The sequence below is a fragment of the Elgaria multicarinata genome, chromosome 10 (genome assembly GCF_023053635.1).
Source record: "Elgaria multicarinata webbii isolate HBS135686 ecotype San Diego chromosome 10, rElgMul1.1.pri, whole genome shotgun sequence".
Classification (NCBI taxonomy): Eukaryota; Metazoa; Chordata; class Lepidosauria; order Squamata; family Anguidae; genus Elgaria; species Elgaria multicarinata.
The window spans coordinates 50,708,457-50,826,450 of record NC_086180.1 but is presented as its reverse complement, the minus strand read 5'-3'; the positions used below and the strand labels follow the sequence as shown (position 1 = coordinate 50,826,450).

The following is a 117,994-nucleotide window of genomic DNA, read 5'->3' as shown; positions in this document are numbered from 1 at the left end:
TGCTCCTATTTGCATAGATGTTGTCATATTATTCCGGGTTAACATGTACACCAGTAATCCTGAGATTACCTGTCAGTAATATATAAATGAAATGCCCAAATTGCAAATACGCTCATAGATACATGCACAAACAGAGGCTGCCTGCAATGGTGCATTTTGACCATTTCTGTCCTGCATCTTCTGCCCCTGCCACAATGGAGGCCTACTTCTAATACAATCACTAATATGATACAGACTCACACAATCATCCTAAGGGTAGGTGGGTGGACTGTAGGTCCAGAAGCAGAAGCTACAGTCTTCCAGCTAAGGTGTAAATGGGGCTTTTGCATTGTGTATTTCTTTTTATATATTTTTATAATAAATGTATGTATTAGAGCTGTATGCAAATGCTCTCACAAAATTCTCCACCAATATTTGTGGGCACAGGAATGCTCAAAGCATGTAGTTTAGCATACAGAAATTATCTGTACTGTACAACATTTAAAGCTGTTTCCAAGACCAAAGGAGTTCAGATACCACCAGCAGTAAGGGGTTAAACATTGCCACTGGTTTTATTTCATTTGGGGCATGCCCATGAATACTGACCTTGTTTATCACTGTCCTTGTCAGCACGGCAAGGTAAGAAATCACAGGCACAGCACCAGTAGTAGAAAATTAAATTAATGCTACCTTATAGCCTTTATGGCAGAAAGTGTATATATGACCAATAAAGGATGGAAATTACATCCTAACTTAATAATAATAATAATAATAATAATAATAATAATAATAATAATGAAAAACACACATACCTCATTGACATAGCAATACCTAATGACAAAAATGTTGTAGAAAAGTAAGAGGAAAAGAGAGAGAAATATATACCACTATGGCAACAGGAAAAGGTCACAATTATCCCATTAGTCACATCAGTCACTGGAATCACATAAAAAAAACCTATGCAGAAAACCTTCAGGAATCCACACCAACATGCAGAAAGCAGTCATACTTAAAACATGGTCAATTGTTAGGAAATTCCTGAATCAGTAAAAGACAGCATAACCTGGCAAACCTGTCACGTCCATCTAGAAAAACTGCCACGAGTGAGAAAGAGATTAATATTTATTTATTTATTTATTTATTTCCTGGCTCTCCCCTCTGGATCGAGGCAGGGTAACATATCATCAGCTATGATGATGATAATGTTTGTTAAAAAAATCAGTAAAAAAAAATCACTGCCATCATCTTTAAAGTCTATAGTATCTCCACATAATAAAATTAGGAAGTTAGGCAGTGCAGAAGCAGGTGTGGTGTGTTTTATTAACTTGCCAGAATAGACTATTGTGCAAGGAGCATTCTTTTATCTCCGTTTCTAGATAGAGGCTTTTTTAGGGGTGTCCAATCCAGCATGCTGATTCTTCATACCCCATCCACAACCCATAAAAGAACTGTGATGATCCACACCAGTCCAAGGCAAAGTAAGGATGAGCAGGGTTCAAGGCAAAATGGTTCCGTCCAGAACTAAAACCCTGGGGGAGAAAGCACCACACTAGTTGCTATGGCTTTGTGTAAACAATCCCTACACATACACAGGCACACACTTTGGGTTTAGTGCTGTAAGGAAATCTGCAGTCTAAATAGCCAACAGTCCTTTCCCTCTTGGGTCTATTGCCAGGAGAACAAGTGCATCCTTCCAACTTTGCAGCTCCTGCACAAACGTCCAACAAGCCTGGTTGTGCGCAACTGATGGCTGGGCAATAGCTGTCCATTCTACACAGCACATGTGCTGCTGATGCACAATTCCCCCGAGGGCAGGATCCCACCTTTTTAAATTAGGGGCTTGCTTCCTGCATGCCCAGATTTGTCCTAAAGGGCAGGACATTTCTTGGAACTTTTGTCTTTAGTGTGCATCACAGAAAGCACCTTTGAACATCTCCTGTACATTTTGCATACATGTGATGGGAAATAGTGGGGTTAAAAAAAAATCAAAATCAATTGGAGGTTTGTATCCAGTGTTAGTCCTACTTAGAGTAGACCCATTAAAATGAATGGGACATAAGTTAGACTTACGTTGTATACAACCTGGACATTCTAGCTAATGTACCTGTTGCAGTCTAAGTACAAACAAACAGGGGGAGGCAAACCCACCTCCACCGTTTTTATTTCACAAAATAAGAAATAAATAAGAGTGCAACCCTATCTGCCTGTTTACTCAGTGGGTCAGTGGGTCTGACTTCTAAGTGAACATGCATAAGATTGTGCTGTTATAATCATTCATGAAAGCAGCATAAACATAGATTTTAAAAAGCAAAGAAATATCAAGAGTGTGGAACAAGAAAACAAAATCAACGACAGTGCGTAGGAAATACCTACCATCAGGGGGTTCAGAATCCCTTCCAGTGAAATGGTTTGAGCAAGTCTGGAAAAACCTGCTGCCCATCAATATTTCTGGGATGCTTAGAGAGAGTGCAGAGTTAATGGCGCATCTCCGGGCAGATTTGTCTTTCTCCAAAGAGAACCAATAATGCAGGTGGTTCTTCTAAAGGCAACTTCAGTGGCCAGATATACCCTCAAACGGGCCACACCCAAAAGGGATGAGAAACCTAAAGCCGGATTAAGACCTCACTATCCTGCTTCTGTGCCCTTTTGCTCCAAAGTTAGTTGAAGAGCATGACACAACTGGAGATCATCCAAAAACAAAAAACGACTCAGGTTGGAACTGGACGAAGAGAAGATTCCGATTTGAATGATGGGTGCAGCTTTCAGAAAGAAGACTTGCTTAGGATTGCGGGAATCCAGTTTGTGTTTCATTTAGAGTTTGTAGGTGGAAAAGAAAGGCTCTCCTTCAAGAAGCTCCAAAGATTCAGGAATGGGGAAAGCATCTGGGAGGTGGAGGCTGCACTACCGGGGCAGGGGGGCAAGTGCCTCCCCAAACAGGGAGATCACCAGCCCCAGCCCCCAATTGCTGGACTCCTGTCATTACTTGAAGGAAAAGGCACTTTCCGCATATACAAGCGCAGTCCTATATCATCATCTCTGTAGCTCTTCTAACCAGTTCAGCTGCAGCTCTTGAGCTACTGACATAATACTGCTCAGGTTTCCAACAGACCAGTGGCCGTCCACTCAGGGGAAAGGGGAAACATCTGGCATGCAGGAGAGAGAAGTAACTAAATGTATTATTTATATATAAGGTGCCTAATCGTTTAAAAAAGCCACAACAAAAACCTAACCTCAATTTAATTTTTTTTCAAAATTAAAATTATTTCCCCTTTCTGTGTTGTAGACCTAAAGTAACCCTTTCCCCATTGATTTCAGAAATAATACATTTAGGACGGAAGTTTTAATGTGAAATATGCATTATTTTTCTTTCAGAGATCTTAACATATGAGACACATCGCGCCCACCTAGAAATATACTTTGCCCCATCTGTGCTCCCCACCCACCCCAGAATGATTTTTTCTGGTTTCACCACTGGAGGTGGGATGGAGCTACTTGTCCGGGGTGGGGGGCGGAGAAGTGTTTCCAAGGTGATCAGGACACGATGCATGTTTGCCTACTTCACAAGTGCATCTATTTAATAGGTAAATATAATAAAGTGATCATCAATCACAGCCTTCCCCATCCTGAGTGTATCACACTATCATACGTTCACTTGAATAAAAAGGAAGAAATCCCAAAACTAGGAGTTGATCAAAGTAAACATTACAGAACTCTTCCAGCACATCCATCAGTCTGTTTTGTCTGATCATCCTTTGGAAGGGGGTGCAGACTCTTCAGAAAAGCCTCTATCATCATCCTCTGCTTCCCCACTTCTCCATGCCTGAGGCAGGAGGCTTGACCAGTTCTGCCCTCCCCCAAGTCTCTCATAACTCACTCTGCCTCCCCCCTTTTTGTAGTTGCACTCACTTTTATTGAAAGGCACAAACATTAGGACAACTTTCCCACTGCCATGTGGCTTTTGTTCCCATGTTTGTTATTTGCATTATTGCCAATACTCATGGGGGTATTGCAGGGGGAAGGCTGAACCACAGAAGGGACCTTTCTTTCCCTGGAAAACTCTAATAGATAGTTGAAACCTTAAAAGAGCCCATTTGAGGAATCTTGTTGTGCTGCTACTCAAGTCACTTCCTTCACTGCTGTGGGAGACTGTGAACCAAGCTCATAAGAACCAATACCAGCCAGGCTGGATCAGATCAAGGGTCCATCTAGTCCAGCATTCTGTTCACAAAGTGGCAAACCAGCTGCCCATGGGAAAACCATAGGCAAATCTCCCCCACTTGGGACATACCACTTTCCAAGAAATTGAGCCATACATGAATCAGCGCTGTATGTTCAGGTGATCCTCCCATGTAATCTCTAGGGCTCAAATGCCAACAGAGTGCAAGCAGCCACAGCAGTATGGCAGCTATTCATTTTAGTGCTTTAAAGATGCGACATTTAGACAGAAATAAGTGCTACACCTCTGGCTGAGAAATGCTGTGAGTTGTAGGACTTTTTCCAGCTTAAAGATGCATAGGATTGCACCCTAAGTAGAGTTATGTCTTTAGGACAGCCTTCCCCAACCTGGTGCCCTCCAGATGTTGTAGTATTTAATGTTTCTTTTATTTGTAGAACCCTCTCCAGACAGCATACAAAGAGTAACCTTTATTAAGTCACAATATATACTAACTGCCCTCCAATACCAGGTGAATGCCTTTATACAAAACATTGTAACACTTAATCAAGTTAATTGATACAATTAACACACAATCATTACAGATGTGTTGGACTGCAACTGCCATCATCCCCCAGCCACAGGCATTTTGCTGCCTGAGACAGAGCATCGAATGGTGATCCTCTCCTCTTGCTCAATTAAGCCTTAGACAATACAGATTTTCAACTGAGAAATCGCCCTCAATGTGTTGCTGCAGGATCTGCACTCTGCACAAGCTCCAAGGCATCATCTTCCTTATTATTACAACCTGATGACTTTTCTAAGCTCAGCTTTGCTCCTGCTTCTAAAAACTGGCTAAGGTGAGACAAGTAAGCAATATCTTAGGAACCTACAAATTTACCTTCTGGATCATACCTAAAAGTTTAGTCCAACATCTTCCTGTTTTGCACCATAGTCTACTAGGCAATTGCTTTCCTCTGTTGTATGTCCTCATCATCTAGTGCGCAGCAGCTGGCTAATAGCTGCTAAACCCTTCCTGAAACGGTTTGATTCCTTTTAAAAACCATTTAAGCTGGTGACCATCACATCTGACATCAAGAAATCAATCAATAAGTTGTTGTATTATATGTCTCTGTCCTCAATCTCCTGCCTAGACCATCCATTCACTGAGTGGCCCCAGGTTCGAGACAGACCTCCTTCGAAAGGATGATAGAAATAAAGAATGATCAGGCTCAATCGGGAAAAGGAAATCAAAACAAAGGAGCTTCAGTGAAATGCCCATGAGTGTGCAGAGAGAGATTTTTGGGCATTTCACTCATTCTAGCTCTGCAGCTTACCATTGAACTCCATACTTTTGAGTAGACATGCATGCATCTGGCTGTGCTGTAAACCAGAATGACGCACTAGAAACCCTCAAAGCCTCTTCCCTGCCATACCTGTGGCTTTGCCTCTCAGCTAGTCTCCTCTCATATTCTCTGTCTCTTTTTCCATGGGGGTCTGCTGGAATTCCCTCTTTTTCTTTTCTTTGTTACATTTATATCCCACCTTTCTTCCAAAGAGCCAAAGGCAGTGTATGTGATCCTCCTCCTCCTCCTCCTCCTCCTTTCCATTTCCTCCTCACAACAACCCTGGCCTGTGAGGTAGGTTAGGCTGACGGTCAGTGACTGGCCCAAAGTCACCCAGCCACCTTTATGGCCGAGTGGGATCTAAATCCCAGGTCTCCTGAGTCTCAGTCTGACACTCTAACCACTACACTGTACTGACTCTCACCTTTGTCTACTTAATGGATTTTCCACGGTAAGAAAAAAAAAGTGGGGAAAGTGGTGGGAAAGCATGGGAGACTAATGAGTGAAAGATATCATCATAAAATTCCATGAATGAGGCAGGGCAATGGCACAATAAAATAAAATAAAATGACTTCCCCAACCTAGGCCAGGGAGAATCAAAATCTTAGGCAACAGAAGACAGGGAGGGTGTGTGTGCTTCTAAACAGGGGAAGGGGAACTCATCTGGAAGTCCTATGTAGAGTAGACTCATTGATGGTTCAAATCTATTTGGTGCTTTATTATTACAAGTCAAAACCAGTGCCAACATACATCCAAAACCTTGTCTACCAATAAAGGATGTTCTTCAGTTTTGATGCAGCTTGTGTTATTTTTCAAGACATAAATGCAAATCCAAGATTGATTTATTTTTCAGATGTGACCCAAGAGCCAGGTGGCAATGTTACACTCAGCTGCTGCCTGACTTAAAACATATTTATGGTTTTCCTTGCCAATTTTTTTCCTAGTACTTGGAAATTCCAAGGGGTGGAAATGCCTTCATGAAATGATAATATTAGTGTTTAGATTGACCTTTTTAAAAAATAGAAAATTCCACTCCCCACTTGTTTCAAATTCCATGGAAAGTACCGGGTTTTCCCCAGTGCCAGTTAAAAATAGCTCTCTTTGTTTTTATATGTACCCTCTAACATGCGATAAAGAAGAAGCAGGCGCTCTTTTTTAAAAGTGATGTAGACTGATGATAGAACACAAGACGAATGGGTGAGTCACTGCCGTGAGATGTGATGGACCATGTCAAAGAATATTTTAAATATTCATTTTTTCATATTTCAAAATACACTTTTTTTTCCTAAAAGCTTGAATAGTCATAGCTACATTTAGGTGACATAAACATGTCCATATATATTATTAGCACAGTATTGCAATGTTCAAAATTTCAAAAATGTTATGCATAATCAGGGTTGGGAGATTCAGTTTCTTGGATTTTGAAGTGTAACCTTTTTTACAACACAACCTATACATGTCCCTGTGTCTAGGTCAACTTTCTATAGACAGACAGATGGACAGACAGACAGACACACACTTTAATAGGGGCTTTTTTTTCTTTTGTTAAACCCACACCACTGGGTAGGGGGAGGGATTTCGAAAACAGGGAAAGGTTTAATTCTGTCTCCCATAGTGCAGTGGTCCTGAACTAAATCAGGACCAAGCATGGTTACAGTGTAAAAAATATCTGGTCAAGAGGGCAGGGCTCCTGCAGCTTTAACCGTTGTGATGAAGAGGGAATTTCACTAGGTGCTGCATGCATACGAATGACACCTGCTGAAATTCTCTTTTCTACACAACTGTTAAAGATACAGGAGCCCTGCCCTCCTTTTCATATGGTCACCCTATAGTTTGGACCTTAGTTTTTCATTGGCCATTGTCAGGTATGATCCCCTTTCTCCTGGACTCCAGCTGATAAATTGCTACATCTGTGGCTGGGGTGAATGTGTTCTCCAGTTTTTTGGGCACATCTATGCCAGTGCATGCTCACAGAGCCATTGAGTTGGAAGGAAACTCAAAGGCCAGCCAGTCCTTTGAGATCCCTTCTAACTCTGTGATTCTCTGAACGTGGATTTGCATCAGGAATGGGGAATATGTGGCCCTCGAGAACTTGGACTGCAAGTCTTCTCAGCCCTAGCCAGAATGGGAATTGCAGTTCAGCAACACCTGGAGGGCCACACATTCCTGTCACCTGAGTTACAGGATGTGAACTCTACAAGATAGGAGTTCATCAGACAAGTGTTTTATCACATGCTCACTACTGTCCACTCACAGTTTTTCATGCATCCTTTAGACGATGCTGTCCGCCTCCCTCATGCCTCCTGCTCCTTCTTGCTTTCTTCCCATGACAAAATATACCCCTTTTAATCTGACTTTTTTTAAAAAAAAATGGAATATGCCGCCACTTCCTGCTGCGTGCAGGAAAAGCGGCATAATAAAAATGACCTCTGAATGGGCCATGTGGTCTTTGTTTACTTTCTCTTTCTCCTCCGGGAAGAAAGAGGAAGTATTGTGGTACAGAAGCAGGGCCGGAGAGGCGATGGTAAGGAACCGTGATTTCCCCCCATCTGATAGAGCTCGTAGTGCCTCTGCCCCACCTGCAAACTGACACCACGTAGTATGCCACTTGCCATTTTACATACTGCAGCTGCTGAGATATATTTTCAACTGTTGATAACAGACTTTAGGACAATGAGATGTTCCTAGTACAACTTTAATCTAAGGGTGTGTTGAACCTCAGGCCTGTGGGCCAAATTCAGCTTGCCTGAAGTTCTAATTTTGCCTCTGGGGTTCTGTAGATAGCCACGCCCCCTTTCCTGAAACCCACCACCTCTCCCCTGACCATTAGGTGGTATCCCAGCTTTTACATGTCCCCCCCCAAAAAAAATCAGATTTACCAGAGGACCATCAGGCGAGCATTTTATCATACACTTGTTATCGCCCACTCACAGGTTTCCGCGTGTCCTTTTGACCATGACATTCACCTCCTACACTTCTCCTGCTCCTTCTGGTCTTCTTTCCACAACAAATAAGACCCTGGTAAATCCGGGGGGGGGGGGGAATTGGGAGGGAAGCAAAATGTGCCACCATTTCCTGCTATGTGCAGGAAAAGCAGTGCAATAAAAACACTCACTGAACAGCCTATGTGGTCATTGTTTACTTCCTCTTTCTTCCCCTGTGTGAAGAAAGAGGAAGTATTATGAGACAGAAGTGGGGGGAAAGTGACGGTAAGGAAACCTGATTTTCCCCCATCTGATGATGCTCCTGGGGTCTTATTTGTTGCAGAAAGAAGACCAGAAGGAGCGGGAGATGTGCTGGAGGCAGACGTCGTCATCAAAAGGACCTGCGAAAAACCATGAGCCCATCTGATGATCCTCTTAGTTACTGGCAGTAAGAGCTTTAAGCTAAAATAAGCTGGGGGGGGGGGTTGGTGTTGGGGCCTCACCTATTTCTGCCTTCAGTCACACCCACGAGCAGAATGCTGGATCCTGAGAGTTCTCTGAAATTGAATTCAGCCCTCAAGCTAAACATGTCTTCTTTAACTCAAAGGACACACCCTTGCAGCTTTTTTATCTGTGTGGGAAAGACAGTTGGAGAGTAATGAATTTGCTATATGTAGCCTACAGTAAAAGATTGTTGGGGTGTTCTTTTCCTTGATATGAGAATGGGGATGTTACAAGTGTAGTCCATTTCACCTGTGGATGTTAAGGGTATGAAAAGCCATGCCTGTAATAACATCTACGCATGCTTGTAAATGTCCCTGAACAGTGATGTTGTGGCTCTGTCAAAATGGAGGTGGGTTGGGTCAGGAGGGAGAAATCTTCTGCTTCTACCAGCACCTTGCTGCATCTGCTAATATCTGCTTTTAAGGACAGGGATGGGTTAAAGAGAGAGAGAGAGAGAGAATGAGCTTCATCACACCAGGGTTATACTGTGAAATCACTGCGAATTAAACCACCAATTAAAGAAATGCTTACATCTGCGTAAGTTTTAAAAATTGGCACAATAATAGATATTAAGGAGAGCTTTAAGCATACAAAATTTGAATCAGATTGGGTCATCCGGTGATTTTTTTATGCTTTTTTACATTTCTCCCCCTTAACCCCTTTCCTGGTATGCAAAGGATCTTACGAGCGCTGCCGCCCGAGGTGTGATTTAGCTAGCAACAACAACAGTGTTACGCTGTAGGGGATAATTCGAGGGAAACAGGTATGTGGGATGAAGCTAAATAACTGAATTTGAGGTTCAGTGCAATATCTTTACACATCCTACTTCAGTAAGGGACATGCAGCACATTTTCCTTCAGCAAAAACACACACACCAGAATCTTGAGGGTTATATTATTTATAAACCCTTTTGTTCACTATGCCAGTGAATTAGCAGAATAGCAGCGGTTCTTAACTATGAAAGTCAGCAAAGACCAAATTAACTTCAAGACAGAGTCTATTTTGTTTGGTACAAAAATAAAGTATTTTACTGATAGAAAATAACACAGTTTATGGCAATACAAATTTACACCAACATACTCACACACTTGGTCATCCACGTTACAGCAGGGCTCACAGCAGCAGAGAGGGAATATTTTAATCTGGTTACAAAGCTCCAAAACTCTCTTTATATACACTTCCCTGAACAAATGATGAAACCACTAATTGGCAATGGCAAGACAATTAGACTTTTGCATCATCCCAATAATTCAATAAAGTCCACCTGCAAACTTGACCTTTAAGCTGATTGACTGATGCTGAGTCTTCAGTTTCTTCCAGGTTTTGCAGGCTTGTACAAAAATATGGAAATCACAAAAACCAGTCCTAATTCAGGACTCCAACACAGAAATCATAGAATCATTGAATAGCAGAGTTGGAAGGGGCCTACAAGGCCATTGAGTCCAACCCTCTGCTCAATGCAGGAATCCACCCTAAATTGAGCATGGGGTTGGACTCAATGGCCTTGTAGGCCCCTTCCAACTCAGCTATTCTATGATTCTATGATTTCTGGTGTGTGTGTTTTTGCTGAAGGAAAATGTGCTGCACATCCCTTACTGAAGTAGGATGTGTAAAGATATTGCACTGAACCTCAAATTCAGTTATTTAGCTCCATCGAAACTAAAACTGTGCCTATTTGTGGACATCCTGCTTCACTGAGAATTACTTAGTTCCACATCACTGCTCTGTGACAAGTGAGGTTTTACACCCAATCTGAAGAAATCCACAGATCTTGGATCCCTGTATTATCACATATTTATCCACTTGCAAGTTGTGTCTATATATTAACACCCGTTCGAAAGTTGATAATGTTATCTGGGCCGGATCTACACTAGTGCTTTAAAGCGCTTTATAACAGTTATAAAGCGCTTTAACTGCTTTAAAGCACTATAAAACTGTTATAAAGCGCTTTAAAGCAATAGTGTAGATCTGGCCTAGGTCCTCGATCCATTGCATTATGGGAGGTGTGGGTTTGTCCTTCCAATGTGATAGTATAAGTCTTTTGGCTGTCATAAGGGCTCTGAGGATCCATCTGTGCTGACCATGTGTTAACTTCCAAGACATGGGTAGGTAATTTAGGAGGAGATGCACATTATTCTATAGTATAGATTGTTTCAGTACAAAGTTCATCGTTATTATTACCTCCTCCCTGCAAAGGGGCAACAAGGGGGCCTCCTCTGACAAGGGTCGTGAGGCACTTCCGCTCTAGCCTCACCCGCCACTTTACTAGGCTCCATGCTCCTGCCTCTTTCTCCTCCCTTGCCATCACCAGCCAGTGTCAGCCACAGCTGAAGTGAAGGGCTGTAGCAGTGGTGGGCCTATGGACAGAGAGGGAGGAAGAGGGAAGCAGCAACAGCAGCAAGCCTCCCTCTGTCGTTCCAAGTTGAGGAGAAGGCCAGAGCATTTTCCTTTTGTGCAACACTTGAGAGTTCAGCCCCAAAGCGCCACACAGACAAGCTGCCCCGCCCCCTCTCTTGAACTTGGGAGGGGAAGGGAGAATTCTCAGCACACTGCGTGTCAGAGAGGCTTGCTTCTTCGTCAGGATTGTGGAGACCTTCCGGGCCAGGTTGCAGAGGCTCGCAGTTTGGGGTTCGCTGCCAAGCCCCGCCAAATCTGCAGGTACCTGGGCAATGCTTTTAAAACAACAAACAGAAATGTCATGCCCTGATGTGTTAATGTTCACGTTGGCCAGAGTCCCTCTTCAGAATGGAGATTAAGCAAACAAACGAACAAATGGAGGAGGTGTAAAGGAGAGTCAAAAATGTTCCTGGGGAGGATGGGAAAGCCCCAGCCTGCACTTTTGCAAGATGGAGAGGAGAAGGTGTTATGACGACTTTGGGGCTGGCTTTTTTGTTTAGACCGTGCTGGGCAACACTGCTAGGCAACACCTCCGCAGCTCTATCTTACAAAATGCAAACCCCAGGCTTCTTTTCACCATGAGATCTTTTGGCACCGAGCACAGCCTAAACTAATTGAGTCTCAATTTCCAGAGGGTAGCCAGGGTAGTCTGTTGCAGCCAAATCAACAACAGGCCTGTTGCACTTTAGAGTTTAGCACATTGGTTATGGTATAAGCTTGGACACTGTCGATTGTATCAGATGCATGACTAAGAGTTTATAATTAATCTTTGGACCAAATTCTAATAAACCAGCACCAAGAGCAGAAACTGAGAACAGGACAGAACTTTTTTTAAAAAAAGAGAGATTTAAGGCGCAGTCCTATTGATTGCTCCCTCACTGCTCAGAAGTCTCCAAACCCAAAGGGTCCTGAGGTTTCTACGCCTTACTGGGCTGAAGCCAGCAGGGCGGGAGGAGTGGCAGAGGCACTTTTCACCTCCCCCATCCCCCATCTTTTCATTTTTTGATAGATGGGCTTTCAGCCCATCTAGCAAAGACACTTCGAGTTAGGAAGAGAAGGGAAGGAGGCTGAAGAAAGCTCAGAATAACTCTTATCCTGGCCTTTCCAGTCTCCTCCCCTCCCTCTCCACTGGAAAGTCCCCTTTCCTCCACCTACAAGGTCAATTTTCCAAACTCGGAGGGCAGCCAATGTAGTTCTTTCCACACCAGTTGTGAGGGGGTAGGAAAGGGAGGTCGTATCTCTGATTCCCACTTCTGGGGTCTGCGAAAAGTGGCATTGAGAGCCATTATTTTTTAATAAAATTAGTGCAACAATAGGATGACCCTTTGACAAGGAGGACAGGGCTCCTGAGTCTTTAACAGTTGTATAGAAAGGGGAATTTCAGCAGGAGTCATTTGTATGCATGTAGCACCCAATGAAATTCCCTCTTCGTCACAACAGTTAAGCTGCAGGAGCCCTGCCCTCTTTTGTAGAGTGACCAGATACAAATCACACCTGATGAAATTCCCCCTTTCAATACAATTGTTAAAGATACTTGGAGCTCTGTCCTCCTTTTCATATGGTCACCTTACTACTGTGTGCTGGGGAAGTTGTGCTATAAAACACCCACTAGAAGGCGCTGTCCCACTATAAGCACCAAAGTTTTCAATTACAAGCGACATGGTCACCCCTCTCCTCACATCAGAGGCACTGGGTTGGAAAAGGCTGCTGAAGGGGCATGTATCTGTTCACTCTGGAGAGGAGGGATTGAAAGAGTTCTTTGTGTCTTGGCAGGCAAGGAAACATGGTGATGGAGGAGGAGGAGACATTCTAAATGGTTGAAACCCCTTTCCTAAGATTTTGTTACTACAAAAAAGAACTTTAAGATAAAATATGCTGGTAGTGTGGTCCCGCCCTCTTTGCCATTGGCTCTGCCTCTTTTTGCCTTCAGCCCAACCCAACACTAGAATGTGGCCCCTGAGAGCTTCTCCAAATATTCCAAAACTGAATTCATCCCTTGCCTTGGGCAGAAAGAAGTTCAATATCCTTGAGCCATAGACAGACAGACAGACAGACAGACAGACAGACAGACAGATAAGATGATGGATGGATGGATGGATAGATGATAGATAGATAGATAGATAGATAGATAGATAGATAGATAGATAGATAAGATGATGGATGGATAGATTATTATTATTATTATTATTTATTTATATAGCACCATCAATGTACATGGTGCTGTACAGAGTAAAACAGTAAATAGCGAGACCCTGCCGCATAGGCTTACATTCTATAAATGGATGGATGGATGGATGGATGGATGGATGGATGGATGGATGGATGGATAAGATGATGGATGGATGGATGGATGGATGGATGGATGGATAGATAGATAGATAGATAGATAGATAGATAGATAGATAGATAAGATGATGGATGGATGGATGGATGGATAGATGATAGACAGATAGATAGATAGATAGATAGATGATGGATGGATGGATGGATGGATGGATAGATAGATAGATAGATAGATAGATAGATAGATAGATAGATAAGATGATGGATGGATGGATGGATGGATGGATAGATGATTGATGGATAGATGATAGATAGATAGATAGATAGATAGATAGATAGATAGATAGATAGGATGATAGATGGATGGATAGATAGATTAGATAAGTGGATGGATGGATGGAGAGAGAGAGAGATAAGATGATGGATGGATGGATGATAGATAGATAGAATGATGGATGGATAGATAGATTATAGATAGATAGATTAGATAAGATGATGGATGGATGATAGATAGAATGATGGATAGATAGATAGATAGATAGATAAGATGATGGATGGATGGATGGATGGATGGAAGATAGATAGATAGATAAGATGATGGATGGATGGATGGATGGATAAGATGATGGATGGATAGATAGATAGATAGATAGATAGATAGATAGATAGATATAGAGTCTTTTTATATATTTGTATCCTATTTTGACTTCAGTTGATTGCACTTTATTATAATTCAGTGTAATGCAATGTATAAAATTATTATTATTATTTATATAGCACCATCAATGTACATGGTGCTGTACAGAGTAAAACAATAAAATAGCAAAACCCTGCAGCATAGGCTTACATTGTAACCATTCACTTGGTTGTTCCACTGAACACTCGTGGAGATTTAGCTAGAGTGACCACATAGAAAGGAGGATAGGGCTCCTGTACCTTTAACAGTTATATAGAAAGGGGATTTCAGCAGGTGTCATTTGTATGCACGCAGCACCTGGTGAAATTCCCTCTTCATTACTATAGTTAAAGCCCTGCCCTCTTTTGTAGAATGACCAGATACAAAAGAGGGCAGGGCTCCTGCAGCTTTATCTGTTGTGATGAATGAATTTCACTAGGTGCTGCAATCAAATGACACCTGCTGAAATTCCCTTTTCTATACAAGTGTTTAAGATACAGGAGCCCTGTCCTCCTTTCCATATGGTTACCCTAGATTTATCAGAAGCAGGGACTGCCTCATTTTCTTAAGTATTTGAGCATGTGCAGAGTGTTTGTATATTGGAAAGCCGAGACACACTTGCTATGATCCAAATTTTATGCTACTTACTGTATGCTATTTACACTAATGCAGCCAGATTTTCCTGTGTCAATGAAGTAGCAAAACTGTGTACTTAATCTCTACCTATAAAGCGGAAAGTATTTGTGTGTCACGCATGTCCTCAAATGTTTACCCACTCCCACATATGGTACTGCCTTAATACTGTTGACCCAGACAGGTCTTTGTGTACATGGATCAGAAAAAATCTAAAAACATGAATTTTGGGGTTTTAAGTATTTTTATAGAATTTAATAAAAACCTAAGTTTACACCTACAACTCCCAGCGTGCCTTGGGTGGGAGGCCAGACTTACTGGCCTTTGGTGGCCCTTGTGATTCCTAAAGTCAACCTCAAGCAGTCAACCCAATTCCACATAAAAAGAAACAACCCACATAAATGGGCTACATCCATTTGCAGTACGTCCTCCCACCGGAGTTGTGCGCATCCACTAAGAGATGCCAAGGAGCAGAATTGGCAACAAGAGGAGGAAAGCACCTCTCAGAGGACATGGTCACCTGAGGGCTGCCCATACACCTATTAAGGGACCTAGGCTTATGCCTACAGCTCCCAGCATGCCTTGGGTTGGAGGGAAGATTTATCAGGCTTTGGCAGCCATCTAGAAGTGGCTCGCCATCCATATTTGAAATTACTTTCATCTGTGTGGCTCCTTAGCAGTGGCATAATGCCACAAGCACCTTAAGGTGGTGAGTTGACCATTAAACTAAAAAAAAAAAAATTTAAAAAGTGCAATGGTGTGTCTTCAGTGCACAGGTATGTCAGATAAAAGGCCCAAATCACCAGTGGCCTTGACCATCCTGGCTCTCTAGAAGAAAAAGGGAGATGTGTACTCTGATGCTAAGTAAGGTTTTAAATATTTAACAATGATTTCTTCAATAAAAAATGATATGTAAATTCAAATAAGACAGATTGACGTGGACACTAGCTTGACATTTCGGGGCATTAGGTCCTTCATCAGGAGCTACAAACAAATCATACAATCTATCTGAAAACATTTCTTTAAAAATAGACATACTTTTTACATATTATCTTCAATATACAATACAAACAAAGAACAACACTCATACAAGCAAACGCCTTTCAGCAATCAGTTTTTAATCGACCTATCTTTCTCAAAGGATTCCACTGCCATGAACCCAGGGAGCCTATACTATAACTCCAATATTTTTCATGTGCTGTGTAAGCTTACGTATAACCATAACCATGCATACAACAGTTCCCCAAATCCACTGAGATCCGCTTCCCTACTATACGTTATTCAGGTATCTGGACACCGTTGGGTATATTTTGAAAACGTATTCTTAGGTTTGCATCTTTTTTAGCTGATAGAAAGGATGTTGCCTGTGCTGATTGTTTTTGAAGTTTAGATGGCTGCTCCGGCCAAGGCATGATGGGAAGGTGTAGGCATTTCAGGTAAAACAGAAAATGTGGTTTATCACAAAGCTCTAATTTAAAATACAGTTTTTATTAACACAATTTTCCATTTATTCTAATAAAACTAAACTCAATCAAACTAAAAAAAAACCAACCAACCTAAAGATGAATAAGTTGCAGAGAAATTTATTATTTATCAAATAAATGTTATAAACAATATTCATGGACTTCAGCAACGCCGGGCGTATCAGCTAGAGTTTTAATAAAACATTCTCATCAAATACATTGTGCCTTACTGCCTATGTGTCTTTCATTTGAACTAGCATCAATAGGTGCTAATCCAGAACCAGGTTAATCAAAAGTACCTGGATTACTGCTGTATAAAACCTACCAACCCAAATCCACTAAAAGCTGCAGAAGCCCTGCCCTCTGTGACCAGATGCAAAAGAGGGCAGGGCTCTTGTAGCTTTAACTGTTTTGATTGATTTGACTTATACCCCACCTTTCTACCAAAAATGACACTCCAGGTGGCTTACAATCACTAATAAAACTTGATTTAAAAAATACAATAAGCAAACACATCAAAACAATTAAAAACACAAGTAACAGTATAACAATTCTTCTGATACACATGTATCAACATCAAGTGAGCTTTATTGTGACGAAGAGGAAATTTCACCAGGTGCTCTATGCATACAAATGACACCTGCTGAAATTCCCTTTTCTATACAATTGTTAAAGATACAGGAGATCTGTCCTCCTTGTCATATAGTCACCCTAGAAGCAGGCACACAATCCATAGATGGTCAAAGGCACTCCTACTCACACACTCCTCCTAAACGGCAGAGACGATCAAGGAATACCCCTAGATTGCAAACCTGTTCAGGAGGAGTGCAACTTGTCCAAATCAGGATGAGCACCACTCAGCTAGGCAGATTTAAAATCTACCAACAGGACCTCTGTCTTATCTGGATTGAGTCTCATTTTTTGGCCCTCATCCAAGATTTAGTCAAGACTCTTTCTAGAACGTTTCTGTTTTCTGTAGCTGCACTCCACACGCATCATTCTAGAAATGTATATTTCCCACAAGTTCAATATAACATGAGCAAAAGTGGGATAACCCATTCCAGCAAGGGATTTCAGCATGCTGCAGCAAGTCTACACAATGTGCCCCTGAACATTTATGCATTGCAATGCTTATTCAATTGTGGGATAATAGCAGATGACTAGAGCTGGATTGGGGCAGCTACTTTTATGGAATGCACCATTCTTACTTCTGATGCTTGTTTTAGCTCGAAGAGAACTAAAGCAAGTATCAAATACTTTGAATTGGCTTTAACATTACATAAAACAGTGCAAGGTATTCATGTGCCACAAAGTATTGTACATGGGGACCAGCACCAACAGCTTCTTCACACAAGCGAAATAAGGCACACTCGTGACTGGCCATTCATGGAAGTTCGCAGCTCCTTTTGGCAACATCATGAACCTCCTGCATGTCTCCTGCTCCTTCCCCTGGTTATTCCACTTAAACAAAAAACCTTGGATATCCTGATTGTTCTGAAATATCTCACGCTCAGGATAATAGGAAGTCCAACACATCTGGAGGGCCACAGGTTGGAGAAGGCTGCCCTTGCACTTCAGCTGCTGCTCATTTCCATCATCCTGCATCTTGGTTTTTATGTACAGCTTAGCCACGGTGATGCATGCACTGCTAACCTCATGCTTAAACTAACAGTAATGTGCTCTGAGGGGCGCAGTTACGCTGGGTTTGGAAGCAGCAGCTAATGCACCAGTGGAGCACCTACTGTAGCTCAAGAAGGGGCAGTCTCTTTTGTTCCAGGGGCTGGATTGCCTCCCAGACTGAGCATGGTGGGATGATATCAAGGGCCAAGGTCTGCCTTGAAGTCTCTCTCGTAACATCACTGGCACTACAGCGCCCATTTCCCCCCATTTTGGCTCTTGCAAATGGTGGCCAAGTGCCTCCTGACTGCCCCGGTTGTGTTCCAACTGGGGCGCGATCCGAGAAGAAAGTGACTCGACCACTGCATCCAGGAGCTAGCCCCTGCAAGCGGTGGCTGAGCCCAGCAGTCCCTTTTCACCCTGTCCACATAGAATAGTAGAGTTGGAAGGGGCCTATAAGGCCATCGAGTCCCGAGAGAGGTGCAATCGAAGCAGGAAGGGAGGTGGCCAGCATTTGCGTGAGCTGGCTCCTGTGAGCCAGAGCCAAGTGGTGCAGAGGAATCCACAGCATATCTCCAATTTCTGATTGGAGAGAGCATGAGGATTCCTCTTCTCCCAGGGGCAGTGCTTGGAGACAGCTGCTATCAGGACTTGTGGGTGAGGGGTCTCAACCTTCGAAGGCTGGACCCTAGTAAGGGCCAGATTAGGCCAACGAGCCAGAGGTTGCCTGCCTCTGACCAAGCATCACTTATATTACCCCTAGCTGAAAAGAACTGCAATGGCTGCCTGTTAGCTGAGTCATATCCAAGGTTTTGTCGTTGGCATTCAAAGTCCTAAACCATTCAGGACCAAGGCCCCAAGGTGATCCCCTTTCCTTAAACACACCACATTGACACAGGCCTTATTGGTTGTTCCAGGATCAACAGTGTAGCACTTGGTGAAAACACATAAGCGGGGCTCCTTGGTGGTGGCACCAATGCTCTGGAACACATTCCCACATGCGGTTTGAACGGTGGAAAATGTGGCAAGCTTCAAACACCTCTTGAAAATGCATTTCTTCACTCAAGCTTTCCCTGACTTGTAATCAACCATGTCACTGCTCTGTTTGACTACTTTTACTGCAATATTTTTAATAATAATAATAATAATAATAATAATGGAGAAACTCTGACAGAGCTACTCCTGCTACTTGCCCTGGAGAGAGGCACACTTTGCCTGAACCTTGATTCAAGGAGAAAGTGCATAAAATGCATAATGAGGGAGAGTTTTGTGGATGTCTTAGGGACAGGTGGAGAGATCTGGGGAGTTGATCTGGGCCTGGACTGCCACTTCTTTACTCCACATCAGATGGGAGCATGCAGCTGCTGCTCAGTCAGAAATGGTCCAGGTTCCCACATCTCGCCTAATAGGATTTTATTGCTGTCTTCAAATTAAACCAAAACAGAGGTTGTTGATCTTCATCCCTTGGCCATTCAAGGTAGGTTTTTGTATTCATTAGTTTCCTCAGTTTGCAAAACCTTTTGGGGACAGATTTGTCTGGAATGGGCTCCAGAAGGACCAAAATTACTGCGTCGTTTTTCTCATCAAAAAAACGGAAGTGAGAGAAATCAAGTTCATACTTGCACCACTCGCTCTTCACAAAGTGCTCCGACAGCACAAAGAGGGTTTTCTTACTCTTCTCAATGGAGTCAACAATGTTGTCCATAATCCATTTGCCTGGCAGAAAATCCCTTTTATGAAGGCAGAGCTTAAATGGAGGGTGAGCCTGCTCTAGCTCCTGTACCATTACGTTCTCCACCCATTCTGAGTCCTGTTCGCTGTAGGAAACAAACGCATCATAGTCGATTTCTTGATTGTGGGCTCTTTGGGGCTTGCGTTTTGCTTGGAGCCAGGCCCAGATCATCTGTGTATACCAGAAGACATGGAACTTGTAGCAAAGAGATGCCACCCCCAGGATGATCAGCAGCAGCAGAATGCAAATTAAGGACATCATCAAAGCCAAGTGACACTCAGCCAGTGGTAACTGAGCAGCTCCTATTTTCTGACCCCTTACGTGATCTGGAGAGTCACAGATGTAGTTTTCTGGCCAACCAACAGAGATGTTAGGGATTCTTGGCTGGGACTTGATGAAGGACACAAATGTGCAGGAGCATTGGAAAGCATTGTAACGTGCATCCAAGCTCTCCATTTCTGTAAATTTTTCAAGTTGTTCCTCAGAGAATTCAATAACTTTGTTTTCTCTAATATTCAGGATTCTAGCACTCGGGATGAAAACAGCATCTGGTAGGGCTGCTAATTTATTGTTTTTTATATGAAGCTCCTGTAGATGGGGCAGGGTCAGTCTAAAAGCTTGGAGGTTATTGTTGCTAACATCCAGCACTTCAAGACTTTGAGGGATGCAGGGTGTGAGCTTGCTTAATTTACAGCCAGAGATGTTCAAATATTTCAGCCTTTTTGGCCAGACACATGAGTTCGGCATTTCCTGAAAGCTGTTTTGACTTATATCCAAGCTAGAAAGATTTACCATATGAGCTGAACTTTGTGCTACTGTGTCAATCTGTTTTAAAGAATTTTGGCTAACATTTAAAGCTTGTAGTTTCGGCCAGCCACCTGGACACAACGAAATGCTCAAATATGGGTCCAGCAGCAAATTCACACTGAGATCAAGATACAGCAATGAATGGAATGCCTGTGCAAGCGGACAGGGCACCAGATAAACTTTTGCATTTTCTACTGTAAGTTTGGTAATATCCCCTGCTAAAGGTTTCACAGTATCAAGATCTGAAAATGTATAAAAAGCATCATTTGCTAAATTTCTGATTGTTATTATTCGTAAGGTACTTGAAGAACTCTTAATACCATTGAATAGTCCACTACCCTGTAAGCTGCAATCTATAATTTCAAGTTCATGCAGTTGACTCACCATAGCAAGAATGGGTGCAAAGTGAACAACAGACTTATCCGAAAATTCAATATTTTGCAGGACAACTTTCTTTGCAGCCACAGGGACCAGATCAAGCGAGGAAAAGGATGGAATGTCAAGCCATTGCATATTCCTCAGTTCAAGGCACACCACAGAATTTCGAACATCAGATATAATGGAGTATAAAATGGGAATGGACGGAACATTCAAAATAATGTGATTTATGAACTTAATTGGTTGTAAGGCTCCACGTTCATGTTTTTTAATGTTTCGCCCCTCAATCTCCAGTTCTTCAAGAACTGAAATTCCTTCCAGGTCTCGTGTCCATAAAGCAGAGAAGTGGTCATCATTTCCCAAGTACAGATATCTCAGCTTTTGTAGGTCAGAAAACAGTGGAGTTCCCCCAAGTGATGAGTAGTAGTTACCTTTGATGTTTAACTTCTGCAGGGAAGAAAGGTGCCTGAACCAAGATGGAGATAAGTGGGTCAGTTTGTTCCTTGATAAATCCAAATGCTCCAGCTTCACAAGGAAGCGAAAGGCATCCTCATCAATTGTCCGAATTAGATTAGACTGGAGCAAAAGAGTTCTGAGCTGGACTGCAAACTTCAGGTCCTCTTCTCTGATTTGCTCAATGCTGTTGGAGGCCAGATCCAGCCCTGTGACATTATCTCTTAGACCAGGTGGAATTGCATGCAAAGCCCTTGCGGAATAGTTGCAAAAATGAGCGGCATCACACAACGGATTGATCTGTTGTGCAGAAAGACTCACAGCTCCAACAACACAGATGACCCAGAGGCTCCAGGCTGGCTCAGTCATGGTTATCTAAGAGAGATTTTTTAAAAAAGAAATAAAAGCATATTATAGTTGTTTATTTTTTTTATTTTTACTTGTAAAACAATATATCAACAGTCAATATTTTAGACCTTCTGCACAGAATGCTTCTAGAGAGGGTTGACTGGAAGAGCAGTCATGAAATTTCCCCCATAGTTCCAGTTGATACAAATATACACATCAAGTTCACATGCTACTTTTTAGGAACACCAGTGTGTCCTTGGCAAAGCCATCACCATGAGTACGACTTCTCTGAAGTGAATGCCACACTTCTGCAGAACATCAAGGACAGTCTCACACCAGACCAGAAGGCCAATTCACTTGGACCAGATATAGATACAAGGAAAACGAAACGATAGCCAAGCTGATGCCATCATTATGTTTATGAGCATGGCTATCAGAATGATATTGCCCATGTAAAACTGGTTTGCCACATTTGTGCTGATTAGGACTGAGATGCTAAGCAAGGTAAATAGGAGCAAAAGTGCAACATTCTATGTAAGAGAATTAAGCTAATTGTTACCCTTTGCCTTTTGTACCAATGCTGACTGAACGTTATGAGCAGGGAAGACATGGCCCACCAAGTTTCCCTTGGATCATTCTCTACTGGAGTAATGGTCTTTATTATGATGGTGCTATTGGATCATTTTAGACCCTGGACCCTCTTTAGATGGCAATGTGTACTAATTCACTGAATTCCTGCTATGTTTGGGGACCTTCCTGCTCATTCTTCAAGTAGGGCCTGGACTCCTACCCCAAAGTCCTGCCCTGCGGTCACCACTCTTCACTGCTCTGGCTGTACCTCCTTCCAATTAGCGTCTGCTAAGATCAGGAAGTTCTCATTCTCTCGGCTTGATTCCATCTCTCCCACTGCACCAGTCACTGCTCTGTTTTTGCCTCCTTCCAGTGAAGAGGCACATCCAGAGTAACTGACTTATAAGGAGAAAACTGAATCATTCCAGAGTTCAGAAGTAAAATTTTGTGGTTTCTGTGTGCCTGAAATTATAAATTCAGAAAGAAAATCCACCTCACCTGTGGATCAAGGTGGAATGGAGGGAACCAGTGGGACACGATCATCTCTGAACATGTACTCTACAGGCATGCTGGGGGCATCTCTCCCCCCCCTTCCGCTCTCTTCAATTTCTCTCAGTAGTGTGTTCCATTCTATAGTAACTGGCAAGTAGGAAGTGAGCGTTTCCGTGTTGAGCTGGGTGGGGTTGCTTCAAGTAGGGTAATTTGAACTCTTTCATTTTCTCCTGTAATTCAATCTTTCTCTCAGGCATTTTTCTGCAGTGAACTATCTTGCTTTGAGTCACCTGACCCCAAGGGAAGGAGACCATTAAATCGGTGAGGGGCTGGATCCCCACCCCACCCCACCAAGACCCCTGACATCCTTTGGTTCTGGGCGTGTGCATGCAGACAACATTCCACCCCAGCGAATCTGCTGGGAACCAGCTTTGGTGCATGTGGGTCTTCTCCAACTGGAGAAGGTCTATGGGGAGCAAAACTGCTTCGCCTGCCCCCTACCTTTACCCACTGGAAAGAGGATATGGGGTAGGAAAACCACCTGACTGAGCCAATAGTTGATGGAGTGCTCTTCAGTCTGGTGGCTTTGCACACGTGGCACCTTCCCCAGGGGCTTGAGGGAGGGTGAAGTGTCCAGGACTGTGCTGCCAACTGGAGGAGCATCGCATTAGACCTGCAGGCTGGGGGTTGCCTTTTCTGTGTTTGCACTTTCTCATTTGTTCTGTATGGTCATCTCTGTGTGTGTTGTGTAGAATCAGGCAGTGAATTTCCCTCCCCTAGTTAGGAAAAAGAAATTAAATAATCATTAAATAATTTGATTTTAGTTCCTGTTGCCTTCCATGTTTTTCTAGTGTGCATTTGTGTGTTATATAGCAGTATTATTCCTGAATTGTTTTATGCCTAGCTTTGCTCTTTTGTGAGCAGGGACATTACTGGGCACTTAAAAGATTCGGGGCCCAGCATCATATGATTAAAATCTGCATACAAATTGCATGTTAAATTATATCGCTATATATGCAAACTTAGAAGTAATTACTAGGATTCATTTAAATTTCACACAAGGCAAAGCCAGCCAATTAATTTCTCATCCAGAAGCACCTTAAATAAAATAAATTATTCCGTAAATTCATACCCTGTCCCAGGTCATCCCAAATCAATAGTTTCTCTTCAATTAAAATTAATTTACAAAAGTGTGAGTGGGGTGGGGGGAGATACAAGGGGAAAAAGAGAGAGAGAGAGAGAGAGAGAGAGAGAGAGAGAGAGAGACTGGTAGGAGGAAAATTGTCCCCACTCCATGGAATTAAGCTTTTTAAAAAAGCTTCCATTAGCACCAATAGAAGATTTCTTTCTAAGCTTAATTGTCATAGAATCAGAATAGCAGAGTTGGAAGGGTCCTATAAGGCCATCAAGTCTGACCCCCTGCTCAATGCAAGAATCCACCTTAAAGCATACCTGACAGATGGCTGTCCAAATGCCTCTTGAGGGCCTCCAGGATGGGAGAGCCCACGACTTCCCTAGGGAATTGGTTCCACTGTTGTACTGCTCTAACAGTCAGGAAGTTTTTCCTGTTGTCCAGCCAGAATCTGGCATCCTGTAACTTGAGCCCATTATTCCATGTCCTGCACCCTGTGATGATTATGAAGAGATCCTGGCCCTCCTCTGAGTGTCAACCTTTCAAGTATTTGAAGAGTGCTATCATGTCTCCCCTCAATCTTCTCTAAGACTAAACAAGCCCAGTTCTTTCATTCTCTCTTCATAGGGCTTTGTTTCCAGATCCCTGATCATCCGTGTTGCCCTCCTCTGAACCCCCTCCAGCTTGTCTGCATCCTTCTTGAAGTGTGGTGCCCAGAACTGGATGCAGTACTCAACATGAGGTCTAACCAGTGCCGAATAGAGGGGAACCAGTACTTCATGCACTTTGGGTTATACTTCTATTAACGATTCCCAAAATAGCATTTGCTTCCCTCCCCCCCCCCCCGCCAAATCACACTATTGACTGATATTCAGCCATGTGGAGCGGGATTTTGGACAGCCACGTCACACAGGGATAGAAAGGTTAACCCTTCCCTACCCAGCTGATACCACTGTGGAAATTCCCCCTTGAAAATGAAAATTAAGTTTAGAAAAATCCTTCGATTGGCACCAATGGAAATCACTTTTCCTAATGTTAATTGCCAGGCAGGAGGGAATGAGGCAGGGGGGCGGGGGCATTTGCAGCATGTGGAGAGGGGAGGGTTGAGCCTTTCATTTCAAGTATCTGCCTAACAGTCCTTCCATAGTGGGACTATGGTAGATCTTTCCGAGCTGTGCAGCTCTTGCACAAAGTTCCTGAATGCCTGGTGTGCACAACTGTCAACTTAGCAACATGTGTTACTGATGCACAATACACCTGTTCAGCATTCTACCTTTTTAAATTGGGGAATTCCTTCCTCCATGCCCACATTTGTCCTAAAGTGTTAGATGTTCCTTGGAGCATTTGGAGCATGTGACACTGGGAGGATCTTTGAACCAACAGTTTGCGCCCAGATTTGAAGCTGCTCCAAAAACGTTACCGAACGGGCCTTCTGGCCCAGCCTTCTGCAACCTGATGCCCATAAGCTGTTTGCATCAAAGCTCGCAGCATTCCTGGCCATTGGCCATGCTGGCAAAACATCGGCAGGGCACCCGGTTGGACAAGCCTCTTCAAACCAGTGTGCCTGTTGCGTTGCAAAACAAACAGAAGGAAGTGGAGGAAACAATGCATAAAGTGCAACCCTATGCATACTGACTCAAAGTGAACATGCTACGTTTGCGCTGTTAAAATCGCTCTGGATTTTAAAAGGCAAAAAAGCGGCAAGAGAGCGGAACGAGAAAATAAAAACAATAGCAGCTCATAGGAAATACCTACCTGCAAAGGATTCCGAATCTGGGCCAGTAGACCGAATGGCCTGGTCAAGCCTCTGGGAATGCTTGAGGACTGCAGCCCGACGTCGTCCGGAGCAGAGTTAACGGCGCATCGCCTTGCGGGTTCGCCTTCTCTCTCTCTCTCTCTCTCTCTCTCCGCCACCGGCCAATGTAACGACCGAGCTAGAGTGGGAGGAGTCGAGGGTGCGTCAGTCCCTTCGCCCCTCGACTTCAGGGTCCGGGATTTTCCCGAAAGTAGCCACATCCGGGCTGAGAACCGCCCCAGGGAGCCCCGCCGCTGTCCAGTTCGCTCGCCCGTCGCTTTCTCTCGGCGGTTCTCCATAGAGAACCACGAGAAGGGACTCCGCTTGGAAGGGGACGACGAGAAGAGCGGCGCAGCTTCCCGAGGGAAGAAGACCCGCTCAGGACGGCAGCCTGGTCATTCAATCACCCTTTTGAATTGCGGGGTGGGGGGGGGAGGTGCCTCTCCTTCAAGTAGCCCCAGGGATCCGGGAATGGGAAAGGCAGCCAGGGGGAGGTTACTTGTCTGGGGCAGGGTCGACATCCTTGCGCGTGTTTATTAAAAGGGGGAAATAATAAATTGATCAGTGATCACAACCTTCCCCAAGCTTTTGCCCTCCATATATGTTGGGCTACAACTCTCATCATTGGAATGATGGGAGTTGCAATCCCACACACCTGGAAGGCAAGAGATTGGAAAAAGCTGAGCTATTGCATTCCATATTGTTGGAGTAAGTATATCACAACCATAAGTTCACTTGAGTAAGAAGAAAACTAAAACCAAAAACAAGTAACTGAAGGAAGTAACATTACAGGACATTTACAGCACCTCAGTCAGCCTTCCTTTTACAATAGCAGTCGGGTTTGCCTCGTCATCCTTGGGGACAGTGTCCTTGGAGAGGGCTCTATCAGCCTCCTCTGCTTCCCCAATTCCCCATTTCAGGAAGGGGGTGCTTGCCCAACTATGCCCCCCCCAAAGCCTCCCATAAGTCACTCTGTTTCCCTTTTCTGCAGTTGCAGTTGTTTTTATTAAACAGCACAAGTGTCTGCACAATCATTTCCTGCCGTGGTGTGGCTTTTGATCTCACATTTGTTAGGCCTGTTATTGTCAGTGATGGGACTCGTGGGTGTCTTGCAGAACAAGGACTGAGCTGCTGAAGGGCTCACCCTTTCACACGGGGCCGGCTCTACCGTTTGGCAGAGTGAGGGAGCAGGTTTGGGAGGCAGCAGCTGGAGACCCCTGATTGTTCCTCCTGAGCCCACCCCTCAGCCATTCACTGCTGTTGGAGGACAAAGATCTGTTTGCCACATTGCCCTGAACTCCCTAATCTAGCTTGCTGGCCTCAGGCCTGGCAGAGGACACTCTCTGTTTGCCTGTATTGATGTGAGATTCAACTGCAAGTCCAGTTGACCTGTACTTGGATGGGAGGGCACCATCTTGTCCTTTGCTTCAGGTGGAGGAATGTCTTGGGCCAGCCCTGCTTTCACTAGTAAACCTAAACAGAAAGAGGTTTTGAAAGAGCCCATTTGAGGAATTGTCTGATTGCTGCTGCTCCAGTCTCTCCTACCTGGGGCCTTCTGAATGCAAAGCAGATGCTTTGCCACTGAGCCACAGACCCTCCTGTAAAAGCTCATGGGACTATTACAGAAGAGAGGCTGAACGGCAGAAAATGATACTTTCATTGGAAAACAGTAAGATAGAAACCTTGAAGGAGCCCATTTGAGGAACAATCCGCCTGCTGCTATCAACGTTGCTTTTGAAAGATCTGAGCCCCCACACATGCACAAACACACATTGGACAGGTCCCATTTCCAAGAAATGCAGTCATACAGGAAGCAGCCATGTGATATCCAGATGATCCTCCTATGTGATCTCCAGGGTTCAAAAGTCCATAAAGTAGGGGATAGCAATTATTTCTTTCTTTAAGACAGCCTTCTCGAACCTGGTACCCTCTGGAATTCACTACCACTAGATATAGTGATGGCCAACAATTTGGATGGCTTTAAAAAGGGGTTGGATAAATCCCTAGAGGAGAAGGCTATTTTATGGCAGCAGTTTTATGATTAAGGGTTTTATGCTTGATGGTCTTGTGGCAAGGAATTCCATAAATCCAAGTCTCAAAAGTGTAAAGAAAACAGAAAAACTGCATGGTCCTGCCACATTTTGTGGACATCAGTGATACCCTAGTGAAGGTTGGGTGCACTACATCATTGTTTTCTGGGTCTAGGATGTTAGGATTACAAAACAACATGGCCTGTTAGGTTCACAACTTTGAAAGTTCCCACATATGTAATTTTTTCCTACAACAATAAAATTAACCACCTGAGAACATATTATTTTGCTGATCGTTAAGGGATACAATTAAGTAACTTACAATACATATTTGAAAATGTGAACTTTCACAGAGATACTACTTTTATTTAGTCCCTGATTCCAAGAACTTAAGATTTTAAGTTGCTGTATTTGGCAGTAAAAATAAACTTATTTTTCTGGTAATCATCTTTACTAGTTCATAGCAGAAATGAGTATTTCTCCAGGTAAGTAACATCTCTTGCTTTTGAATCATTCTCCGTGACTGGGTTCAGACAACATGACAACCCATGGTGGTTTAAATAGTTGACAGTTGATTAATTAACCTACCATGGGTTATTGTGTTGTGTGGAGGGAGCTTTTTTTTAACCAACAGTTGGTTATTTGGCTGAAATAACCAAAGCAAATAACCAACACTGTGCAGCAAATAACCAACACTGTGCAGTGTTGGCTATTTGAACCACCATTGGTTATCATGTTGTGTAGTTATTTCGTTAGCCACAGAGTGGTCAAAGCAGTGGCTGACACTCTAGTTCAGCTGGCAGGATAGATTTTCAGCAGTAATGGCTGATGGGATACTAGCAAGAGGACTGAGGGGGAGAGAGGGGGAGGACTGAGTGAGTCAACTCAGCGTGGACTAATAGTTAACTCACCGCTGATCCTAATCTACACCATGGTTGATTATTATCATTTTGTGTAGAGAGTACCCTCTAGATGAACAACTGTTGAGTTGATTATTACCCCACTGTTGACTATCATGTTGTCTGAATGCAACCAGTGACAATAATGTCTGAATCCATTTATTTCCCCTCCTTTCTAGAATATAGTTATGAGAACATTTTTTCATTTATTTATCATATCTTTCATGTGCTCCTATTCTCAGCATGACATACAATAACAAATTCTGATTCACTGAGAATTAATAAGATTAGCTGTTCCAGGAAGTATTGGTGACTACAATTTTACAGGGGGTGGGGGTGGGGAAAACATAAACAGACATGTATGTTTCAGCTTTTGCTTTACTGGTCTAGAAACTAAAAGTTTATCTGTCACATCTTAGAAAATGTATTTATTTCGAAAATGTATTTATTACGTTTTATGAAAAAAGAATTGCACACTATTTAAAAGAGTTGATCTTTAAAATAGTGAATGAAATAGTCAGTAATATTTCCTTCTTCTTCTTCCTCATCCTCTGGAATGTCCAATGTGTGTTTTGGTAAATGTGACTGTCTGTTACTATGAATAGCAACACATTGCTCTGGTGAAAAATGTTTGCTTAAGACCACAACGCTGTACGCACTGAGCAGATTTTGGACTCAGTCATCTCAGGTGAGAAATTATCTTTAATTATCTTGCTCCCCTGGAATCTATGCGAAGGCCCATGTCTTTTAACAATGGAGTGAATTGTATGGTGTTATTACCGAATATCCAATTGTTTGAAGTCAACAAGATGTCCATCAAGTGGTGGGAATGTGCATGAGATGTAGAAATCTTTGATAATAGGCACTCTTGCTGTCGTTTATGGTGGCAACTCACTCTCTACCTCAGTATAGCTGCTGCTTCTCCAACCATTGCCTCTCTTCTCTGACTATAGTTCTGTGTTCCCCAGTCTTCTCTATTTATCCTGTATTTTTAATGAATGCCAGACACTGAAATAGAATAACAGTAACTCTTTAATTGTCCCCAAACTAGAAAATAGCCAAACAAACTCACTAATGCATATGTTCCCTGTGCTTCAGTCCTGCTGCATTTTAGTTTCCCTTCCCAGGCCATGCTAGAGGGGCCAGCAACCTGATGCCCCACCCCCTCCATTTTTTGGACTGCAACTTCTATCAACCCCAGCCAGCATAACAAATGGTCAGGGATAATGGGAGTTGTAGTCCAAAATGGTTGTTTGACCCTGAAAGCAGTGTATCTCCTTAATTTCTATTCAGGATCACATTTCACCGCAACATGTACAGCTCCACACAGCTGCCATCTCTTATCCCCCTGGATTCCAGCCTCCCTTAAGTAAAAAGTGTACTGGAATTCTGGGTGGTTCGGACAGAAGGCTCTTAGCGGTAGCAATTAAGTTTATGAACTGATGAGAGATTTATTCCATCTTTTTCTCCTTAACAGATTTTCCACGGTAAGAAAAACATCAAAAGAAGTTGTGAGAAAACACAGCAGTCATGAGTGGAAGATGACATTGTCTGGACCACCGTAAAATCCCACGAAGCAGGCAAGTGATGATACAATAAAAGCCTCACCTGGAAGCACCCTGCATATATAACAGATTTACTTCAGTCTCTTACTATTTACTGTAACATTCTGGAAAAACAGGAAGAGAACTGGCAGGCTGGAGCTCAAACCAGGCCTATTGCCTTCAGTAATAAGACTTGCACCATAGGGCTATTCTAAATATTGGAGCACTTTAGTGAGGGTGAATTGCCTGGCTGGCTGTGAGTTTAATTAACTGTGTGTGTCAGTCAGTGATGCGGTTTGCAAATGTGTGTAAGAGGAAGTCTACTGGATGCAGATGTTACAAAAGCATTTCCCCATTGCCGATCTTAGAGGAAGGGGAATGACCGACAATGGGGGTGCCGCTTCCCAGACAAGAAGTCACGTCTTCCCCAAACACACCGCTATCTTCATATTCCAACTATATTAAGTCCCCTATGCTAGCAGAGCAATTCTAGCAAGGAAAGCAGTTGCAGAACGGGCCTGTGAAACTGGAACATGCTTTCTGAACAAACCAGGATCTCCAATGTGCCTAGACACATTGGTGTCCAACAAACACCCCTGTCCCTCCCATTTTTAAAAAATTTAATGTGAAAAGTTGGGTGTTTAGCAGTCGCAAAGTGAAGCACTTTGCTGGCTTGCATTTGGGACTCATATGGGTCCAGAGGCTGCAAAATAGTGTCTTGTGAGTGACTGCACCTAACATGGCTGCTGTTCCGTGTGTGGACCCCTCCCCAAAAAGCGCAGCTCTTTTGTGATAGTGCTCATGACATTTTTTCAAAATATTAAACGTACCCACCAGCCCAAAAAGCTTGGGGAGCCCTGAGCTATATGGTAATGTCATTTGTAATTCTTAGTTCCTATATAAAGGCATTGCTTCTTGAAAAAGAAGGAAACCTAATGAACAGTTAACATCATGTTTTGCATAGTCTAGGATTCAGGAAATGTAAGTAAGTTTCCTGGTTTTCAGTTATGTGCAAGGGGTGATACATGACATAAGCTACTCTTGTTCAACTCCAAATTTCGCCAAAGCTAAAAATAAAATGCAAGTGAAACTTGATCAAAAGCCTGATGCAGAAAATCTGATTGGTGGCCATCCAGTTTCTGCTTGAAAACATCTATCAAAGAAGAGCCCACCACCTTTTGAGGCAGGCTGTTCTAATGTCAAAGATCGTAGTCAGGTTGTTCTTCCTAAAATGTAATCAAAAATCCCTTTCTTGTAATTTGAGACCCGTTGGTTCAGGTTCTACCCTCTGGAGCAACTGAGAACAAGTTAGCTCCATCATCTATGTGACAACCCTTCAGATATTTGAAGATGGCTATCATATCACCTCATCATCTCTTCTCCAGGTTAAACATACCCAACTCCTTTAACTTTCCTCATAGGCATTGGTCTGTAGGCCCCTTACTATCTTTGTTGTCATCTTCTGGACAGTCCATTCCATTCCTTGATGTTTCAATTACTTGTAAGGAACTTATATGGAGCCAGGTCATTGGTCATGGAATCCAGTACTGTGTGATTAATGAGACTTCTCCATGATATCAGGCAGATGGCTGTGGTGGCTACTTGTGTCTGTGTATATGCTGCACTTCCATGATTCTGCAAGAAATGTGCAGAATGCCGCATACTAGGAAGAGAATTCAGCTCTTTCAGAATCTCAAATCTTTCTGTATTTCAAAAAGGCAAGTTCCTAGTTCCTATAGATGCAAAGTTATGTTTGAAAGTATAAGAAAACAGAAAAGGGGCTGAATAAAGTTTTCAGAAGTCATATGGTAGGGCTTTGGTACAGCAGTATTTCTTACTTTAAGCGAGGAGCAGGGAAGTTGTGGTCCTCCAGATGTTGTTGAACAGCAACTTCCATCAGCCCCAGACAGCTTAGCCAATAGAGAAGTATGATGGAAATTGCAGTCCAGCAACATCTGGAGGGCCAGAAGTTTCCCAGCCCTTTTTCAGAGCATACACAGAGCAACCTCTGGTCCAAATTCTATTCCAAAAGAGTACACGTGGTGGACTTACATGGCATTCCACAAAACAAGCTCTTGTTGGTATAATTCATTTGTAAGAATATTTGCAGAAATGTGGGATATTTTGTCAGGGGGCAGAATAGTAAAACATAAAGCAGAAAGGGAGTCATTGGCAAAGGGGCCCTGTGGAAGCAGGGTCGTGTGCATTTATGTTCACCAGATGCTCAAGCCCAGACCTAACCAAAGACATTTTGTTGTTTGAAGAGTGCAAGTGGGCCTCCACCCACTAGAGCACTTTAAAGAGTCTTGTTACACTGTTGAGACTCCAATTTTTCTCTCCCTTTCATAGCAGCGCCTGAAGTGGGCTGCTTTATCCTGCTGCATGTCAGGGCCTGCCCTGCTGAAGCCTCCTTTGGCTTCTGACTACGAAATACTGAACATATTATCAGAAACAAGCAATGGCACTTATTTTAGAAAGTGTGCTTAGGACTGCAGCCTACGTACTAAATATTCCCTTTACACATTTCACCGTTTTTCTGTAGCCATCAAGGTTTGGAAATTGTTCTTACAAGATTTACTGATACTTCTGCAGGTCTGAATACAATAAATGAGCAGAATTCTCTGTTTCAAACCCTATCAAACTGTACTGGGTTTGCTTCTGGGTTGTTGTTTTATTATGATTTAAGGAGAATGTTTTATGTGGTTTGTATATTTGTTTTCATTTATTGTTCTGATGTTTTTTAAATTTTATTACTGCAGCTTCCTTGAAGGAAAGGCAGGGTATGCATTTGATAAATAAAAGTTTAAATAAATGCCAGCAAATGTTTTTGCTGGAAACAAGGGAGGCAGAACTTAGTAGCATTTTCTTCATTGCCAAGTACAGGGCATGAAAGTAGCTGCAGTGTAAACAGCGACTGTTGTGTTGCCACAGATACAGGCTGTTGTTTTTAACCTTAACTTATAATTAAAGATTCTCTGTTTTCAAAAAGCAGGAAATCCAGATACATCAGTAAAAAAAAAGTTTATTTTCCATACAAAAGTGCCAAAATATCCACCAACATTGAATTCTAGTTCAACAACCAGCTTATTCTAATAATCAAAACTGAAAGCATCTTTATTTCACATTTTAAAAACCAAATTCCTTTTCACACGTTTCCACAATAACCCGAGTCCCTAGAAAGAGGGAAATTTGCATTCCGGTTGGCTGCTGAAGTCCATATGTCTAAGTTCATATAGGCACGGAATGGGTTAAATCTCGGGTAGTATTCCTGCTTACATAGAACTGCCTGGTTTTCCACCTGAGCCGAATGCTGAGGGGTGGCACTGACTGGGCAGCAGCTTTCATAGACATCGCTCTGAGGGGCCCAGATGGAACCAAACAGTCCAGACATGGGTGACAGACTCCTGGTGCTTGAGAGGTAGGACTGAAAGACAAGACAAAACATAACAGAGAGTGTGATATAAATGTATACACTGAGAAACAAATGTAGGGTCAGGAATAAAGACATTGTGCTAGTGGAAACTAATGCTTGTGCAACCACAAGTAGCACTGCTCGTTTTCATTGCTCAAGTGTTGGTTTCCGCCACTAAAGGGCCTGTTCAGACAACACACTGGCTGCTTCATCGCCGTTTGAAACTCAATATGGCAAAAACTGAACTGCTTGTTTTTCCTCCTAAACCTTCTCCTCACCTCTCATTCTCTCTTACTGTCAACAATGTCACGCTTACTCCAGTCAAGGAAGCTCGTAGTCTTGGCTTTATATTTGATTCCTCGCTCTCCTTTATTCCTCATATCGAGGCAGTAGCTAAATCTTGTCGTTTCTTCCTGTATAATATTGCCAGGATTCGACCATTTTTGTCTGTCTCTTCTGCCAAGACTCTCGTTCACGCACTGGTTATCTCTCGGTTGGACTACTGCAACCTCCTTCTCTCTGGCCTCCCCTCATCTCACATCAGTCCGCTGGTCTCTGTCCACCACTCTGCCGCTAAGATCATCTTCCTGGCCCGCCGCTCTGACCATGTCACTCCGCTTCTCAAATCTCTTCATTGGCTTCCAATTCACTCCAGAATCCAATATAAACTTCTCCTGTTGACCTTCAAAGCTTTTCACGGTCTAGCTCCTGCCTATCTCTCCTCTCTCATCTCACACTATTGCCCCGCTCGTGCTCTTCGCTCCTCTGATGCCATGCTTCTCGCCTGCCCAAGGACCTCCACTTCCCTTACTCGGCTTCGTCCTTTTTCCTCTGCTGCCCCTCATGCCTGGAACGCTCTTCCAGAACACTTGAGAACTACCAACTCAATCACAGCTTTTAAAACTCAGCTAAAAACTTTTCTTTTCCCTATAGCTTTTAAACATTGAGTTTGTTCTGACTCTATACTGTTAGCTTCACCCTACCCGGTGCCTGTTTACACTTCCCTGTGCCTGTTTGCATTCTCTTCCCTCCTTATTGTTTACTACAACTTTATTAGATTGTAAGCCTATGCGGCAGGGTCTTGCTATTTACTGTGTGGTCTGTGCAGCACCATGTACATCGATGGTGCTATATAAATAAATAAATAAATAAATAAATAAATAAATAATAATAATAATAATAATAATAATAAGGCTGCTAACCCTTTTGCAGCAAATGGTTAGTGACCACATTTAAACCGTGGTTATGTAGCTACCATGATTAGGAATGGTTCACATGACAGACTGTCATGGATCACACAACATGCACACAACTAAACCATAACGTTTACCTCAAAATGCTTAACCACCATGGCTTAGTGTGTCATCTGAACAGTGTCATAGTGTCATTAGCACTCACGGATGGATACCACTGAATACAACCCAAAGAACTCAAATACTTTTTAGAAAAGAAGGTTAGAAAACCCAAGGGATGAAATAGAATGCAAATTAGATAGGTATCTGGTTGAATTGCTAATATTAATCATGTGGACTTTGGACTTTCATAAACTAAAACTGAAATCCTATGCATAGACAGAAAAAAAGGCCCATAACTCCCAGCATGCCCCTGCCAGCCATGCTGTCTAAACATGTTGGGATTGCACCCTAAGTTACTCTTAAAATTCTTTCCTGCATGGCAGTTATGTAAGTCCTGATGAAAACAGGTTTTTGATTTGTGTTAAGGAAGAATGCTGTAGGCCAATCAATTTAATGTTCATTTTCTCCAAAATGTGTGCTAAATCCAAGCTCTGACGAGCAGCCAAATTTCTTTGGGATTGTTGCTCATTTTGACAAAGGCAGAAAAGTAGAACTACATGTGCTTTGCTTGACAAATATTTCAGTGGACACACTTTATTTAACTTAACTAGAATCTAACGGTGTTGTAGCTATGGCTAATGAGGTTGTGCTAGTGAAAACCAACTCTTGCACAATGTAATTAGTACAACAGTAAAAGTCAGTGATTTGCCGCTGGAATGCAGCAGCAAAAAGGGGGAGATTCTTCTTAAAAACAAGCCATGTATTCCCTGCATGCTTTTTTTTAATGGCACAATTCTTGGCACTGCATTTCAGCAGCCAATCAGTTTTTCCCCTTGTGTTAGTTACATTGCACAAGCATTGATTTATGCTAGTGCAATATCATTAGTGCGAATGCTGGGACATCAATGGATACTGCCCTTTACTTCCAGAGTGGCACACAGCATCCTCTAGGTTGTGTTCTGTCATTTCAGCATTGTAGCTTTTACTTATATTGAGGGACTGTGCAGTTGAGATGATTCAGATAATGGTTGGATTCTCTGCAGACCTTCAGCCCACCCACCCCAGCTTTGACTGCAGCAGGACTAGCTTCCTACTGAAACTTGAACATTTCAAACTTGAATTTCTGTAAACCTCCCAGAGCTCTGGCTATGGGGGCGGTATATAAGTGTAATACATACATACATACATAAAAGTAATAAATAAACATCCTGCTCCTATCATGCAATCTATGGTGCAGCATACCAGAAAGGCAAGATAGAAGAAGTGAAGGAGAGATTAGAGGGAATGCCATCGTTTTTGCTTCCTAAAACCCAAAGGTCCCATTGTGGGCCCCTTGTCTGTCTGTCTTTTTACATACACAGGATTTTATTCTGGAGACTGAATAAACAACAAAATGAATGCTTCATGCATGTCATGATGGCCAGTGTGGTTGCAGTGGAGCAGCTAACAGACAGGTTCCTGACTACACTTGTTTCCTATGCTCTTTGAACCAATTCTTTTTAAAAAGCCTACGCTGCATGACTAAAAAGCTGTCCATGACTAAAAAGCTGTCCATTACTTGTATTTCAGTGGCCAACTGACATTATTGAAATCCAACTAAAATTTCCATTTTTCTGCGCAGGGGAAAAAAATGTAAATGTTCATGTAGCATTTTTCCACCACTTCTTCACAGACAAGTCTTGTAGAAAATGCAATATGAACTTAACTATGTAAATGGTTCTCAGAAAACATATAGCAAATGTACCAAAATTAGAATCAAATCTGGAGTGGAATAAAAATATATAAACCTTGAAGCAGCCTCGATTGAATCTTGAAATGCATCTATTTTAAGTGCCCACTAAAAAGAAATGAGCAGCAAGAGAATGCAAAGGTCAGTCAGAAATGACTAGAGGGTTGCTATAATATGAAAATAACACTTGTGATACTCACTGTTGGGTTGACATAACTGGTGGGTTCCCAGGTTGGAGGAATATTAGGTGGGGTGCTCCAAGTAGATTGACAGTTGTGGTCAATGAAGGCTGTATTCTGAACCTCTGCAGTGCATGGGAAGCCATTATGGTAGTTCATGTTTTCTATGGTTTAGGAGAAAGGACAGATTCCGGTATTTGTCAACCAAGTGGACATTCCAAATTGAAGCATGGCTCCATGCTTTAAAACAAAAGTTAGTGCAATCATCTTGGATCCTATAATCTGCATTTTTTGTTTTGTAGTTCACTTGGAAAGGGGAAGGGGAAAGACAGGATGCGTTGAGCAAGAGCATAGGTGGGCCTACTGGGACTTCACATCATCTGCCTAACAGCTTTCCAAAGTGGACTTGAGCACTATGCCTACACAACAGAGACACAGGATTGAACACGTGATGGGAAATGACAAGCCCCAGTCCAGGTTGTGCCTGTTTCTATATAGAACTGCTCAGATTTTGGTAGGAGACGTACCTTCTGTGAAAGCATTGTATTCATTCACTTCTACTGGACAGTACACGTCAGTAAACTGGCCATCACAAGATGCATTCCAATCAATGAAGCTATTAAAGGTAAAGCAAAACTTGGTTTCAGAAAAATTTTAACAAAACAAAACACCCCCTTCTCCATCTTAGTTATGCAAAATTATTTTCAAAGTTACAGCATTGCATTGTTGAGAGAGAGTGAGTGAGAGAGAGAGACAGAAAGAGGGAGGGAGGGAGGGAGGGAAGGAAGGAGGGAGGGAGAACTTGCCCATTTTGTAATGAAGGGTTTTCCTGGATCACGCATGATATGTTGTTCTCAAGGCTGTAGTTTACACTATTTGCCAGGCAGATGGGTTGAGGTGGCCACAGATCTCCTGATGGATAGATACCTAGAAAGGCACATAAAATTGAGAACGGCGCAATCTATAAATTAAGGTGCTGTCAAGCATTAACATTACAATGTAATGCGATTCTAGTTCCTACAATATATACTAAACAATGCACTCAAACAACAAAATGAAATCTGTGCTTTACAATATGCCATATTCTGTTTTAATTTGTTGTTTTAAAAGTACTTCCAATGAAGAGATCTTGCCAATCTGACATAAAACATCAGAATAATATTCCAAAATGTACAGTGGCTTCTCACAGTATCCGATGAAAAATGAAGAAATTGATTTTTTTTTAAGCGAGAGGAAACTGCCTTTCAAAAAGGAGTATATGGGCCTCTCTCACACACACACACCCCACACTTTTCTATGAAATTAGTCAAAGTAATACAAAACTTTACCCAAGTAGAAATAAATAAAATAAATCTGGGTAACAAAATAATTCAATGAAACAATATTAAAGGTGGGTTGGATAATGATTGCATAACATGGGATAAATTGGGGAAAACTGATAGTGTAGACTTTAGTCAACATCTCTGTATAATCTCAAAACAACTCAGAATGTCTGTACAATTTTATAAGTCAATCTCCAACAACCTGGTGCCCTCCAGATTTCAACTCCCATCATCCCCAGCCAGCATGGGGCAATGGTTGGAAATTGTAATCCAAAACTATTGGAAGTTGCCAGGTTTGGGAAGGCTCTCATATAGTTGGCTGGAATAGACATAAAATAAAATAAAAATTGACCAACGCAATGAGCCTATTTATAACATTCAAGCAGCAATATCAGCGGTTATTATTTTGATTAACTAACCTTTATTTTTCTCTGGATCTACAGCTATGTCAGTGAAGCTGGGGCATATATTCTCTGGATATTGGGTGACACTATTTACATCTCTGCTAAAGAAAGATTAAAGAGAAAGCATTTTATATTTTGAACATCAACTATGGTTGCCCCATTACATAAGATATGTATGTCATCAAATGGATTTATACTGCAGGCATGAGGGGCAATGAGACATCCATAACGATTTCAATGGAGGAATACAGTCTACACACACATACACTCAAAGAGAGACAGACAGACAAACAGATGGTGCGAAGGAGAGAGAATGCAGGTTCCATCAAGCTATTTCTATTGTTAGATGAAAACACTGCATTAAGGATAATTAATAACATAAAAGACACAATTGTATCTTTAAAAATAGCCACTTATTACAAATAGAAGATATTAGAGCACATTACAAAGCGATTAGGACATATTATGTTTGCAAAAATTAAAACAAACAGGACACTACTGATCTCTACAAATTTAATTCTAATGTTTTTCTTTCAGTTCACTTCCTAGTTATGTTTGAAACTGTTGGAGCTTAAGTGATTTACACATAAATATATATTTTTAAAAGTCTTTACCTGGTATTGCAGATGTTGTGAGAGAGGTTTAAAGTGATGGGTGTTTCAGCTGGAAAATCACTGCATGAAATATTTTCCCCTACACAAATCAATGAATGAGTCAGTCATTTTAATAATATAATGTGAGACAGTTCACTAATTGCTAGGGATATGAATTTACCAAGCAGACTATGAGTTATGCATAAAACATTTCTTACTTCTTTTTTCTAGAGATTACAGATCAGAAGAGATAGGGAAATAGCTGAGACATACCCATAACTAGCATCCTGCAATAGATTTGCCCTAATAGCCAAGGTTAGAAGGTACTTAAAGTTTACACACCATAAATTATGCTACAAACAATTTATAAAAAAGCATTTAAAATAGCAATCCATGTAATTCTGAAGGTACAGTAAGTAAAATATTTGTGTACTATTCTTAAGGAAAAGCTTACTCCTTACTAATTGTCCATTGTGGGAGCCACCTAAATTTTAAAATGCAAATAAGTTCCTTTTTTTAAAAACAGGTGCCATGTAGCCTTAACAACTGTTACAGCTGTTTGTGTATTTGGTTAATGAGCCAATATAGATGTATGGCTAAAAATATGAAATTAGTCAATTGGGAATTTAATTCAATTAAAAGCTTTTTCCCTTTTGGGGTGTTGTTGTTTATTCGTTCAGTTGTTTCCGACTCTTCGTGACTTCATGGACTAGCCCACGCCAGAGCTTTCTGTCGGCCGTTGCCACCCCCAGCTTCCCCAGGGTCAAGTCTGTCACCTCCAGAATATCATCCATCCATCTTGCCCTTGGTCGGCCCCTCTTCCTTTTGCCTTCCACTTTCCCTAGCAAAGTGGAAGGGGTGTAGGTATGATATAATATTCAGATAATCTCAAATACAGTAATACTACAAGTGTTGTTAGATGGCTCCTCGGAGAATATTTATTACCCAGTAATAATAAGCAGTTATTGCACACCATTGCTTAGAATTCCCACCTTTTAAACACCCACAAAGAATTGACTTGTGCTGGCAATACAATGTTGCTTTCCAAAAACGGAAGAATTGAAGAACACACACACTCTTCTAGCACCAACGCCACCACTTACGGGAAGGAAGGAAGTGTCTGGTGGGAATCATGGGCTTCTTATCTCCATCAGAACTACTGGTGCTGCTCCAGCTGCCCCAGCTGCCCCGACTGGCACGTACACTCCCTGAAGAACTTCCACAGTCTGAACTTGAATCCGAGCAAAACCTTTCCAGGCACTTCTTGGGCCACTGATAGAAACCTTCTAGGAGATTGGGGGGAACTGTTAAGAAGGCAATAACCTCATGACTCTTGTCAACTTATTCTTGCTAGCAGGCAAATATGCAAATGGTCAAGACATTGGCCTGGTTCAGACAACACGCTAAACCATGCTGCTTAACTACAAAATGGGTAAGGGAATTCCATTAACCATTTTGTGGTTAAGCAGCATTGTTTAGCATGTTGAACCAGGTCTTCTCTTCTACACCATATTTTATTCATTGGAAAGGTTACTGAACGGGTTTAGCATATATTCATATGGGGTAAGTGAACAGGATAAGGCAGAATCCATTCCTAAATTTCTTTTATATCTGAACTTTGTAAACCTTCACACATGTATATTGACATTGCATAGTCCACATTAACTGAGGGTATTTATTACTGGTTTGCACTACTCAGTTCTTACTAATCAGGCAGGAACATTCATATACAGAAAGAGGGCAAAGAACTAGTAGGTCCACCACTTTATAGTACATGGGGCAGTATCCAGTGTTGACACAATGCTAGCTCTAATGACCTTGTGCTAACATAAACTAACACAGCACAACATCATTAACGCTTGGTAGGCAAAGGTTTGCTGCTGAAATTTGGCAACATGGTTTGCACTGAAATTTGGTGACAAATCACCATCAAGTGCTAATAAAGTTGCACTAGTACTAGTGTTCACTTTGCACTAGTGCTGTGACCGCACTGGATAGTGCCCATGATTGTAGTAAGTAAATTAATTAGGTATTTGATTTGAGGACAATTAAAAAGAGAAGGATTCAAAACAAAGAACCGAAACTGTTACATACTACTTGCTTTTGGCTCACTTGTGCGTACCTGCTTCTCTTTGAGTAGACATGCTAGCTTTTTCATCTCCTTTACATGTTTCTCCATTGTTCTGAGCATACCAGTTTCTTATATTAATGTTAGTTCTAAGTTCAGGTCTTTCAAATTCATTGCAAACATGTTTCAACTCCGTCTGTTCAGGAACCCTACAACAGTCCCAAAACAAAACAAAAGTCTTTATTTTTTCTTCCAACCTTTATATTTATTAATAGCAACTATGGAGACAATCTCTATGCATACTGTTATAAGACAAAAGTCCCTGGCACAGAGATTCTCACATACAGCTCAGCCTGCCTCACAGAGTTGTTGACAGGCTGCAGTGCCACTTTAAACTCCTTGGAGGAAGAGCAGGAAACAAATTAACAAGAGCTGTCTTCCCCAGCCTGACTCCCATCATCCACAGTGGTCATGGCTGGGGATGATAGATGTTGTAGTCCAACACATCTAGAGGGTGTTAGGTTGGGAAAGGATGAATAAGAGTAATAATGAAAATAACAAAAAATAAAATAAAAAAATGATTGGATCCAGAATTAGACTCCTGCAAGATGGAGGGATTTTCGTCATTTCTTCCTTCCTCCTGCAGCCTCCTATGTCACCACAAAATCTGGGGGTCTTCTGGAACTGTGAGGGAGGTGGTGCTGATGACTGCAGGGTGAAGGGTGGCAAAAGCCACCTCCTCGCCTCCTTTCCACCAGCAGAAACTTTCTGAGCAGACTTAAATCCAACCCAATTGTAGTGGTTGAAATATTGCAAGTCCTCCTCTAATTGAAGAACTTGCACATATAAAAGGCAGCCATGCATACCGTGCAGATATATTAACATGCTTCTTCTTATTTTTTCTGTTTGTCCTATGTCGATTCCAACTTGTATTTGGTAGATGTCCTTCTCTTTTCTCCTGAGACCCACTTTTTCGGTGAGTATCTTCCTGCTGACAGGCAAAAACAAGACTTGGTAATACAAATACATGTACTCCAGATCATAAGGTATCAACAGCTATACACTAGTAGAGAATGTCACAGCATCTTAATAAACAAACAATAATTATGCCAAAAATGTTTCTGAGGGCACTGTTAAAAGCCAATAGCTTTTTGATACTGAAATACAGTATGTTAGCATGCAGCTTTGTTGTCACCCTCCATGTTCCATGATTCTCTCCACAGCTAATGCCACAAAGGCAGAGAGGACTGAAATTTGAGGAACAATGTCCTATACAATTTTGACTGGATTAAAACCAAAGTCATCTGTCAGGTTTATGACCAGCCTGGTTATAAGCTCACCTAATACAAATCCTCCCTTTCTTCACTCCCCACCCCCCGACCTCCGTTCGCCTGAATTTCCATTCTGGTAAAGGACAAGTGTGCCTGAAAAGTTACTGCAGCTTTAGATTACATAGTTACAGACAAACCCAACTATACATGTCTACTCAGAAGTAAGACCCATTGAGTTCAATGGGACTTACTCTAGAAAGGTGTGTATAAGATTTGCAACCTAAGAACATTTTTGATTTGGCTTTAAGAACTCACCTAAGCTTTACAGCTACACCACGGGATAGTAATGCAGCAAATGTTAGCATGTACTCAGACTCTAGATATCAAATGCCAAATTTTGGAAAGCCGAATTTACATTGCCATTTTTGAGACTGAAAAAATACAATGTAAACTTTTCCATGTAAAAATGAAGCAAACTTTTTTTTAAAAAATGTCCCAATTTGGGGGGGGGGGGGCGTTGGTTCACAAAAGCAGCACTTTCTGAAAATTTTGGGTTTCAGTGCTAGTAGTCACTAGTCACCAGAGTTTGTAGTATATGAGGAATTTTGACCAAGACACAGTGTTAAAACGGTGGGTAAGAGGAGAAAAACCTTGTAGTACTTTTTCATCTCAAAAATCAATGCATTAACCAGTCACCAATGAGTTTGCATCAGGTTGCACAGAAACTCCGTCAATTACTTACTTACTGAAATATGCAACTATACTTCCCTATTATGTTATTCATATTTTTAAAGTGCCTTTCTGTAAATATATTTTAAAATGCTGTTTAAAGGTTCTTTAAAGTATTAAAAGAAGAAGTATGTAACAATTCAAACCTCAGCAGAAGAAAGTTCCTGTTTTCCACCACATAGTGATTCATCTTTAGGCCCTTTATTTATCATCTTCTCTGTAGAAGGCTTTGTGTTTACCTGCTTTTTCAAAGTCTCACAGTTTTCAGTTTCATTCCTGAGAGGCACTTGCTGGCTATTCCCTTAAAAAAGACCAAAAAAAGAAAAAGAAAAAAAGACAACATCACATTAATCTCATCTTGGAAAAGTAAGATTGAAAAAGTTAAAATACAAACTAACTCTGTATTTTAATCTTATATCAATTTTGCTGCGTGGTTTTATCCTGGTTGTGCTTTTTATACTGTATTTTGTATTTGTGCTTTTAACCTGTTGGTTGTGTTATTATGGTTTTAATTTCTATGAACCGCCAAATAGCTTTGGCTATTGGGCGGTATAAAAATGTAATAAATAAATAAATAAAGATGCACAATCTGCTTTTCTACAGTTCATGTTAATTTCAAATACAGCTTTCAAAGATATGGGGTTACATCCAGGCTTAGTTATGCTTTGAATATACTTTAATCATCATTATTAAATATTATAAATTTTAAATAATGCCAATATATACTTTGAGTATACTTCTCAAAAATCAAAGGAACATAAATTAGTCATGACTAAACTAGGTCTCAGTGATTTCAAAAAGCCTTCTCTGAGCATGATTAAGCCTGAATCCAACCCATGGAGATTTTTCACATAACAATATGCTAGCCATGTTTTTGTTTTCTTGTCTACACAAAATTACCATGTGTTAACAACCCTAATGTCACTCCCACTCTTTAGGCATGGTTAAAATCACCTGTTTTTCTGATAGAAAGCCCACACAATCATGCAATGCTATTCTTTAGTAGTTAATTCCTAAAAAATATAGAACTACCTTGAAAAATTACAACTCTGCATACAAACAAACTTTCAAAATTGAACATTTAGAATCAGAAGTTAGGGATTTTTTAGACATTGGCTTAGTTCTAAAAAGTTTCCTTCCTGTAGCAGAAGCGTTCCTTTCTCAATAACTAGGAATCCTTTCATTCCGAGAAATACGCAGAACCTTTCATTTCCTTTTTATTACATTTTTATACTACCCAATAGCCAAAGCTGTGCAGTTTACAAATATTAAAAACTTTAAAAATGCAATATTGTGCATAATATAAAAACCCACAAGCAGGACACAAGTACAACAACTCCCTCCCACCCATGTTCCCCAGTAACAGGGGTAAATAAGATTACTACCTGTGCTACTGGAGGTAGCACATAGCCATCAGGACTAGTAACCATTGATATCCTTCTCCAGGAATTTATCCAATCCCCTTTTAAAGCCACCCAAGCTGGTGTCCCTCACTACATCTTGTGGTTACGAATTGCATAATTTTAACTATACGCTGTGTGAAGAAGTCCTTTCTATCATCTGCCTATTATGGGAGAGGGAGAAAAGTGTCTCCCTATCCAGTGTCTCCCTATCCATGCATAATTTTGTACACCTCTATCATGTCTCCCCTTAGCCTCCATTTTTCCAAGCCAAACAATCCCAGCTGTTTTAACCTTCCCTCATAGGGGAGTTGCTTTAACCCCTTGATCATTTTAATTGCCCGCTCATTCCCTATTAAAAAGATTACCATTATTCTTCCTGGAAACGTCTTGAAATTCTGATTGTTGCTGAGGTGAATGCCTTGGGAAGCGACTTTCAGACTGCTTCTTCGATGACTTCAATGGGCACAGCTCAGGTTCTTTGAGCTCAGCTATATTTTCTGAAGTCTTAAGATTCGTTTCCTTAGGAAACATATTTGTTCGAAGACCCTCCTTCAAATTGCACTCTGAAGAAGTATTTTTCATAAGTGTTGCACTTTTCAATGCACCTTCTTCTTTATCTACAAAGTTCCCTGGGTGCGTTAAGTTCTTTTGCATGTTTACATTTATGCTATTCGCATATTTCAGGCTCAGCCAGCTTTCACTAACAGTACAAATCTCCTCCTCTGGTGCTGAAGTTTGATTTTCAACCATCTGGTTCTGTTTGTCCTCAGTTATTAGGACAGCACCACCACTTGCTGTGTTTGATTTTTGTTTACCGTAGTATACGGAGCACTTATGTTTCTTCTGTGAGTGACTGTATGTTGCTGGACTCCTTTTGGCAGCATTCTGGCTACGACTTGTTGCTGCGCCCACAGAAAGGGAGCCTTTTCCTTTTCCTTTATCAGAAGAACTATATGTATCGGTAAAGGTTTTGCAGCTGCTCCTGGATTTGGAAAAAAAGTTATAATTATTGTACAAAGGTTACATTGTCCATAAATAATTGATATTGAACACTATATTTTTCCTGGGAACCAACGCTATACAGTTTTGCTTGTGTTCTGCAAAAAGTGTATTTCATTACAAGCCTTTTATTTATTTTTAACCAATACATGTAAATTGGCTACAGGTAGGAAAGTATCACATCCTTCTTGGCCCTCTGAATCTATGTCATACATGGAATAAAATTTTCATATTTCCTCCCTCCTTCACCAAGAGGAGATGCAAGCTCCTGCTGTGGAGACCTTGCATATCTACACGATACTCAATGAGCTGCTTTTTATTATCATGTCAATAGAGACAACAGCTAGTCATCGAAATAGTAAGGGCAGCCATCCCTTGAGACAGTAGAATCAGCAACCACCACGTATCTATTTTCAAAATCAAACAGCAGCACCAATACCAGTTTAACACTTAAAAAAAAAATCCCCTCAAGAGTCTTGCACAGAAATATAAGATTAATTACTTGTAAGATTCAGAGCTGATGATGTCCACAGAACCGTTGTTTTGCAGCGGAGAAGAACTGGGATTTGGCCTCTGTCTTGACTTCACAAATTCTGTTAGAATGTATTGTGCTTGTTGGAAAGCTATCAGAATTACACCAAATAGAGACAAACTGCAAGAGAGAGAGGAATACGTGAATAAAGACAAGTTGAAATGTGCAAAACAAAATAATGCAAGAGCCAGGTTCAAGACGTTGGAAGAATAAAGACCATCCAAATGGGTGGTTATGACCTCTGTTAAAGTTATGGTCAACATTTGCAAGTAAAGGGCTCCAACTGCATCAATAAAACTACCTGAAAAGCCTTCCCTCAATACCCCTTTTCCAAAGCCCTCTATGGAGCCTGGCAAACTTCTAAAATAGTTTACTACAATTGCATTCCCTCCCGGCTTCTCCTTTCCAGCCTGTCCTATCTATGTCCCCATTTCCTGCTCTTTACATCATCGTACCATTGCTGGACGAGGCACCTAGTAATGGATTGTTCCGAGAGCTTCTTCCTCTGGCAGTTACTTTGAGGGCAGCTATTTTATACGGAAGTATGCAAACTGTGAAGAGTCCTGCCAGAGCTTGCAAATGTATGCACTGCCTGTCTACATCAATGTAATCAATACTGTCTACACCAATGTAAATAGGCACAGAAAGTCCTTTAAAAAAAAAAAAAGATGAGCGAGAAGGAGAAAGTCCACAACAATAAAAGCTACCATGGTGTCTCACAAAAAGCAGTTGTTAAAATTTGTGTTGAAAAGTTATTCTAGTTTGGCTAAGGAACTGATTCGATAAGTTTTTAGTTGGTACCAAACTGAAAAGGTCTTGAGAATTAAATGCTTCACCTGACAAAGAGCACTGTAAGTCTCCAGAAAGACTCTTCCCAGCTGGGCCCTGGCACCACATCTGCACACAGGGGTAAAAGATGGTGAGGGAGGGTCACATTGAGGGTGAAGTGGAACTCAACACCAGCAGCAGTCACCAGAGTCAGCTCTCGAATAACCCAAGAAGAAGTGAAATCTGGAGTAAACCTGCATTGGGAGAAAATCAAAAACATTGAAGCTGCTGATATTTTTAATGGGCTCTATAGCTTTCATTGTTGTTGTTGCTGAAATCTTTATTTGAAGGTTCAGGTCCCACTGAACTTCAGGTTTTTTCCTTTAGAGATCAAGCTGGGCAGAGACTCAGGTAAGACCTCTGAGAGGTGAGCCTGCCAACCAAAGTTTGTAGGTTAAATAGGAAGAACCTGATTTTGCCTTTGTGGAAAAGCGATATATTTGGCCTCATATGTATTTTATTTCTTCTTCTGTGTTAAGTCCTATTCTCTCCCCATGTTAGTTTTAGGCAGTTTTATTAGGTCAGTTTATTTGTATTGTTTTATAAAAAGTTGTATGGATTGGTGTGAACCACTCTGGGCATACAAATAAATGGATGCTGATGATATACCTCAGGACTTAATCTGGAGTAACAGATGCTAAATAGTATCTACTGAAATCAAATGCTACATATGCATAAGAGCTTACAATTACAACTTTAAGGGTAATACATGAAAAACAATTTAGAAATCCTGAATAATGCCAGTACCTAGCTTCTAAATGAATAAGTTGAAAAAGGAAGGAATGCTACAGCTGTCTGGTATAGGATCATCATAGTCATCAAAAGCAAGTGAGTTATATAACTTTGCTAAAATAAATAAATAAAATCCACTCTTTCTATAAATACATTAAAAATACAAATAGGTTTTCTACTCTTTGGAGAAAAATAATTGATTTTGATTTATGCAGAAGAGAGGTAGGGAATCTTCACCCAAAGGATTCCCCAACCAGCCCACCAGTTTCATTCCCTGGCCCCGCCTCCTCTCCCTGGCCTCACCCAGGGCTAACTTTCTCTAGTGTTGACAAGAGAAGCCTACTCTTATCTCTGATCAGTAATTGGAGGGAAGAATGAGGCTTCCCTTGACAGCACTAGAAGAAGATAATCTCTCTTCAGTGCTGACAAGGGAAACTCCTATGCTTATTTTAGCTGATCAGTGATTGGAGATTAAGAGTGGAGTTTCAACCGTTATCAACTCTAAGAAATGCTGCCTTTAGTGCTGACAAGGGAAAAGCATTCATTTTCTTTGTACAGAGAGCCTCTCTGCACAGAGAAAGATTTCTCTTTCTCCATGTGTAGAACAGTGATCATCTCCATGGCTCTGATGATGTCAAGGAGTGTTGCTGTCCCCTAAAGTCATCTGTCCCCTGGGGCTTGTTCCAGGAGGAAAACCAGACCTTGGGGCAGGAATGTTTCCCCGCTCCTGATGTAGAAGGATGTAATGGATCAACAATTATTGGTTTGAAATCTAGAGCTTATAACAGAGTAAAGATATTGGCTATTTTTTCTGACTGATGAACAGTGTTCCAAGGTCAGTAGCCGGAGCTGGCAACTTTTAACTATGCTACTCCTACCCCTCCACAAAACATGTTACATAATAGAAATGTTTTCCTTCCAGTTTTATAACTGTCCTTGCAAAATTATCCTCTTGGAGAGCATGCCCCTGTCTGGAAAACATATTTCCCCAAACACCATAGATTACGAGTATTTGTTTTAAGTGAGAACAGACCAACATTTCAAGCAAGTAGTATCCTGACTTTAATGAGCACCAAACACAATTTTAAAGTAAGTTTGTTTGTAAATAAAAAAAGCGGCAAATGCTTACACAATGCTAATCTCTCGTGAAGAGTTCTGTGCCAGAAAAAAGTCCTGGCAATTGAGTACTTCAAACCCATATCCTTGGCAACTATACCCATTAATCTTCATAGAGGTTACAGTGATAGGAAGATGACCAATGTTTTCAACTTTAAAGTTCTTTGTGATAGATAAAATTTGCCTGCCATCTTTCAGTTCTGAAAAAAATCAACATTTAGTTATTTTCACAATAGCCATTAAAACCTATCTTGAGGTACTGCTGTAATAATAAACAAAAACTAGATTTTTTCTCAACTGTATTTCAATATATTCATTTATATCATGGAAGAGAGAGTGACATGTTATCTCACTTCACATGCAACATTTTCCTCACATGAAATGTAGGAAATATGTGCACCAGGATATACCATCAATGGGGTGATGGCACATGTATATTACCTCGAACATTCACAGCAGAAATGATGGTGGTGTCTGAGAAAATAGACATGTGTGTGATATTCACAGATGGCTGTAGCCATGATTGTGCACAACCCACTTCGTCCCTTCCTGACAAACTGGTTGTCACTCACGTCGTCTGCAGTCCATGAGAGTTGACTCCGGCACCTTAAATCGAAGGGACCCTCCTGCCCCTGGCAAACGTCCCCCTACTTTCAATAGTTCTCTGGCTCCGATGCCTTCAACATAAACCACATCCAGAACAGTCAGGTTATTCCTGCAACAAAGCAACAAAGCTTTAACAACTGAATTTAAGGAAAGGAAAGGTGGTTTCCAACCATTTCACTCAACAGCACAAAATGTGGGCTTCTATTGGAAAAACAATGAATATTTTAGCATTGCTGAGACCAAACGAAATTCCTGGGAATGTAGGTTATTTCAGTCTTTGTATACAGCAAATCCAAACTTTATGGAAGTCCAGAAGACCAGCTATCGGACTAGTTGTGGCAACTACTTTTATGAGAAGTCACCATGATAAGGAAATAGAAGGGGGAGGAATTCTTCATCACTACCAGCCGAGTGGACTTGCCTATCATCACTCCCTGTACAAAGCCCTACCTAGGAGATTGGATTCAGCCCAAGGGCCTCTAGTGCCAATACCTAGGCTAACATAATCACAGAGACAGATAGTGAATTTAATCTTTCCCTGGTTATTCTCTGCATAACCTGATCCCTATAGCCTTGGTACTGTCTGTTCGGCATTCTGAGAACCACACTTCCATGATGCATAAATTATATTATGCGTTACCTTTCTTGCTTACTTTTGACCTTTGTTTGTTTTGTTTGCTTAGAAAGAACCAGTGCACAGGGTTTGATCTGAACTGGGTCCCTAGAGTAGGGATATTTATTCATTTAAGCTCTTTCTATACCACTTGACATCCCAGGACGTCCAAGCAGTATACATAAAAGCACAATACACTACAATATAAAACCTGTATAAAACAATAAATAAGTAAAGAATTTACGACACAGCAGTAAAACAGAGCAGTCATGTGACTGATTAAAAGTCAGGGAAACACTGAATGAACAAATGTGTTTTCAAGACATGTGTGAAGCCCGGCAGTTTCTGCCTCTCCAATATGGGGCTTTAACATTTTGCCCCCTGCTGTGATCACAACCCAGATTGGGGCCCCATGCACATGCAATTTCCACTAACAAAACGAATCAATTCATTTCAGTGGACCCTTTTGTTTTGACAATGTAATTGAACTGAAATTAAACCCAAAAGCCTAATCAAAAACATGTAAGTGACGATGAGGGTTATTTGTGCATTTCTTTAAGCGACGCTATGAACCTCCCCCAGTGATTACATGAACTACAAAATGTTTTGAGATTTAACTTATAACCTGCTGTATTTCACAACTACAGGATATTAAGAGCAGGCCGCAACTGAGCTGAAGGGACTAAAATATGAATTTTAGTGTTCCTTGCTTTTAATGTGTTTAGAAAGAGCTACTTCTCCATTCTCCCATGTGAAGTGTTTCCTATGACTCCAAAACCTCTAGATGCATACTTGTGTGTACGTAGGGATGGGAGAAATTGCAAGGCGGGGGTCTCCCAAGTTCCTCCTCAGGCTCAACCCACCTCATTCTTGTTCCTAATTGCACCTTTCCCACCCTACCCCCGTTTGAATGGGGAAAGTATTATGTGGGGGCACATCTTTTAGAAGTGTGCCCTGAAATGTGTACTTTCCCTTCATTGACTAAAGTGTGAACATGCACATTTTTAAGGCACACATTTTTCAAAAGTAGGCATTTTACAAACATTGCAAGATGAAGAACATGTGAGCTTTGCCTTCAAAATGTGCTCATGTTCAAGGATGTCAACCAGCAAACGCTTGTCTTAAACAGAAAGCAAATGCTCCCATATGTATTCATGTGCTTTTTCTTTTTTCTTTTTAAAGCACATATCCCATCTAATATTATTTCTTTTCAGTGATCTACACAGCAAAGGACTTTTATAACAACTTTTCTTTAAATACGAAGTATTTTTGAAGGAAGTTTCAGAAGTGAACCTGATGTATTTGAATGGAAATCTGAAACAAACGTTTCCAATATTATGTCCGATTCCCTCCACAGAAGGTCAAGGATAGACCTACCTTACCAATATAAGGGAAGTTACCCTTTTGTAATCAAGAGGTGTAAAGACAACACCAACTCTCTTAGCTTCTAAAGGTTGCAACTTTAAATTAAGGGTCTCAGAACTAGATCCTATGTAATCATGGTCTTCTTGTACTTCATCCTACAAAAAACAAAAACAAAAAAGAAATAGCAAAACAAAAACATTACGACGTTATCCATCTCTGGTTGTCAAGACAATAACCTAACAGTGTCAATACATTGCTTGTTGAGGCACATTTGTCCCCATTTTTAATGCATTAAAAAAAACCTAAAACTTTTTCAGTGTAGCAACACTCCTAATTCTTTATTTTTCCCACAAATTAAATTTGATTATGGGAGATGGGGGGGGACAGACGACTATTGTTTTCTACATCTATTTAGTTAGAATGTCCTGTTTTAATAAATTTAAAATTGATTTTATTGAGCTGGAGACTTTATCAACTGAGAAAGAAAGCCTATAGTCCTTAGACAGCATCCCAGGGGGCCATAGAGAAAGCCCCTCTGAGGCTGTAGGCAGAACTCAGACCTTGGAAGTGTTTTCCTGACACTGGAGCCCTAATTTTGGCTCCAGCCAGCCACCGTGGAGGTTTTCATGGTGGCTCCCTCTATGAGGTCAGAACTGACCTCATAACATGTGTGTATGGGGGCGGGGGAAAACACATTTGGGGGCATGCTGTAAGCCTTGCCTTTGACTTCCGCCTTGCTGGCAAGAGATGAAAGGGCAAAAGATCATTCTGCTGAGAGCATAGGATTTCTCTCTGAAGTTATTTTCTTAACATATTTCTTTAGCACAGCGCAATAAATGTTATGAATATAATGTTATCAATATCTTCTTGTGAATTATCAGGCTCCACTGTTATACATATATACAGACACAAACTTAGGTAATGCTGTTAAGACTACAGCAATCTTAGTTCCCATTCAAAATCAATGGAACTTAACTCATGACTAACGTGCCCTACTGATTTCAACTAAATTAGTCCCTTTGTTCCAGGCCATTTTTCTGTGGTGACTAGCATCATCTGGTTCTGACTACACTTTACGCTTTGGCACCACCCATGTATAAGAGGACAGCTTTTTTTGTAACCTAAACAACATTATTTTGTCGTTCCATCATAATGAACTGTAGTAATAAGTATTTTTTTGTTTTTAAACTGAAAAAATAAGGAAGGAAGATTTATTATTTTTATATGTATTTTCATAGTTAATACCAGCTTCGGATAGTTGGATGTTTTTCCTCTATGTAAAGGCAATTGATTCTCATCTTACTACAAAGCTCCAGCCCCAAAGGCTTACTGAAAAACACATCTGGAATAGAAGGGCTCATCTACACCAAGCAGATATTCCACTATGAAAGCGGTTTGAAAGCGGTATATAAAAGGCAGGAGCCACACTACTGCTTTATAGTGGTACTGAAGTGCACTGACAACTGTTGGGACCCATGACACATACCATATACTGCTTTCATACCACTTTCATAGTATTATATCCCGCTTGGTGTAGATGTGTCATGGGCCCCAACAGTTGTCAGTGCACTTCAATACCACTATAAAGCAGTAGTGTAGCTCCTGCCTTTTATATACCACTTTCATACCGCTTTCATAGTGGAATATCCTGCTTGGTGTAGATGATCCTGAAGATATTCAACTTGGAAGCCTCAAAACATGGATTAAAAACAAGATCATGATATCAACCATTTGGCTTCAGGCACTAAAATCTTGAGCATGCCCAGAACTATGCATTCTAAGAAAGGTTATAGTAACCATGGAAACCAGAGAAGACTGGCAGCAGACAATGTAAATTGCTGCAGATCTTAGGCTAAACCTGCATAATGTAAGAAAAGAGGATGTGCTAGAAATAAGATCAACACAGCAATTTGGAACAGATACCAAATGGATATTTAAATCCAGTTTATGTTAAACTATGACATCACATCTGAAGGACAGAGTGCGAGTGAACTGAATAGGAAAAGGAAAAGGTGCAAGGAAGAGCACGCTCATAGCATGCTCCCTCTCCCTCCCGCTGCCCTGCCTGCCCCATTCTTTTGATGAGGTCACAGAGTATCTTCTTTACTCATTAGTCCCAGACACACATCATCCTATCATTGGGAGAAGGAAAGGACGTGCATTGTCAGGACACTGCAGCTATTGCAGAAGGGCCGAAGGGGAGAGGATCCATAGTGTGCAGTGTACATGGGACACTGAAAATACAGCTACATGGCTCCACCTGTGTGCTGAAGTTTCAAGTGCTGGGGATGGGGGACGATAAAGCCTCATTCAACCCAATTCCTCCACACTTTGTTGGAATTTCCAAGGCTCAATGTTCTAGCATTTCCACTGAGGTTGCAGTGCAAAACATAAAACTTTTAAGTGTTGGATGTAGGGTTTTTTATATATATATATAAGCCTTTCATCAAATTTCATCAGTTTTATCATTTCAAATTGCTCAAAGCTGATTTCCCTTGAAAACTAATGCCATCCAAAGGCTAAATGCATTTTATGTATTCTCTGCGAGCCCCTGCCAAAGGAAGTGAGGCAGGTGGCTACTAGGAGGAGGGCTTTCTCTGCTGTTGCACCCCGGCTGTGGAATGAGCTCCCCAGAGAGGTTTGCTTGGCGCCTACAGTGTACTCCTTCCGTCACCAGCTGAAGACCTTTTTATTTTCTCAGTATTTTAACACCTAATTTAACTTAAATTTAACCTTTGCTGTTTTAATTCCATATTTTAACCTATATCAATTTTTTCTGTGTGGTTTTATGCTGGTTGTGCTTTTTATATTGTATTTTGTAATTGTGTTTTTAGATTGTTGGTTGTTTTTATGCTCTTCATGATTTTAATTTTTGTGAAATGCCCAGAGAGCTTCAGTTATTGGGCAGTATAAAAATGTAATAAATAAATAAATAAATATTCTACGAAAAATACCAAAATCTTTCATGCTCAGAAATATTTGCATATAAATATGCTCTGGAAAAAATACAGACAGACAGTCTGATCAATGCAGATAAGCTCCATTTCTCAGAGAGGAAAACATGGCTTACCCGATGAGCATATTCTTCTGTCAATCTGAATTCAGTGGTTGTAAAATTAATAGACTGCACATTCGCACCAAACCTATATAAACCAAGATAAAAAATATACATGTATAAACCTATTTGTCTATGTATGGTTTTGAGTACATATGCATTAGAGGAAGAGCCAACTTTGAGAACAAATTTATTTTATGGCTCTAGGTAATTTGAATCATTCACTGTATAAGAAACATCTTGTGTCATATACCTCCCACACATGCATTCTGCATACCTCTTAGTAATTCACATGCACTCTAAATTCAGTAGGAAGTCATATGTTTTTAATTAAAACAGAAATGCTGGGAGTCAAATAGCTTGGAAGTCTCTTTATATTTAAAGTCATTTTTGGACAAATAATGAAAGCCCTTTTCAGATAATCCCTCCACATGTTGAGTGAATATGGCGGAAGAAACAGCATAGCACCTAATGGCCCTAAACTCACTCTTAATCTCTGCATGTTCAGTGGAAAGTCTTCCTTGGAATTGGGAATTCTCTGCAATCAGGATTCTGAATAGCATGGAAAACCATATACATGCACAGCCACACACTTATGCAGACACACAGGTTGGGTTCACACATCACATTAACCCATAGCAGGTTGCAAGCTATGCTGGGTAGGTGGTTATGAAACAACCTACTGTGCTCCTGTGAGATGATCAGGCAAACAATTGGGAGAGGAACATCCTACAGAGAACATGCCAACTAACACCGCCCTGAGATCTTAATGATATAGGGCGGGATACAAATGTTTTAAATAAATAAATAAACCCATCATAGGTTGTTCCAGAAAATAAGCCATCGTGGTTTAGCGTGTTGCATGAACCCAGTCACACGGTTCCATGCATTCAAAGAACATGTGGAAAGTGGCTAACTACAGATTATATTACAAAGGGAAAGTGTCATTCTTAAATTGTTATATTCATTACCATTTGCTGAGCAGACTCAGTGGAGCTCGAGGATCAGGATAGAAAGACAGAGGCAGAAGTTGCAACGTAACTGGGAAGGACGAAGGGTTTCTTAACGTGAAATATTTTACCTAAATAGTTAAAAACAACAACACCATTTCATATTTTATACTTCACTCAAGCCTCTCACTACAATATGTAATTTTGGTACAAGATATTCTCAACAATGTTACAAAACCCTGGTTTTCTGAAATGTTTACAAAACTACAGAAATATTGCCAAATTTTAAATGTGATAAAATTAGTGAATCAACTACATGTATGTCTCTTATTTGTATTCAAAAGAAAATAATTTCTTGCAACATGAACCAATTATAAGCTAAATATTTTCTCTCAACAAATTTTGAATTTATTAAATGGTGGTTTAAAATGAAATGACATGTACCATATTATGAAGTTTTATATATTCATGCCTATTAGACACCCATTAAGTTTAGAAAATCCCAGTTCCGCAAGGCTCGGTGCTTGGCCCGTTGTTCTTTTCCTTATACATGTTGCCCTTGGGCAAGCTTATTCAATCTCATGGCCTCCAATATCATCTGTACGCCGATGATACACAACTATATCTGTCATCTCCGGAACTTTCTCCTGATGTTCACGATCGTATCTCGGCATGTCTTTCAGACATCTCAGCTTGGCTGCTTCATCGTCGTTTGAAACTTAATATGGCAAAGACCGAATTGCTTGTTTTTCCTCCTAAACCTTCTCCTCATCTCTCATTCTCTCTTACTGTCAATGATGTTACGCTTACTCCGGTCAAGGAAGCTCGTAGCCTTGGCTTTATATTTGACTCCTCGCTCTCCTTTATTCCTCATATTGAGGCAGTAGCTAAATCTTGTCGTTTTTCCCTGTATAATATTGCCAGGATTCGATCATTTTTGTCTGTCTCTTCTGCCAAGACGCTTGTTCATGCGCTGGTTATTTCACGGTTGGACTACTGCAACCTTCTTCTCTCTGGCCTTCCTTCTTCTCACATCAGTCCGTTGGTTTCTGTTCACCACTCTGCCGCAAAGATCATCTTCTTGGCTCGCCGCTCTGACCATGTTACTCCGCTTCTGAAATCTCTTCATTGGCTTCCAATTCACTTCAGAATCCAATATAAACTTCTCCTGTTAACCTTCAAAGCTTTTCACAGTCTAGCTCCTTCCTATCTCTCCTCTCTCATCTCACACTATTGCCCCGCTCGTGCTCTTCGCTCCTCTGATGCCATGTTTCTCGCCTGCCCAAGGGCCTCTACTTCCCTTGCTCGGCTTCGTCCATTTTCTTCTGCTGCCCCTTATGCCTGGAACGCTCTTCCAGAACATTTGAGAACTACAAGTTCAATCGCAGCTTTTAAAGCTCAACTAAAAACTTTTCTTTTTCCTAAAGCTTTTAAAACTTGATGTTGTGCGGACTTTATACTGTTAGTTTTACCCTACCCTGTGCCTGTTGGCATTCTCTTCCCCTCCTTATTGTTTTACTTTGATTTTATTAGATTGTAAGCCTATGCGGCAGGGCCTTGCTATTTACTGTATTACTCTGTACAGCACCATGTACATTGATGGTGCTATATAAATTAATAATAATAATAATAATAATAATAATAATAATAATAATACTGGTTTCAGTCTTCTTCAGTCACACTGACGGTTTCAACCACACTAAGGGTGAAATCCTATGCATGTTTAGACAGAAAAAAGTCTTAAAACTCCCAGTATGCCCCAGCCAGGAAGATGTAGGATTGTTTTCTGTCTAAACATGCATAAGTTTGCACGCTAAATCTATTAGACAATCCTCTATTAAATTCATGTGAAATATAAACATAATTTCCCTTTTTCAGAACCAGTCTAAAAATGATCATCATCATCATCATCATTTATTTCTTACCCGCCTCTCCACTTGGATAGAGGCAGGGAACAACAATGAATGTAAAACACATAAAAACTGATTAAAAACATACTATACATGATTAAAACATCCTTAAAACATCCTAAAATTTCACTGGTAAGGAGTTTTAACAAAACCAAAAAACCCTTCTCAATAATATATGCAATCTAACTATGGCCTCACCATGCTATTCGTTGGTGCAGCTGCACTGAAGTTCAATGTAAGACCAAGTTCTGTAACCAAGTGGGGAAAAGATAATGCAAACGACTCATCTTCAGGATTCTTTTGATGAGCAGCTTGAATAATTTCCCCAAGATTTCTCCTGTTGAGTTAACGACAACAGAAACCATTTTAAAATAAATACTTGCTGGTTTTGATGGTAATCTCCTAGGGAAAAACTGAAGGAGCCTTAACATTACATCCTTGTGTTGAGAATAAATTTTCAACATTTTGAGTTTGATCGTTATGTTTTTTAAATCTCCTACTGGAGACCGGACAATTCCATACTAAACCTTTTAAAAAAGCAACACATTTAAATGTTTTACTACCACTTAACTTTGCTGGAAATTGGCACAGGATTGTCAGCACTTTTAAAGAGTGTTACAAATGTAATGCTTCAGAACCATTTACTGCAGTTAAACTATTTCTTCCCATCTCCAGTGAAAATCCTGCAGCTGACTTTAACCATTGCTCAAGCTTATGTTGCCACGAGCTTTAAACATGGTAAATGCTAACACGGTTCACTATTACCCAGGAACTGCTGGTTAATAACAACCATGACTCCTGATCAGAATCAGTTTCAGGACCCATGCCAAATCCTGGGCTCCAGCACCCCAGGTGGCCCCACCACTAACATCTACTCTAGATCCCCCTTTAAAAAATACTGCTACTGCCATAGACAATAGAGCAGGCACAGCTCTTGTTCTCGTAGTTTCCTCCAGCGACCGTGTTGGTTTGGTCACCCGGGGTATTGTGAGAAAAACAACAGTGTGACTAGAAGCTACTGAAAAAAAGAGCTTTGGTTCTTCTTCTGCTTCTGGCTGCTGCCAATACCAGCAGTAGTGTTGAACATTTGTAGAAAAGGGAAAATAGTGAAAACCCAGAACTTGCCAAGAGTTCTGTCAACATTGCCAGTGGTGGCAGAATCAAAACCTTGCTTTTAAAAAGGTATAAAGAGAGGCAAGCTGGGGAGAAGTGGAAAAGGCCTATGTAGAAGGAGAACCACTGCCAGGAACTCTGACAAGCCCTGCCCCTTGCCGTCCTAAAATCTAGGGACAGTCTTAGGCCTAATCTACATCAAGCAGGATATTGTACTATGAAAGGAGTATGAAAATGGTATATAAAAGGCAGGAGCCACATCAAGCAGGATGTAGTGGTATGAAAGCGGTATATGTAAATAGGCCCCAACAGCTGTCAGTGCAGTTCAATACTGCTATAAAGCAGTAGTGTGGCTCCTGCCTTTTATATATTGTTTTCATTGTGCAATATCCTGCTTGGTGTAGATTAGGCCTTAGTTAATATAACTATGAAACTATAGAACCAGTGTGGTGTAGGGGTTAGAATGTTGGACTGGGACTCAAGAGATCTGGGTTCTAGTCTCCACTTCGCCATGAAGCTCAGTGGGTGAATCTCAACCGAACCTACTTCACGGGGATGTTGTGAGGATAAAATGGAGAGGAAGAGGATCACGTAAGCCACCTTACGTTCCTTTCAAAAGGAAAAGGCACGATATACATATAATAAATAAACAAATAAATAATAAGACAGGACCATGCTAAAGGCCCAGCAGCAGGAAGCAAGGGCATATATAGAAACCAGAGATGCTCAAAGGATGAAAACACATAATAGCATGGTCAAAATCTCTTCCTTCAACCATAGTTAAGGAATCGGAAGAGTTTGTGTCCTTATTGCTGAAAATTCTTTATACACACCTGCAAATTTCACTGTGCTTAATTTTTTGCCATTTTTCATGGAGTTCATATGCAAGATCAGAATCCACGTTCCATGTAGAGCTGTCCAGAGAAAGGCTCCTTTCCCAAAGAAGGTTTGCTAAAATGATAAATAATGTTCAGTTTTATTGATACATAATTTCTGTTTCCTTCCTTGAACTCTATTCTGGTGCTATAACCATCACTTCAAACATCAAGAGTCCAGGAAGGCACCATGAGGAAACACTTAAAATGTAAGATCAGCTGTTTGTACGAATAGATCTTAATAATGCCTAAAAACCACATCCTTCTAAGCCTGTTAAAATATGCCCTCGCTGCTCTAGCTCTAGCTCACCTGCCGTTTTATGCTAACCTAACATCCCTGCCACACTATCAAACCTACATCCCCCTATTTTCCCTGTGAAAAAAAAACAAATTAGTTAAAGTAAATAGTCTGCATTACAAAATGTTCAACCTTGCATACATAAAAGAATTATAAAATCTATAAAGAATTAGCTAAGTATTCAGAGAAATGAATGTTTACGAAAACTAATATCCCCACGATTACTAATCCTTCTATTTTATCCATTAGGATCCTACACAGAAACACCTATTTTTTCACTACATTTACCTGTGTCCGACATTCTCAAGGAACAATACACATCATGATGTGCTACGGCTTCAAAATGTACATCTCCCTGCTGAAAAACATTAATTGAAAAATTGTTATGCCAACACCGTATGTCAATTTTACTTTTTATTTTAAGAATCTAAATATAGACCAGCATGTCTGGCTCACTGTAATATCCCACACTCTTAATTGTGTTTTTACACAAGTGAGGAGAAAATCAAAACTTCAAGAAACTTCATAAATTACATGAAGTGATGAATGAAGTGCTTGCATGTTTAAGCTGTTTCTTGTAACTCACACTATTTTCACTACAGAAAGATGCACATGGATTACAGTAGATTCTTGTACCCTGTTGCTTTCATTTCCCACCAATTACAGTAATATGCAAAGTGGTCCAGAGCATCCTGGGTTCAATCTATTCAGATTGAAGAACAATATAAAATAAATTTGGAAGGAAGATCCACTGCTTCAATGAGTCTGCATAATTTAATATTTTGTTAGATTGGAAACAATTGTCCTACCTTTAACTTTTATGGACAACCTTTCCAAAAATCTAATAGCTAGTATAAGAGATAATATTATTCCAGAAAAAATCCTCCTTCTCAACAAATCATATATATGTGCAGTGCAGTTCAATATAGTAGTACCTGGGACAAAGCAGAATAAATCTGTAGCGGTATCTCAAAGATCACTCCAACATTTGTAGTCACAAAAACATTGGAAAATAAACTTGTTACAGATTCTTGCATATGGAGTTTCAAGGAAAATACATTCCAACAGCCTGGAGGTAGAGTCAAAGGATCCGTGAAGTTCAGAACCTAATGGCAAAAATGTCAGATGAAATTAATGGTGCATAAAGTTCACATATGTCCAATTACCATATTTACAAGTATGTGTTTTATATCTCTTGCTCCTAATCCTACAAAAACACTAAACTGGTTTAAAAAGTGAGAGGTCCAGTTCCCTTTCCTGCTGCCCCGTACCTAGAAGCATGCTACACTGTCCCATTGGCCGTCCATCCTGTTGTCAAAGGAGTGCTGCCCTCATCCAGTGGCACATCCTGGAGATGAGCTAGATCAGGCCCTAGCCACATAAATGCATCTTTGTACTCAAGTATAAGAAAGGCTGTGTGCATTTTTCAATTCTGTTATGTTGCCCATGAGTGGAATTTGGTAATGAGTACAAAATTCAGTATCCTGACAGTCTCAGATACCCATGAGGAAATGTCTGAAAATCTGTAGGAAATACCCAGCAATGTTTCAGAAACTACAAGAAGGGAAACTAAGCAGTCCTCTTTTAGTGATCAGTGTTGGGCTTCAGTGCTCTAAATAATTCTCCTAATCTCCCGTTGATAACACAATCCAAAATAAATTATGCAGCAGCAGATGCATACAAATGTTCACAGAATTTAATGTTTCTTAGTACACACTTCATTTTTATTTTTATTTTTGTGCAATGTACATGAGGCAGTATTTTTAAGGGAGATTTTTTGTGCTATTTTAAGCGATATTTACACAGAAAAGAGGGAACGGTTGTGTTATCTTACTGCCATTCACTTAAGGAAAATTGATTAGTGAGTTTTAAAAGAAAAGCTCACCTTTAGAACGTCCTTAGTTTCTCTTGAAACATAGACATCATTTAGCACAATGCTAAAATCAAAATTGTTCGTAAACCATATAGACCAAGATGCTGAAATGCTGCGATGTGGTTCTATATGGAATACTGTCGCGAATGGATCAATGCCAAGGTACCTACAGAGAGAAAACAGAACACTGGTCACCATGAAGGTTCTTCCTGCTTTGGCAAAACAGAGGCATGCAACAATGGGTTAATTCTCCTGCTACCCAGGGAAAGCAAAGCATAACCTGACCAAGTCTATTAGATAGATTAGAAATGAAAGAATGGTGGATATTTTAGACTCAGAGAGCATAGATGCATCTCTGGATGTTGTCAGAGTAGGTTCCTTTAAGCTGAACACATAAAGATGACATGGCTTTAGAAATCAAAGGCAAGAAAACTTTATTTAAAGTCTGGAGTTCTAACAAGCTAAGAACCCACACATTCACCTTCCTCCTTGTCCAATGGATTGGGGGTAGGGGGTGTCCTGGGGTAGGGATTGACACTGATTCATTATCCTCCTCATGCGGACTAGGAGGGAAAGTTCTCTGATGAGTCGGCAACCAACCTGATGGAAGTTGATTGGGATCAACTGATTCTGGGTTGGACTCCTCTGAGGAGTGAAGGAGGATCACTTTAACCTGCTTAGTTGCCTTGCGTCTAGTCCTTTTTTTTTGCCTTTAGGAGGGAGGCAGAGAAAAGTCTAAAAAGCTTCCTCTTTCCTGTTCTATTTATGAGAGCACCTATGTATATTCAGTTGCAATAACTGGTAAGTCAGATCTCCAATTATAGCATGTTTAATCTTTTGCAGAAATGAGGGGAAATCCAAGGTGTCAGCCTCATGGAAGGCACATAAACCCGAGGGTTTGGAATTCTGATTTCCAACAGCTGAGGAGAACTGTCCCAACTGAATAGAAGGATTGTTGTCCATTTCTGCAGTTTCCTGAGAGCTGGAACTGCTTGCTTTGGCCTGCACTGCCACCTGGTGGCCAGGGAAGGAAGTTCATCCACTCTATATGGCACCATGTTTTGCTGCCAAACTAAGGATTAGAAACGCTCAAGAACTCTTGTCTTTTCTGCATCCCTATTCTATTTTGCCTATTAAAAGTCCCTTCCCTGCCTCCTTATATAGCCCTTTCTGCTGTTTTGCTGCTAGAGCACCGTGATGGTGGCGTTCATTGACAGGCCTCCACAAGCTCCAGGGTGCTTGAATGGGAGGTCTCTACCTGACTGTTGTATGCATTTGCACAACTTGGGTACTCACAACAGGAGTCCCCATGGCACTGCAGCAAGTTGTTTTGTGATTCTCAGCATCCAAACATGCTGTGTCTCTTTTCTTTGTTGCGGGGTTTGAAACAATGCATTTTCCCGTGGGGGGCCATGTCTTGGAGAAACAGAGGGTCAGGCAAGGCAATGAGAAAAGAAAAAGGGGTTGTTTTAAAAGTTACTTAGGAGAATTGAAGAAAGAAACAAAGATTCTTAAAAGGAAAGGTAGGTAAGCTAAATCTGTAAGAAAACAAAAACTCAAGGAAGGATTTGGAGAGAGGATAATAAAGGCCTTTCACTAGAAAAGATAGCTGGAAGCTATCAAGCTCTGCCCAGGGCAAAGGCTGGAAAAGAATTGGAGAGGTATCTTGCAGCACCAAACCTAGTGAAGAAATCAGAAATGCAAAAATTGGAAGTTTTAGAAAAACAATTGGGGGAAAGACCTTTACTGGGTGATAAGAGAAGTTAATCTATTGTTGCTTGCCTACACACACCAAAATGAGAAAGGTTATAAATATAGATAGATAGATAGATCCAATTATCAGTGCTGTTAACATTTATCTCACATTACAAAATTATACAGTTTTATAGCTTAACGAGATATTGCTGTTTGATTTTTTAATAATTTGATATTATAGAAAGTAATATCACACTATAGCATGAACACTGGGAATGTAAGGGTCAAATCACACAGGGTGGCTTCAACACACATCGTTGAATGATTTGCTGATGAATTTGTGAGAGCTGTTTCCATTGAAATGTATCCTGTTTTAAATTGATATAAAATGTCTATTGGTAGTACTGACTTGAAATGGGTCTTCCATACATCCCAGCTATTATATGATGTTGCCCTCATGAAATAATGAACATGCATCTGCAAACAGGAATCTAGAACCTAATTGTACATGCTTTACTTATTTATTATATTCCTAATCTGTCCAATAACTAATGTTCTCTGGGCAGATTACGAACAGTTAAAAAACTACAAAATCATAGTACAGTTAAAAATAGAAAATACAATAAAATATTTAGAAGAATAAAATGCAATATAATGCGAAACAAGAAACAGCACAGGAAAGGCTAAAAGAGCCATAACAATCTAGGTTCTTCCCTCCACCTTCCATATGATATTGGAAGCTAACCTCATACATGATGGGATCCCATCTATCCCAAAGGACTCATGGGAGGTCTGCAAATCCTACTACCACACTACAAGTCAAGAACCTCTGTAAGCCGTCTTTGTACCACAATCATACCACATGAAATAGTCCTGATTTAGAACATCCATCTGTTTTTACTGTTTCTAAAAAGTGAAACAGCCCCAACATAGGGCCTTCTAGATGTGTTGGTACTATAACTCCCATCATTCCCCCAGAGCATGACCAATGGACGCATTGGCTTGGAATAATAGGAGTTGTAGTCCAACACATCTGAAAGGCCTCAGGTTGGGAAAGGCTGTTATAGAATATGCATCTCAATATTGTAATGATAGCATTAAGACTTACCCTTCCATCACTGGATGGGAAAGACATGCTCTTGGCAAGGTTGTACCGTCCAAGAGATTCATCCTCTCATTAACAGCATGATTGCTTCCAAGGCCACACGATGTACCTGGGTTAAGAAAGAGAGTGTCTTATTTCAGCATATAAAGTCTGAGGATCCCAACAGTTTCTGAAGAGAATAAATGCTGTAGCTTCAACTCAAACATAAATTCCTTATAATACTGATCATGAAGTACTTTGAACTAGAAATAAAAAGGGGAGAAAAACTGAAACAACCTTGAAAGCAGTGGGGTTTTCTATGACTTTTCCCAAGTGGCCAGAAATTACAAGTTTTTTTGGAAAAAATTACAAGTTTTCCAAAATAAAAAAATGAGGGGGGGGGGGACGTCTTCTGGACTATTTCTCTTTCAGGATAGATTCAGGATCTATTAAGATCTTTACTGTGAATGTTGTAAGGGCTATGATACAGACAGGGGCACATGAAAGTTTGGGACAGAGCATGTCCACACCCCCTACAAAATTTAGCCCTACTTGGGTTGCCAGATGCTTATATAGAGCTATTATTACAGCCAATTGATGCTACCACAAATCCCATCTGATAAAACGGGATTTATTCTAGAGACACATGTGCCATAATATGCATTGTATTGATGGCTACCCTTGAAGAAGATTAGGAAATTTCAACTGGTACAGAATGTGGCTGCTCGGGTGCTTGGCTGTCAGAACATTTTACACCAATTCTGTACCAGTTGCTCTGGCTTCCCAAATGTTTCTGGGACCAATTCAGTGTTGGTTTTGCGCTACAAAGGTTGGACTGATGTTGTTGGACCACAGGGGTCGGTCTTGTCCCCCATGCTGTTTAACATGTACATGAAACCGTTGGGTGCGGTCATCCGGAGTTTTGGAGTGCGCTGTCATCAGTACGCTGATGACACGCAGCTCTACTGCTCCTTTTCAACTTCATCAGGTGTGGCTGTGAATGTGCTGAACCGGTGCTTGGCTGCGACAATGGACTGGATGAGGGCTAATAAACTGAAACTCAATCCAGACAAGACTGAGATGCTGCTGGTGGGTGGTTCCTCTGATCGGATGGGGGGTGTTCAACCGGTTCTGGATGGGGTTGCACTCCCCCTGAAGGAGCAGGTTCGTAGCTTGGGGGTTCTCCTAGAACCATCTTTGTCACTTGAGGCACAGGTGGCCTCGGTGGCACGGAGTGCCTTCTACCAACTTCAGTTGGTGGCCCAGCTACGCCCCTATCTGGACAGGGATAACCTAGCTTCAGTTGTCCATACTTTGGTAACTTCCAAATTAGATTACTGCAACGCCCTCTACATGGGGCAGCCTTTGAAGACGGTCCGGAAACTGCAGCTTGTGCAAAATGCGGCGGCCAGATTGATAGCTGGAACAGGGAGGTTTGAGCATGTAACACCGATTCTGGCCCGCTTGCATTGGCTGCCTATATGTTTCTGAGCCCAATTCAAGGTGCTGGTTTTAACCTATAAAGCCCTACATGGCTTGGGACCACAATACCTGATGGAACGCCTCTCCCGACATGAACCTACCCGTACACTGCGCTCAACATCTAAGGTCCTCCTCCGAGTGCCTACTCCGAGGGAAGCTCGGAGGATGGCAACAAGGGAGAGGGCCTTCTCAGTGGTTGCCCCCCGACTGTGGAATGATCTTCCCGATAAGGCTCGCCTGGCGCCAACGTTGTTATCTTTTCGGCGCCAGGTCAAGACCTTAATAAAATAAATAAATAATTCTCTTCTCCCAGGCATTTTAAGCAGCATTTAATAACGTTAAGTTTGTTTTTAATGGACCCCAGAATTGTTGTTTTAAATGGATACTGTTGTTTTTATACTGTTTTTATGTTTTTTTAAAAAAGAATTGTGTACTTTTAATGTTTACTATTTTTAATTGTTGTAAACCGCCCAGAGAGCTTTGGCTGGGGGGCGGTATATAAATGTAATAAAAATATAAATAAATAAATAAATAAATAAATTCCAATCATCCCTCACTGCTGAATATGACAACTAAGGCTGATGAAAGTTGCAGTCCAGCAACATCTAGAGGGCCACACTTCCCCTATCCTGCCCTAAACAGTTTGGAACCACATCCTTTCAAGGTGTGCCTGTATGAACCTGCCCATGCCTTAAGATTGGCATTGGAGGTCCTGCTTGATGAACCTCCCTTAAGATCAGTTTGGTTGATGGACACAAGAAACAGGAACTTCTCAGAAGTGGCCCCTATTCTAACCTTCAGAGACATTTTGAGCACCAAAACTGACCTATCCATTCTGTGACTTTAAATTCATGTGATTTTATTAGCCAGGCTGCTGATTTTCAGCTTTATTGTTGTGCTTTGTAATAATTATTTATGCTGGCTGTTTTATACATTTTTAAAGAAATTGCAGCTTAGTTTTGAATTTTTGGAATATTAAAAGTTAATAATTTTATACTTTCAGTTTTGCCTGTGTGGGGGGTGGGGTAGTTATGTTGCATGCTACCTTAAGGGGACTTTGTCATAGCAATATAAGAAGAGCCATGCTGAATCAGACCAAGGGTCTACCTAGTCCAGCACTCAGTTCACACAGTGGCCAACCAGCTGTCAACCAGGAATCCACAAGCACGACCCACAAAACCTTCCTGCCCATGTTCCCCAGTAACTGGTGTATATAGGCTTACTGCCTCTGATACTAGAGGTAGCATGAAGCCATCAGGACTAGGAGTCACTGATAACCTCATCCATGAATTTATCCAACCCCCTTTTAAAGCTATCCAAATTGGTACCCATCACTATCTCCTGTGGTAGCAAATTACATAGTTTAACTATGCACTGTGTGAAGAAGTACTTCCTTTTATTTGTCTTGAATCTCCCATCAATCAGCTTCATGGGATGCCCCAAATTCTAGTATTATGGGAGAGTATTATGTCCAGAAAGGCAGCCTAAAATTGTTTAAAATGAATAAGAAAGTTATCTTGTTGTCCCAGGAGAGCATCCGTGGGACCATAGGATTCTTCGAAGCACCCCTTCCAAGGCTGTAGACACTGCTAGGACCTTAGAAGGGGGAATCTGGTATCCGACCCCTACACCCTCGCAGCTGCAGCCTCAGACAGGTCAGAAAGCTGAGACATTGGGCAGGGAGGGGAGAGGCCAAGATACAAGGAATCCTATGGCCACTCTATCCCTAGCTCTGCCCCTGCAAGTGTGTTCTCTCTAGACGGGCTCAGAAGCCTGTCTAGAGAAGGCAAAACATGGAGGATAGAGAGGTGAACATTGCTTCCATCACTCCTCCCACCCTGCTGGCACCACCTTAGCAAGGCACTGGATACATGGAAGCATCTGGGTTTGGAGGCTTTTGCCTCATGAGGGGACAACCCATAGGATTGTGCTTTAAGTCTGTTAAGACTTGAGCAACAGAGCCTTCCTTTCCTTTTTTTATTTTTGCCATAACTAATGAAAACAGATTTATTTATTGCATTTTTATACCACCCAATAGCCGAAGCTCTCTGGGCGGTTCACAAAAATTAAAACCATGAAAAGTATAATAAAACAACCAACAGTCTAAAAACACAAATACAAAATAAAAAGCACAACCAGGATAAAACCACATATTTAATTTATATGCTACAAGTAATATCCACTTAAGACGCATGCAAGTACTTTACCTTTACAGACAATAGAAGCAAGTTCAGTGAAATTCGTGGCCGAGGATGGCAACAACATTGGCTCAAACAGCACAGAAAATGTTCCTTCCTGGGACAAGTGTTTCACATCCTGCAAAGAAAGCACATCATATTTCTATGATAGTGGGCCTGTTCAGACAACACACTAAGCCATGGTTAGGCTGCTAACTCTTTTGCAGCAAATTGTTACTGGGTGCGTTTAAACCGTGGTTATGTAACCACCATGGTGAGGAATGGTTCACACAACATGCTAAGCCATAATGTTTAGCTCAAAATGCCTAACGACCCTGGCTTAGTGTTGTTGTCTGGACAGGGGCAGCTGTAAAGTACATCTTCTTGAAAAATGTAAGTTGCAAGTAACTGCAGTTTGTCACATCAAGCCATCAAGTTATTTATTATCAAGTTAATAAATAGTAATATCATTATTTACAGGTTACTTTGATATGTACACGCACTACTGAACAGAAACACTGATCTGTGTTTCACAGTTCCATGCCCACTTTAAAACAAAGTAGAACGAAGTAGAATAAGGAAAGACACATGAACATTTGGCTGCTTGTTGGGTGGTTGTTGTTTTAAAAAACACCACCATATGACCTATTTATTCACTCACAGAGTACTGTAGAGGATGTCCCAAGAAACACTGGAATGCTCTATCTTTTGCTTTCTCTCTCTCTGGAGATAAGATTGCTGGAATGTCTAATGAGGCATACAGCCACAGTAAAAAGAAGAGTGTTTCCACCCCACCTCCAGAGCACTAAAATCTTCAGCACAAAGACTGAGTGTAAATAAAGCCCCTTGTTCACTCGCCCACCTCCTTATGTTCTTGGAAACCACCAGGGATCTTCTGAGACCCAAAATACATTTGTGTGGATACCAGGTAAGCTTCCCTGGGGAGAGAATCTGAGAAGTAGGCCCCCTCCCTCTGTTCCACCCACCAGAAATTTTATTGGTCTGAGAATGAAAATTGGCTTCCATGCTCCCTCCTCACCTCTCCATCACTTGTACACCTGGCTTCAAGTGCTTCTATCTAACCTAGTTTCGCATTAAATTAGAACTGGAAAATTATGGTTCTCTGGGCCTGGTGAATAATAACAAGCTCCATTCCCCCAGCAGAAATACTTTATATAAATATAATTTTACTGGCAGGTTACAGATAGTTAGTAAATGTTCTAATTAAAAAACACAGACACACCACAAAAGTATAATACAGAAAATAATTACCTGCACATACAAAAGATTGTTCCCTGAATGCAACACATACAAGATTACCGGGGAATCATCTGTCCAAACAAAACCAAAATCAAAGGTCAAAGCTCCAATACACTTGTGTGCATTAATTTTTTAAAAAAAGCCATAAAACTAAAAAGTACATGCAGAGTTATCTTTTACCTACCCAAGGTGTGTGTTTTGTCCATTGCTACATAAACCACAAAAAGGTTTTCCAGTAAGTATTGTCTAAGGTCCACAAATTCGTGCTGCATGTTTTCCATTCTGACCATTAAACTGATTTCTAGCAGCAGTTGACCGTCAGATGCAAAGCAGCAATTCTAATGTAAAATAAAAGGAAATCCGGGGAAAAATTAATCACAGGAGAACGAGAATTACATTCAGAACTGCACGTTTTAACTAGCTGCTAATAACAGCAATTGTCCCCACCCTGAAGGCCCTTGCACTAAATTGCAGTGTTTGAATACTACAAGTGAAAAGACGCTCTGCTGAAATTCCGACCAGTTTTACACTCAGCCAAGGCGTATTTTTTCTGAGAGATGCATAGTGGTGGGATAGCATACTATATTCTCTTTATGATAAGGAGCCAGGAAGCACTGTCCCTCGCACCCAGTTAAGAAAACAAAAAGCAATCAGTTTGTGCATGTGTGTGGGATGGGGGAGTAGTGTAGAGTGACTGTCACTCACACACACACACACACACACACACACACACACACACAGCGAGAGAGAGAGAGCTCCTTTTACCTAACATGACTACTATATCTTTCTTCTAAAAGTTAACTTAGCCAGCACCTTTAAAGGGAATTAAAAACTATTGTCCTATCTGAACAAGGAACCGAAGAATCCACGTGTTTGATGGAGAAGGACTAACATCAAGGGGTCGAACGTTTCCATCTGCCTCACCCCACCCACCACCTTGGTGCCTGATAAAACCCGCTGCCTGAAGACCAGCACTGAAAAGGATGTTTAGTGGAGAGACGCTGAGTAATGTCAATACTTCGTGGGTATGTGGAGCTTGAAGAATGACTGGCAATATTTTCCCTCCCCAGATGAGAGATGGGGAAGAAACTGTGTGAGGAGACACATGTTACAGCCTTCTTTCTTCCCAGCTCTCACCAGTGAGAGGTGTGGCTGCTAATCTGTACATGTAGCCTAATTGTGAAGAACCTTCATGTGGTATAAAGATATAGAGATTTCTGTATTCTTTTATTGGATATTGTATTATTGATATTTCTGCTATATATTTATTTGCAAGCATTATGGTTATTTACAATAGTTTTTATTGTACTTTTTGCATGTTGCGAGCTGCTTTGGGGATAACTTTTTGGAAAAGTAGCAGACAAATAAATAATAGTGATGCTAACAGAAGGGAATTCCTGGAAATTAGCTTCTCTGTCCCCCGGCAGCCCCCCAAAATGCAACAGAGAAGGCCAGGGTCCGTCCTGACTGGGGTTGTCTGTGGCGCAGGGAACTGAAGATAGGAGGATCCCAGAAACACATGTGGGGACACCTTCTACAACTTTAGGCCAATGAAGTAGTATGCAATTTCCTATAAGTCAATCAATATGTTATACAGTCTGAAGCAAAAAGATTTTGGGAACAAGCCATTATTTATCCAAGACAGACAAGAATCTATTGGTGGAAAAAGCCAAGCTTTACTAAGCCAATTTCGATCTAGAACAGAGGTGCATAACCTTTTTGGCCCTGAGGGCAGCATCAGATTCCAACCAAGGCCATCAAAAGGTCAGTGGGGCCACCAAGATCACAGCTGTCAGGATCAATGGGGAATCCCTCACAGAGAATCCAGTATAGAGGGTACAAACCAAATTTGTCCATCACCACAGTAGAGCCACAGGAAGGGAGAGATCAGTACTTTAAGGGGAGAATGATCCAACATGACTTTGTTAATCTCAAAATACCATATAACCAGAGCACCTATTAAAGTGTTTCCTGTCATATACATTAGGCTCTCTGTTACTTGGGATAAACCTAAAGTTGTCACAGAGGTGAACTTCCCCTGAAAACACAGCCTTGATTAGAGAGAGAGAGAGAGAGAGAGAGAGGGAGGGAGGTCCGCCTGGCGCCTACACTGTACTCCTTTCGTCGCCAGCTGAAGACCTTTTTATTCAATCAGTATTTTAACACTTAATTTTAACTTAAATTTAAATTATACTGTTTTAACTCTGTATTTTAACCTTATATCAATTTTGCTGCGTGGTTTTATCCTGGTTGTGCTTTTTATATTGTATTTTGTATTTGTGTTTTTAACTTGTTGGTTGTTTTATGATGGTTTTAATTTTTGTGAACCGCCCAGAGAGCTTCGGCTATTGGGCGGTATAAAAATGTAATAAATAAATAAATAAATAAATAAGAGAGAGAGAGAGAGAGAGAGATCTAGAAGCCCCACAAGAACTAGTCAGGGCTACCTAAAGTCCACAATTGAGACCCACTCAACTTAGCTCAGTTGGGTAATGTGTGCGGCTGGTACATAAATATTACTGAATAGTCTTTAAATGTAAATTTAACAACAAATGAATAAATCATACCTTAAAATGTTGATACAATTTGTTATGTAAACTGCATTGAAGACGAACTTTTAAGTGACTGACATTTCTAGTTTCTGCCTGAAAAAAGAACAAACACAACCAACAAGTAATTGAAAAAATAGAAATAGAAATATAGATGAAAATAGGAATTGAAACTAATATTTTATTTTGTACAATGGTATGTGCCTGGGAACACTGGGTCAATGAAGAACATCGAACTAGAATCAGGAACTCTCCTACACACACACAAGTGAGGAATCTAATTGAGACACCCTAGAGCTACTACCGAGTAGAGATGTCCTCCAGGAAATACTGCAATATATGTATACATTTTGAGGGTATACTTTCATCTTGGGAAAATTTCTACACCAAAATTTGCCAACTTAAAATTTAAAAAGTATATTTAATTTTGAGAACTTTTAAAAAAAGTTTTCTTTAACCTATCCTTTAATACTTTCTGGATTTTTTTTTTTCAAGTGTGGATCTTAATTTTTCTTATCAAACTACATTTTGCAGGTACAAGTTATACCAAGGGTCAAAACATATCCCAATAATTGGTTTTGTTACAATAAAAATACCGGAGAAGGACCAGGACTCTCACATGAACAATCAAAATGAAAGGTCACTTTAAAACTCAACGTAACATGAACCACAGTAATAACTCAGAAACTCACATCTGTAGTGCAAACAAAAAGGGACTGAGCGGCTTTTATGTTGTCATGGTAAAGAATAAACAGCCTTAGCATTATGATTAAGGCCAAATGCTTCTGCTACCACATTTAATTTAGCAAACCTGTTCCCCTTGCTTCTGCCACATCACGCAGAGCCAGTGATCGAGTTTGCAATACTTTAAAGCATTTTTTAAAAAACCAATATTAACAACTAATAATACTAAACAGCTAAATAAATATACAACTATCCTTTTTTCTGTTTACAAAAATATTTGCAACCAAAACAAAGTGGGGCAAACAAGTGCTGTTGTCTTCCTCCCCCACTTTTTATTTATTTATTTATTTATTGCTTATCAGGACCAGAACGAACACGATGTTTGTCTAGAAGAAAGATTCATAAGCAGCCCACAGCTCCAGTTTATCAAAACAAAAACTTTTCCCACTTGCAAACTGGGAAGCTCAAACCTCAGCATGCTAGCCCTTACGTTTTATCCTTTCACATATGAAAGGATATCCAACTCCTTGGCTGCATATTTCAAGCTAATTTTACTTTGTCTGAAGTTCCTAACAACACTGATATAAAACTGAGTTTTTATCAAACATTAGACTACTATAATGCCTTTTATGTGAGGCTGCCTTTGCACCTGCTCAGTGGAGCACCTAGCGATACACACATTGCATCTGTATTAAAAGAACTGCACTAGTTGCCAATTAGCTACCGAATCATGTTCAAGGTTTTGTTGCTGGTATTGAAAGTCCTAAACAATTCAGGACCAAGATATCTAGTCAATCATCTTCTCCTATATTATTTTATTATTTATTTATTGCATTTCTATACCGCCCAATAGCTGAAGCTCTCTGGGCAGATTACAAAATTATCAAACATTATATCTGTCACAATGACCCTTTGAGACCTTCCATGACCAACGGTGTGCCATGAAGTAATGGCATACTCTCACATGGCCAGTCCAACAGGTGAAACCTGTGGACTGCTTTAGATGCCTATTTGAAGAAAGAACCCTTAACTCAGGTTTCCCTGACTTATCATCACACTGCCCTGCTTTAGTGTTTTGGTAATGCTTTTAATGTATTTATTATTGTTTTTACCTTGATTTTTATTTTGAATTTTATGTATTTTTATGTAAACTGCTTAGCGGTGTAACACAGAGCATGCTTCTTTTAACCATATATTTTGCAATGTCCAATAGTTGCCTCTTTTTGGGAGAGGGATATTATATGGATAAACTTCATTTTGGAACATACTTCAATATTTACTGATGTACATGTCCTTTTAAATGATCTACCTGCTTCCTGAAAGTTAATGCAAGGTCAGCACAAATAGATTCACCTTACCCTTTTGACAGCTAAAGACTTTTGTAAACCACCCAGAGAGCTTTGGCTATTGGATGGTATAGAATGCAATATTACAACATTGGAAGGCAACATGCTCACTTCCTATAATGAAAAGGATCAAAGATCTTACATGCTTTCAACATTTGAATGGGTGGTGTATATATGCCACCTGAGAATAGGTATGGTCAAGAAATCCATTTTTCCTTTTGATATTTAGCTGCTTGTAACGTTTTCTGTAGAGAAGCTGGAACACACTCTTTAAAACCACCTGCTTGCATCATCACAGATTTTTCTAGTTTCCAGGCCTTTAAGGTCAGAGCTGAATTGCTATCAAGATTAGACTGGTTGATTTCTGCTCGGCTGTAGTAAGAGCTTTTCACTCCCCTCTCCCCTCCTGGAATCTGAGGAAGTTATCCAGCCTAACTGATTGATCAAGGAGGCTCACTTCACACTGGTGATAGCTGGATTGTCTATCTGGGCTCCCAAAGACAGATGACAAGCCGTTCTCCCAGAGCCACAAAAGTCCTCCACCTGGTCATGTGCAGGAGTGAGACCAAAAGACAAAGCCTGTGCATTTGGTTTTTACAGATGTTTCTTGGTTCAGAAGCTGACAGGATAGCACACAGAAACACACTCTCTTCCAAGAAGCGGGTGGGTGGGGGGGAGCTAGGCTTGCTTCCCATTGGAAACAAAACCTATCTCACCTTTCAGGTGCTGATATCACCCGGCTGAGCAAAACAGTTTCAAGGTGAAACTGTAAATTACTGCCCTGCGTGAAAAGGCCTGTTTACTTAACCATGAAGCTGGTGGGTGAGCCAAACTACACAGGTCTCTAACAGCACATAGGAATGCTATGAAGTCTATTTTTTGCTCACTAACCAACTCACTACAGACAGCTCAGATCATTACTGGATTCCCTAATAACAACTCAAAGTTAAGGTTACAGTGCTCATTTTCACTCAATAGCTTGCCTCAGAATATCTTCAAGATGGCCTAATATTTCAGGGCCATGCTAGATGTAGCAGATCTCTGTGTTGAAATCTGTATTCGCTCCAATCATATAGAAAGCGGAAACTATTCAGGACAAACTCAGATGGCTTAATATAGATGAAGTAGGGAAAGACAGGTAAATCAGGGAGCTGGGTCACAACCAAAAAGTGACTTGCTGTGGCAGAGTCAGGACGCATACAGTGGGAGTGATAAGAGTAAGGAATCTAATACTAGCATATTCCCATTAATGATAGAGGTTTTACTGTAATTATGTAGACCATGTAGAGCAAGTTGTGTAGTTCAGCAAATCAGAAGTGTCTAGCACTGAATGAGCTAACCAAGTTCAGATACTCCAAATCTAAAGTCTTCACGCACACAATCTATCTCCTTGGCACTAGGGGACTATGGTTCAATCCAGAAATAACTGCATCAATACATGACACATTGATTTAAACACTGTGAGATAAAGATGATTACAATTAACTCAGAGTAAGTGCAACAAAAACCATGTATATACTACACCTGAAGTTATAGTGGTTAACCATTAATATTTTGCTTAGCATTATACAGGGAGCTGAGGTACAGGGTTGCTTTTTAAACAAGAAAACATATATGTTCACTAAACATAACTTAATATTTATTTAAAAGTATACTATACCAGTGCTTGTGAGATCTGTATACTGTTGATATGTGGAAGCAGTAAATAAGTATTCGCTAACTGCTTTCTAGACTCTTCTGAAATGGTCCTTGAAGTTCCCGCTCCAAAGACCTGGTCCAAAACAGCATATGATATTATTTCCAAACAATTCTAACAAAAATTGAATGCCATGTTACGGCACTAAAATAGCTAGTAGATATCAACAAAAGCAGAATATTAAAATTATTCAGTACTATCGCTAAACCAGATGTTCATATAGAAACATTTTCAGTGTGCCAGGGCAATCAAAAATGTTTGCAGCCTTTTGTGCCTGTTCACTGCTGCTTCAGCAACTTAAAAATAATAATTAAAAATTGGCAATTCTTTTCGACAAGCTGATCACAGCCAGTTAGGGATGACAGTCAGTGCGAGAATGTGAAAATGTCCTGCAGTCAATCATATTTAGCCATCACAAAACTGATTCAGAGCACGGAAAATGCTTTCTGCCATTTCTCTGAACGAACAAATACTTCTGCTCTATTTGTAGTCAGCCCCTGAAAAATGTTGAAAGGAGTGCTGAACTTATTCAGAGTATGCATTATGAACAGAATGCACAGAGCACAGCTGGATTATCGCCGATGTATCACTATGTCATACACGTCACTCCTGAAGGAGGGAAAAACATTTAACCACCATATCTCATCCGTATCTACCTAGGGGAAAATATCTGGGGAAAATAAATGTGAGAGTAAATATACATTAGGTCTTTTATGCATCAAACAGAAAACAAAAAGCTTATTAAAAGGAACAGAGGACTTTCAAAATGAAATTTGGGTTTGAAGTCTAAAGATAGATTGCTGAGAAAAGACAAATATATTCACATTTATTTCTGCTATATAGATGGTTATATATTATCCTGGGACAGTAGCTTTCTAGATGAGATCCCTGAAGTAGAAAATAGATCCTTTCTGTAGTTCCTGCTCAGGTAGTCCCTTAGGGCTACTTAGAAATCAGTTTACGCTGAAGGGAAGAGAGCAAAGACAGAACAAAATGATCAACGTCCCAGAAATCCATTAGCCCACTCACCAAGCATTATAGCTCCTTCCCTTTCCAGCAAATGCTACTGACCCATATGACCATCGCAAAAAAGTCCTCCACTGAGTTCTTATAAATATGGAGGACTTGAGAGGAAAGAAAATAAAGGAAGATAAAATATCACTCCTGACTGCTTTTCTGTCTTTTTAACAGAAGCCAAGCTAACCACTTTCCTTTCTTGACATAAGCTAGACTACAAACTGTTTGGTTCCTAAAACATTTGAAGAGAAACAAAGGACGGAAGGTATCAACAATGTTTTCATATGATGCATATGGGGTGATTGTGCAAGTTGTCGATTGACCACTTTGGCTTGTTTTAGACACTTGAGTAGATGCTATTTTAAAATTTTCATTTACACTTTTTGCAATATTTAAAACACTCCTCCTTGTAAGTCTCTTTAGTTTTAAATATAGATGGGACCAAATCCACTCCAATAAGAAATTCTCCACTGAAAACCCTTTTGAAATGAATGCAACCATTCTTCAAACTGCCTCTAAATCCCAAACTAGTACACATAGCACCAACATTTGGAAGCAGTTCCACACCACCAGGAAAACAAAAGATACAATAAAGTGAACCAATGGTCTGGTTTGCATTTAACGCTAACACATGGTTTATTTAAACCATGGTTTGTTGTCCTACCCAGGGTTTGTTTGGCAGACAATCGAACAAACCATAGTTTGTTTTCTCACTCACCAGGTCGTTTGTTTTCCTCCTCCTTTGCCTACTCCCTCACTGTATTCTAAATGCCTTTGTGACACTGCAGTACTAGCATATAAAGAGGCTGGGGTTTCTTTTTTGTTTGTTTTTACTGCACTTGCCTGCTGACTTTATAGTCTGGCGAAACAACTCATGAACAACCCATGATTCCAGGTTCATATGTAACGACAAGCCAAGGTTTAAGCAATCCATACTTCTCAAACCAACAACAAACCATGGGTTCTCTTCATGGGTTGTTAATAGTTAAACATCTATAGTTCTGGGTTTAAACATGGCAATCCACAATACAACAAACATGTAACTCCCACCCAAGATGCATACAGCCAGCTCCATCTGTTATTATTTTGCAGAGGGTTTTAAAAACAGATCTGGTTTTGTTGCCTTTTAACGGAAACGTTTTTATTATATATGCTGCTTTTGCCATTTAAAACATTTAAATTTAAGTTAAAATGTAATATCCCCCTAAAGTCTCAGTTTATAAAAGCCTCTTTGAAAAGTATGTGCAGACTCCTGACCTCAACTACCAGAGGGAGAAGTAACTCACTTGTTCCTTCTCCAGCATAAATGTAAAAAATCCCTAAAGGCAGTAGAGACCAGAAGGACAGACATCTTTACCCTTCAGTCCCCTGTACATCATAATGCACTCTACAAGTCTTATTTACTCATTACTGAGAACCATTGGCCGAGTTTCCTATTTTTGCCCACTATGACATTATTTGAAAACAAATATCTTCTAAATCTCAAGCTGGTGAATAATAAATTACCTGATATGAAAATACTCCATGAGATGAGGTATTTATAAATAATGAACTTTCAAAACTGCCTTCTTCTATTGGAAGAAACAATACTCTGAAATAAATTTTCCCCTTTGCTGGAATCACCTACAGATAAAATAAAATGTCTGGTGTTCAATAACCTGAAATTGCAATAACTTTATTACAGACTTATAAATTGAAAGGGGTCACCACCCACTCCTTGCCCCACTACCCTAAACCTAGTCCCCATGCACTCCTTTGCACCTCCCCTCCATGTAGCCTGGAGACCAACATGCAACAGCTATCAGCAGCACTGTGCTGAGTTTTTAGGGCACAGAGCAAAACGTGTTTGCTCTTTCTTCCTCAAAGAACCATAGCAGAGACAGCGTCTGGGTTCAGACACAACACTAAACCATGTGTTAGCACTGCATGCCCTATCAGCCATTAGCCTCAGACGCATATGCTCCCTCCCCTTCTAAGCTACAATTAGAGGCTTCCAATCATGGTTAGCAGTGATCCATGATCCAAAAAGTTAAAGCAATGGTCATTATTACAAGAAATCTACTGCAGTTCACCTTTAGAAGAAATATGCAAGACATTACATTCAAGATTACAAATACACTTGAGTTTTGCGGTTCTACAATATGCACAGTACATACTATACCACAATTTTGAACTTGTGTTTATTTCAGAGTGGAATAAAATGTAAGTTTGATAAAAGACACTCTTCCTTTGAGAGATGCAGACTGCCTGTGTATTCTCTCTTCACAGATAATGTTTTGTACTCTTCTTACTTGCCTATTTTTAAATATTAACTAATACTAATGGTAGAAATTAAGGCTGGGCCAAAATGCAGAATGCACTCTCCTCCTTTTCTAGTGATATTTTAGGCCTTTTTTCTATTTTTTTCTAAAATATCTCTGCAGATGTTCTGCAGAGAAAAGGCCTGCCCCCTAACTCAATCCCCATACCAAATATTCAGTTGTTGTTGGTACTCCAAAGTGCCTCTCTTTGCATACCTGATTGAATGCAACCTCAGTGCCTTTGCTTTGTTTGCAAAATGTTTGTATCCATGGCTCAGTGGTAGAGCACATGCTTTGCATGCAGAAGGTCCAAAGTTCAATCTCCGGCATTTCCAGGTAGGCTGGAAAAACTCCTGCCTGAAACACTGGGGGTTAGATGGCCCCATGGTCTAACTCAGTGTAAGACAACTCTGTATGCTCCTATGTTCAAAACTGGTCTTCTTTCTAAAACGTGACACTGTCATGTAGATGAATCTGGTGAAATCCATGACAGTATTACTGTTATGAGGGTGGGGAGGAAACAAAGCTAATTTTCAGACAAGACAAATGGAACTGAAGCTGCAGCCAACTGGGGTGGGAAAAGGCGCAAACTGGTGTGAGACAGGGAAACTTTTGTGCATCTTTTAGGAGAGTCTGAAAGCCATTTTTCCCCACTGAAAATATACATGGGAGAACATTCAGCTCAGACCTAATAGAAATACACTGTAACTTCAAGAACAAACTGATGGCTGGGAAAGTAGGGAAGAGGGACCAATTAACTAAAGATTCAGGCCAACAAAAGCATGAAACTCTGGCATTCTGCCACAGCATAGTTTCCAAAAGTACATCAGCACTCACCCTGCTATGAACAGGAGACACATGAAAATGTCTAGTAGCTGTAAACACTGAATTCACTATAACATCTCTATCCCTACTAGGATTGTATGCATACAGCATTTTAGCTTTAGGCAGTCCCAGTAACCTAGGAGAAACAAGAGGAAGGAAGTATTACAGCAATGAAAAAAGCAGATCATACTTTTCACTCAATACGCAACAAATAAGTGTTGAAACACCACGAAATTATATCATACAGCACTTAATTTAGCTCCAATAGAATTGAAATTAAAGGTAACTTTGGCATCGTTCAGATACAGAATCAAACCATGGTTTGGCATGACATGAGCAAGCCTCAGGCAACCTTATTAGTTACACTGATGCATCTGTATAGTTAGAATAAACAGTGACCTGGTTCAGACATAACACTACACCAAGGATGGGGAAACATGGGCCTGTGGATTGAATTCAGCCTGCTAGGCTACCCCATCCAGCCTGCAGAAGCTTTAGGCAAGGCCCCACCGCCTTTCTGAAGCCACAGCTCTCCTGGGGTTGGGGAGAGCAAAGCCAGCTCAGGATTCTGCCAGCACCTCAAAGAACCATCTGAGTTCATTTTGCTCCTCCCTCACCTTCCCTTATTGAGGAAGGGAAAGGAAGACCAAAGCTGGCCACACATTTAGCCAGCACCTGAAGGAACAACTTCTCCAGATGCTGGCTGAGTCCCTTCTCAGTGCAAAAAGGGGCATGGAGCGATCACACTGTATAAGGAGACAGGGAAAGGGCCAGATGATGTCAGGGAAATGGGCCCACCCCCTGATGTCATCTGGCCCCCAGGAGGCAATCCAGTTCTCCACCCCTGCACTACCCCATAGGCTTAGTGCTACATAAGTAAGCCTCAGATTCACACACTGCCCCACCTTTCTCTCCTTCTCCAGCACAGCTGCAAGGAGGAGACTGGAAACAGCAGCTTCCTAATTTAACTCAACCAGAGTTTATTACATCACCTCTGAAACAAGCCCAACTGTGGTTAGGTAAAATTATGGTCTACTAAAACAAGTCGAGATATTATTTTTCAGATCTTGTTTTGCTTCAGTAAGCCATAGTTTAAAGTATCTAGAGTTGGGCCTAGTTCAGACGTGATGCAACACACTGGTTGGTTTAAACCAGGAAGCGGATCCTGTACCAGGGAAGAGGAGCACATGAATCTCAGGATTGGCCAGGCTTATTCCCATAATGCAAGATAATGGTTTAGGGTTGTTACCGGGCCAGGAAACAGTATGTGCTCTCAAGGAACAAGGCAGGGAAAAAGGGGGATGTATGCAATGATCAGTATGAAAAGACAACAAGCTCTCTCTGAGAAATAATTTGTCCTGATAGTTTTTCATTTTCTTCTATTCTGGAAGTATACAACATACTCACTGCATTCCAAAATGAAGAATTGAAGGCTGAAATTGGAGGAGCCTCCCGTTAGGCATTTTTGCAGAGAAGCTGAAAAAGAACAGAATACTAATCTTAGAAACCTTCAGAACAAAAGTTGAGATAGTAAAAATTCATGTCATATATAAAAAAAAATTATTCACATTGTATTCAAACTGATAGCTTATACAAATTCTTGAATCCAAGAATATTTCACCATATTCTATCCAAATTTATTTCACAAGAGCTCAGTTCATATGTAGCTCTATGCTAAAATACCTAATATAAGCTTTATTTAAAAAATAATATCGTGTTGGGAATGAGAAGGAAGCACTGAAAGAATTCAAAATTAATGATTTTTCAAAAACTATTATTCATTATAGAAGCTTTACTCTAAAATATTATGAATACAGAGATATAGGACCACCCAGGTGCAAGTCTACAAAAAAGAATCTACTCATGTACAGCTGTACACAAATTGGTCTCTATGTATCCAGAACCCTGATAGCACAGGATTCTGGATCGGATGGAGTACTACTTGCACACAGTATATGAGTTAGACTCCCTTCTCATAAGTTCACACTATACCCACAAACACTTGGGAAATCCCATGGCATGCATGCATTGAGAGTGTGACCATGCAGAAAAGCTGTGCTCCCACTCACATGTAGTGGGAAATGGGCTTAAGGCTAATATGTTTAGGCAAATCAAACACATAAAATATAACAAGTAAATGGGGGGACGGGGGCAGGGGGGGACCCAAGTTGTCATCAGTAAAATACTATTACCGATATGTGCCTCATGACACATAACACATTTATTTTTACAAAACTGTATCTGGTTTTCACAAACAAACTTTTTGAAGTAATCTCCATTCCTCTTACCATTCAATTCTTGGCTTTCAAACAAATAATCCTAAAATAAATTCTAAACAGAAAAGCAGAAAGCACTATTTTCGCAACTTTTACAGAAAATAGACAAGAAAATGTTCATTGCGGAAAAGTTTCCCTATCATCAGTTGCCAAAACACAACACCGTGCCTTATGATGACTATTGACAATCATAGTGAAGATTGTTTGGAATCAGAAAGCACTGGCAGCCTTCCTTAGGTTAACAAGAATTGAACTTGGAAAATTCTCCTGAAGGGTAAATTGTTCTAAAGAGTTGTGAAGTGTGTCTCAACAACTAGCTGGAACAACAGATACCCTGTGGATTTTGTTTGTTTGTTTTCAAAGAAAAGGAAATATAGCTGCAGGAGCCCCACGCTTTGGATTGAGGCTGTGGCATTGGGGAGAGGGTGAACCCTCCTACTCACACTCTTTTCCTGATGCAAATTGGCTTTTAGCATCTATAACTTGGATTCTAAAATTTAATCCAGGCTTCGGCAGAAAAGAGGACCTCAAAAAAATCAGAAGACTCACAATGCTGAATAAACTCAAAATGGTACAGCCAGGAATTTAAGGGACTATCAAAGCAAAGACACGGAGGATTTTGAAACTTGGAGGTTTTAAATTTTACAGCACCTTCCACATACAACACTATAAAGCTTCTAAGTATGTAATTTTAAAGTAGAACAGCCAGTTTATCACCCTTTTCCTCTCAAGAAACAGAGTAGTACTTGGGAAGCAAAAGATCGAAGTATAAGACGACAGATGGATGTTCAACATTTTGCCTGTGAAAAAATAGTCAAAGCATATTATCTGGTCTACTAACTTGTTATTTAGTGGGTGACTGTGCTTTGGGAACTTATCAGTAATAAAAATAGTAATTTATAAAGCAGCTCAAAGGATTGTTGCTAGAGGTGGGCTCTTAAATGAGGATAATTTTGTTTTTTTTATTATAGTTGTTTTAGATTAGAATACTTGGGGGAAAAGGAAGGGGCACATCAATTATGTGACTATGTATCAAAATACCTTATTAAAATATCCATTAGTTCTATGTGCTTATCCAATACCCATACAATGCTGATAGAAGTGCACCTGTGAGTCTTTGCGGTTTCACATAATTGATATTTTCTAAATATTCTACCCTATTACACATTTTCATATGTCTTAAGCGCATAAGAACATAAGAGGAGCCATGTTGGATCAGGCCAAGGGTCCATCTAGTCCAGCACTCTGTTCACAGTGACAACCAGCTATTGACAAAGGAACTGCAAACAGGAGATGATGCAGCAGCACCCTCCCGCCCATGTTCCCCAGCAACTGATGTATATAGGCTTACTGCCTTCAACAATGGAGGTAGTAGCCATTGATAGATTTCTCCTACAGGAATTTATCCAACCACCTTTCAAAGCCATCCAAATTTATGGTTATCCTCACATCATGTGGTTGTGAATTCCATAGTTTAACTATGTGCTGTGTGAAGAAGTACTCCCTTTTATCTGTCCTGAATCTCCCACCAATCAGCTTCATGGGATGACCCCAGGTTCTAGTATTATGGGAGAGGGAGATAAATGTCTCCATATCCACATTCTCTACACCATGCATAATTTTGTTCACATCTATCATGACTCCCCTTACCTTCCTTTTCTCCAAGCTAACCAAACCCAGATGTTGTAACCTTCCCTCATAAGAGACCTCTCCAGCCCCTTGATCATTTTAGTTGCCTTTTCCTGCACTTTTTCCAGCTCTACAAATTTATTATTTTTGTGCATTTTACCCTCTTCTACTATTCAAAGCTATATTCTTAATAAGAATTATTACAAAAGAGACTAGACCTGCAATCCTATATGTACATATCTAGGAGTAAGACCCACTGAACTCAATGGAGCTTACTTCTGAGTACTTCTATAGGGTTGTAATGCAAGACTGTGACACTACAAAGACTTTCCTGACAGTAAGCTCCACTGAATATTGTGAGGCTTGCTTCTGAGTAAACATGCACAGAACTCTGCATCTTTTATAAAATAGTTTTTCAATGATACACTTGCTGTAATAAGTAGGCCTCCTTAAAAAAGAAGTTCTGTGGTGTAACACATTATTTGTTTTCCAAAATATCAATAAATAAAGTCTTTTTTAAAAAAAGTATGAGCAGCAGCAAACATACTTGTCAGCTTATTTTTATCTTCACTGGATAAATCTTTCTTGCCAAGTTCTCAGAGGTTTTAGATTTCAGGTAAAGAAAGTAAACTTTTTTCCTGTAATAATACAAGGCCTTCACTCTAAAACTTTATACAGGAGCCTGGACCTAGTTTGAATCGCAACAGGCACACTGCCAAACGCAGTGCATGTTACTGAGTGCCTGAGTTTGCAGTTTTCTCCCATGTATGCGTTTACATAAGGTCTGTTCCACACACATTCACAAGACTATATCTTCATTTGGAGCAGCTTCTCAGTACAGCAGCCTATATCTGCATTGATTTCAATGGATACAAAAAAGAGAAACACATTGCACTGCAATATTCCATTTCTGCTGTTGCTGTAAATTTACTGCTACTACTCCTTCCTTGTCAGAAAGGAAGAATTAACATCAACAATCTGCATGATGCAACCTCTCTCATCTTTCTAAAGTCTTCATAATTAACCTTGTAGGGTGTTTTTTAAAGAAACACCAACAAACATAAAAGGTAATTTAGGAGTTACTTGTCCAGATTAAGAGAAATGGACCAGAGACCCACTCCTTCTTCCCTTACATTTCATGGCAGACCCATCTGTTTCACATCTATCAGCTCTGGTAATGGACTATTGTAGCTGGACAAGCAATGAACATGCACTATTTAATTTATGGTTCTCGTAGACCTGAAACAAAATCTTTTTGCCATAAAATAGCCTGTACAGATAAACAGGCAAAGAGACACAAATCAAACACTAGGGGGAGACTAGAAGTATTTTCTGAGATGTGGAAGGGTGCAAAAGAGGCCACTTTCCCCAGAATGGAAGCAATAGGTTCAGACTATCTGATGGTAGCTAAAGAGCTGCTTTTTTGGACTCAGCTGAGCTCCCACACACATTACAGAACAGCAGCTGCCCAACATTCCTACACCCTCCTGGCTCCAAGCATGCTTTGCTGCTGTGTCCCAGGATTCCTTCCCAGATCCTGCCTGCCTCTCTCCTTATCAAGTCTGATACAAAGGTGCCTGTACAGGTTTCTCTGCGTGCCTGATGATGGGTCTGGAAGTGAGAGAGGGAGACAGACAGGGAAAGTCAACCTGCAGCAGCACAGCCCAAGGGTGAGCAGCTGAGACTGCAGCTACCAATCTGGCCCGGTTTGGCAGGGTTTTGGAATCAAAGAACCATATTTTTTTCTTCTCAGAAGACCCATCCACCCCTTTTCCACTGCTGGGAACCATTGTTGCTGCTTTGAGGAAGGCAAGTGTGGTTTTTTGGGGTTTTTTTTAAAAAAAGAAATCATATGTATGCACATCAGAATTGGTGCCTACAGAAATATGTTTCATCCAAAAACTCAAACAAGCTAGACAAGGCAGAGAGGATGACATTAGCAAGGTTTCACCCACACAGATAACTTGTTTCATTCATGGGAGAGAGAAAAGATAGTGATAAAGCCAATGTCAAGGAAGTGTGTATAGAATTTTTTAAAATTGTAACCAACAAGCACTTGGTTGGGAGGAAAAAAACAAACAACAGGGCAATACAGGAATGCAACACTTTGGAAGAACGTTACCTAGATTCTCCATTAAAAATAAGTGAATAAATAGTGCCAAGTGATGAACAACAAAGCTAGTGTGGTAGCACCCACTGTAGGAGCTCTAAACCCTTACAACATAAACACACACACACACACACTTTCCTAGCTAACAATATTACCATTACAATGAACATAAAGCCAAAGGTAAGATGAAGCAAATCAGAACCAGGTGAGACAAATGGCCATTGGGTTGGTTCCAGAGTAAAGTAGTAGCAATTGACCCATTGAAGTCAATGTGAAACATTAATCATGACTAACTTAAGTCTCATTGATTTGAAGGGAAACCAAGTGTGACTTACTTAGTCAGAATCCAATCCAATGGCTTGAATCAAGACTGGGCATACGTGAACAGAAGCAACCCTTCCATGGACAGGACCAAGATCCAGTAGGGCATCTCACTATCAAAGGGGGGGAAGGATTTTTTTGTGTGTATTCTCCCCTTCCCATGCAGCAGGACCCCCTTTCCTCTAGAGCAGATTTTCAGAGGCATCAGAAAGATGGGCTTGTTGAAAGTCATCTCTCCCAACCCAACCTTCCACTGTCAGCAGGAGCAAATTCAAGAGCCCATTAACAAGGTATGTTACTGGTTGTATATGAGGGTTGATAATATGATGGGCCTTAAGGCTCACTTTGTTCAAATTAAATATTTTCAGTAGTCTGTAATTGGGCAACTTTGTCTATAAATTCAAAAAACAAAGCTTTGATATTTCACTTTCATGTATGCGTGTTTTGTGGAGTAATCCGTGTACACACAGAAGTTAGCTCATCTTTTAACAGAAACTGAGAGGCTGAAAGGAAATACAATCTAGTTGCAAAAATGCAAAGCAATAGGAAGTTAAAAAAAACCCTCTTGCATTACAAAAACCCTCTTGCATCATTACATCCGACTACATATTCCTTGTTTATCTACTAATGCAAATCTAATTTCCATCTTCACAGAAGTAACTGAAACTATTAGCAATACAATGTTTTAAGGGGTCTGGTATTTTTGTCAATTTAAAGAGATATTCTGTACCCCTCAGTTTTTTCTTAAATGAAATAATACTGACTTGGGAAACACCAAAGTATAGCTTTGTAGTGACAGATTATAATGGCTCATGTGAAGCTTTCCAAAAAAAGCCCATCTAGCAAAAGTTCAGGAGGAGCGCAGGATCACCTCTACTGCTCGTCCCACTCTGCACTGAATGGCCGTAAGCCTCAGAGCTCAGAGACTTATGGCCACCCCAATAGTATTGTGCCCTAAAATGCAATAAAAATATAAGAATTAGACAATTTTTAAAATTAAAAACAGCACCCAACCCACCAGATCCCTTACAGGTTAAAGACCTTCTTAAATAAAGCAGTTTTTGTCTGCTGGCAGAAAGACATCAAAGGTTTAGCCTACTTTGGGAGAGAGTTCCATAGCCTGGGAATGGCCACAGAAAAGCCCGTCCCTCAGGTCACCAACAGACATGGCTTTGAAGGCAGTGGTCTTGAAAGGAGGGCCTCTCCAGAAGAGCTTAGGAAATATATTTTTTTACATTTCATTTCCATGTGACCTCATTGTTTAACTTTTTTTCTTCTTTTCTGCTCTGTACACATGTATATATACACATGCCAACTGAGGAGAACACTTCACCCACATGATCAAAAAGACTCTAAACCACTATGCCATACCAAACATGTTAGTCTTTAAGGTGCCACAACTGAATAAAAGTCAAATCTTTATTACATCCTCATGAATATATATTGCCAGCTTGCATGTCCTAGAAAGAGGAAAGACTAATTATTCTCATGATGCAATAATACCTATTTTAGCATAAAATGAAATCAGCCAACCAATTTCATGCCAAGTAGTGGAGATGAAGGCCACAATTTTCTAGCACCTCCTAGTGCAGTAAATAGTTTGCAAAGCATATTTCATATCATTCAGCACTCACTTTCATGGTGTACTAAAGAGAGGGAAAAGTATAATAAATAACTGCTAATAAAAGAAACAAAAACATTTATTTAGCATTCCTCCAACCTATTCAAGGTACAGCTGAGATTGTTTATGCTTACAACAATCTTACTGGAAATATTCTAAAGATGCACGTAAATAATAATAAAACCTATTGACTGAGCAAGTATGTAATATTTAAATAACATTATTGTTAGCACAGGACCCATAGTGTAGAAATCAGATCATTCTTATTCAACTTGTGAGATATGCATTTCAACATCTTAAGTAATCATCCTCAAGACAAATTCATCCACGACAATGTTTCTACTACTAAATCAAGCTGAAACACCTCAAATATTTATGCTAATCCCTATGTTAAAAAAGAAAATATCTTTAAACTTATCACCTGAAACATACATATTGCTGAGAGGTCACACAAACACAGAGAAATAGCAGTTATTTCTTGCTCCTAAGCCTGATATTCTATTATCAAAGTGATATGATATGACACAGCATTATTTTTCACTGCTGGCTCTGATCTTAAATTTTTGATAAATGTGATGGACCAGTTTGGACAATCAAATCTCAGGTTAATAAACCAAGATATGCACATGCAGCCACTTTGCTCCAGTTTCACTCCTCACTTCGTGTGAGCACCAAGGAAGCCACCGTTAGCCGCAGCTTCCCGTTACAGCCAAACCAGAATATCATTACTGTTTTCCAAACAAACCAGAATATTAAGCCCTGGTTTTAGTTGGCTTCCATATTTTGTCTTGTTTGGAAACCATCAATCAAAGTTCCTAGTTCAGATGTAATGGGAATCTCTAATTTCCTGAGGCTTTCCAGCTTGTTCACTCACTCACGCAAAGGAAGGAGGGAAATGGCTGTGCACAGGTACACAAAACTCATGCATATCTTGGCTTATGTGACTATCTGAATGCAGCTAGTGACACACAGCATTCTGCAAACAGATGTCAGGAACCAGTCCTGTTAGATGGTATGTTTAGTTCCAAGGAAATTATTTACAGTCCTGGTTGAATTTTGTGCAGCGAAGTCTGGTAAAAATCTATCCAAACTATGAAGAAAGACACAAGAGAGATCCAAGCTATTAGCATGTCCAAGCCCAGGACTGGCAAAAAAACACCCCTTTTTGTGCCAAATAGCACCCTCCCACTGTGGTGCCTACCTGCTTCTCTCTCAAGTTAGACAAGTGTCCAAATACACAAGTGTACTATTAAAATAATTTGTTTATGCTGTGTGTCATTTCCATTAGTGTGATACATTCAAAATCAATTGCGCACACTCAAATGATACCATTTTACAGAGTAGATACACAAGGCCTTTAAAAAAATCTTAATGACAATACAGAAAAAAACTAAAATAACTCATCTAGGCTACTAACTGCCACCTGACAACACACTTATTTTGAACTTTGTAAAAAGTGCAGTACTGGTAAGTTCCCAAGAGTTAATTTTCAAATTTACTAATTGTTGCAACAACTATGATTTACATATGGCATGGAAGGTTCAGACTATACCAGCAAACTCAGAATGGTTGCAGAAATTAAAGAATACATCTTGCAACTCTAACACCTTATCAAATACAAGTAGTTCATGTGTGTTCGCTGACAACTGTGGAATTGTGTTGGACTATATAAATATTGTTGAATTTTATTTAACCTAATTACTGTGCAAATAAGGAAACTTTAGGGTAAGTGTGACATAGATGTATTCGCCTTGGAAGCGGAGAATAATTTTCTACTTCATGTGTGCTTTCCTCTTCTATGTCATTGCAGTGTTACATTTTAAATCAACATAAGCAAAGAAAGAACTGTAAGCGAGAGAAATAAACAAGAAGCAAATAAGAAATCGTTCACCTAGTTTAAAGCATAGATCTGCTCCCTAGTGATCTCTGTGTGTCAGTATACTAGTACACTTTGGATATTATGGTGTGCGTGCGTTTTAAAGTTTGAGGGAACTCAAAACTTATAAGTGACTCTCACAACCACCTCTTCCAGATGGCAGTGGCTTATTGGGAGCAGATTATATCAGCACTCTTAACTCTTCTGCTGGGTGCTGTAGCATTCCAGGCACAATTTAAGTTACTAGTTTTAAATCACACAGCTCTAAAAAGAAAGTCAACTTTTAAAAAAATTGAACAGATAGGATTAATTTGAAGAGTACATTTTCCTGTCAAGAACAGTTTCTATCCCTGACTGCCTTACTATAGCCTTCCCCAAGCTGGTGCCCACAATATGTTGGCCAACACATCTGGAGGGAAGGCTACCCAAACCAAAACCACAAGTGTGTGTGCTAGATACTTTCAAGAAGTAATTGTTATGAAGACTGGAGCGCATTAGTAGCTTTAACATTTATATTGGTTTCTCAAGTTTGTTTGTTGATTTCTTGATGTCGTGCCCTCTTCAAAATCTATTTTTATCACATTTGTATACTGTCCTTTCTCAAAGTAGCTCAGGGTGGCAAATGTGGGGTTCTTATTCCATTTCATCACCTCTACCATGTTGTGGCCTAGAAAAGGCTGGGAGAGGGGAGTTTATTTAGTGCCACCCAGTGGGCCTTTGTATCTGAGCTGGAACTGAAATGCAGATCTCCCCATTCAAAGACATTATCTGTTGAACTAGATCTGTCATACTCATATAAGCCTCATTAGGTATGTCCTTGTAACTACAGTATCTCAGAGCTATTTATTTACACCAGGGGGCAAAGCACACATTAATCTAACGAAAAAAGAAAGTAAGTACACTGGACTCAATCTTAATCAGGACTCTATTGTGCAGATAAGAGTATTTTATAACTCTCCCCCGCCCCCCCCCAAAAAAAAATTCAGTCCCGAATAATATAGTATTGCCAAATAATGATCTATTAAAGCAAATGAATCACTATTTGGCAATAAATGGCAGGCGTAGGGTCCCCAATCCAGATTGGGACTGCAGCAGGGGAGAAGGATTAAAGCCCCATTCCCATGCTAGGGTTACAATCTAGATCAGGTTCCTTGTATTTACTGTAGAGTAAAGAAAGAAAGAAGAATGTAGACACTAGCTATGTTTCTAATGTACCGTTTGCTTTGGGTGTATGTCTCTCCTTGAATACAATGTGATTTGAAAATTCCTATGTTAAGAAACCCCAGGATATCCTTAGAATGTATTGTTAATAAGCTTAGCAGTAATGCCATCCTCTTTGCCAGAGTTCTTCTGGTTGACAGTGCTGAAGTTTATTATATATTAATATATTTATTGAAAATAAATTTACTGAAAATAAATATAAGCTTTTAAGAAAGACAGAATAATCAATTATACAAGAATATTCCTTTTTTTAAAAAAAGAAAAATATACGTTTTTTCCAAACACTATTGAACATGTAGGTAAAAAAAGAGAGAGCGAAAGAGAGGATACAAGCCTTAAACAACAGGAGAAAAGAAAGATACTCAATGTGGAAACACTGCAACAGAAATCGGACTGGCACTGAAGAAAAGCAGTTAACAGCAACAAAGCTTGTAAGCTACGGGTCAAGGAGCTGGTCAAGTAGAGGCCCTTCAATTCCATTCTCTCAATACTTGCCAGGAACAAAGCTTTGAAAGCGACAAAACAGCAATGTACAGCAATGTACCGTGGAAAAGCCTTTCAACACACAACTAGTCCCTCTCAAGGTGGCACATTTTTGCAAAAAACAAAACAAAAACACACACACCAAAAGCTACTCCATGCATTAGATAACCTTTACCTCTTAAGTGTTAGATCTGACTTGGTCTACTGCCAAAGTGAGAAGAAACCTCACTTTTGCAGTTTCCTCAAACGCAATAGGTGGCTTAAAACAATTGAAGTTGTAACCTTATTTATCTTACTTGCTCTTCCCATTAATTTCACTTTAGCGATTTCATCCCTACAATACCCTTTTTCTTTAGAACTATTATAGCCAGCACGTTCATCATAGATATTATTGCTAAAATGTTAACGATGTGCTTTTTTGTCTTCCTTTCCCCAAAATGGAGAGCTTGTTAATCACAATGATTGGGTTCAGATGTAATGCACTCTGATGAAACTCAAGGATAAGATCTAAATGTTTCTCATTACTTCTGGAGACAGGAAAATAAGTCAACTCCGAATAATGGTTTCTGTTTCTGGATTTCCCCCACTAAGCACAGTTTATCTGAGTTCCAATATAGGGCTCATCTGCACCAAGTAGATATTCCACTATGAAAGTGGTATGAAAGTGGTATGTAAAAGGCAGGAGCCACACTACTGCTTTATAGCGGTATTGAAGTGCACTGACAACTGTTGGGGCCCATTGACACATACCATATACTGCTTTCATACCGCTTTCACAGTGCTTGGTGTAGATGTGTCAATGGGTCCCAACAGTTGTCAGTGCACTTCATTACCACAACGAAGCAGTAGTGTGGCTTCTGCAGTGCACTTCACTATTACTATAAAGCAGTAGCATGGCTCCTGCCTTTTATATACTACATTCTGGCATGTATAACCGAGACCTGGGTGGGTGAGCAGGGAGGAGTTAGTCTCTCCCGGCTATGCCCACCGGGGTACCTGGTTCAGCATCAGGATAGACCTGAGGGCCGGGGAGGGGGGGTTGCTGTGGTCTATAGGAATTCTATCTCCCTCTGCAGGCTCCCTGTCCATGTGACTACTGGTCTGGAGTGTTTGCACCTTGTGTTGGGTCAGCGGGACAGATTAGGGATTCTGTTGGTGTACCGCCCACCCTGCTGCTCAACAGACTCCCTAGGTGAGCTGACGGAGGTGGTCTCGGCTGCAATGCTGAGATCCCCCAGACTGTTGGTTCCGGGGGATGTCAACATTCATGCCGAGGGTGCCTTATCCGGGGCGGCTCAGGATTTCATGGTCTCCATGACAACCATGGGACTGTCCCAACATGTCATCGGCCTAACACATGTAGCGGGGCACACTCTTGACCTGGTTTTCACAACTGGACATGGAGATGGTGATCTGGAAGTGGGGGACCTTACATCAGTCCCTTTGTCATGGTCGGATCACTGCTTGCTGAGGTTTAGACTTACAGCAGCTTTTCCCCTCTGCAAGGGTGGGGGACCTATTAAGATGGTCCGCCCCCGGAGACTAATGGATCCGGATGGTTTCCAAAGGGCTCTGGGGAGTTTTCCGGCTGATAGGGCTGGCTCTCCTGTCGAAACCCTGGTTGATCTGTGGAATGCAGAAATGACCCGGGCAGTTGACAGGATTGCTCCCGAGCGCCCTCTCCTAAGTAGAGCTCGTACGGCTCCGTGGTATACCCCAGAGCTGAGAGCGATGAAACAAAATAGGAGAAGGCTTGAGGGCAGGTGGAGACGAACTCCTAGTGGATGCAATCAAATATTGGTAAGTGCCTATAGTAAGGCATATTCAGGGGCACTGAGGGCAGCAAAAAAACAATATTTTGCTGCCACTATTAAATCTTCAATTTGCCGCCCAGCAGAGCTTTTTAGAGTTGTCTAGGGGCTATTACATGCTGGCCCCAAGGACATGGTAGAATCATCTGAGGCCCGCTGTAATGAATTTGCCAGGCACTTCCAGAATAAAATCTTTTGCATCCGCCAGGACTTAGACTCCAGTGTTATAGCAGGTGAATCTGGTGAGGTGTCCAGAGTACAGTCTTGTCCTGTAATCTTGGATGAGTTTCAGTTGGTACAGCTCGAGGATGTTGACAAGGTGCTTGGACAGGTCCGCGCAACCACCTCTGCTCTGGATCCTTGCCCCTCTTGGCTAATAAAAGCTAGTAGGGATGGAACAGCCGGCTGGGCCAAGGAGGTGATTAATGCCTCTCTACGAGAGGGAGTGTCCCAGACCGTCTGAAAGAGGCGGTAGTGAGACCACTCCTGAAGAAAACTTCCTTGGACCCGGAAAATCTTACTAATTACAGGCCGGTAGCAAATGTTCCATTCCTGGGCAAGGTCCTTGAGCGGGTGGTGGCGGGACAGCTCCAGACACTTTTGGATGAGACTGATTATCTGGATCCATTTCAGTCGGGTTTCAGGCCTGGTTTTGGCACGGAAACAGCCTTGGTCGCCCTGTATGATGACCTATGTCGGGAGAAAGACAGGGGGAGTGTAACTCTGTTGATTCTCCTTGATCTCTCAGCGGCTTTCGATACCATCGACCATGGTATCCTTCTGGAACGTCTGGCTGAGCTGGGAGTGGGGGGCACTGCATTGCAGTGGTTCCACTCCTACTTAGCAGGACGGCTCCAGAAGGTGGTGCTTGGGGGACATTGCTCGGCCCCGTGGACTCTTCGGTATGGGGTTCCACAGGGGTCGGTCTTGTCCCCCATGCTGTTTAACATGTACATGAAACCGTTGGGTGTGGTCATCCGGAGTTTTGGAGTGCGCTGTCATCAGTATGCTGATGACACGCAGCTCTACTGCTCCTTTTCAACTTCATCAGGTGTGGCTGTGGATGTGCTGAACCGGTGCTTGGCTGCGACAATGGACTGGATGAGGGCTAATAAACTGAAGCTCAATCCAGACAAGACTGAGATGCTGCTGGTGGGTGGTTCCTCTGATCGGATGGGGGGTGTTCAACCGGTTCTGGATGGGGTTGCAATCCCCCTGAAGGAGCAGGTTCGTAGCTTGGGGGTTCTCCTAGAACCATCTTTGTCACTTGAGGCACACGTGGCCTCGGTGGCACGGAGTGCCTTCTACCAACTTCAGTTGGTGGCCCAGCTACGCCCCTATCTGGACAGGGATAACCTAGCTTCAGTTGTCCATACTTTGGTAACTTCCAAATTAGATTACTGCAACGCCCTCTACATGGGGCAGCCTTTGAAGACGGTTCGGAAACTGCAGCTTGTGCAAAATGCGGCGGCCAGATTGATAGCTGGAACAGGAAGATTTGAGCATATAACACCGATTCTGGCCCGCTTGCATTGGCTGCCTATATGTTTCCGAGCCCAATTCAAGGTGCTGGTTTTAACCTATAAAGCCCTACATGGCTTGGGACCACACTACCTGATGGAACGCCTCTCCCAACATGAACCTACCCATACACTGCGTTCAACATCTAAGGTCCTCCTCCGAGTGCCTACTCCGAGGGAAGCTCGGAGGATGGCAACAAGGGAGAGGGCCTTCTCAGTGGTTGCCCCCCGACTGTGGAATGATCTTCCCGATAAGGCTCGCCTGGCGCCAACGTTGTTATCTTTTCGGCGCCAGGTCAAGACCTTTCTCTTCTCCCAGGCATTTTAACAGCATTTAATAACGTTAAGTTTGTTTTAATGGACCCCAGAATTGTTGTTTTAAATGGATACTGTTGTTGTTTTTATACTGTTTTTATGTTTTTTAAAAAAATTGGTATACTTTTAATGTTTACTATTTTTAATTGTTGTAAACCGCCCAGAGAGCTTCGGCTGGGGGGCGGTATATAAATGTAATAAAATAAAATAAATAAATAAATACATTCATACCACTTTCATAATGGAATATCCTGTTTGGTGTAGATGAGCCCATAGTGACAAATGGTGCTAAGACTAATCACAGTTAAATCAATGCACAGTTCGTCTAGGTTTGGACAGAATGACAAACCGTAATTAGTTGAACACAGAAGCAAAAGCTTCCCATTTCCTCCTCACAGCCACACTGGAGAAATATAGGGGTGGGGAGCTCACAAGGTTTGTTCACAAAATACCAAACCATAGTTTAGCATTGTGTTTGAATGCAGCCAGTGAGACCTTCTTATCTTAAAACACATTATCCGAATCAAAATAATTCTGCCCCACTTCCTTACTCCATCCCATTCCAGTAAAAGTGCCTGCATTTATTTCATAAAGCACTCAAAGGACGTTTTTCTTAAACATTATTTTGAAGATAAAGCTCTATTAAACACAAAAATAACAGTCAAGAAAATAACAGAGAGAGAAATTAGCAATAAAAAGGTGGCATTTCTGAATCGGCAACAGTTCAGGATAGGGATTTGGGATTATTCTGACACTTGGCTACCCTTCCATGAATACCCAGACAAAGCAACTATCACTGTATATAAACTTAAAAGACTAGGCTCTGTCTTTTGTCCAGAAATGCTATTTTCTTCCTCTTCCATTAGGATAACCTTTAAAAATAACCCAGATAATTATTTGAAGCTATTTAATCTTCCTGCTACATTGGATAAAATGTGTTAATACTACCAACAAAATTGATGCTTAATGTTAATTGCCTGCTGCACTATTTCAACGTTTAAAATGCAACAATAAAAGAATCACCGTATCTATTTTACCAAAAGAAGGAAAGTTTATGGAACAATATTTATGGAATATTGTTCCATAAATATATCAAGAAGAGGCACAGTAGCATAGGTTAAATCTTATGAGCCTATCTAGTTTGGGCAATGGTCAACAGTGATGTGGGTCCAAAACAACTGGAGGACACCATGTTAGCACGGCTGCCATACATAGTTAGGGGGTAAGTTTAACTAATTTCCTCCACCCTATTTTCTTTTCTCCACTCTGACACTCTCAGTGTTTTGTGACTCCTGGAGAACAACGAAAATACTAATTCCTCATTAGTCTCCCCACATCTTTTTTTTTTATTAAGAAAAGAAGTATTTCTAGATAGTCAGGCACTCCTCTGAGCATTCAGAATCCATTACCTTGTCTCTGGATAGCACATTTTGCTGCAAAAATTATAGGCACAGGACTACTAAGTTTGGTATTAGAAAGAATGTGGGCCCTACAACATAATATTGCAGACTATTCCCAAGTATGTTCATTTTGTTTCATCCAGGTACAATTTCTACCCCATCCCCTGACACTCACACACACCTTTTCCTTTCCAAAATCCCATATCCAGCCTAACTCTTTGTCAGATCTCTCCCAACCCCTCCTCCTGACCTCCTTTTCTCCCCCACAAGCACTTACCCCCAGCCTCAAAAGCCCCTCCTCAGATACAGCAGTCCCCCTCTTTCATCCTTCCTCAATATAGGATGTCCAGATTTCTGGCTTTTACACATATCCCAATCTGATGTAACAATGTCTTTCCCCCACACCACTTTTAACCCCGATAAACCTGAATCCCCTCCAAGCCTCTTTTTGTAAATTAAACACTGCCCTATGTTCCTGGCAAGCCACAGCATGCATCCATTTTCAAAATCAGAGTTATAATGGTTACAACACACAATGCTCCCTCTCCCAAGGAAATCTACTCCAGATATCCCTTCCTTCTCTGCAATAGCTCCCCTTCACAATCCAGTCAGCTGTTGTTATCTTTCGTTTCATAATCAGTCTCCAGAGATCAAACAAAAGAGAGTTAGTCTTTTCTTCCCTCATTTCTGCTGTGGAAGCAGGGAATATGGGAGACAAGCCAGTTGCAAGTACTGCTAGGTGATGGAGAAAGGCAGCAGAGGTAGGGATGCAGAGAAAAGGAAGCAGCCACTGAACTGAGAAAAATAAAAGGAAGATTTGAAACTGTTCTCTGCCTTCTCAGCCAGTCAGTCAATGCATAACCCAAGCATTCCTGTTGTTCTTTACAAAAGATCTACCTACATCTAGAATGAAGGGGCAGGGACCTGTTAACTGGGAGGTATTGAAGGAATATATTTCAGGCTGAGAGAGGGAGACTTGGTTCACAAAGGTTCTTTAGCATTTGCTACTGAATTCCAGGAGGAGGTGGTGCTGAGGGAAGGAAGCAAAGGAAACTGCATGGGGGGAAAAGCTTTGCAGATTGCGGAGGACTGCAACACAATACTGAACAGCACCACAGGGAGATTGAAAGGGATGCAGTTAGCCCTCCCCCAACCCACCAATCAGATAGGAGGGGAATGGGAAGAAACCCCTGCAGAAAAAACCAAACTGATATGCTCACCTCCCCAATCCAGAATTCAAAAAGTAGCACAACAGTGTTATTCTCAAGACAGAAACATTGACTGGGTTCAGACAACACGATAACCCACACTCAAAGGTTATGGGTGAGTGTGGTTTGTTGTTGAAATGTGGGTTATTGGGTTGTCTCAACCCAGCCACACTAACAAACCATGGTTTGTTAACCACAAACAACCTATGAAGAGAACCCATGGATTGTTGTTGGGTTGTGAACTGTGGGTTGTTCATGATGAGCATCAGCCTAGGCTAAAGACTGAATCCAAAATTGAAACAGATCACTTCAGAGTAATTTCGGCTTTGTCTGAGGTGAAGCAATGATTCTACAAAGTGGCCCAGCCTAGTCATTCTGATCCTGAAGCCTCAGGATTCAGTTCAGAGACACAGACATCTCATACAAAGGCAAAATTGTTTCATTTTCCAAACAACATCTCCAGGAAAGGAAAATGCCGACCAGGAAGAGGATACTTTTGTGAATGGCAGCTCTAGCTTTCAACCAGACAATAACTTTATCAGGGCTCTCCTTTATTTCAGCTAGTCACAGTGTTTTGGGAAGAGTTGCAGAAGAAACTTATCAGTTGGCATCAATTGAGCAGAAGAGAAACACCTCAAACTGTTTTTCATTCATCATAACTCCCTAACTCCTGTAACTTTCATCCTTTATCCTTCTGAAATTTATCAGATTACTTAACTAGGGTTATATCTACAATGTATACTGTTTTCATACAAATTGCCTCCAAAACAGGAAAACAAATCCCTTCCCCACCAAATTTGCACAGAACTCCCCCTGGACAAAACCATCTGTCTGATATTCATCCACTCAGAAGCCTTGGATTTCTGAAGAATACAGGCGTAAAGAATGCCAAACAATTTTGCATTTATTTTCTTCTCAACAAAGTTTTAATTTTTTTTAAAAAAAAATCACTAAAAGATCTTGTGACTTTTTTCCCCAATAGAGAATGCTGGAAACTGCACAATGTGCTGTGCAAAATTTTACAAAATCTGACAGCTTTGCAAACAATGCCACAATTCTGGCTCTCCTATTGTGGATTTCATGTAACTGGAGCTTCTTGAGATACCATAATGTATTTGTGGTTCACCAACTACCAAGAGTGTATGCTGCAAAAGAACCATTCAAAAGAATAGCATCTCATCCGGAACCTACAATATGCATTCACCAGTATTTGCGCTATGTCTGCATGTCCTGAGCTCTGCAATATTACTGAGACAGTATTATTGAGAACCCCCAAAGCTTCTGTACTGTAGTGCCCAAACAACTCAAAGGAACACGAAATTGTCAGGACAAAACACAGAATCAGCCCAGCAGGCAATACCCCTAAAAGCAATGAACTCCAATTTCCTATATTTAAGTTGGCTTTCATTCTCACAAAAATAAAAACACTTTTTATTGGACTTTAGTGAAAATTGGCCAGGTGAAATAGAAAAATGATTCCAAAGCCTCCTGGCAATGCCAGACACAGTGAAAGGCACAGTTCAAAACATCTGGAGGGCATCAGGTTAGGGAAGACTGATATAGTGGGATAGCTATATAGTGAAGTGATTCACAAGAAAGAAAACGTTATTACTTAGAATGTAGGTTAGTTTGTTGCCATTGCCAAGTAGCAGGAGTTCATAGAAAGCTTTAATTCTACACTTAAACATACATGCACAGTACAGCTGACCAAGATCAGATGATTGCAATTTCATCGTTTTGTTTAAAAGCTAATAGAGGAGATAACAGAACAGTGGACTTGACGCTGGCATCTACTACACTTTCCCCCATCACTCGCCCCAAGTAACCTCTTTTCTCTCCTAAGAAAAAAGATCCATATTGTTTTAGAGGAAAGAAGGAAACAATGCAAGTTAAACTTGCCAGCAGATTCTGTACCAGCAATGGTTAAAAGAAATAGGAACATTTCAGTTTGTCTGTGGAGGGTTCCCTGCTTGTCTGACACAAACTCACAGATGTTGAAGGGAGCTCTAGAGTATGTTCTAAGGTTTAGTCACCATTCACATGGGTCACAGCTGGGCCTATCGGGCCATACCATTGCCCAGGCAATCCTGGGCAACAGAGAGGAAATCCTGCCAAAAACGAAGTCAGCATCACTCATAAGAACATCAGAAGTGCTCTGATGCTGGATCAGACAGAGGGTCCATCTAGTCCAGCACTCTGTTCACACAGTGGCCAGCCAGCCATCGGCCAGGGACCAACAAGGCAGGACATGGTGCAACAGCACCCTCCCACCCATGTTCCCCAGCAACTGGTGCACACAGGCTTACTGCCTCAAATACTGGAGGTAGCACACAACCATCAGGGCTAGTAGCCATTGATAGCCTTCGCCCCCAGGAATTTATTCAACCCCTTTTTAAAGTCATCCAAATTGGTGGCCATCACTACATCTTGTGGTAGTGAGTTCCATAATTTAACTATGTGCTGTGTGAAGAAGTACTTCCTCTTAATTGCCCTGGAACTCCCACCAATGGGATGGGAGATCCAGGACAATGGGATGACCCAGGGTTCTAGTATTTTGAGAGAGGGAGAAAAATGTCTCCCTATCCACATTCTCCATACCATGCATAATTTCGTACATGTCTATCATGTCTCACCTTAGCCTCCAATGATGCACAATCACAGAAGGAAGACCTGTAATGTGAACAACCTGGCCACCACTACTAAGCCCCTAATAAGCTAGGAGCAGTTTGGAAATTATTTCTCATTACATTTTTATCTCAGTGTTCCTCATAGGAGTTTAGGCTAGTGTACATGTTTCTCTCCCTGCGTCCCGCCACCTTTTGATCTGCACAACAACCCTGAGGGACAGGTTAGGTTGAGAGAGTAAACAGTTGAAGACAATACATTAATGGCACAATCCTTTGGGCTGTACTCCCAATAGACAGAGTGCTCTAAGTTCAGAGACCTCCACCTATCCTATGCCCTGCAATCCAGAGCCAGGCAGGATGAGAGGAAGATAGAGGTGTTTTCACCTCCATTCATCCAATTCAAATGCAAAAAGCAGCTAGACATGCCCATCTAGCTGACTTGCCTTTCATTGGGTGGGGAAGAGGCTGGAAAGCCCATTTGAGAAGCCCATAAGAGAAAGTTTCCGTGGTGACTTGGAAGGAAGGAGGGGCTGGGGAAAAGAAGAACCACAAGTGGATCTCTTCCTCTGCACTCGTAGCTCTATCAACAGACACATTAGAGGAGATCCATAGCATACCCAGACACTGCCTAGGGACCACAGGAATGCTCTTGTTGAGCAAAGTGAAGCATGGTTCCTTTAAAGCAATTGTACAGCACACTCAAATACTCCGAATTCTTACGGAGCTTTTCTAAAGTAGCAAAAACCACTGTTTTAACCAACAACAGTACTGTTGACTAACAGCTGTTGGTTAGCCAACAACTGAATTTAACCAACAGCTAAAAATTGTTCAAAATCCATAACCTTCCACAGCAGAGAAAATCAATGAAGCACAAGGCTGTGATTCAGAGAATATTATTTCATGTGTGGCATGATTATTATGGTTATTTTCCTCATGCTTTCTTTCAAGTTGTGAGAACTGTATAGAAGGAAAGCTGAGCTGAACCCAGGAGAATATTTTTGCATACAGAGCCTATTTCACACAGCGTATGCACCTCATGCTGGGCTTTGTGCATGTGTGTATAGAACTGCATGGTGAGTTTCTTATCATCCAGGGGCTGTAAGCTCAATAATATAATCTGGAAGGGTAAATTATGTATAGGTCAAGTTGCCTTTGAATTCTGTTCAAAATCTGGATTTTCAATTACTTCAGCCAACGTCTTGAAACACTTCATCAAGCCATTGGACCGACATATCACTTTTAGTCTGAGAGATGAAAAAACTGTTAACTCACCTAAAAAGGCATGGGTCATGTAGTGACCAAGCTCTGAATTAGAACAGTTGTTCAGTCCCTGGAACAAGCACTGAGAAAATGCCTAAAGGGGAAGCTTTGCCTGACCCAGCTCAGCCACAGTTCAAGTATCTTCAAGTTCCCCCCACCCCCACCACAGCATCCCATGTGATTGTGGACAGATCACCTCTGCCACAGCAAAGCATTTCCTACAAAAATTCTTCAGCTAGGTGGCAGGGAGCACACTCTGTTAAAACAAGGATCTAGTTTCAATCTTCTCTCGTGGAAATACACCCTATATTAGTCCTGAACATCTGAAGAATTCCATATCTCATGTGGAATATCTCATATGGAATATCTCATATTCATATCTAACTGAAGAGTATATTTTTTACAACATCTGTGTTAAAAGTATGTTTAGAGAAAGTCTTTTATTCTTTTCATGTAGAAAACTTTCAATAGGTTAATTTGACAATGTATTCAACTCCATCTCTTAGTTAAATGTAATTTAAACCATATGATTCGTGACAGTGTTTTATCCTTCAGCATACAGCAATGTCATTTAGATATTACCTAGTCTTCCTTCAAAACTCCACAATGATGATGTTTTGATGATTTCTGATCTGATTTTTATTTGATTTGCTGTGGGGGAAGACAATACTAATCTAGTATAGCAGCTTTTACCAGCTATCCAAGTGTAATATATATTTTATTACCTTTTTCATCGTCTAATATCTACTTTCCAAACATATTGAAGAAAGTAAATTTGGGTGATGCATTCACGTAACTTAACTTCTAATTGATTAGATTTCCTTATCTAATCAAAGTGCTAACTACCTCAAAAAGATTAAGTGTGTGACTAGAGAAAAACACAAGCTAAATCTTCCTTTTGATCCTCACAATTTATATTCTTGACCTGCCTACAATGCTACAAAGATTCCTGATAAAGGCTTATTCCAAAAGTTCTAGCATGGCGGACAATGCATGGGTAACTACCTCCACGTATTCAGTTCTAAACTAAGAGGGACTACTGGCATAAAGGAAATAGATTTATCACCACCTAATCTTCACATCACTTTAAATTACCTTAAATAGATATTCTGAGGTACATACATGCATGCACGCACAGGAAGTCAGTTCTCTATGCACCACCAGTTATTTCTAAAATTAGCTCAGGCTTCTAAAAGAATACAGTATTCGATATTACTATCTTACATGTTGACAATTTACTGTATTCTATGCTTGTTAATCATAGGATATTTTATCACCTTTTTAGAAATTGCAGTGTGTTCACCTTTTGCTTTTAGTCTCCATCTGCTTTGCATTTGTTTAAGCAACATCACTAATAGCTAATATCACCAATAAAAACTATCCAACGAAGACAGGTAGCATTCACTATGGGCGCATCTACACCAAGCAGGATATTCCACTATGAAAGCGGTATATAAAAGGCAGGAGCCACACTTCTGCTTTATAGTGGTATTGAACTGCACTGACAATAGTTGGGGCCCATTGAGATATGCCAAATACCACTTTCATACCGCTATATCCTGCCTGGTGTGGCTCCTGCCTTTTATATACCACTTTCATAGTGCAATATCCTGCTTGGTGTAGATGAGCCCTCAGTTGGCTTGCAGGTAGAGGTAGGCCACCCAAGATTGAAATAATGAAACCTAGGTGAATAAAAAGGTTGTTGTCCCAGGGAATTTTATTTTATTTTGAAATAAAATTAAAAATAGAGGGGGGAAACTCCAACAACTAAGAATACGATTACAACAAGTTCACTAAAGAAATAAAGGAACTCACTGATTATAATCCTTAGTACATCATGTGAGACAGCTAGACTAAAACAGGCTAAGGAGCAACTCGTTAAAGAGAAATTGACAAAATTCACAAATTCCAAACAACAAATAAATGCAGTGCAATGGTGCCTTCATATCTTTTTTGAAATTAGGATTTCTTGCTTGCTGTACTTGCTGAGCAACTTTGTAAATAAACATGGTCTGCCAAATTTAATCAATCATCTGCATTGGGGACTTCCAGTTACACTCTATACACGACCTTGCCACTATATACAATTTCTTGAAGAACATCTTTATGCAGGAACCATGGTCATGGGTTCAAAATGATAAAGAACCATAACTTTAGAAGTGTTGAACTGCTGAACATTCCCAAAGATGAAGAATGAACCAATCTGACCACACTCCTTCCAACAGTATTGTCTATAGCAGCCTACCCCAACCTGGTGCCCTCCAGATGTGCTGGCTGGGGAATATGGAAACTACAGTCTCAATGCTTCTGGATGGCACCTAGTTGTGGAAGGCTGGACTATAATTTGAATGTATTAGGTGAAGTCTTTTCGGGGCAATGCACCACCTATTGAGATATTTGTTTTGTGCTTCTTTTTATTAGTGTTGATTAGTGCAATGAGCAGGGGTTGGCGTCGATGGCCTTGTAGGCCCCTTCCAACTCTACTATTATATGATTCTATGATAAATAGCAGAATAGGTCTAGTTACATCACCAATAACCATCTTCCAAAGACTCATCTAAGTCATCCTTCCATGCCTATACATGGGTTGGTTGCCTTCCTGGCACCAAAGAGACACCCCAGCACTACCTGGGATAGAGCTGGGGGTGCCACAAATGAAGAGGGGCTATTCCTGTTCACTAAAGGCTACAAATGAAGATCTTAATACTCAGGCAGGTTTTCATGCATAACAGCAGTCCTTAAGTTAACTTTTAAAGCCAAAATAACCTGAGACCAGGGAAAAATCCACATCTTTAATTGAACCCAGAAATGGACCAGCAGCTAGTATGGTTTTTTAACTGGCAAGTTAAGCTCAATATCCAGCCCGAGTTAACAATCTAGATACTGACTTTTTTTTACTAATCATCTTACAAACCATCTTCAAGGGTGGCACTACTGACACTGCATTGTAGCAATCCACATGGATTGCTGCTTTTGTACTCTGCTGTTACTTAGGAAGATAAATTACTTTCAAAGTACTAGCATATGCCAAGAGCTATTCATAGCCTATCATGCATGTTCTTGAACAGGCAACATCAGACACTTATTTATGTTAACGGGAGGCCTGAAAATGGCCAGTGCAATGCTGAGTGGATTTCAGTTTGGGAAGGAAATATTCAGAAAAGTTAATGTATCAACATACATGTCAAACCAGGCTCCACTGACAAAATCCTCCCCCTCCCTGGCAGAAATACAAGGAGCAATGCAACTACCATCTGCTGTAGGCATTAATCGCTTGCTGGCAAGGGTAGGGTAGAAGTAATTTGTTTCCACTTTAGATAACAAGCCAGAAATAAGCAGAAATAATGAAACTGAATTCGGTTCTAAATTTAAAAACACACACCAACAAGACCCCTTTCACTTCTGCATGGGCACGTCTGTATGGGCACTCTGAAATTGAAAACTATTTTATTTATACAGGCTCAAGTACTTTAACATTTTCAAGAAATTAAAATGGTAAAATAATACAAGAGAAATGAACACTGTCCAACAAGCATGTTTTATTTATTATTTATATAGTGCCATTAGTGTGCATGATGCTTTATAGAATATAAGGGAACAGATCCCTGCCCCAAGGAGCAAAACTGAGGAAGAGGAAGCCATGGTAAACAGGGAAGCAATAAACAATTGTTTCAGTTTCATGAGCTTAGGCTTAGTTACAGATGGGCATTGGAACTAGGGAGCTGTCCCAAAGGCTTTATAGCAAAGCTCGGTTTTAAGTGGAGATTTGAAGGAAGCAAGAGTGGTGGAATCACACAGATGTTCTGGAAGGAAGCTGCATGCATATGGGGCAGCAATGGTAACAAGTCAGTTTTAATATTCATTTTATCACAATAAGAATAGCTCTGTGTATATTAGTTCTTCTACAGGTATGCCACTCTAGCACAGCAACTAAGATCGCGAACCTAGGCAAACCTATTTAAGATTAGGTTTCATGTTTTGTAAAATGGACAGCATTACAATGCAAATTTCAATAGTCAGTTCCATGTCTATATTATTTCCTAAATAAAAAGTCTCCCATAAGAGGTTCAGAGTAAGAAGATGAGGTCAAAGAAAATATTAAGTTCAACAATAATAAGCAAAATGTGAACGGCTAATCTTACATTTCTCTGGTTAGAATGTAATATAAATTAAATTATTCAAATTGACGGACTTCAGTGTTATCACATAAAACTGTGGAAATGTGGCTTACTGTTTCATGATTTAACTTTGCTTACCTTTGCTCTTGTGGATGTTCCTCCACATCCTCCTCTGTTTCAGCCTAGTAAATAGAGAAAATACCATAAAAGATTTTCAGCAAAAAAAAAAAAAAATGTTATAGAACATACAGTTGTACATTAGCGATTAGACTGCCAGAGCTATTCAATGACACTTTGACCACTGGAACTCCAGTACTGGGATTTTTTAAATACACCTCCTGCATTTTGCAAATCAGTGAGTATCACCAAAACATTATAGGATTTTTTTCCTAATGAGTATAATATTTGAGGAAATTGCACTATCTAGTAGTTGATCAGGTTTACTGACTTAACAAAAGTGATCTAATTTATTCTAAATTATATAAATATATTTGTCCAGGCTACAAGTAGCAACACCTTTTTTGCTTTTTGTCAAAGCAAACATACATCACTATTGCGAGGAATAAAACTACTCATGACATTTTCAAAAGGAAGCATGGGTAACTATGCCTTATTACTTCCATATGTAGCTCCAAATATGGTCTTCAGGAAATCCCACAAGCTCGTTACCACATAGATATGCATTAAAGAAACAGGAATCCTTTGTGGGGGGGGGGTTTCAGTACAACCTTCTCTCAGATATGGTTCTGTGAAATACTGAGCTATGTTTATCCTTTTGCATGTCTTAAGTAGTTCCACAGAGAGGACTGAGACATGAGCACCTAGGTACTTGCTTCTAAAGATTATCTTCTGTGAAACTAGCTAACATCCCATCAGTTGATCAAAAGTGAGATGATAAGATATGTGGAGAAGGTATCACTGAAGAGTCAAGATAAGATCAGAAGAATCACTTATAGATCGTAAACATAGAGGAAAAACACCAGGCATTAGGAACAAACAGAGACGACACAGAGAGGTTAACAGGCAAAAGCCAATGAATCAACAACATTTATGTATCAGCAACAATTTATCAGCAGCTGCTTGGAGACTCCTGGGAGAGTCGCAGAAATCATAGCTTCATACAAGAGTTGACAAGTGGCATTCCATTCATAATCTTAGGCCCTGGGAAAGCAAGGTCCCCAAAGCCTATTACTGGCAACCCTGTAATTTATTGCAAATGATGCTGGTGAATCCCATTCACAATTTTGGAACCCAGGCGGATATGCTCAAATCATACTTGGGCTTCCCAATTCCCTCTTGAGGAGTCCCTACAGACAGGCTTTGCTTGAGGACCAGGACTCTCAGTGATTGTCCCATTTGCAGCTGTGATAGCGTATCCCGTCTTCCTTGGCAGGGAAGTAGCAAGAAATTTAATTTCTTCCTATGGAATTCCCTGCCTTTGGAGATCAGCGCCTCCTGAAAACGTAGTTTCAGGAAGCTTTCTTTGAGTGACTTGCCCTCGTTCTACCAGAACTTGGACTTTTATCAGAAAGGTTCTTTTAAAAATAATAATTTTAATAGGGTGTTGTAATATTTTATTCTATATGTTGTGCACCACTGCAAAATGTTTTGTAAACAAATAAACAAACTAGGGATGGGGGAGAAATTTGTTGGATTCTCATTTTAATACAAGACTACCCAATTCACACCTCCTAGACACAGAACGAATGAACTTTGCTGATGACATCTGTACATTTCTAAGACTTGTGAAGGGTTTTGTTGAGAAGAGGGAATGTCTAACAAAATAAAATGTGTAAATTTGAGATGTGCACTCGAAGAAAGCATACATTTGAAAAATGCACACAAAGCAGCTTTTCTCAATGGAAAAATGCATATTAAAGCATACAAATAATATGCTCATTTTGTCATGGATACAAATTTCCATGCAAGGTCAAAAAGAACGCACAATATGAAGTGGGCCCTAGTCCAAATGAGCTTTGGCACTGGAAAAAAAATGAGAATCTTGATGAGATCGAACTTGACAGTTTTACCAATCACTGCTTTAGACTATCAGAATGTAACACACACACCCCTTCCATTCACATTAATATAAGATACACTTTTAACAAAACAATTCAAATTGTGTGCAGTCCCTGGAGGCTATAATAGCCTCAGCTTTGTTAGACAGATCTGGGTGTATGCGCACATGCACACAAAAAGAGATAACACACTTCTAATAAGCTAACAAGAGTAGCTGAATTATAGTCCCCAGGTCTAGTAAGCAATATCACTAATGTTTTTGACTTCCCCTAGAGAATACGCTAGCTTTGCTCATGAATCCTTTGGCAATCGATAAATATACAACTTCTTATGTTCCTTGTCTTTACTTCTGGCATAGTATCAGCATAATCAATGAATTAATTGCAGTTAATCATATGCTGCTCCATGTTACTTTTCTTTGAATTGCTTTTTTATTGCTATTGTAGCTGAAATTGTTTTAAATGGGGCATTTTTAAACCACTTAGAGATTTTATATTAGGCAGTATATAAGCACTATTAATAACTAAATAACATAGGCTATTCTGCAATAGGGTTTATATGTGATATAAATGTAAGTACAAATTTTCCAGGCCTCGGTCATGCATGTAGTGTAGTCAAAATACAAATGAACAAAGGGTTCATCAGCAGTCCTATTTGATTAACCTTATCAGGCTACAGGTGTTAATGAACAAACATACATAAAGATAGGACTCTCATCAGCTGCCACCCACTGCACCAATTCCTTCATGTATCTGGGGCAGCATTTGTATTTGAATAGGGAGCAGCTGCTTCATATTTTCAAAGTTGGCCTTACCAAACTTAATCTTCCTTGTTTTTTTAGGTTCCATTTCTTTAGGGTTCTCTTTTTAAAAATTAGTATCAACTTTTATTATAGCTGTATAAACTCTTTCATGTCAGGTCCTATTCCAAATACTTTTGGAAATGCCCATGGAGATTTAAGTAAAATATCTGTGGAAATTGCTAACAATTGAGACAAGAGAGGGTTTTTAAACACCTTCACAGCTACTTCATTTTATTTAATATATGCCCACAAACTCCACACAAATCAAAGAGGAATTACTGCCCCTTTAAAGAGAGATTAGCCAATGCTCCCACAAAGGAAAGTTCAAAGCAAACCAGCTATTTGTGGTTGCTTTCATATACAGTTTGGTGGTTTATATTCACATACAGCAATTACGGTTAAAATTGCATGTGCTTGTTTAAAGCACATGAAAACAACTCCAGTTTTACTGAGCCAGGACAACATGTGAGAGTTGCTAGCTGGGGTAAGGGGCATCAGAAACAGCCATTCCCATAAGGCCTTTCTTATTCTCTTGGAAAGTTACCTGCAGCTCATTCACTGAATGGGCTAGGACCCACTTAAGAATCCTCTTTAAGTTACACCTAGGAATTCAGATGAGCACACGCACAACATTTCTGAATGAATTCATAATCAATATGAGGGTTTATTTTCACTGCTGTTATAATTACTGTAAATACTGGCATACGAAATGGTCACTCACACAATTGCCTATGGCAAGTGAGGGCCATCGCCAAATGACCAGGTAAGAGAAGTTTACTGAAGCTGCTTCTTTTCCTTTTAGGCTGCAATCAGCTAAAATAGGCATAATGTGGGCAAGCACAATGACGGCTTTTGAACTTCCTCCACCTCACTGTTTGATTTATTCATACTCTTAAAAGAATATGGAAAATATATTCTATCTTTTTATGGGCATTCCAAAGTAATCCACCAATCTTTAAAGTTCCACCAGTCCTTAAAATAAGAATTTTGGAGTCTCAGTACTTTACAACAACAACAACGACAGAGTAATTCTCAATTCACTTTTTAGCCAATTCAATACTTTTTGTTAATATCTTGGAATGAGGATTACATATAAGATGAACAACAAAAGAATACAAGCTACTGGGAGAGATCAAACAACTGAACAATTAGGTCCAGTTTTAGAACCTAAAACTGAAATCCCTCCTTAAAAGGCATTTTAGGAAACAGCCATATATGGTCAAACACAACTCTTTCATTTGGAATCTACTTCTCCGAGCTCTTTTACAGCTATTATGAAGATATCTCTTCAATTCATTGCTGCATTTTAAAAGTGCAAGCAATGGAGATGCCTAAACCAAACAGACTATTTTGATACTAGTTTGTCTACAAGTACATATATGAATAGGCTGTCATGCTACTGAAGCTTTTCAGAGAGAAGGAATAAAAAGGACTGACGGGAAAGGATTAGAAGAGAAACTTGCCCACAAGGAGAAAGAATATTTGATGATATGGGTAAATAAATATTTTTCCTATCAAGTCAAAAAAGAAACAATATTTCTGGCATTTTTCAGGTAAAGACTCTTAAAGCTATTCTGGTGCCAAGGACATGATATAAAGCCTTACACGTCTTGGGACCACAATACCTGATGGAACACCTCTCCCAACATGAACCTGCACGTACACTGCCCTCAACAGCTAAGGTCCTCCTCTGAGTGCCTACTCCGAGGGAAACTCGGAGGATGGCAACAAGTGAGAGGGCCTTTTCAGTGGTGGCCCAATTATGGAATGATCTCCCCGATGAGGCTCGCTTGGCACCAACACTGTTATCTTTTCGGGGCCAAGTCAAGACCTTTCGCTTCTCCCAAGGATTTAACAGCATTTAACAACATATGCTAAGTTTGTTTGTTTTTTAATGGACCCCAGAACTGTCGTTGTTTAAAATGGATCCTGTTTTACACTGTTTTTATATTTTTGATGGTTTTAAATTTGTATACTTTTTAATGTTCACTGTTTTAACTTTTGTAAACCGCCCAGAGAGCTTCAGCTATGGGGCAGTTTATAAATTTAATAAATAAATAAATAAATTTGGCTTCTCATCAAAGCAAGCTAACTTTAACTGAAGACACTCAACACAGTATCTGGTTGAACATTTATAGGTCTTTGCCTATGAAACTGATGCAGTAGCCTGATTTACTTCAGGATATTAGGCAGGCGTGAAACAAAGGCCAAACCTGTGCAACATGTACTGCTGCTCTTCAGACAGGAAGAAATAGAGGTTGTGACAGCGCAGTGAAACAAAGGATCTGAAAGGACTTACAAGTCAACAATAATAACACATGACATTCCTAACTACAGTGACAATTAAGTTCTGCATTTTTATGTGCTCCATGAAATTTCAATGCACACAGGTCTAATTCAGATGCAAATCTAAACCATAGTTTAAATTATTGTGAATGACGTGTCGGGAGGCTCAAGTTTGCATGGACTCCTTCCCTCTCTTCTTTCTCTGCATGCAAGCTTTCACTCTAGAACAAAGAGCAGCTTTGCATTACATACAATTTTGGGGGAAATTGTGGTTTGTTCTAACCAAAGTTAGCTAACAAACTAACTCATTTCATGTACCCTGTTTTTCTTTTTCCAAAAAAAACCCTCAAAGCAGCTAACAAGACACACTCAGTACAAGAATATCCAAACAATCAATAGAAATAAAATACTGTAACAATATCGTAAGAACATAAGAGCCATGCTGGATCATACCAAGGTCCATTTAGACCAGCTTTCTGTTCACACAGTAGCCAACCAATGCCCACTGGAAACCCACATGTGGGACATGAGTGCAATGGCAGCCTCCTGGTCATTTCCCTCACCAAGTGGTGTGCATAAACATACTCTCTCAGATGCTGGAAGTAACATATAGCCATCATGACTAGTAGCCATTGATAGCCCTATCCTCCATAAATTTGTCTAATCCACTTTTAAAGCTATCCAAATTAAGTGGCCACCACTACATCTTGTGGTAGTCAATTCCCTAGTATAACTATTTCCTGTATAACTATTTCCTTTTATAAGTCCTGAATCTCCCACCAATCAGCTTCATGGGATGACCCCTTTGGGTTCTAGTACTATGAGAGAAGGAGAAAAATGTCTCCCTATCCATTTTCTCCACAAAACACATATCATGTCAAAACATATCAAAAACAATTCATCTCAAAAACGTAACTAGAATCTAACTAGAAGAACATTAACACTAAAATACTGATAAACACCACTACACACAATCTGTCAGTAACGCAGAAACATAGTATCTAATCATATTGGTCATACATTAAGTTATAAAAGTAAACTAAGTTAAATATGGAAGCATTAAGACAAAACAAGTAAGCAAATACCCCAGCATTTTTTTAAAAAAATGTAAAATTAATTCATCTTGCTGACACCCCACAAGTGAAATTACAAAAGAATAAACTGAACTAAATCCTGGAGCCTTCATCCACATCTGGGTGCTCTTCTCTCACAAAAGAAATCCAAGGAAAGGAGAGTAGTGCCCCCACTCTCACATGATAGCTGAAGAGGAAACATCGAAAGGAGCAAACCATCTTAGTCAACAGAGGATGGAGGCTCCGATGTCAGTGGGGCAGTGAATCTGTTCCGGCAAAGCACCTTGGAGAGCAGCTTTAGAGTTCTGAACAGTTCTCACCAACATTGGAGTCGCCACCAACCTACTCTGTTTTTAGTGTCATCTTAAAAGTCCTCCCACCACCAGCAATGGTATATACCTGCTCCCCAGAGGCCACTGCAAAACTAACACTCTGCAGCAGTTTTGTTTTCCTTTTAGTCCAAAAGGAAGAGCTTCTTCACTTGTGCAGATGGCGGAGGCAGCTCCAGGTTTGGGTAGAGTAATCTTGCATAGAGAACTAGTAGGCGAAACAGTGATGTTGAAATATCTGCCTCAACCTTCTAGGTGTTCCTATACTATATGTCCTGCTCCTCATATTGGTAATTGTGACAGACTTAATAAATATAACCCATCCCTGAAAGTCACAGTGGAACAGCACAATCCTATATGTTTTTATTCTCAAGTCCAACGGAACTTTTTCCAAACATCTGAAGTAAGTGGACATTGTGACTGGTCTAGCAAAGCCTATATCTTATATTGAGAAAATGAATTAATTCAAATTATATTTTTATATTTCCTTTTACGAAAATGGTACTTAAACTGTGAGCGGTTTGTTTTTATATCTGTATACAAAATCCAGAAAATTCTGTTTTAAGTGGCTATATTCTATCACTTTAGTAGAAATATTCATGAGAAAACTCAGCGTATTGTTCTACAAAAGGGGGGGGATAACCTGATGCAGTGCCTCACAGTGCATTTACAAACACAAATGAACTTACTAAAACTGAACTAATAAACTTTTCCTATGCATTTTATGTCATTCAATTTAATGAGATTTGCTCTCAAGTGAATATCAATAGGATTACAATCATCCCTGTAGAAACAATGCTGCAATAGTAGTATGTTAGCTGGAATTGTCTTACAAATATCAGGTGCAACATCTTGCAGCCATATCGCATGTTACTTGATGTCTACATTATTTCCCTTTCAGACCTTTAATGAAATAGAAATTGTTGCCAAAACTCTGGGAAGGTGATGCGGAAGCAGAGTTTCCCCCACTGAACGCTGCTACTGCCATCTCTACTGAAGCCACCATGACTTGCAAAATCATGCAGAGGACAAGGCTGCAAAGTGCAGGGAAGAATCAGACTGCCAGGGCTGGCCTGAGATATTTAGCTGCCTGAGGCAAAGGACAGGATGGCACCTCCCCCCTCCCATTCCGTGCGCAATAACTGACCAAATTGACAGTTAAACCTTCAACACTGGGGATGGAACAGCATCCTGTATCACACCTGAGGGCAGCAGGCTGGCTTAGAAGGCGCAAGGCAAATTGCACAGCACACACAGCGCTGAACTCCTGCTGCAGCTCCCAGCATCTGCAGCCTGAGGCAGCCACCTGACTCTGCCTAATGGTAGGGCTGGCCCTGCTGATTTGAAGACAGGCAGGGTGACTTCTCCCTTTAACCTGCCCGCTCAGCGCCCTCCATGTCACCCCACCAGCCCTGAATTTCCTTACCTGAGCAGGCATCAAGAGCTCCCCTTCTTCTGCTTGCCACAACTCCACCACGTTGGGGATAGGATCAATTGCTAGGTGAAAACAAGCAAACAAACAAACACCCATTCAGCGCCAAATCGCAATTTCAATCGAGAGGAGCCTCGAGGCCTAGATCTGACATGCGTTGGGAGTGGAGCTGGCGGAAGCCCTCCTCCTGAAGGATTGGGCCTCGCGCAGTGGGCGCTGCACGCATGAGACCCGGCTTTGTTTTGTTTCGTGCCTAGGCGAACAGGCGCTTCCATATTGAACGCTGATGATGATCACACGTGAAAGAATGGAAGACAGCAAAGCTGGCGCACAAAAGGTGTGCTTAGAGCCAAATTTTTAATCCTTTTTTTTGGGTCTTTACCGCAGAGGGTAAAGCTCAGAACCGGGCCTCCTCCTCCTCCTCCTCCTCCTCCTCCTCCTCTAAGCGGTGGCTGGGGAAGGGGCCGCATGGCTTTCTCAGCAGCGCGAGCCCTTGCAGCGTGTTACCCCCCCCCGTCCCCGGGGAAGAGGGGAGGGGGAAGAAGCAACAGCAGCAATGCCAGGCCGGGGGGGGGGGCGGAGAGGGAAGGAATGGAAGGAGCCACCACGCATTGTGCGTGTGTGTATATGAGTGTGACTGTGAGCGCGGCGTCCTTTCTCCCGCCGCCTCCCCGCTCCACTTACAGGTCTGGCCCCGTCACAACGTTGCAGCAACCGCGCTGCATCGACCCCCCCCCATACACCCCACGACCACCACATTGCATGAACGTTAAAAAGAAAAAGAGAGAGAGAGAGAGAGACGAAATGCAAAAAAGCCACGAAGCTCCCTCAAAGAGGCAGGAAGGGGAACTCGCTGAAGCTTCGCCCCCCTTGTCTTCGCCAGGCTAGGAACCACGAAGACAGCAGCGCAGCGCCTCTGCTGCAGCACAAAGGGCGGCTGAGGGAGGGCGGAGAAGCGGCTTCCTGGCGCTCTCGGGGGGCTCCTTTGGGGGGTTCACCTCAGCTTTCGCCCCACGCCGTCCCGACACCCAACGCACACACAACGCCGCCCTCCTGCTTCCCACGCCGCCGACCCGTCCTTCTGCTTGGACAATCGCCTTTCCTCCAACCTTGCGCTTTCCTTACCTTGGCCCTGCGCTTCTCCCGGGCGAAAGCAAGGCAGGAGGACCTGGAAGACGCCGAGCAGGAGGTTCATGGCCGTGGCGGTGCGGCGGTAGCTGCTGCTGCTGCTGCTACTCTGAGACGGGTAGCGCAGCCCCGCCATGCTGCTCCTCCTCCTCCTCGCTGCTTTCCTGTCTTCGCTGCGAGCTGGCTGGCTGGCTGGCGGAGCTACAGCTGTTGCTGCTGCTGCGGTGGCGGCGGCGGCCTCCGCCTCCTCCCTCCGTTCTGCGCGTGTGTGCGACAGAGATAGGGAGGCAGGGAGCGCGGCGCAGGGTGGAACATTGTCAATGAGAAGGCAGCCTTTCCCCTCCTCGCTGAGCTCCGCCCGGAGGCGGCTGCTATTGCCGCCGCCCAGAACACATGGAAGGCGGGCCCGAGCGACACACAAGAGAAAGAACGCAGCGGGTAAAGGAGGGGGCGGCGGGGAGGGGGGCGGCAGGCCCCGGGCAGGCGTATTGGGCCACGCTCTCAAACCCGTTATTTAGGCCTTCTGTTCCGCACAAGAAGAATTCAGCCCACACAGCTGCATTGGGGGCGGGGAACTTCCTGCAGCCATTGGAATCTGCAAAACAGACACAGCTATTTCATCTCACCTTTTTATCTCTTGATTATTTCTTTCTTACATTTTAAAATACCTGCTTTCATCCCAAGAGCTCAGGATGGCTTTCAAGATTCTCCAGCGACCCCCGCCCAGCCCCGAAATTTACCTCCACACATTATATGAGGAAGGTTAGCCTGACAGAGGAGAGTAACTCACATCCTCTTTCTATAAGGTAGGCGAGAGAGAGAGAGAGAGAGAGAGAGGGAGGCTGGCTGGCTGGCTGGCTGGCTGGCTCAAGTTCACCCACTCAGTTTTATGGCTGAATAGCTATGTGAACCTGAATTTTCTAGGTCGTTGTCTAGTACTCTAACCATTAGGCAACACAGGCATTGTTATCACTGGTGCAGTGACTGCGCCCAGAGAGCTTTGGCTATTGGGCGGTATAAAAATGTAATAAATAAAGACTAAGAACTTTGGATGGGCAATGTAGGAAGCAGGATTCTGGGTTTGATTTGGAAGCGCTCTTATTACGTAAGATAAGAGCACAAAATAATAAGGGGCCTTGTGGCATCTAAAAGTCCATGAACTTTCATGGACTGTAACAAGGGTGGGCAACTTGTCTCCCTCCAGATGTTTTGTCCTTACAACTCCCATTATCCCTCACCATTGGCAATGCTGACTAGGGCTGGTGGGTGTTGTTAGCCACAGCATTTGCAGGGCCACAATTTGCCCTTGCCTGGAGTATAGTATGCATCTGTTGAGGTAGGCACTTATCCACAAAAGGTTGTTAAAGTATTAAAAGACTCTTCTTGTTTTGTTAGTCTGTTGCAGCAAAAGCAACAATGTATCCAGAGTGTAACCAGTTCTAGATAACATGGTAGCTCTCTTATCTCCACAGTCATGGGATATGTCAATGCACTAGCAGAGAGGGAGAGTTGTTTGGAAATTGAGTGCTGTGTGAGTAAAGAAACATCGTTGCTAGTTTATAAATTATCTACCCAGGTGCAAGCCAATACTATACATTTGTTGCAATGATCTGTGGATTGAGCAATAAACATTTTGTTGTTGTTGTTACTATACAAGTTTACAAGAAGTAAGTCCCACTGAGTTCAAGGGGACTTACTTGCCCTTTAATGTTGTATCCCTAGAATGCAAATACCATTTACAAACAACACATTGGAGACAGGGCTCGGTGACAGCAAGGCCTAATCTACACCAAGCAGGATATTGCACTATGAAAGTGGTATGAAAGCAGTATATAAAAGGCAGGAGCCATACTACTGCTTTATAGCGGTATTGAAGTGCACTGACAACTTTTGGGGCCCGTTGACGCATGCCATATACTGCTTTCATAGTACTATATCCTCCTTGGTGTGGTTCCTACCTTTTATACACCACTTTTTAAAGCCATCCAAGTTGGTGGTGGTCTACCAACCTCTGTAATAAGGAGAACCTTTAAAATAAGTTCCTTTTGTTGCATTAAAGAGCTCCATCAGACTGGGGGAAATCACGTTCGCCTACCATTGCTTTTCTGACCTTTTTTTGTTGTTGCTTGATACTTCCTCCTTCTCTCAGGGAGAGGAGAGAGGAAGTAAAAAAGTTCACGTGCCCCATTCAGGGGCAACCTTTATCACACCGTTTCTCCTGCACACAGCAGGAGATAGTGGCAACTTATGTCTTTAAAAATAATATGCCCTTACCCAAGGGCTTTTTTTGTCACACAAAGAGAGCTAGAAGGGGCAGGAGGCAGGTGACATTGTGAGAGGGACCCATGAAAATCTGTGAGTGCCCAGTAACAAGCATGCAGTAAAACACTCATCTGATGATGCCCAAATACTGATTAGTTAAGTGAAGTTGTCTCTAAATAGGGGTACAAGCATTAACTGATTGATTAAGGAGTAGTCAACCTGTGGCATAGGCACCACAACGAGTGGAAGGAGTTTGTGGCATGAGCTGGAGGGCCAGAAGGCTGGGCAATGCCATATAGACATGTCTGTTTCTCTAGCACTGTGCTACCGCTGCTTACTCCTTCTCTTTACAGAGGACTGGAGGGGAAGCCGCCACAGACTATGGGACTGCATATTTCTTTAAAATATTTATAGCTCACCTTCTAGGCCCAAAAGGGGAACCTCAAAGCACTTGAACAACAATCAGTTGAAACAAGAACCTAAACATCCAGTAAAACAAAGATAAAAATAACAGACACAAAGGAACAACACCAGCAACAAGGGGGAGAGGGGGAACTAACCTAATTTAAAGGTGCAGCAAAGCTAGGGTGACCACATGGAAAGGAAGACAGGGTTCCTGTCTCTTTAACAGTTGTAGAGAAAAAGGAATTTCAGCAGGTGTTAATTGTATGCATGTAGCACCTGGTGAAATTCACTCACAACAGTTAAAGCTGCAGGAGCACTGCCCTCTTGACCAGCTACAAAAGAGGGCAGAGCTCCTGCAGTTTTAACTTGTGATGAAGATGGAATTTCACCAGGTGCTGAATGCATACAAATGATACCTTCTCTTTTCTATACAACTCTTAAAGATACAGGAGCCCTGGCTCCTTTCTGTAAGGTCACCCTAAGCAAAGCAAAATTATACACTATGATGTCAATAAGGAGAGGGACAAGCAAATTTCCCAGTTTAAGAAATCCACAGCTTTGATACCACAACTAAAAAGACCTTGACACATTTCTGATGGTGATATTATGTGGAGCTGGACCTCCATTGATGAGCTTGGGGTGGAAGTGGGGAGCAGCAAGATTATGTGGGAGAAAGACATCCTACGTGTACGGAAGTGTCACTATCTCATGCTGTGGAATTAAGTCGTGGTACACTTGCCAAAACAGTTTGTTTCCATTGAATTAGTTAGTGCAAATAATCAGTTAATGCTTTACTGCATAGCCTTAAATATGTTCATTTAGAAGTCAATACCAATTAGTTTAGAGCTGAGTTATAGTCAGCCTTTATGTTTTCAGCAATGAAGATCAGGTGTTGCTTCTTTGCTCCAGAATGCTAGGTGGA

At 41.0% G+C, this 117,994-nt stretch overlaps 2 protein-coding genes and 1 non-coding gene across 8 annotated transcripts; all 3 read right to left on the bottom strand.

The window, feature by feature from the left end:
• Window positions 1–16,471: 16,471 nt before the first annotated feature.
• On the bottom strand, window positions 16,472–22,833 carry LOC134404485 (toll-like receptor 2 type-2). The gene is made up of 2 exons (XM_063135190.1): window positions 22,762–22,833; window positions 16,472–21,720 (listed from the first exon to the last, which is right to left on the bottom strand). The coding sequence occupies exons 1-2, from the start codon at window positions 22,804–22,806 to the stop codon at window positions 19,378–19,380; spliced, it is 2,388 nt and encodes a 795-aa protein (XP_062991260.1). The 5' UTR covers window positions 22,807–22,833; the 3' UTR covers window positions 16,472–19,377.
• A 10,328-nt stretch (window positions 22,834–33,161) lies between these two features.
• Window positions 33,162–114,659, bottom strand: TMEM131L (transmembrane 131 like). Of its 6 annotated transcripts, none has more exons than XM_063136251.1 (35): window positions 114,403–114,659; window positions 113,272–113,342; window positions 105,475–105,518; window positions 80,948–81,016; window positions 79,553–79,676; window positions 77,922–78,038; window positions 75,363–75,473; window positions 71,691–71,768; window positions 69,308–69,461; window positions 69,136–69,194; window positions 67,894–68,002; window positions 64,229–64,334; window positions 61,438–61,591; window positions 60,488–60,658; window positions 59,841–59,910; window positions 59,213–59,330; window positions 57,465–57,603; window positions 55,378–55,487; window positions 54,422–54,494; window positions 51,364–51,506; window positions 49,340–49,482; window positions 48,781–48,967; window positions 46,928–47,113; window positions 46,062–46,211; window positions 44,926–45,542; window positions 43,304–43,458; window positions 42,024–42,148; window positions 41,212–41,366; window positions 40,193–40,375; window positions 39,111–39,189; window positions 38,512–38,594; window positions 37,577–37,697; window positions 37,298–37,386; window positions 36,792–36,934; window positions 33,162–33,579 (listed from the first exon to the last, which is right to left on the bottom strand). In XM_063136251.1, exons 1-35 carry the CDS (start codon window positions 114,539–114,541, stop codon window positions 33,301–33,303), a joined length of 4,854 nt encoding a protein of 1,617 aa, XP_062992321.1. In that variant the 5' UTR covers window positions 114,542–114,659; the 3' UTR covers window positions 33,162–33,300. The 6 variants fall into 6 exon arrangements, with proteins under 6 accessions (XP_062992321.1, XP_062992320.1, XP_062992319.1 ...); XM_063136250.1 differs by having other exon boundaries at window positions 38,512–38,597; window positions 40,193–40,372; XM_063136249.1 differs by having other exon boundaries at window positions 38,512–38,597; window positions 42,024–42,145.
• On the bottom strand, window positions 72,403–72,535 carry LOC134405217 (small nucleolar RNA SNORA66). The gene has a single exon (XR_010025944.1). It is a non-coding gene; the product is annotated as a small nucleolar RNA SNORA66 (small nucleolar RNA).
• Window positions 114,660–117,994: the final 3,335 nt, after the last annotated feature.

Excerpts from the sequence above, each read along its gene's own strand:
- LOC134404485 (XM_063135190.1), bottom strand. The coding sequence starts at position 22,806 with ATGATCGTGTCCCACTGGTTCCCTCCATTCCACCTTGATCCACAG. Across the intron at positions 21,721-22,761 it reads CATTCCACCTTGATCCACAG|ATAACCATGACTGAGCCAGC; the intron begins GTGAGGTGGATT and ends AATCTCTCTTAG.
- TMEM131L (XM_063136248.1), bottom strand. The coding sequence starts at position 114,541 with ATGGCGGGGCTGCGCTACCCGTCTCAGAGTAGCAGCAGCAGCAGCAGC. Across the intron at positions 59,911-60,487 it reads TTTATTCTGCTTTGTCCCAG|CAGGGAGATGTACATTTTGA; the intron begins GTACTACTATAT and ends AATGTTTTTCAG. Across the intron at positions 49,483-51,363 it reads ACTTCCCTTATATTGGTAAG|GAATAACCTGACTGTTCTGG; the intron begins GTAGGTCTATCC and ends GCTTTGTTGCAG.